At 47.1% G+C, this 142,779-nt stretch overlaps 7 protein-coding genes across 10 annotated transcripts; 4 read left to right on the plus strand and 3 right to left on the minus strand.

Annotated features, from left to right (window-relative positions):
- The first annotated feature begins 2,921 nt into the window (after window positions 1-2,921).
- LOC144729440 (cullin-associated NEDD8-dissociated protein 1-like) lies at window positions 2,922-31,938 on the plus strand. Of its 2 annotated transcripts, XM_078609736.1 has the most exons (22): window positions 2,922-3,087; window positions 3,273-3,415; window positions 7,716-7,859; window positions 8,376-8,530; window positions 9,049-9,172; window positions 12,392-12,648; window positions 13,328-13,433; window positions 14,188-14,330; window positions 15,419-15,711; window positions 17,127-17,268; window positions 18,524-18,642; window positions 19,310-19,399; window positions 19,635-19,739; window positions 20,911-21,390; window positions 22,266-22,559; window positions 22,948-23,253; window positions 25,249-25,435; window positions 25,713-25,808; window positions 26,234-26,403; window positions 26,879-27,043; window positions 27,522-27,629; window positions 28,432-31,938. In XM_078609736.1, exons 2-22 carry the CDS (start codon window positions 3,348-3,350, stop codon window positions 28,657-28,659), a joined length of 3,780 nt encoding a protein of 1,259 aa, XP_078465862.1. In that variant the 5' UTR covers window positions 2,922-3,087; window positions 3,273-3,347; the 3' UTR covers window positions 28,660-31,938. The 2 variants fall into 2 exon arrangements, with proteins under 2 accessions (XP_078465862.1, XP_078465860.1); XM_078609734.1 differs by having other exon boundaries at window positions 2,922-3,415.
- A 2,664-nt stretch (window positions 31,939-34,602) lies between these two features.
- NAA10 (N-alpha-acetyltransferase 10, NatA catalytic subunit) lies at window positions 34,603-44,738 on the plus strand. 2 transcript variants are annotated; one of them, XM_078609738.1, is made up of 8 exons: window positions 34,603-34,824; window positions 36,181-36,279; window positions 37,433-37,491; window positions 38,542-38,599; window positions 39,921-40,036; window positions 40,789-40,833; window positions 41,680-41,764; window positions 43,764-44,738. In XM_078609738.1, exons 1-8 carry the CDS (start codon window positions 34,804-34,806, stop codon window positions 43,992-43,994), a joined length of 714 nt encoding a protein of 237 aa, XP_078465864.1. In that variant the 5' UTR covers window positions 34,603-34,803; the 3' UTR covers window positions 43,995-44,738. The 2 variants fall into 2 exon arrangements, with proteins under 2 accessions (XP_078465864.1, XP_078465865.1); XM_078609739.1 differs by having other exon boundaries at window positions 34,604-34,824; window positions 38,554-38,599.
- Window positions 44,739-46,011: 1,273 nt separating this feature from the next.
- On the minus strand, window positions 46,012-51,119 carry LOC144729441 (uncharacterized). The gene is made up of 4 exons (XM_078609737.1): window positions 50,608-51,119; window positions 49,171-49,264; window positions 48,024-48,100; window positions 46,012-47,336 (listed from the first exon to the last, which is right to left on the minus strand). Exons 1-4 carry the CDS (start codon window positions 50,971-50,973, stop codon window positions 46,857-46,859), a joined length of 1,017 nt encoding a protein of 338 aa, XP_078465863.1. The 5' UTR covers window positions 50,974-51,119; the 3' UTR covers window positions 46,012-46,856.
- Window positions 51,120-51,755: 636 nt separating this feature from the next.
- LOC144729443 (uncharacterized) lies at window positions 51,756-68,509 on the plus strand. Its single transcript, XM_078609740.1, has 15 exons — window positions 51,756-52,111; window positions 53,962-54,063; window positions 55,063-55,323; window positions 56,583-56,777; window positions 57,552-57,782; window positions 58,315-58,533; window positions 59,594-59,815; window positions 60,453-60,725; window positions 61,356-61,725; window positions 62,668-62,756; window positions 63,667-63,861; window positions 64,494-64,661; window positions 65,078-65,293; window positions 65,913-66,092; window positions 66,808-68,509. The coding sequence occupies exons 1-15, from the start codon at window positions 52,040-52,042 to the stop codon at window positions 66,874-66,876; spliced, it is 2,862 nt and encodes a 953-aa protein (XP_078465866.1). The 5' UTR covers window positions 51,756-52,039; the 3' UTR covers window positions 66,877-68,509.
- CEP83 (centrosomal protein 83) lies at window positions 68,369-83,416 on the minus strand. The gene is made up of 16 exons (XM_078609741.1): window positions 83,286-83,416; window positions 81,441-81,712; window positions 80,699-80,849; window positions 80,246-80,338; window positions 79,218-79,349; window positions 78,045-78,296; window positions 77,320-77,451; window positions 76,474-76,588; window positions 76,181-76,325; window positions 75,741-75,890; window positions 74,949-75,024; window positions 73,510-73,667; window positions 72,822-72,930; window positions 71,885-71,985; window positions 71,059-71,245; window positions 68,369-70,645 (listed from the first exon to the last, which is right to left on the minus strand). Exons 2-16 carry the CDS (start codon window positions 81,647-81,649, stop codon window positions 70,532-70,534), a joined length of 2,124 nt encoding a protein of 707 aa, XP_078465867.1. The 5' UTR covers window positions 81,650-81,712; window positions 83,286-83,416; the 3' UTR covers window positions 68,369-70,531.
- Window positions 83,417-86,284: 2,868 nt separating this feature from the next.
- Window positions 86,285-94,177, minus strand: LOC144729445 (ADP-ribosylation factor-like protein 8B-A). Of its 2 annotated transcripts, none has more exons than XM_078609744.1 (7): window positions 93,769-94,177; window positions 92,095-92,175; window positions 90,479-90,552; window positions 89,791-89,884; window positions 89,192-89,259; window positions 88,974-89,044; window positions 86,285-88,635 (listed from the first exon to the last, which is right to left on the minus strand). In XM_078609744.1, exons 1-7 carry the CDS (start codon window positions 93,889-93,891, stop codon window positions 88,586-88,588), a joined length of 561 nt encoding a protein of 186 aa, XP_078465870.1. In that variant the 5' UTR covers window positions 93,892-94,177; the 3' UTR covers window positions 86,285-88,585. The 2 variants fall into 2 exon arrangements, with proteins under 2 accessions (XP_078465870.1, XP_078465868.1); XM_078609742.1 differs by having other exon boundaries at window positions 88,451-88,635; window positions 93,721-94,048.
- A 36,163-nt stretch (window positions 94,178-130,340) lies between these two features.
- On the plus strand, window positions 130,341-138,154 carry LOC144729253 (uncharacterized). The gene is made up of 4 exons (XM_078609363.1): window positions 130,341-130,450; window positions 131,674-131,817; window positions 133,915-134,001; window positions 137,886-138,154. Exons 1-4 carry the CDS (start codon window positions 130,445-130,447, stop codon window positions 138,066-138,068), a joined length of 420 nt encoding a protein of 139 aa, XP_078465489.1. The 5' UTR covers window positions 130,341-130,444; the 3' UTR covers window positions 138,069-138,154.
- The last annotated feature ends 4,625 nt before the right edge of the window (window positions 138,155-142,779 follow it).

Here is a 142,779-nt window from a genome sequence, read left to right on the forward strand (position 1 = left end):
CGGTAGGTTAAGGGTCAGTGGGAGGGATAATTCTAGTGGGTAGTTAGTTATTGGCAGGAGGAGAGCTAATACTCGTGCCTGGTTGGCGAGTTGGTGTAGGGGCAGGGGTAGAGTTATTACTGCTAGCTGGTTGGTTATGGGCAGAGTTATTTCTACTTGCTGGGTGGCTAGTTGATTGGAGGCAGTGGTAAGGCTATCACGAGTAGTAGCTGGCTAGTTGGTTAGGGAATGCCAAGCTAGTACTAGTAGGTGGTTGTGTAGTTGATTAGGGTTTAGTGGTAGAGTTAGTACTCGTGCTTGGTTGGCCGGTTGTTTAAAGCTAGGGGCTATAATTACTTCGGATATGTCGCTACCATCTCCAAACTGCTTTCACGTCCTCCCCATTGCAATGCGTGTGGCTCTCTCGGTTCCCCCACTCCCAACATGCCATGTGTGATGTTTAGAGCGCCACCATGTGGAGGAGGGCGTCTAAATGGTTGTATTGCAAGAATAATTAGAGAAATGATCGAAATTGAGAGAAATAAAAATAATGTTAATTGTTCGGATAGCTAGAAACTTAGTACTGCTTGGAAGCGAATCATCAAATAATACATTGTTTAAATGCATGCCTATACAGGTCACCATACTTTAATAGGAATTACCCGTTGTACACACAATCGACAGGAGATACAAGAACAAAATGCTGCATAATGTACGTTGATTACCATATAAACAACCAAAAACGGCAATGGATACCCATAGTCATTTATATGCATTCATTAATCCCCCCTCCACTTCGCACAAGAAGAGCACACAAGTGACGTCATCACATCTACCCCTCTATTTAAGGAACAAAACAGAAGGATTTCTCCACAAATCTTGTTGTCACCTGATGAAGCTGGTTGTAATTATTGGTGAAACGTCGTACTCAGATTATAAATGTTGTGGCTTTGCTCTCCAACACACCGGTGTGCTGTACTATTAACAAATTGGCATGTTCTGTTTACGTGACGAACATTACGAATTGGCTGTGTCGGGTGGTGGCGGGTTTAACGACACATTTATATATTTACGCGATCTAACCCCAAAAAAACCTGTATTATGGGAGGCCATGTAGTTGTACAGCTCTCTGTCAATCCACTTCTGGAGTAGGACATCACAATGCCGTGGGGGAGTCGTAGCAGTGGTTTGGCCATACTTCACCATGTTAGTCACTGTGCAATGCTGCCCAACCATTTTCCTCCACATGGTGGTGCTCTGGACATCACAAACATAATGTTGGGAGGGGGGTAGCGTGAGCCACACATTGTAAGCAGTTTAGATTTAGAGTTAGCACCTTGCAATGGTTGGCGGTAGACTCAGCTCATCATCATCTTCGGGGTTACTTAAATTAGTTCCACTTTTTGGGGAAGTCCACAGTGACTGTTCTCTGGATAGACTCGCGCCGCCATGGGAATGTGGAATTTCCAAAACTGGCCTTTATAATGAGGGGTGGGGGGGGGAGGAGTTGAATTCACAACCGTTGTTTCAGCCAAAGCAGTGAAAGTAAGTTTTGAAATCTATCCTGGCGATATGGATTTTGGATCTCACTGAAAAAATAGTATAAAGCAGTTGTGTTTACTGGGGTCACCTTCTATTGTCTGAGCAGAACAATCACCCGCATTTTTTTCCACGGATAAGAGGACTCGTGCCACATAATGCATCCTATTATCTGCATTTAGCCGGGGATCCGTAAAATGCAACTTCGAGTACATGAGTCTCCCCCAAGGTAGGTAACTGCGCGTTCAACTTTTTGTTTATACTGGACATCTGTAAAAAAAAAAGATTTTTCCACGATAAATATTCCGACTTTGGAAAAGTTTAGTGTTCATCCTGAAATCCGCGTTTATCCGCAGGTAACTGTGCGTCTGAGCGGCAATTATGTATCGGACAAACGAATGCACTGGACGGCAAGAACCGATCCACCCACATCATCGCGTGCAGCAGCAGAAGGTCTTCTACTCTAACTCGTCACCGTAAGCGCCCTATTTACACATTCTGGAATTCATTACTTTCCTTGGCCTTGACATGCAGTCACTTTTGTGCAACATACATGCAAAACATCAACCGTTGGCAGCACCCAGCCGAAGAGTGATAATTGGTTTATTACCATTTTATCTGGCAACAAACCTGACACCTTTTTTTTACAAGGAGTCATGTTTGCATAGACTACAATACCTGCAGTCGTAATGCAAACAAAAAACATAACTCTGACAATGCACCCCCCCCACCAACACCCCCCCCCCTACGTAAGATGGCCGCGGGGGACGTCACGGAGCCGGGCTCGCACTAAATCTAGGGGGACGCCTGCCGCCATTCTTTGCATTCTTTGCTGTTGTGACATTTTGACCACCAGCCCCGAGTGGAAAAAGAGCTTCACAGCTCATCGGATTCCTACAGTGTATACAATTATTCTGACCAGTTTCACACGTAGGCTTTCGCGGCTAATATCCATAATAAAGGGGCGAGGGGGGTTGGGGTTAAATCGCGTATACGGACACGCGAGCTCCACCCCAAAAAACTAAACTTTACGATGTAAAATATTTGTTTATTTATTTGAAAACAGTTCACTTTATAATCTCGGTGTCGTCATCACGCCGCGCAACAGTGACTTTACAACTTCACTAACGTCACCCCCCCCCCCACCACGCCTTACGTAAGATGGCCGTCTTCGCATGACGTCATGCGAGAGGGGTGGTGGGGGAGGGCTCGAGCCTCGCGCGTGACGACACTCGCTCCTCGAGCGTGACGACGACACTCGAGCCTCGCGCGTGACGACACTCGCTCCTCGCGCGTGACGTCACGCGCGGTGGGCTAGAGCATGACGACCCTTGAGCCTCGAGCGTGACGTCACGCGCGGTGTGCTCGAGTGACGTCACGCGGGCCCCGGGCCCTCGCGCTATATCCATGGGGACGCCCGTCGCCATTTTGGATCGAGCGTGCGGGCTTCGTGGCGAGGAGAGAGACGGGGGCCGCCGCCGCCGCTGCCGCCGCCTTGCTCGGCCTCTCTCGCCTTCTTAGTTCTTAGCCTCGCAGACGCACGGAACGAGAGTCGCCGCGCAGCCCCGTGTACATAATACAGGCGACGCATATAAGCCGCGATATATTTTTTTGTACGACTTCGATATATTTTTTTCCAGCCCTCCCTCCCCTCTCGCCTCTTTTCCCCTCGTCGACTCTTTTCTGTTCGCGTCGCTCAAAATCAGCAGCAGCGCCACCCCCACACTCACCCACTACCCCCACCACCCCCCTAGGCATTCAACTCCTCACCCACCAACCCCCCACCCCGACCCGCTCGCTGCTGCCACTGCCGCCAACACCGCATCAAGATGACGAGCGTCTCCTACCACATCTCCAACCTCCTGGAGAAGATGACGTCCAGTGACAAGGATTTCAGGTTGGCGACGAGAGAGAATTTGCCTCTTCACCTTCCCCCCAACAATAACAACAGCGACGACAGCAAAACGACGAGCGGCAAATAACAACAGCGACCAATTCGTGGACTGTTTTATTTTTTTATTTAAAGCTTTCGTGACTGCAGGGATTCATCTTCTTGGTTCTTTCGGTAAAGTCACGTAGAAGGGAAATAATAAAATAATAAAAATATAAAAATAAAATTATCTTGCTGTGGATTTCACACCTGATGATTATTGCTTGTGTTGCAGTCGAAACGTGAGAATTTTTTCATTTGTATTATCCTACGTGACTTTACCGAAAGAACTAATGTTGTATTTATGTTAACGTGTGTGTGTCCTACTGTACCATTACCGCGCGCAAGTGCAGTAACCCTACCGGCCTTGCGGTTATTGCATGGCGCCCGCGACAGAAATGTAGAGTCGGGGTTGTTTTTATTTGTTAAATCGGTGTCTTAAAGGGGCATGCGTGTTGTTTTTGGTCCGATTGCAATAACCATTTGCTTGTTTATGGATGGACTTGATCTCTTTTGATTGGAAATTTGGAATTTCGACTGTCGCGCCTAGGAAAGTACAGTGCAGCCATTTGACACGAACTCTGCTGGTGTTGGATGAAGGCCTCCGACCTCGCCGTGCCGGTCGTGGGGAGTCTTTTGACCAAATTGTTACACAGTCTGGAGCCTAAGACCGCTCCAAGATATCACTTCGCCCCTCACGTTAGCCATGGCCAGGAATCGAACTGGATCGATGGGTTCGTCGCTGAGCAGCGCGCTAACCACTGCGCCACCGCTTTACCCCTGCCCGTGGAAATGCCCCCGTGCGTTTTTGCATTACCTTGGCCCCGTCATAGGATTGTGGAATATAAAAATCAATGTTTTGAATGGTACGAATGCAAGGGCCACTGGTAAGGGCCAGCGTGCTTATGTCAGGCCTGCGTCCGTCCATAGACACGTGGATAGAATACAACTGCCGCATAGCTGAAGAGCTCTGCCATCGAGAGCCATGATCTCTATACTTGTGAAGCAGTGTGTAATTTCTACCGCAAACACAGGACTCTCTGATACTCGACGTCCGTGTGACGACGGTGTTGTTGATCGATAAACTGCACCCCGGCATAGGACGCTGTATTTTATATCATTGCCATAATCACGACATCGTATGTTATCGCATTCCGTGTTCTCCGCGGAGGAATCCGATGAGCCATAGAGCTCTTTTACACAGACATCCCCAGTAGGGGCGGGTCAGCTATTTGGGATGCCTCGCTTAATAGTGGTGAACGTGCGCTGTTGACATATAACCCTCGTAGAGTACAGTGTGTTTTATACTGCGTGGTGTTAGTTCAGTGGCCGGCGTATGGATAGCCTGTGCCCCCCTCACCAAAGAAATCTACTTTCCACCGCTGTGCCGTGGCCAAGGATGGAGATTTACACTGCTGCAGACGGTGCTTAGGCTCTCCTGATTACAGTGCGTTTACAATATTGTACACGAATACAATCGTGGTTTGTCTGTCGTTAAAACAGCGTCCGTCATAGCAATGTGGAATTTCAACTTGCACCAGGGCCGATGCATTAGATCCTCAATCTCCCCAATGCTCGTTTGAGCAGAAAGACAGTGACTTTAGTTTTAGTATATTGCTTTATCATATACTTCACGTACACAATTATACCTGCCTTATGGGGAGACTGGTTCTGCCACAGAAACGTGGAAATGCCACTTTCTCATCCGGATACGAGTGGCAGCCCATGCTCGCCTGATTGTAGGGACACTGAACTTTTTATTTTCTAAATAGGCCATTATTGTATATGTGTGCTCAATCTAAACATTTCGTCGTCTGTGAATGAGCGACATGTGAATTGTAATGGTCTTCTAAAATGCTTAAGCTGAAATGCAGTGCAGATACAGTCAAGTTTATGCTTTTAACGACAAGACAATATGAAAACCAAACTTTTAAATTGTGGGTGCCCAAAACGCGACAGACCAAATGCTGGCAGGGGTTCATTCATGGTGCAAGGGTCAGCCTAGGAATGTAAATTAATTTAAATATCGTGCTGCGCATTTATTAATATACGAACCCCATGAGTGAACGAAGTAGTTTGCCTTTAATGGAATGTGATAAAAAAAGCTGATAGAAATTCGATGATACCTACGATCATTTATTAGTACTATGCAATTATATACACAGGAGGTCACAGTTATTTGCGGAAATTCCATATTCTCATGGTGTGTGCCAACCTATCCGTATGGACATCATTAAATGTGTCGCTTGTGCTATAGAATTTCAACCCAACAACCCTAATATTGTATAGGGTATTGCACCGTGTTTCTAAAGCATGCCTGAATCCGCAGACTGCAATTAAACAGTGACACTCATTATAATGGACCATTGCAAGGCCCTTAAATTTTTACTGCCTGCTACCCACCTCAATGTTTGCTGTGATCCGTGGGTCAAGTGCCATTCTGATTTGGCTACAGTTGGCCATGTTTAATGTACATCTGCAATTAGCTTTCCATTCGCATTGGTCGATCATCGAGGACTTCATAAAATCCATTACGAGTCTAATGCAAAGGATTGTTATGCCTTACGCAATGTGATCTTTTATGTGAATGGCTATAATCGGGAGTTTGCAATTCTTGGTAGTTTTGGGCAGAGCATATTGTCTGCGCTGAGTGTTGACAAGTGCTCAGATTGAGCAACACTGTTCCAATATCCCCATAAGCAAGCTGTTCTTAAATGTAGTTAGTGCTCTACTGTACTGCTAAGTATCCCGACAGCCTACTGACCGCAGGAAATAAATTAATTTAAAAACACCTAGAGACCTGGGGGGGATAATGCAGCCATCGCATAAGCCTCCAATTAATATTTCCAATGCCTTGTGGATCCTACCCTTGTCAGAGTAATACATTGCTTTAAAAATTATATGTATTTTCTTCTGTCCTCAACGCTGCTGTTGCTGCTCTATATGAAAGTAGGTCAAATCTTTTTCAGTGAAAGTGTTTCTGTGGGCCTGTCACCTACTCAAGGTAAAGGATCTGCTGACTCAACCACTGTTCTGTTCAACAATGATAGCCACTTCCTATACATATTTGCGGTATTGGATGCAGCCTGTTTTCCAAAAGGTTGCTTTCTGTAATTGTATTATGAGGGTAACTTTTAATCTTTTTACGTTTCTAAACTTGAAGTTTAGTCGTGTAATCCAATTGTTTGTTTCACATTAGAAGTTAATTTGCCTGTGCATTTATCTTTTTCATCTCCTTCCAGTTGTGCATCTTGTATTTTGTATCTCCTACGGGTCTGCCTTGTAAAAGACACACTCTACCAGTGGCCCTTCGTCTGATTTATTTTCACGAATGGTGCTCCTTTCTGTCATGCTTGTATTTTGCTGAAAATGTAAACTACATTAAATTATTCACTGTATCTTCTACACTTGATCTACATCTGTCATATATATATATCATTTATTTTTATATGATTAATCTAGTCGGTTACAATTAATGAGCAACTCATTTGGTTAGGATTGCTCCGTTTTAATCAGCTTCATCACACTCTTTGTGCATATAATGTTTAAGTGTAAGTATAAATTTGTTGGAGCAGATAACTCCATTCGCAGTATACTGATGCAATGTACTGATCCAAGCCTCAATTCTCACGAACAACTGTGGTTGAATTGATTGCAAAGTATTTTTTTACCTTAACTTTTTGTAACATTGAACTATTAAATCTAATTATTTATTTATACTGGAGGAATCTGAGTTATAAAGCTCTTTTCACAGATGTCTAGTAAGGGCTGGTAACAACATTACAGCAACAAACAGTACAAAAATATGATAGTCACGCAAAGTACATTAAATGAATTATTGCATGGGACAGTCTGAAAATGCTCTAATTTCCATGCTATTATGTTATTCTACCTGAATTTTTCACTCTAGCAACAAACCAATGAACATCAACACGTTACAATTTCTTGGCAACCTACAGAGTATATAATATGGTCATTTGGTTTTGTTTCTGAATAGTCAAGCATGTCTGAGGATTTTTTTTGCGGAGGAATTTGGTTTGCATAGTTTTGTTCTAATTCCTTAACATTTCTCTGCCCAAAAAATGTATCACCTAGCCTAGTCATGCCTGATTTAGCATATTTTTAACCACAACATTACCATCTTCTTTCACAGATGGTAAACAGCATCCTGCACTGCACATACATTACTACTGTATAATTGGGAACCGCCCTTGTAAAGAGAAGTGTAATGTTTTAGGCATTGAGTACATTTTTTTGTCTGTGGCAGGTTCATGGCGACGAATGACCTGATGTCGGAGCTGCAGAAGGACTCCATCAAACTGGACGATGACAGTGAGCGGAAGGTGGTAAAAATGCTCCTCAAGCTGCTGGAGGACAAGAATGGCGAGGTGCAGAACCTGGCCGTGAAATGGTACGAACTGTGCTGCCACTTGTTTTAAAATAGGAAAACGATATTTCACCACACCCACCGTAACAGGATGCTGCCGTGGTGTTTGGGTGAGCACTGGACTTGCAATCCAGAGGACGCTGGTTTAATTCACTCTTGGTACAGCAGTCGATATAATGGGAAAGTTTCTTAAATTTCCCACCCCTGCCATTTCTGTCCACCCTGTAGTATAAATGGATAAACCACAGTCGATCAGCAGATCACGTGTGGTGGGGTAGAGTGCACTCCATCTCTCCTAAGACGTCTGGTGAGCGTGAAAGATTAGGACAAGAATACCCTTTAGTGGGGCCCTCTAGAGCTCCTTGGGGTTCTCTAAAGCCCTTCCGCTAGCATTGTCATCAGTTGCAAAACTGCACCTTTACCACTGTAGCATTGGATGGCCGATGCATCGTTGTTAATAATGATCATGACCAGTGGTGCCAACATTTTTAATCAAGTCAATCGTGCTCTCACTGTCGATGGGTGTCGTGTGCCTTTTAGCCTCGGCCCGCTGGTAAGCAAGGTGAAGGAGTACCAAGTGGAGACCATCGTGGACACCCTCTGCTCCAACATGCTGTCTGACAAGGAGCAGCTGAGGGACATCTCCAGCATTGGCCTCAAGACTGTCATTAGTGAGCTTCCTCCGGCCTCCAGCGGTGGGTCACGTAATAGCCGTGAATATAGACGCATGTAAACAATTCTGAAGAATAATCTCGACACTCAACTGAGGCTTTCCTGGAAAAATAATGTTTTCTATTTTAAGTGCGATAATTTTCATATGCTCGCTAAATACATTTTGGCCAGTCTTTATCTGTTAAAAGATATGATAATGTGTTCCACAATATTGTATCTACATGTGTGTGTCTTGGTGAGCGGTGGCGCAATGGTTAGCTTACTGTCCTGCAAACCGAGTTGGATTCCCGCTCAAGGCCAAAAACGGTGGTGAATATTTGAACTGATCCAGGGTCTCCCCTTGGTCGACTCGGCCTCAAATGAGTACCTGGTGCAATGTGTAAACATCTGCACGAGGAAGTCAAAGGCAGTGGTTGGGTGTGGTTCTGGCAACCACCAACCCCTTCGCATGCCGTGCTTGCCTTGTTGGATTTTCACTAACAGCACTTTCCCCAATAGCCTGTAATACCAATTACCATTCTCTTTTTTTGCGTGTGTGTAGGGTCCAGCTTGGCAGCCAATGTGTGCAAGAAGATCACAGGGCGGCTGACGAGCGCTATCGGCAAGCAGGAGGATGTCCCGGTGCAGCTGGAGGCTCTAGACATCATGGGAGACATGCTGAGCAGGTGCCGTAGCATCTCTAACGAAGCAGACTAAATGTCTTCCAGCACTGGCTGTGGCTTTGGCATTGAATGTTGCAGGAGGCAATCGTTGCGAAGATAGTGTAAAGCCCTTAGTCAATCCACTGCAGGATGAAGGCCTCACGGTGGGGGTTATTTGATCATATTTAATCACACTGGTTGGTATGGGTTGCTGATGATTTGAAGCAGAGATATAACTGCTTGCTTCACTGCCCTCTGCAGCATACAAATTAATACAATCCTGCAGCTTTCACGCTATTTGGCATGTTTGTAATCCCTACAAGCATTATCCAGGCTAAACATTGCTTAGCGTCTGTAAACTGATGAGATCGGGTGCATTTGGGTGATTTTGTCATAGCCACTACTGAAACAATGCGCTGTGTTATTATTTTTGCGCTCAAGATGTATGACCGATTAAAACTAATTATTTAAGGGTCACTAGGCCAGCTCTGAAGCAAATATAGTTTTAGAGTGACGAAAAATAAGAATTAAAAAGTAGCATATTCTTGGCAGCTCTGATTGGCAACCATCCACAAGGTGGGAATCTGAGATGTATTCTTGGCAAAATGAGCCTTGGTGGTCAAAAGTAACACTTGTTTAGCTTCATAACTATGTAACACATTTTTTGTTCCTGGGTATTAAGTGTTATTTTGTAATTGCTTATGCCTAAAAAGTATAGAAAATGGCTATTATTCCCCACAGACTTTTACTTTGTGGCCAGGACAGTGATATTTAGAAATTTACCTATTTTCAATGAGAAAACGCGCAAATTTGTCTTTTTTCGTTCACATAAAGTCAGAAAAAACAACATGAATCAAAATTAACATTTATTTATACTAAAGTAATGCAAAAATGACTACAAAATATTTAGAAGTGAGTAGTTTTTCGAGATTTACGATGATACTGTAAATCACTTTCACGAATCAGCCCCCAAATGTCTCCCATCATGTTCTCCTTATACTGTCCTTGGTAGCGGCGTTCAAAGTCCAGTATATCTTGGTGGAAGCGCTCGCCTTGCTCCTCCGAGTACGCTCCCATGTTCTCCTTGAATTTATAAAGACGAGCATCAAGGATATGGACTTTGAGGGACATCCTTCAGCCCATTGTGCTGTAGTTCTTCACCAGAGTCTCAACCAGCTCCACATAGTTTTCGACCTTGTGATTGCCCAGGAAGCCCCAAACCACTGCGACAAAGCTGTTCCAAGCTGCTTTCTCCTCACTTGTGAGCTTCTTTGGGAATTAATTGCACTCCAGGATCTTCTTTATCTGTGGTCCGACGAAGACACCGGCTTTGACCTTTGCCTCAGACTGCTTAGGGAAGAAGTCTTGAAGGTACTTGAAGGCTGCCGACTCCTTATCTACAGCTCTGACAAATTGTTTCATAAGGCCCAATTTGATGTGCAGTGGTAGCATCAGCACCTTCCGGGGGTCCACCAGTGGCTCCAACTTGACATTCCTCCCCACAGAGAATTCGGTCCGCTGTGGCCAGTCCCGCCTGTGGTAGTGCGCCTTGGTGTCCCTGCTGTCCCAAACGCAAAGATAGCAAGGAAACTTGGTAAAACCGCCTTTTGAGACCCATCAGGTATGCCATCATTTTGAAGTCTCCGATGACCTCCCAGCCGTACTCGTCATACGTCAAGGCGTCCAGCAAGGTCTTGATGCTGTTGTAATCCTCTTTGAGGTGCATCGAGTGAGCCATGTTACCATTATGGAGCAGCACGGCTTTGAGGCTCCTGGATGAGCTGTCAATGAAGAGGCGCCACTCATTCTGGTTACAGGCGATTCCATTTGCCTCTAGCAGACTGGTCACATTGTGGCAGAAGCAGAGCCCATCTTTACGGGTGAGGAAGCTGCAAAAAGGTTGGTGACGCTTCCTCTGATCTGCAACTTGCACACTTTCATCAAACAAGTTCCACTGCTTGAGCCTAGACATCAAAAGCTCGGCATTGGACTTGGTGAGACCAAAGATCTCTGATCAAGTCGTTGAGGTCTTTTTAGTTGGTAGTATGGGTTTCTCTCCTCAGTTCCACCTCTGAAATTGTCATCTGGATCTACTTCTTCCTCGCTCTCTGACTTGCTGCTCTCTTCTAAAGACGGCTGATCTCCGGAGGAGTGGGTACGGGGAGCTCATGGCAGTGTGGCACCGGGGCAATGAATGAAAGACTGTCTGGATACGTGATAGCAGGTGCATTCTTGCCAGTCCGACGTTTGGAAAGGTCCACCATGCAGAAGTAGCAGTTGCTTGAGTGGTCAGTGGGTTCCTGCCAAATTCTTGGGATAGGGAACTGCATGGCTCTCTTTTCCCCTCTGTACCATCCTACAAAAATACATTTATTTCACCCATGACTAATGAGTAAGAGATTATCGCAACATTTTTCATATATGATATATTTTCAATAACATTGAACATTGTAAAACATTTTAAAATTAACTTTTACAATTTTTTTATTTTAACAAATTTAATAACATCAAATTCCAAGCAACAATTATCCATCTTACCTTCCAGAGTCTTTTTTGCATTGCTCGCAGGTGAAATGAGGTGCCCAGGGTTTGTCTTAATCCCCGACAGGCATGCCGAAATATACCTTGTAGGCCTCGCACATCTTAGCAGATGCTTCCACAGAGTACTCTTTCGCTGTTGTCTTGATAAATTGTCCGCAGACATAGCAAAATGCGTCTGCCAGATGCTTGCAGCCTCTTGGTGCCATCTCAGAAAATTTCAGATATGTATCCACTTAGGCAGCTGGAACTCAACTGAACTGGTGGGCTTAAGGCCCCTGTATGTATACTACTATTTTCTTACTGTAAAGTTCTAGAATGTTCTAGAAGTTACTCCAAGTTTACTCTGCACTGATTATATCTGGAATGTTCTAGAAAATAGGTACATTTCAAAATATCACTGTCCTGATCACAAAAGCAAAGTTTGTGCGGAAGAATAGCCATTTTCTGTACTTGTGAGGCATAAGCAATTAGGAATTAACACTTACTACCCAGGAACAAAAAAAAACATTTGTTACACAGTAGCTTATAGCAAATCCAATTGTACAACACGTCTTCCCACATTTGTCGATAATAGTATGCCTCTTGTATTGAACTTGAGCCGGTTGATTTCGCGATACCAGTTATTGCCAATTCCCCACACACGTTGCACTGGCTGGGAATGTTTTTACATTTCGTGTGTGTGCCTGGTGTGGCGGAGCGCAGACTGGGCGGCCTGCTGGTGAGCTTCCACCAGTCGATCCTCGCCTGCCTGCTGCCACAGCTGACGAGCCCCCGGCTGGCGGTGCGCAAGCGGGCCATCATCGCCCTCGGCCACCTCGTGATGGTGTGCAGCCACGGCCTGTTCGCCGAGCTCACCGAGCACCTGCTGGCCGAACTGGCGCGCAACGAGTCGACGTCCACCACGCGCACCTACATCCAGTGCATCGCTGCCATCAGCCGACAAGCAGGCCACAGAGTTGGTACGAAACCGGGGGGGGGGAAATCTGGTCCAACCAAGGGTTGCTCCTGATTTACTGCTCGGGTGATTTGTGTGTTCGGCTACGCCGCCAACAGGTCAGGGTTCGCCGTGCTCGAAATGGTCGGCGCTGTCGAGCGTTGTTGCCGGCCTTTGCGGCTTGCCCGGGCTTGAAGGGAATTTTCACGCGGCTTCGGTGTGTGTGGTGAAGCGGAGCAGATGAGGTCACGTTGTGCATGTCGACCCTGACTTGCTTTCACCTGGAAATCAGTGCTTGACCTGACAATAGCGATGACACGGTAATTTAATCTACGTGCAATGAATCTTTGGAATTAACTGACATTTTGACCGCTTTAGCTAGAGACCCATGTAGTCAATCTTTAGCTTATCATAAGCAGCCATGATATATCTACTGCTGGATAAAGGTCTCTGCAAGCCATCGCAATCTGTGATGGTCTTGCAATGCAACAATTCAAATAGCTCCTGCCCACCAAATAATTGTATTGCTCCATCTCCTACGTGAACGTACTCTCAGGTGTGTTCCCTTCTTTGGATGGCACTGTTGTATCACATTGAGCACAAAACTGGAACCATTAACATAAATCCAGTCACAACACATAAGCGTGGAGTAAAGGTTCAAAGACTACCAACTCGAAATCAGTGCGTACAATTTTTGTGTGCAGGAGAGCACCTGGAGAAGATCACTCCTCTGATTGTGAAGTTCTGCAAGGTGGAGGATGATGAGCTGAGGGAGTATTGCATCCAGGCCTTCGAGTCATTCGTACGAAGGTGAGATGGTTGGGTTGTCTTGATCGTCCACGGGTTCTCTAAATCTGTCATGAGTCATCCTTTTTCAGCGAGCTGATGCATTGTCAAGATTCAGGGTCACAATTTGGTTTTAGAATGAATTCTCTCGTCTCCTTTTGATCATCTCTTGCTATTGCTTCTCATTTTTATTGACTTGTTTTTATAGTTTTGTTTTCCATTAACCTTTCAGCACCATTATATAATTTTCATCCTCCAATCTATCTCCCATAACCAGCCTAATTATGTGGTTGGTAGGGAACCATTTTGGCAGCTTTGGTCATTATCCCTCTTTTATGGTCATCAACCTCACGGATCAGATGGTTGTCTGTGATGTTCCGAATCCAAATCTACTGGCGGTTTTCTAGTCTGCTCATTGGTGCCATGTAGGATGGTTTTCATTAGTTTTCTGGATTCCTTTTTGTGCCCAAACAATTGCAGTTTTCTTTAATCGTGGCTAGAAGTCATTCTTTATATTTTGTTTTGGTGGTAAAATCCTATAAGTTCCTTAGATGCATAAGATTCATAATAGCATTTAAAAGCCTTACATGTTAAGATAATTTGCACATCATTGCCATAATTTTTAATTAATTAATACCGACACGCACAATTTTCAGGCATGGGTCACGAGTGTAAAAATCAGTTTGAATGGTTGTCACCACGCCGGTTGGGGATCGTGAAGATTGGTGGTGCTCGCGTTTAAATTCCTCCCCGTGTGTCCCACCTCGCCTGGCACCAGGTGCCCCAAGGAGGTGTCGCCCCATGTGCCCGTCATCATCGAACTCTGCCTCAAGTACCTGACCTACGACCCGAACTACAACTACGATGAGGACGATGAGAACGCCATGGAGTCTGAGGGGGCGGATGAGGAGGAGGATCAGGGTAAGGTGCATGAGAAAGATTGAACGTTTTAGGTGAACAACCAATTTAATCAAAGTTCACCTGTAAATTAGTTGTCATTAAAACACCACACTCGATCTGCCTTTAAGAATTCACTGTTCTGCTCATGTGTTTTTTAGTATAAAAGACCTGCCCTTTTAATTTGTATACTTCCTTTTAACAGAACTGTACGCACGCGTTTCTCTTAAATCGTCAAGGGTAAACAAATGGGAGGGATGGGAGGGTGAGTGGTTTTGTAGCCATCACACTCCACTCTAAATCAATTGACCTCAGTTCAATTGCTGGGTCCAGTTGACATCAGTGGCGAGTGATTATCTGAACTGATCCTGGGATTCGTCCTTCAACTTGTGGTGAGCAGTGTGAAGTATGGTTAAATCAACCCCCAATGATTGAAAGGGCATGGGGAGGCAATGGATTGACAGCTGTGCATGATTTTTTTTATTAATTCTATATTTTAAGTTAAGCAACTTATATAATTAGGGTGCTAATTTGTGAAATGTGTTATTAATTAAATGCAGACAGGAACTGTGAACATCTGTTTCCACATAAGTAGGGCCCTACTTCTGCAAGCAAAGCTGCTGCAAGTCAGTTGAGTATACCACCGATACAGTGCAGTTAGCAACATTTTAGAATAATAAAGCATCTTCATGTGACAGCATCTATATACGCTGCACAAATGTCATTTGGCGACAATAATGATGCTTTTTTATTTTAGAAGAAAACAGCTATAAAAAAATGTATTTAGCATCCAAATGCAACCACATCAAGCCGCATTGCAATGGTGAAGGGCTACACTTTTGGTACAAGGCGGTTGGGGGGTGGGAGTTGCGGTAGGAAAACATTGGAGAGAGGGCCTCACTAACTCAAGAATCTTGACCAATCTTACGAATAACTGGCATTTGGAAGGAAACCAGAGTACCAATAGAAAACGCGCACGAAGAGTTAAAAATCAACGCTCTGAACGGACAAAATAAACAAAAATCATTTATTCTACTTATATCACCTGGCCCTCTCATTTGCTGGCAATGGCTTGTGACAATTCTTGCCGTTTTTTTTGTTTGTTATTTCAGAAAGCGAAGACGAGTATAGCGATGACGACGACATGAGCTGGAAGGTGCGACGCGCGGCTGCCAAGTGCCTGGACGCGGTGCTGAGCACGCGGCACGAGATGCTGCCCGAGTTCTACCGCACGGTGTCGCCGGCGCTCATCGCTCGCTTCAAGGAGCGTGAGGAGAACGTGAAGGCGGACATCTTCCACGCGTTCCTCTCCCTGCTGAAGCAGACGAGGCCCGTGCAGGGCTGGCTCAACGACCCCGACGCCATGGACCAAAGCGACACTCCACTCACCATGCTGCAGAACCAGGTTCTGTGAACCCCCTCTGCCCTCATCTACACCGCTGTAGCTTGTATACACCTCCGTTTCACTTTGACTGAGCTGTACAGAACCAGGCCAGCACAGCTCAAGAGGCACCAGTTTGATTATCGACTACAGTACTTGAGCAGTGTCTTCATCGTGCCACTGATGTCACAGCTGTAGCGAGATGTTAACTCCCTCGCCCTGATATACAGGAGGGTTGCGAGTTCGATCCTGACCCTGATGCCTGTATATTTGGAGTTTGCGTGTTCTTCCTGTGGGTCGTATGGATTTTTTTCCAGGCCCTCCGGCTCTTCCCTCCACATTTAGAAACATGCTTTTAGAGCATTTGGCTGTTATACATTTCCACGCAATAAGCTACTTCGTTGAGCTATCATTTGTGGTCGGGTCGCTTCTGAAAAGAGCTATAGAGCTTAGTGGTCCCCTTACCTGGTAAAATAAAAATAGTAGTACGAGTCCACGCAATGAACGAGTTGGACACATAGGTGACGTGGTCATTTCTTGCTGTGGATTTCACATCTGATGATGATTGCTTGTGTTGCAGTCGAAACGTCGTGATAATATATATATGATAATATATTATTATTATTAATATTATTTTATTATTTCCCTTCTACGTGACTTTACCGAAAGAACCAAGAATATGAATCCCTGCAGTCACAAAAGCTTTAAATCAAAATTTGGTCATGCTATGTTTGAATTATATTGGTTGACATCGCATGCACTCCCATATGTTTAGATGCAACATGTACTGGAGTGCTATGAGGAGGTGCCTGATCTTTTTTTTCACAGAAAATGCTGAAAATATTTGAAAAGTTCAACATACGTACATCAGTTCTATTTATTGTGTCCTTATAATGAATAACATGAGCAGATTACTAAACGGTGCATGTTTGTGTTTAAGTGGCCTTAATTTCCCCTTTTGGCAAGCAACACGGTTGATCAATGACAGTTAAGTGGGAGGCGGCTCCGTCTGTTGGTATGGTTACCTATGAAGTATAACCCTTAATTTGTCGGCACTATGTCCTAAGTGCAATGCTAAGATTGCCTGAAATAGTTCTGGTAATACTGCAGACATGCTCATGCTAAATAATAGTGACTCATTGATGCTCTATAACAATGGACACGAGTAGAACACGTCGCTAGAAAGGTTGATTTCCGGTGGTCGAGGATAACGAAGCAGCAGCCAAAACAGTATTCACCCGAGAGGATGTCCAACGCAGAGATGGAGCGATGAAATCCGCTTATGTGCAGGCGCCAGATGGTTTGCTAAATAATCGCAGGAATGTGAGATGGCGACGGTTTGGGAAGACCTCCATCCCGGCAAAAGTGGTGTTTGATTCTGGCTGACGAGTTGACGTTGTTGGCGCTCCTTAACGGCCCGCGCGTTGTTCCCGCTGTAGGTGCCCAACATCGTGAAGGCGCTGCACAAGCAGCTGAAGGAGAAGAGCGTGAAGACGAGACAGGGCTGCTTCAACCTGCTCACCGAGCTGGTGAACGTGCTTCCAGGGGCCCTGGCCGACCACGTGCCCGCACTTGTGCCAGGTAAAACACGCGTGTGCGCTGGCTTGGCACAACCTTGCTGTGCTGTGAGCCACATGCATTTCTCTACTCTGTTACCCTTTCCCGTTGCAATTACGTACGTTTACCTGATCACAAGTAAAAGGCCATGCGGGAAGGCATGTGGCGCATTTTGGTGCCAGCTATCATAGAGTGCGGTCGTGTCGCTACAATTCTCTGAAGAGAGTACAGTACAATGCCTTCAAAAAACAGCAATGCTCCGCCTCTAAATATAATTAACGATGAACCGCTTGCGCGTTCCGAGATGCAGCGGTGAACAGGACACCACCCTGCAACTTGCAGACGTCTCGTAAGGGGACCGTTATAAATGCGTTCTACAGTGTTACTTGGTGATCACGGCACCCGCATGCTTTTGAGCCTTCTTGTTGGCTTTCAGAGCTCAATGTAAAGTATTTTCTTTCTATTATTGGTTCTTTAGGTAAAGTCACGTAGAAGGGAAATAATAAAATAATAAAAATATTTTGTTATTGTTTTATATTTTATTACTTCCCTTCTACGTGACTTTACCGAAAGAACCAATAATATGAATCCCTGCAGTCACGAAAGCTTTAAATCAAAATTAATTTTCTTTCTGTCAAATGAATCGCAGTACTTTCATGATGTGCCTGCTGGGGATATTTGGCCAGTTCCTTATTCCATACGTTCATACGTGAACTCCATTTGTTGTAACTATGTTGTTAGCCCATTGAAGTAAGTCTCATGTGTAGGTTCTCATTTATTAAATGTCTTTACTCCCACAGGTAATTCTACTTTATTTATCGAGCCATTTTTTCATCTCAACTATCTCTTGAAAGTTTAATTCCACAGATTCAATGACTTATTGGAAGCATAATTCTAGATTTGAAGTTTTCGTGACTGGAAGGGTCCATACTCTTTGGTTTTTTTCGGTAAAGTCACGTAGGTAAAAAAAGAAAATAAATTAAATCACGACGTTTTGGAGGCAACACAAGCTTGTCTGAAGACGGAAGCTTGTGTTGCCTCCGAAACATCGTGATTTAATTTATTTTAATTTTATTTTTTTACCTACGTGACTTTGCCGAATAAACCAGAGTATTATTGGAAGCAGTATAAATACGGTGAAAATTCACAATGCAGGCAAGCATAGCAACAATAACCAGGTTATTGTAGTTTGCTAGGTGTCTTGAGGCACCGGCATTCTGCATATTGTGTGTTCCATCAGACCAGTTAACTGTTACGATTTGTCGGTGGCGCGTGACAGGCATTGTGTTCTCGCTGAGTGACAAGTCGAGCTCCTCCAACATGAAGATCGATACGCTGGCATTTGTGCACACGCTGCTGTGCCATCACCCGCCCGAGGTGTTCCACCCCCATGTCAAGGTATCCATGTCCTCTTGCTGCCCACCTTGGTACACTGACACTTTTGTATAGTCTGCCAACGCGGCCGGGAACCGCGCGCTGCACAGTCCTGATGCCTGTGCCACACCAACACTCTTTATCAGCCTCGTTTCTTTGTGTATGATGAGTGTAAGAGTTTGTGTTTGATTATGGATTCATCGTGTTTTTTTATAAATTATTGTCAGCCTTGTGGCAGTTTTTATTATCTTGATGAAGACAGGCCCAAAACACCAAGCCCGGAGGCATGTGGTTTAGTGCTTTACATGGAGGATTGTTAGATCACATTCATGTTTAAAACTCAATCCTAGAGTGAGGTGGCTAGGAGTTAGTAGTACAGCAAGTGGGTAAAAAAACAACTATGCAGACCTTTTGAGTGTTATTCATGTATATGTGAGTTTTTTCCAGGTACTCCAATTACTTACACATGCATAGCAGTTGTAATAACCTTAGGAAAGAATAGGCCAAACATCACAAGGCAGGATCCTACGAAAAAGGTTTTGAGACCAAGTGCAATGTCTGTGGAAAAAAAGAACCAATTGCTTTTTTAAAAGTAGGTCATTGCAATTTTTTTTTTCAAAATCTTTTATATTGATTTTGTGTGTTTTATTACAACTGTTATTGATTGACACAATTGGTTTTGTTCCGTAAGGTGCTGGTGCCGGCTGTGGTTGGATGCGTGGGCGACCCCTTTTACAAGATCACTTCAGAAGCCCTGCTGGTCACACAGCAGCTTGTGAAGGTGTGAGATTACTCCCTCACGTCAGCGCTGTTGGTCACACATCACCTAATGACTACGTTTGCCTCTGCTGAGGTTACATCATTAAAGCATAGGTCTGAGATCTCATACCCTTAATATAGGGGCTTTGTGCAACGATGACGATGGTGATTAATGTGTCATTCGCATGAGTGAATAGTGTACGCATGCTGTTTGTGTGATTGACGTTTGTTACATTTGTGTACGTGGGGTTGTTTAGGTTATCCGGCCATTAGATCCTTTGACCAGGCCCGTGAAGGCTCCAGTGTTTGACCCAAAACCATACATACGAGACATCTTCACCTGCACACAGAAGAGACTGAAGGTAAGATTTTGTTGAAACAACACTGGTTATTTTAGTGAAGACCCAATATCAGCCCATTTACAGCTCTTATACTGTTATCTATGTAAATACAGACCTTGTACTGTATATCTCCAAACCCTCTATGATACTTCCCGACAAGGTAGAAAGCTGAAATTTTACCGCATAGGTAGCTTTTAGGACACAAACAACAGGAAACATCTGAAAATCTGATATTTTTCATTTTAGGGGTCCCAAATCTTGATTTTAAGTGCCCCATAAGTGCGTGTCATTCAGAAATCGTTCAAAATATAGAATTGCGGGTTTTTTCGTTTGATAGAACGTTAAACAGCAAATAAAATTAAAGCAACAACCATTCTATCTTTTATTGTTTTTGAGATTTCCAATTCAAGCGGTTTTAAGGGGATAATTACGCATTTTATGGCGTTCAAATCTTAATAATTTGAATAACGGTAAAAGATAGTAGCTTCCCCTCAAGCCTATGTGTTAAACTCCTCTCAGAGTATTAAGTTTCATGAATTATTGTTCTTTCTACTAAAATTAGAACAGAGGGTACGTCTTTAAATATATTAAGAAGCTGAATCAAATGGTCAATAATGTTTGTGTTTTTTTGCAGAAAAATACACATTTTTGGACTTGTTAGTGTGATTGTAGCTAAAAAAAAAGTCATATCAGGTTCATTATTAAATTTATTGAAAACTTTTGCTTGGCGAAGACAGGCTTCATGAACTTGTATGTGATATTTTGCTTAACAAGGAAAATAAGCGCCGTTAAACTCGGCAAAACCACAAGTCATTTCTGGAACGCATGAATGATCCAATGCTTCCAAGAGTTACTTTACAGTACTAACTAGGATTGCCAAATTAACATTGGTTTGCATGCTGTTCAATTGTTGAGCTTCGAAAGTGCAATTTACAGTGTCTTAATTTAAAACATTTGGCATGCCCATCCACCAATATTATTTTGGAACACCGTATATCCATCCACATTACTGCAAGGAGGCACTATAATGAGCATTGGTTCTTGCTTTAGTAATATCTACACTACCATCTCGATAAGATTATGCTTGTGCGTTAGTGTAGCTCCTGCAATATCAAAGGTCCTCCTTGATGGGCAGAAAAAACAAACACAAACTTCTTTACCCCCTCCGCTTTCACTGCCCGCCCGCCCGCAGGCGGCCGACATTGACCAGGAGGTGAAGGAACGCGCCATCGCGTGCATGGGTCAGATCATCTGCAACCTGGGTGATGGGCTGGGTGCCGAGCTCGCCGCTACGCTGCACATCTTCCTGGAGCGCCTCAAGAACGAGATCACGCGGCTCACCACGGTGAAGGCACTCACGCTCGTCGCGAGCTCACCGCTGCGGCCGGACCTGCGGCCCGTGCTCGCCGAGGGCGTGCCCATCCTTGCGTCGTTCCTGCGCAAGAACCAGCGCGCACTCAAGCTGGCGACGTTGTCGGCGCTCGATGCGCTCATCCGCCACTACAGCGACTCGCTGACGGCGCCCATGGTGGAGGCGGTGCTGCAGGAGCTGCCGCCGCTCATCAGCGAGAGTGACATGCACGTGTCGCAGCTCGCCGTGGGCTTCCTCACGACGCTGGCGCGCGTCTACCCCGCCGTGCTCACCAAAGTCAGCGGCGCCGTGCTCAACCAGGTCTGTGGGGCGACGTGAGCTTTTTGAAGTTGTCGGTGTGGAATTTGGGCTGAAGAAATGTTTAAACGTCGCTGGTGAGCCCGGCACGTGAAAGGAGCCCTCCGAGCAGCGGCCGGAATGCTGGTCGGTGTGGGTTGATGGTCTCATCTCCTTCGCTTAGTTTGGCTCAATTCAAGCTTTTAGAATTTTTTTTTGGTTCCAATATCTGTTCGATCTCTTATGCAACAAACATTCATTTCTGTGACCCGCACTTAGGGCACGACGCCGACTCGAGCACCAGTGCTGGGCACAAACAAATATACAGTACGTCGTCTAGTTGGTCTGCCTCCTGACTCCGGTGCTAAAGCTCTCTGCATTATTAGTGACTTTTTAATAATTTTTGCTTCATTTCATCCTTAAAACTGGCTGGTAATGGGGAAGGTCAGTGGTCTCTGAGATGGTGTTGAAAAGCAATGTAGCAGAAAAAGGCCAATACATTTTAAGTTAAGGGAAAAGTGATTAATTTGGTGAGAGTGGATGGTCAAACTCTGAAATCGGAAGCCAGAATCAAGGTAAGAACTTTCTAAACACTATTATTGTACTTTACATAAGATTTGTAGTTTACTACATATTTTACTTGTATTCGTATCTAAAAAGTTGCATACCTGACCCTTGGACACAAACGTGTAACCCCTTATTGTATCATTGTTTCTATGGAAAAACCGGTCTTGACCTATGTAATTTCGACTTGCAGCACCTTTTCTAGGAACGTAACCTGACATAGGTCCGAGGACCGCCTGTATGTAATTGATTTACCATTATTCATGAATGCTTGTGATTTTTTCTTCTCCCTCCCCCACCATACAACCCACCGTCCACCACCGTCCCACGCGCAGGTACTCGGGCTGGTGCGCTCCCCACTGCTGCAGGGGGGCGCCCTCTCGGCCGTGCTCGACTTCTTCCAGGCCCTCGTGGCCACGCGCACCACGAGCCTCGGCTACCTGGAGCTGCTGCGGCTCCTCACAGGTCCCGTGTACGCGCAGGCCAGCGGTGGGGCCGTGTCTCCCGTCTCCCCGGCCTCGCCAGCGTCGCCTGGAGGGGCCACCCTGGCCTCGGCGCCGGCGCTGCACAAGCAGGCCTTCCATTCAATCGCCAAGTGCGTGGCGGCACTCACCGTGGCCTGCCCGCAGGCAAGTCTGCATAACTACCTCCGTGTGTGCGTGCGTTTTCGGATGGTAGTGACATCACCATAACTTAGTGGAAGATGATCATGGCTGTTGTTAGGGTTATAGTTTGTAGATTTTTTTCTTCGATTTCAGGAGTCATGGCATCAATAATAAAATCGAGTATTTTTGTTTGTAACAAACCCTGCGGCGCGTGCGAAATGTTATTGGTCAGCGGTAGTGATAATGATATTTTTTAAAATAATATTTTTGTTATATCCACTGCATTGTTTTGAGCAAAACCATCACCCTTGTCAATGACAAGAGTGCTGATCTCTGTTTCCTCGCTGAAGCAAACAGTCCTTGTTAGACCATCCCAAGCACCCGTGACCAATTTGTGTTTCTACGGAAACAGGAGGGAGCGTCGGTGACGGCGCAGTTCGTGCAAGATGTACGCAACCCCAAGTCGAGCGACGCCGTGCGGCTGCTCGCGTTGCTGGCACTGGGCGAGATCGGGCGGCACCTGGACCTGAGTGCTCAACGTGACCTCAAGACCGTGCTGCTCGAGGCATTCTCGTCGCCCAGCGAGGAGGTGAAGTCGGCGGCGTCATATGCCCTCGGCAACGTGAGCGTGGGAAACTTGCAGCAGTACCTCCCCTTCGTGCTGCAGGAGATCGGCAGCCAGCCCAAGCGTCAGTACCTCCTGCTGCACTCACTGAAGGTGAGGTCATCGAGGGACACGGGAATCACTCGCCCTGCACCACCCCAAACAATCCCGCAGACCATCCCCTTAAGAGGGGGTGGGGAAACTTATCTTTACTGAGGGCCGAGTAGAACTTTTTCACCTTTGGTTCCACACATTAACACAAGCCATTCGCACCTCCGATAAGCACGGTTGGCTACGTACGGTGCGAAAGAAATTCACCATACATAACTAGTGCACTAAAATTAGCAACAGTGTCAAAAATATTCGCCTCTAGTACCTGGTTAGTGTGGATAACGTGATTGCAGTGATGGAATAATATTGTTTGCAGGCCTTGAATGCAACTCATGTGGCCGCGGGCCTTACGAAATGAAGTCTTTGGGCCGTAGGTTAAATATAAACCATGTGACGGGCAGTTCATAGTTGGACAAGTGTTATTTTTAGCCTCCAAACAGCTGTACCATGATCAATTGGTCATTGGTGTGCTCTGTTCTCTGCAAGAAAAATTATAATTTGCATCTGATAATTATAGAGAGCTTTGTTGTGTTAGTGGGGGTACTCTAAAGACTCTGACATGCGTGACTGCGGTGAAACACCTTGGAGCATATATTTTTGGTCTTTCGACTCCTGGAGTAGCTATGCACCGTGGAAGGCCTCGCCAGGGATGCTGACCGGGCAACATCATCATCCCGTGCCCGATACTGGATAAACATTTGACTGGTGGTGGGAATACGAGGAGAATAAGAATACCAAATAGTGACTGAATGGGGTCCAAAGAAAACAAAATACTTGAGGATGACCACTGCGCAGATCAAGCAATGAGATCTGTTAACGTACAGGAGTAAGATGAATTGTAGCTTCGCAAGACCACAAGGAGTGGTGTTGGTATAAAGAGACATCCGGCGGTGGTTAATGTTATATGTATGTTGAACTTTCACACCGTACGTCGCCAGCTGTACGTAGCCAACCGTGCTAATCGGAGGTGCGGGGGAAGGAATCGCAGTAGTAGTGGAGAAAATTTCACAAACACTTGTATGGGTTGTCCTAAAAATATCTTGTCATACTGTTGATTATTGTCCTGTTCTTAGTACCTGCGCAATGTAAGTTAATCATCGCAGTGCAAATCGAAAGGTAGCAATGTGTTTGTCTTTATGACTATAAACTGAGCAAGTTGAGCAGCATTAAGCAGTTTCTGTTTCCACCTCCAAGAGCGCAAAACAAGACGCGCCACTGTCTGGCTTTTAAAATAGCAAGGCAACACGTGGGGGTCACGGTGAACATGACTTATAAATCATGCTCACTGCGACATATTTTGCATCGGCGCTTAAAGTTACTAGGCCAAGCGATGAAAATAACTGCTCAGAATTCAAAGTGAGCCAGCCTTAGTTTTCAATCAACTGCCAGCATCCAATTCCTTGGAAATCTATTCATTGTCCAAAGAGAGCTATTTTTAAAAACAAATTCTCATCGGCAGCCTTGATGTTTGAGAACTGGTATTCAATTGCAAGCCTAATTTTGTATGTATGTATGTAGCCAACACAAATTTGGAACTTTTGAAAACAACAAAGTAGTTCACAATGTTGCTTTAACTTTTTTCCTGGTAAGGAATGGTACACAGCTACATGAGGTGACTTACAGTTTCTCGTTTCAGTGAAAATGTGCCACGTTGAATGCAATAATAAATCTCCAGACTAAAGAGAATTCTATGGGGGTTGGGAAAATTAAATAAAACTGTAATTTTATTGTGCGCTGTTGGAAGCATTATGGAGTATTTAGGACCGACAACCCTACTTGACTGCCAATTGGCATTTCATTATAATTTGGAATTTATGACACTTGCCGAACTGATGTTGCATTGTTCCAGCCGGCATAGCAGGCGCTGCACCTCCCCCCCCCCCCCCCTAATGTTAGTCACTTGCAATCCTCCCGCATTCCGTCCGCCTGCCAGATTAAACGGCCAACAGATGTTCTCAACCTCACTTCTCCTTTACTTGCAAATCCCTGACTTTTAAGGAGGTGATTAGCTCGGCACAGGTGGCGTCGCTGAAGCCGTACGTGGAAGACATCTGGGCGCTGCTCTTCAAGCATTGCGAGTGCGCCGAGGAGGGCACGAGGAACGTGGTGGCCGAGTGTCTCGGCAAGCTGACGCTCATCGACCCCGCCACGCTGCTACCCCGGCTCAAGGGGTACCTCACGTCCGGTACGACGTGCACCGTTGCTTGCGATGCTGCTCACGTGCAACGTTTTCGAGTGCGCAGGGCTTCAATTTCAGTTTCCTCGACTGGTTTTTTGGAATTCCTTCCGAGAAAATCGCGCTACTTGGCACGGTCGAGATTTAAATGCTTTTGAGCCGAGTGCATACCTGTCAAGCCTAATAAATGTGGAAAGTGTTATTTGAAAAGGATTGATTTTAAACTATTCACCCAAATGCTGAATTGTGTGCGTTCTTCCCCCTCATCCCGAATTTTTCCGACCAGCTTCAGCTCATGCTCGGAGCACAGTCGTGACAGCAGTCAAGTTCACCATCTCTGACCAGCCACAGGCTGTGGACTCCCTGCTAAAGAGCTGCATTGGTAAACAATGCGGGGTCCCGCCTGTCTGCGTCGCTCGTGGACAAAAAAAGAATATATCCGGAAAATATTCAATGATTGCATTTTCCAATGCATGGAGATTAATGTTCTTGGATATTTCTGATAAAATTAGAAATGCACATTTTCATCATTTTAATGCAGATTAACTAAATTTTTTAGTTAATTTGTTTTTGTTTCATCGCTGAGGTGTGAGAGGCATGGTTTGCATACGTCTATGTAAACCACTCTTTTTAAGGAAATTGCCTCGTGACTGGTAACTACCAATAAATTCTCCCTACTTCATGTTGAATATGGAGGTTGTCTATTCACCAGTGGATTGCCAAAAGGTTAAAGCATTGCTATTTTTACAAACGAGACGTAACATGCGTGCAGCCGTGCACTGACTTGGTGACCGCTCTCTGTTAAAGGCGACTTCTTGAAGACACTGGAGGACCAGGACCTCAACGTGCGTCGCGTTTCCCTTGTCACGTTCAACTCGGCGGCGCACAACAAGCCGTCTCTCATCCGCGACCTGCTCGACTGCATCCTGCCGCATCTCTACAATGAAACCAAAGTCCGCAAGGAGCTCATCAGAGAGGTGCGACAACTCGTCACAAATACAAACTGAAGGAAAATATGGGTAACCTGGAAAAGGAAAGCCACTTTCTTTTTGTTCGACCGACTCGAGTTGTCCTTCAACTTGAGTTTAGGCCAACTTGAGTTCCCTTGAGTTGGTTTCCGTTGGCTGTCCATGGAAGGTAGGTATGTATGTACGTTGAACTTCTTTTGCACTAGATGTAGGCAACCGTGCTAATCGGAGGTGCGGGGGAAGGACAATGAACACAAAAAGCAGTTTTAAAGAAATTTGTTTTCAATCTAGGTTTAAAAATGCTTAATATCTGAAGTGAAACCGCGTTCCAGACGACCGCAGAAGCGCATCCGAACACGCGATGCAGTGACGGTCTTTGTTCAATGGCTTACCAAAAGCCGCTGCTGCCAGGATGACCGGCATTAGCGTGATGGTTTATTATGCTTCTTGACGTTGTGTTTATGTTGCCACGTTGTGCATGCAGGTGGAGATGGGTCCCTTCAAGCACACGGTGGATGACGGTCTGGACATCCGCAAGGCAGCGTTTGAGTGCATGTACACGCTGCTCGACACCTGCCTCGATCGCCTGGATATCTTCGAGTTCCTCAACCACGTGGAGGACGGCCTGAAGGACCACTACGACATCAAGGCACTTTTGATTTTCTTTTTTGGTATTTACATGTCTTAATTTGTTGGCCAGTAATGCTGCATCATTGTTTAGTCGGTGAAGGTGAGTTTCGTTATTCTTATCAGGGGTTGTCAAACTATAGTTTCCAGGTCTCCCCTCGGTCTTTTTTCCACTCAATCCACACATTATTCTATTACTGATCTTGGGAATTTGGGCACGGTGGGGGGGGGGTCCCTATGTGGAGGACCCCACCTGTTCATGATTATTAATGAGGGGGGCTGGTCGACGTGGAGTGACGTCACGCTCGTTACACACAGACATTCTTGGCCCATTATATTAGTGATTGGGAGTTTTCACAATTCACAAAATGCGTGTCATGTGCCACTTGTCTACCGCATGCATATATATTGAACTTTCGCACCGTACGTAGCCAACCGCGCTAATCGGAGGTCTGCGTGCAGCTCTTTGTAAGCCGTTTGTTTCGCTCCGCCGCATGCAGATGCTGACGTTCTTGATGCTGGTGAGGCTGTCTACACTGTGCCCCAGCGCCGTGCTGCAGCGGCTTGACCGTCTGGTGGAGCCCCTTCGCGCCACCTGCACCAACAAGGTGGGTGTCTCGGCAACGGTGGTGAAATTAACGATGCACAAGGTGGGTCGGTGCATTGTCTGAGCTGGCGATGATGCATTCGTGAGTTTGTCTTTGTCAGCGAGTCACTCACAAGCAGGGAGTGGCATCGGTGGGCAATGCAAGTTGTCAGCTCATAGAAATTGAGCATCATCACTGGAGCTGGGCTATTAAACTGTTAAGTAATGCTGAACGATTATTGGTTTGATCACTCGACTAACTAGGTAACATGTAAAAATGTTCAGAAAATGTCTCGCCGCAGTTTCCACATGCCGCTGGGTGGGAGGCGATGGTCGGAACTTTGTTTATATCATCGGCATCAGTCGCATCGTGCTGGGCGTGGTTTGTTGGGGGTTTCCCACCTTCTGCAGGCAGGTTTTTTGTGGGCGGCTGCCATTATTCAAGGGGCACGAGTAAACGACGTTTTATTTGCCAATTAATCGACGAAATCATCCCAGCTTTAAACGTTGCAATGGATTTGTTTTTGTTTGTATTGGTCCATCCAATGCAATGAGTTAACAATTCTTGGCTGTTGGGAACCATCATATCCCATTGTATTTGTAAATGGAGTTGTGATAATATTACACTCGCTTTCATAGCCGATGGGAGCAAAATAAGCAGTGTCCCGAGTCTAATGTTATGTTATGAAAGATTAAATTATCCAGTCGGCAACAATTTAAACGTGAGATCATTCGATTGCTAATCACCATGTCCCCACTCGGGCTTTGCAATGTGCGTTGCCCCCCCCGCCTCACGCTCGTCATGTCTGGAATGTGCGCCGCAGGTGAAGGCGAACTCGGTGAAGCAGGAGTTTGAGAAACAGGACGAGCTGAAGCGCTCGGCGATGCGCGCTGTGGCGGCGCTGCTGACGATCCCCGAGGCGGAGAAGAGCCCCCTGATGAGCGAGTTCCAGTCCCAGATCAGCTCCAGTCAGGAACTCACCGCCATCTTCGAGAGCATCCAGAAGGACGCCGCCTCCTCCGGGGCACAGGACACCATGGACACCAGTTAGGCCCGCCCACCCCCCTAACCTGCTCTATCCATCAGTGGGACTTCGAATCGGCCCGATATGCACCAGGCCCAGTGACCGCCCATCCACCCCCACGCCACCCTTTTAATCCATACGAGCTCCCCCCATCACTGACGCTAGAGAAGCGAATTGCTCCGTACCAACATCGCGTCTCGGGTCCATGTTGTTGCATGCGTGGTGTTCCTTGGTTAGTTTTTTGACGACGCCCGGTCACGTGATTTTGTTCTCCATGTTTGGCTTCGAGGCCCCTCCTTCCGACTTCCACGTCCACTGATAAAAGGCTCTAGTTTGTACAGCCATAGCTGCCCCAGCCATCTGAGGTGCAACAGCTTTAAGTGCAACACGGAGCTTACTTGGCAATAGGCATGGCTGCGTTGAATTTAATTGCACTTACGGTAACAGTATTGTCGGGTTGTATATCCTCATAGCAATGTTGTCCACACCCAGTGTGTAAAATAATTCATCATAGTTGGATCCCACTGTTCGAACTCCTGGCTCAATGGCATGCACACTTTTACTGCTCTTCGGCCAGGCAAAACTGTGCACCTGAATAAATGTACTGATTTGTTTATACAATTTATGTTTTGTTTGCAGGACTTAATTTTTATGGGCGTTTTTTTCTTTTCTTCGGTGGTTTATTTTCTATTTGTTTTACCTGGTGCTTACACTGTGTGCATTTAGAAAAAAAAATTGGAGTGCATCCTGCCACCAGTTTGGTGATATCAAACAAAGCATCATTATTTTGCTCACAGTACTGTTAATGCAAGCAAACTATAGTTGGCATTCACCTTAAACCGACAGGGTCATGTTTCGCGTGCTGTTGCCGGTGAATAACGTCACTCTGCAGGAAAAGTGCCCTTTAAAACTTTCGTTTCCGTTCGTCTTGCCTCATTCTGCATGTTGCCAGCCACTGCGAAACTGAATGTGTACTGTGCGATCTGTCCTTTCGCCAAACGGATGTAATGTGTAGAAAGCCGAATACTCTTGAGAACATAAAGGTACGGCAACTGCCGCACCATTTGTCCACATGTTCATCTACTATCGTAGACTGTGGGTGGGCCCCTTCTTGTTTGTGTTCATGTGTGTGGATGTGTTTTTTCTGCAACCCATAAAAATAGCATACAAACACTATCTATCAGATCATCACTGAATGCAAAAAAAAATGCTGTTTATAAAACGCAAAATGTTGCAAGGCTTTTTCTATAAAACTTTTGAAAAAGTGAAGACCTGTGTTTATGCTGTATATGCGCAAGAAAGACCGTATATCAGTTTAATAATGTGGGGACATCAATTGCTATTGGGCATCGATACAAACGACAAGTGATCACATTTATTTTCGACTTTCACTTACAACGAAAGAATGCATAGTGCATAATGCAAGAAATAAACTTTTAACAACTGCACTTTAAGGTCGATTCAGCCTTGCAAACTTGGGTTGAGCATGATTGGAATTGGAAGGTGTGTCGCCTTTGTTGTTGATGTGCTTTACAAAAGTCACGAAGTAATAATGATGATAACGTGGAGGTGTCATTCATAATTACCAACTGGTGCAAGTGGCTAAGGTGGTTGGTTGATCCTGGATATGAATGAGGCATTGAGTCTGATTCGTCTTTCCTTTGTTATCAGATGGACAAGACAATAACTTACTGTGCAATGCTTTTTTTTAAGCATTGCATCTTGATGGCTTTGTTTGGTTTATTAAGCATTTTTTATTTACTTGACACATTTGGCAAATGAACACACGTCATTACAATATAAAGTGTTCACCCAGAAAAACTGCGGTGAGCACGTTATGCCCATTGTTATTAAAGGTTAAGACATTTGCATCAGCGCCAAAACTTGCTCATTGTATTTCATTGTGGCAAAGCAAATATTATGGGAGCCCCAGCCTGTGCCGTGTGTATGTGGGATAAGGGGGATGGTGTGTGGGGTATCACTTTAAAATGTGTCGCATTTTTCCCGGTTGCCCCATTCGACCCTCTGCCAAAAAAATCCCAACAAGACCATTAAAATGTGACCAGAATTGAGTTCAACATAAGTTGCCTATTTGCAAATTCAATATAGACCTTATAGGCCAATGGATTGGGACAGATATAAGGGATTGGGTGGTCATTTTTTTGGTGAATATGCATCCTTGGAGGCTCCCGCTGATGCAGTCCAGAACTAAAACACACGATTTAAATGGAATGTATTGCACTGCTTTTATTGAATTCAAAGCAGACATCCACTTGCACGTGTCCGTCATTTCAAAATAAATGTTTGGTGCCACGCCAGACCAAGTTCTGCGCAGTGGCTCCACCCATGTAGTGCTCTGTGGAGGCGAATATCTGAAAGCACAACATTGCATTTGTCTTAGCCGACCAACATTTACTGGCATAGATATCTGTTCGAGCGACTCGCGTTAAGGCCTATTTAGGCTAGGGATTTTCAAGCTTGCATCTTCATCCCCTATCACAGCCTGGATGGTTTGCTTCAGTAGTTATCACATGCATGAAATGTTCGTTAGCTTGCATGTGAGTGGACAAAACATGTGGACATTGCAAGGTGTAATGTTACAGTTGCAAGGACTGGAGTTTAGGAAGTTAAGCATTTAAGTGACCTTTGCAGCATTCTATAGTATTTTTTGTTTTGCACCAACCCACATTCATGTTTGTTTAGGGTTATAAAAATACACTGGAAAAAAACATTTATTTAAAAAAATAAAATGGAATGTTAAAGAAGTCGCTTTAATAGATTGCGATGAAATTCGACAGCGATCGCTTTTGTGGATATCCATGAAAGTGAATGGCGGTCGCATTCATACAGTGTCAACTGTAGACGTTATGCAGATATTTTTGCCCCCCTATCGAGTGCTATCCTGTGCACGGCTCACGCTGGATTAGCCAAGGGACATGGTGATGGGTACCTTTTTTGCGTTAACCTCTCCCAAATCTTGGCGCAAAGTTCATCACCCACCGGTGTCATGTGGGATGCTCCACTGCCAGGTTGCGGCTTTTCCTAAGAACAAAAGAAAATGCATTTTGACGTTTGGTTTCATGTGCTTCTCTGCATATGTTCTGTTTTTATTTGCTTCAAGCCGGCAGCGGTTTTTTTTTCAGGATGACATCCACGAAATAGCTATGGGATGGGGGGGGGGGGTAAAGAAATGTTTGACAGCAGGTCATAATTTAAATTCTTTAAAAATAATAACGAGAAAATAAAAGGAAATGTGATTGTTGTGTGGAAAAAAGGCTGCAATAAATATTGCAAAAACTTCATAAACTCCAGGGCTTCCACTGCGTTTCAACATCACTCTTTGTAAGTGCCCACTACGCATTTGTATTGCCGAAGTTGTAAGTGATAATGTAGTTTGGTGTCGTTTAATCGAGATGAGCAACCCGCATATCCTTTGGACGTGGCTGTCCGTCCCTCAGCCAGCAAAACTTGTATTCGTATAGAGCCCCGTCTTTCCACATTTCTCTTGCCTTCTCTGTACTGTATGTAGCAATGTCTCGATTTCACGCTTTACCTTATTTCCATCTTTCTCACATCCGATGTACCATCCTCCACGGTATCTAGCTCATTTTCCTCCCCTATCTCCCGGTTTCTCTCGCCTCTCGTCCTCATTCCCACTTCTCTGCTTCCCATCTCAATCTCACTTGCCTAATCATCTTCCCCTACTCTGCTTGTCACGTTCTATCTCTCGCTGCCCTCTTTCCCTGTTGCTCTTTCCTGCGTTTAAAGGAACCGGGCTCGACAGACCAAACGGAAGAAACGAGGTGAGATCATACAGAAGAGACTCGAGTAGATACAAGTTTTTCAGTTCATTTATTAGGTATAGCCCTGTGAGATGGCACGAACGAAACCCGGTAAAAACGAGTCCATATGGATTAAACGGCCCAAATCGTTAAAACGGTAACCTTTGAAACGGATGGCTGTCCAAATTGTAACAATTAACAATTCTCGTGGGAACCCGTCTCGTACCGAATGCATTTTTAAATGCACATCTCGTCGAGACATGCAACATGTTCGGCACAGCGGCACACGTGCTGTGTGACGAGCCTTTTGTAAACCCTCTGCTGGAATGGAGGCCGCCCCTCCCCATGCCTTTCGGGTAGTTTGACCTTCAGGAGGATGGTCAGTGCGGGTTGCAGCTTGGCCGGAGAGCAGAGACTTGGTTTAAGACGTCGGCTTTCGCGACCAATAGGGGCCGTCCATAAATGACGTAACGCACCTAGGAGGGAGGGGGGGTGAGAAATGTGACGTCACATCAAAATGCGCAACTTTAAATAAATATAAAATTGTTATAACAACACTAATTGTTATAACAACACTCCTACAACATCAGAGTGCAGCGCCACATTAAATACGCACTACAATGACAATAGTTGAAAGCGATTTGAAGCATGTTTATTATTTTCAAAATGGAAATATGGTTTTGGGGGGTGGCAGAGCTTTGTGACGTCATATTTGAGGGGGGGTCTGACTTTTTGACTCCGTGTGACGGGGGGGGTCAAAAATTGTCCAAAATCGCGTGACGTCATTTATGGACGGCCCCATAGCCATAATACGGGGGGGGGGCGGGTGGGTTGGGTTAGATCGCGTAAATATAAATGTGCCGTATTTTTGGTTCTTTCGGTAAAGTCACGTAGAAGGGAAACAATTAAATAATAAAATGTATATTGTTTCCCTTCTACGTGACTTTACCGAAAGAACCAAGAAGATGAATCTCTGCAGTCACGAAAGCTATAAATCAAAATATAGAATATAGTATTGTCATCAGTATGACATAATTATACCAAGCTTGCAGTCGATACCACATTGGGAAGTGGCTTAAAATTGAGTTACAAGATTTGAGGATACGACAACAACAGAGTTAGTTAATAGAAAGCGTGTAATAATAACAGCAGCAGCACACACACTTACGGAGTAGACCGCAGTGGTGCTGCAGTGCCGCCCGTTCGTCTTGGACATCCCACGTCTTCCAAGGTGTTGACGCTTCGTCATATTGCTCGTCTCGTTTCGTCAAGGTGCAATATGACCCATCAAGCGAAGCACAGCGGCTTTTGACTGCTGGCCATCGGACGGAAACGGCGGTCACCGCATCGCGCGCTTTCAGATGCGCTTCTGCGGCCGTCTGGAACGCTCTTCCGATATGAGGAAGCCACTGGAGCTACGCGCTTATAAATCAGGTAGGTTGAAAACCGATTTTTTTTTTTTTAGAACTGGCTTTTGTGTTTAGCTTGTTGTCCTTCACCCGCACCTCCGATTAGCACGGTTGGCTACGTACCGTGCGAAAGAAGTTCAACATACATACACACATACATACACTACTTTGAGTCACAAAGACAGCATCACGAAACTAACAAACGACCACGCAGGAAAGAGCTTCACCCGGGTCAGTCGGGACACACAAACCAGCAACAGCAGCGACAACACACGCTCTGTCACTGCTACAACATTCGTCTGTGGTTCTTGGGTTGGTCTAATCAGCCGCCTTGCGTGGCCACAAACCCTGCCCATCACTGCTGCCCATGGAGGATCAACAACACTCTGACCTCGTGGGGTCCCAGATGACTGGGGAAGGTGGTGGTGGTGTGGGGAAGGTGGTGATGGTGTGGGGGGGGGTGGTGAGGGGTGGGTTGTGTGGTGGTGGTGGTGGTGAGGGGTGGTGGTGGGGTGGTGGTGGTACGGGGGGGGGGGTGGGGTGGTGGTGGTGTGGGGGGGTGGTGAGGGGTGGTGGTGGAGGGGTGGGTGGTGGTGGAGGGGTGGGTGGTGGTGGTGGAGGGGTGGAGGGGTGGGTGGTGGTGGAGGGGTGGGTGGTGGTGGAGGGGTGGATGGTGGTGGTGGTGGAGTGGGTGGTGGTGGTTGTGGTGGTTAGTAAGGGTGGGGGTGCTGGTGAAGGTGTAGGGGGCGGGGCTATTAAATCAGGCACCAGCCGTGGCCACCCCCGTGACGTCACCTCACTTGCGGGGTCCTTCGCACCGCTGTGGACTAGTCGAGGAGCAGGCGGCGTGGGGGTGGTCGTTGTTTCGTCTCCCTCGGCGTCTCTCTTCGCCTCTCCTCCTCCTCCCTCTGTCCGCGAGACGTTTCGTCTCTCCTCGTGTCGGGTTGTCCACTGCCACTGCGACCCAGAGAAGCGCCACCATGAACATTCGGAACGCCAGGGTGAGAGTTGCCCAGAGGCCGGGCCTCGTGCGGCCAGGCCCGAGTCAATCCTCTCAATTCATTCTTAATTCATTCATTCCGAGTTATTGATTGTGAGTTGTCAAACTCGCGTATCAAAGTCATTCGAGCATCAACTTACTTCCTTCCGAACTAGTGTATAAAGCCTGCTGCCTTCGCCGGGCAAGGGTGTTTCAATAACTATAATAATTAAGCTCGAATGATTTGTTACAATTTTTATCGATGATCAGACACTTAACAACTACAAAAATGTTGATGTTTCCGCAAAAAGACAAAAACATGTTGACTTGATTCAACGTGTTATACTTAAAGACGTACCCATCATAAACTGTTCAATTTAAATATTCCTTTTTTTGTTATTAGAAAGAAATAATTACGAACGTAATACTCCGTTTTGAACATAAAATGCTTTTTTTTCGTTAAACCGCTTTAGTCCGAAATATCTCAAAAAACTAAAAATAGAACAATGGTTCTCACTTTAATAGTATTTGCTGTTTAACGCTCTATCAAACAAAGCAATCCAGCAATCTTATATTTTTAACGGTTTTTAAATGGCACGCACAAACATGTTTATGGGGGCACTTAAAATCAGATTTGGGGACTTTGAAATAAAAAAAATCTCAGATTTTTTTTCGATTCGTGTCCTAAAAGTACCAAATGTCAGCTTTCTCACTGTGTCGGGAAGTACCCTGGAGGTTTTTAAGACATACATACAGATTAAGGTCTGTATTGAAATAGATATACTTCGTCTGCAGTGATCTACGTGTTGTGAAGAAGGGTCGTTGCCCGAAACGTAATTTTTTAAGGCAGTGTTATTGATCAAGGTGTTGATTTTTTGTGGTCATGATCAATACAGGCAATCTATTGTAAGCCACTGCCAATCACAAACCTGAATGCGAAACCGAGTTTGTGTTAAACATATCTCAAGAGTCGAGGCCGGCCGTATTGACACCTGATCTGCTTGACACAAATGAACCACGATAACTACCTGATCTCGTCAATGAGTATAACCCATCACGTGAACTCCGCTTTATCTTCGCAGTAGCAGCGGATCTTTGCTGATGGCCATCGAACAAAGTCACCGCATCGCGCGCTTTCAGATGCGCTTCTGTGGCCGTCTGGAACGCTCTTCCCGCCGATATTAGGAAGCCACTGGAGCTTTGCACTTTTCAATCATCTCGCTTGACAATCTCAGTTCTTTAGAACTGCTTTTTGTGTTTAGTTTGTTCTTCCCCCGCACCTCTGATGAACACGGTTGGCTACGTATGGTGCGAAAGAAGTTCAGCATACATCATCATCTGATTTGCCTTACTCTGTGTTCCCACCTCGTGCTCGCAGCCCGAGGACCTCATGAACATGCAGCACTGCAACCTGCTGTGCCTGCCTGAGAACTACCAGATGAAGTACTACTTTTACCACGGGCTTTCCTGGCCCCAGGTGACATAATAATGCAGTTACACAGCAAAAGTAGTCGCGTCCAAACATATGAACCTTATGGCGGAACCCCGGAGTCCCGAATAAACGGAAGTCTAAATCGTAATTAATACATTTTTGGCGACTCTGTCACACCGCGCACATAAACGCCGCGACCTTTTACAAGGAATCATGTTTACATTAACCACAATACCTGCGGTCAGAATGAGTTGTGCGCCTTTTGGTGTCATCTGGTCGAACACCATATGAGACTAGGCTCTAAGGAAAGCTGTCTCTGGTATGGACCAATCAATTTCAAGGACAATGCATATATTATCATAGTGTGTTTTTTGTTTGCATTCTGTCCGCAGGTTATTATGGTTAATGTAAACATGATTCCTTTGAAAAGGTTTCAGTTTTTTGGCCAGAAAAAAGGGGAAAAAAACTATTATATTTTGGTACTGGCAAAAAGGAGGCCTTTAGTATGTACTTGCGTAGAACCCGGTTTTTCATAGGCGGTCATCTACACCCTCCGACTCCATGCAGGTGCAGTCAGTGACCACCATTTGAACTACTCACGCCTAGTTTTGGATATGCTATTAAAATAAACACTGATGCGGCCTTCACATTTGGTATACAGTGATCCCTCGTTTATCGCGGTTAATGGGGACCGGAACCCCTCGCGATAGGTGAAAATCCGCGAAGTAGGATTGGCCCCCTAGGAATTTCCGTATATGTGGTTGTGGATACCAGAATGTTTAAAATATGTATATTTATACTTTATATATATATATTTTACTTAAATCTATTTAATTTTAAAACCTTAATATTATACATTCACTCTCTCTCTCTTATACGATACGTATTATGGTGTTCTACACTCACCAATGACAGTAGTATCTTGAGACTTGACTCCAGTAATGACGCCGACGATGACAATGACGATGACAATGACGACGATGACAGACCTGTGCAGTTCGATGAATGTGATGATGAATGATGATGATGATGGTGTTACTGCACAGGTATAATGAGGCCTTTAAATCAGTTCGAAAAATCCGCGATGCACTGAGGCCGCGAAACTTGAACTGCGAAGTGGCGAGGGATTACTGTATATATATGGTGTGCATGTTGAGTAATGTGCCAATATTAACATTTTCGTCCGTGTGTACTGTAGCTCTCGTACGTGGCCGAGGATGAAAATGGCAAGATTGTGGGCTACGTGCTGGCGAAAATGTAAGCGATATTTATATTTGGAGCCTTTGTTTAGTCATTGCTGCTTGTTTATGTGAAATAGGTGGTTTGGTTAGTATAGAAGTTACGTAATCTGATACTTAAGAAACTCAAGTGTTGGCAATATTGCAGGTTGCTATTGAAAAAGCGATTCTTGGCTCAATGGGCCTCACTCCAATTAAACTGACTCACTGATTTCCCATCACTTTGTTAATTAACCGTCTCAGTACTGACTGGCCCTTTAAATCCAGTGGGTAGGTTACATAAAAAGAAATCGGGCTAAATGTTTTTCTTGCGGCGGTGGTGGTGGTGGTGCAGTTGTGTAATCTAGGACTTTGGAAACTAGAATTGGTCGATTTGCACATTTCCAAAACTCCAAAAACTACTGGCCTGCGAAGTAGCCATGAGATGGTAGTACAACAAGTGGGTTGTGACCCATCTATGTGGACTTGTTGATGCTAATCTTTTGTCTGGGTTTACTTCGAGGTGCTTCACTATCTGACCACTCATGAAACACTCCTTTCTCGTGCATCATTCTGAAAAAATATTCGTGAGAGTCTCTGAATATTTCCTGGACAAATTACGGTATATTGGTGCATTCCAAAACGTCACAGGCAAGTGTTAAAGCCGTGTAGAAGTTGCACTGCCTGTGTGGTGATGTACCAGTCACAAAGAGGAACGAGACATTGTAAATTGATGACACTGCATGTGAGTGTGAACATGAGGTCCAGTGAAAGAGCTTGACTGAAATTAATTTGTCAATTCAGAAGATATTGAGAAAGTTAACATCCTGCCCAGATTTTGAGTCTGGACTTGCACGCACGACTGGGACGAGGCCGTGGGTGTTTGGGGGGGGGGTGGAAATAAACCAGGACTGATTTTAACACAAGGCACATTAAATTTATATAATTCCTTCAATTGTAGCTATATAATTAAACCAAACAATTAATCGGACTTCGCACGTGCGTTTTGATGTTTTTATGTGGTGATGTTTTACTCGGATTGCTCTTCTGCATGCAAGGTGTTAATTGTGCGGTGGCTCTGCTCTTTTTGTAACTCATGCAGGGAGGAGGACCCCGACGATGCCCCACATGGCCACATCACCTCCCTGGTGAGCGGGGGGGGTAGTGAACTCACAGCACCACCATTTATAACAACCCCACGCCCCACGGTTACTCAAGAATGTACAATGGACTTGCAATCCAGAGGTTCTCGGTTTGATCTACCGGCACAGCAGTTTAAACGATGGGTAGGTTTCTTAAATTCCACGGCCTATGTTCACCCGGCAGTATAAATGGGGATGCCACAATTGTGTGCGGTGGGGACAAAAGTGTGGGTGCTTCCGCATTTACCAAGACGTCTGGCCTGCGGGAAGATTAGTCTAAATTACATGGGGGGGATGAACAGTGCTATTGCGTGCACTTTCTGAACCTTGACCATCGAATTTTCCAGGGGGAAGGTTGTGGGGTTGTTGCATCGGTAGCAGCAGCATCATCAACAGCTTTTGTGTTCAATTTAGATCTGTGTGTTCAATCTAGATTTGTGTCATCAATCTAGATTTGTGTGTTCAATCTAGATTTGTGTGTTCAATCTAGATTTGTGTGTTCAATCTAGATCTGTGTGTTCAATCTAGATTTGTATGTTCAATCTAGATCTGTGTGTTCAATCTAGATCTGTGTGTTCAATCTAGATTTGTGTGTTCAATCTAGATTTGTGTGTTCAATCTAGATTTGTGTGTTCAATCTAGATTTGTGTGTTCAATCTAGATTTGTGTGTTCAATCTAGATTTGTGTGTTCAATCTAGATTTGTGTGTTCAATCTAGATTTGTGTGTTCAATCTAGATTTGTATGTTCAATCTAGATTTGTGTGTTCAATCTAGATTTGTGTGTTCAATCTAGATTTGTATGTTCAATCTAGATCTGTGTCATCAATCTAGATTTGTGTGTTCAATCTAGATTTGTGTGTTCAATCTAGATCTGTGTGTTCAATCTAGATTTGTGTGTTCAATCTAGATTTGTGTGTTCAATCTAGATTTGTGTGTTCAATCTAGATTTGTGTGTTCAATCTAGATTTGTGTCATCAATCTAGATTTGTGTGTTCAATCTAGATTTGTATGTTCAATCTAGATCTGTGTCATCAATCTAGATTTGTGTGTTCAATCTAGATTTGTGTGTTCAATCTAGATTTGTGTGTTCAATCTAGATTTGTGTGTTCAATCTAGATTTGTGTGTTCAATCTAGATTTGTGTGTTCAATCTAGATTTGTGTGTTCAATCTAGATTTGTGTCATCAATCTAGATTTGTGTGTTCAATCTAGATTTGTGTGTTCAATCTAGATTTGTGTGTTCAATCTAGATTTGTGTGTTCAATCTAGATCTGTGTGTTCAATCTAGATTTGTGTGTTGTCTCTGTTGCTGCTTTCCCGTCGTCAGGCGGTGAAGCGCTCGCACCGGCGGCTGGGCCTGGCACAGAAGCTGATGGACCAGGCATCGCGTGCCATGATCGAAAACTTCAACGCCAAATACGTGTCCCTGCACGTCCGCAAGAGGTGAGCGCTCGGGCCACACCATGGCTTTGCAGCCATGCCGCTGTGCAGGTTGATGACCATCGCAGAGAACCCACTGGTTTCCTAGCACCGGAGTAGCTTGTGATTGATATTGCGGCGTACTGATGAGCAATGATTTAGTCCTCTTTTTCTCGTTCAGAAAACATTGTTGTGCTTACTGGTAGGCATGTAATTATCCATTGATCAAAAGTGATTTGGATTCTCACGGTCCTTGAATTGAGCTGCGCCCGTGAGATTTGATTATTTACTCTTGGGGAAAATGACATGCAAAATGTGATAATTAGGCTCGTGGAACAACCGAGATGAAGCGAACAAAGAGAACATACGAGACAGATAACACGAATAAGGCAGGCCAAACGAGAGACATGCAATTGCTGTTTAAATCCAACCGCGACTATTAATCGTGGCCATTCATGGAATTGTGGTGGTGGATGGGTTCAGTGTGAAAAGCAACAACACAAGAAACGTGCATTTAGAGTATTTGGTTGCAATAAATTTCCATGTAATTAGCCACTTTGTTGAGCTATCATTTGTGGCCAGGTCACTTCTAAAAAAGAGCTATACAGTTCAGTGAGCCTTTCCTGGTAAAATAAAAAGAGTTTAGTTTTATATGCATATAGTAACGGCTCGGTGGTATCGAACAGGTAAGGTGGTCCCAAGAGAGACCACAGCATGGGAGCTAATGCGTGGTCAGAGTAGAATTGTACAAATAATCACTCTCCTTTCCTCTGCAGCAACCGGGCAGCTCTGCACCTCTACTCCAACACGCTGAAGTTTCAGTAAGTGGGACCATTTTACATTCGTGGTATAAATTGATGCATGGTTATGTTTGTTGAAGTTCTTTCGCACCGTACGTAGCCAACTGGGCTAATCGGAGGTGCCGGAGATGTTACCGATTGCAAACTTGTAAACACGTTTTAGGTAATCGTCACGTCAAATTCCGATTGTCGTTATAAAAACCGCTGAAAATGAACTACAGGCATTGATTAAAGACGTTTGCAAAGTGTCCTGCCCCGAGCCCAATGTAAGTGTGCTCGGAACAGGGACACGGCTCGATAAGGAACGACGGTCAGTGGACGAGACATTGACCGTCGTGGAATGATGGCCACCGTGGAGATGGAATCATGAGATCAGCAAATGCGCAGATGGAACTTTTGCAAGTTAAAACTATGAGGGATGGTGCCGCCAAGGGGGGGAGGCCTTCAGTTGTGGACGTAGCATTACTGATTGTAATGATGATGACTCTGTGTAACACCCAAGTGTCAATCAATATATATATATAACATGTTCTTGCTGTGGTTGTCACACCTGATGATGATTGCTTGTGTTGCAATCGAAACATCGTGATTTTTATTTTTTTCATCTACGTGACTTTACCGAAAGAACCAAAGAGTATGGATCCTTGCAGTCACGAAAACTTCAAATCTAGAATGAATGTATCTTGCTTTTTAGTTCATTAGTTTCCTTCAAATGTGTTGGAGGAACACAGGCATGAATGGCCGATGGCTTTTTCACTTACTCTTGCAAAAACGGGCTTACGTTGATTTGTGCCTGCGTGGTTGTCGGCGTGTTGTGTCAACGTTCCATCTCTCCCACCTCTTCCCCGACCCTCCTGGTCACGGCAGAGTCAGCGAAGTGGAGCCCAAATACTATGCCGACGGGGAAGATGCTTACGCCATGAAGAGAGACCTGGCACAGATGGGTGATGAGGTGAGAGAGCCTTTGCCCCAACGCTGTGACAGCTGCTCGTTTCCAGTCGGGTAAACCTCATAACTCGTTTTGGATTTTTCGATTTAAAGCTTTCGTGACTGCAGGGATTCATCTTCTTGGTTCTTTCGATAAAGTCACGTAGAAGGGAAATATTAAAATAATAAAAATAAAACATAATAAAATACAATTATCACGACGTTTCGGCCACAACGCAAGCAGCCGTCCTCAGGTGTAGAACCGGTTTGTCTTTCAGACGCTGTCTTTCCGACAGACCTGTTCTTCACCTGAGGACGGCTGCTTGCGTTGTGGCCGAAACGTCGTGAGAATTGTATTTTATTATGTTATATTTTTATTATTTCCCTTCTACGTGACTTTACCGAAAGAACCAAGAAGATCGTTCTGTATTTCTCTTCAATGCGCGTACAGCCCGCAGCATGCATACCAGCTTCTGCCAATCCCTCCAGTTGCCCCAAACTCCCTTCATCAGCTCTCCTGTTAACTACAGGAAGTCGTAGGTTGGATCCCTACCCTGCCACTTGCTGTATATTTGGAGTTTGCATGTTCTCCCCATGGTCGCGTGGATTTTTCTCCGGGTCCTCCGGTTTTTCCCTCCACATTTATAAACATGTATGTCAAACTTCTTTCTCACTGTACGTAGCCAACCATGCTAGAGTGTTTGGCTGCTGGATATTTGCACGTAATAAGCCACTTCGTTGAGCTATCATTTGTGGTCAGGCTGCTTCTGAAAAAGAGCTATGTTGCTAAGTGGGCCTTACCTGTTAAAATAGAAAAAAGTTTAGTTTAGTCTTATTCACCCTTCTAGAACTTTCTGTCTCTCCACCAATCCCCTTCGTTTTCCTCGAGCGCTCCTCCAACTGACCCCTCGTTTACAATTCACATTTTACGGGCTTGTCCAAATTAATCTCTCCGCCAATCTCATTTGGGTGTTTCATCAAGGCCCCCCCAATCAGATTACGTGCTCAATACGTCAGCTGTCCATGTGAGAGATCGCCAATGGGAAGTGAGCACAATTATTTCAACTGACAAGTCGTTTGACTATATTAATCACTTATTTATTTGCTTTAGAGGATTTTCTTCTCGCAGTCCCTTATATGTGTTTACACATTTGCAATGAATAATATTATTTAAATGCAGTTGGCATAGCCAAAGATCCACGGATGTTTCATTACATCATCGTCCCCGTTTTTAAATCCTTTATATTAAGTTCGCTTGCTTGCTTGCGTGCTTGCTTGCTTGCTTATGACCGTGCAAATCTTTCGGTCGTTTTTTAACCCACTTCCCGTGATCCAATCGAGCTGACATTTTCCACACAGACTCGTTGTGCGTGACAATTAATTTTCGTGAAAAAAAAATTCCTAAATTTTACACTGTTTAGGGAATTTTTTTAAAATATTTAATTACCAATTGCTTAATGCTGGCAGACAATCATCTGACCCATAGGTGGCAGTCATCTCAAGCCAGAGGACGAGAGGACTCTAGCCGCCACGCATATAAAGGATTTAGAGTGAAAAACTTTGTTTTTACGGGTAAATTTTTATTCACTCCAATGCACCCAAATAAAAATGTCACAATTGGCTTATTTCGTATAATTATCGGTCTTGTTCCCCTCTCGGAAATGCTGCTCCCTAACTGCGTCGCTTCTCTCGGCAAATCACGGCCCAGCGGTAGAGCGCTCGCCGCTTGTTGCAGAGGTTCAGGGTTTGAATCTTGCAGGCCGACCCGGGTTATACTACGGGTCTATTAACTGTAAAATAAAATACAAAAAGGAACAATAGCTGTCTGTAAAGCTCAGTGTCTTGAGTTTTGACCAATAACCAAACATCACCATCTCCCTCTGCTCTCAGTGACAATCAACAAACGCCGCTAGTTTTTATTTCTCTACCTACGTGACTTTACCGAAAGAACCAAAGAGTACATAAACACCAACATTATTCGTCACTTTCCTCGTACCTCTTCTTTACCTGTGCCCGTCGTACAGCTGCGCAAGCTGAACATCAAGACCGATACCCCTCAGGCGCTGATGGCGCCGCCGCCGACGCCGCCGTCGGGGCAGGCCGAGTCCAAGGCGGTGGCCTCCATCGCGGCGGGGCGACGGGGCGCTCGTGACGGCGCCGACGACTGCAGCGGCGGCGACAGCAAGGACGCGAGCGAGGCCACGTGCAGCACGGACCTCAAGGACAGCTCCGAGGCGTCCGACTCGGCCTCGTGAAGACCCCCCCCCCCACCCCCCATCCTGGTCCTTCCATCGGCCGTCCTTTGTGCAGACCCCCCCCCCCTCCTCTCCTCTCTTCCCCCTCGGCGTGTCTGGTCTGTTCTGGATTCGAGGCACGGCCGCTCACGAGTCTTGTCCACCGCAGGGGTGGGGAGGGCACGGGGCACGCGGCACTCAGTCTGGTACACCCGGCGGCCACGCGAGGCCTCCGACTTGGGATACGGTGGCCCCCCCGCCCTGCCGATTTTGTTTTATCGAGTTTAGTTCCTGAAGAAGCTTCCGGCACGTGGTGTGAAACATCGGACATCGTGAGGAATAGCACCACGGTACAACCGCAAATAAACATCAAGAACGATATTTATCCATCACTGCAAGCGTGTTATTTGTGACAATCTAGTACTGGAGGGGAATATTTGAGCAGGCAAGACTTTTTCGAATTTTGGCTTGTTCCTTTCACTGCAAGAAGGGCCTCTTGCAGTCGTGAGTGTTCATGCTTGGCCTTCCCAAAGTGTTTTTTTAAATCCGATTTGGCCTTCAAGGAAAATGTTCCCCACCTTAAAATCAACAGCTTGTGAAGAAAACTTGCAAGAATTATCCTGTACTGCTCTTGAGTAAACTGCCCTAAAGTTTTGCAGGTCCTGTGGTTGAGTCCCCCCCTCCCCTCGTGGCAAGCTTGATATGACTAACAATGGGCTATTGTGCAGTGCCTGCTGGAATAAACGTGTGAAGGGTGAGACTTTGGTCAATGTGAAAAGCCACGTGTCATTGGTGTTGAGTGATGGGGATGGCAAATGGGCTGGCGATTGAGAGCTTTAAATTAACATTTTTGGTAACTTGAGAAATAGGGCTTTTCCTGAGCCTTTCACTAAATCCTTATAATTATTGCAAGCAAATGCATTCTTTCTTGAAGCCATTGTTTAAAATTACATCCTTGGAGGTTATGAACTTTCTGTAAACAGTATTACACTGAATTTACTTGGGTAATGTGTGCTTACCCCAGTACCCACTTGTCCATAATGGCATTTATACAGGTAGGAACAACAGTTCCACACTGCCCACCAGGGATTATTTGTCTGTCATGCATAGGCACGCCCTCAATTTGCATTTCATAGAGCACTTGGGACAGGCTCAGCATCACGTGCCGCACATCGCACGAATGGGCTGTCTAACCAAGTTCCTACCTGCCCACTCCGAAGGAACGTGTTCTAACTTTCCAGCAGAGGGAGCTGGTAGGAACGTTGGGTTGCTTGGTCAATAGCCAGGTTCATCGGCAGCATGGTGACCAGCCCCACCCCCCTTCCCTGCACAACAGATGGACACAATAATCCCATGGTTTGGTGTAACCAGGAGGTTCCTACCAGTACCAGCCCTTTGTGTAGTCATACCTGCCCTTCATTTAAACTTGGGCCTCACCCATTTCCTCAGTTCATTTTCACACTTGCACCACACGGACAAATGCACCACACGGACAAATGCGCCACAATTTGTAGTCAGTGTAATGGATGTTTGTTACTGCCACTAAATTGCTGAGATCTTCTTCATGGACTCGACTTCCCATGTGTGGTGGGCTCTGCATCATCTCGAAGTGAACCTATGAAGTTTGCTTAACTGTAGCGTCAAGCCACTAGCAGCATAGAGCAAGGACAAAGGAACATTTGAGTTCGTTCCTTCCTAGACTTATAGGGCCTTACCATCTTGAGTTTTTTCTGGTTTTTAGGGCAGTATATAAACTATGGTTGGGTATTTCTAGCATCGAAATTCACGCGTCAATTTTTCCCTCAACCACTGCCACATTTAATGTATCATTGCATTCAATTCCGTGTATTCAAATGCTTTTTGCAACTTACACTGGGCAAGTATTGGCATCTTGCAACAGCTGTTGACCCCCCCCCCCCCCACTAAAACATGTTTCAAAGCAAATGAACACGGTGCAACTCAAAATAACCATTGTAAAATCAGCACTTTGATTTGCTGTTGGTATTCTGGACATCCCACAAGGACTGCAAAGTCAATGGAGAGATTATAAAAGTTTATTTCATGGATGTAAATGCAATGAAAACCTTGGGCTGGGATGGTTGCCATATTAACTTCCAGACAAAAGTCCCTGCGGTCAAAGGTTAAGATTCGTGTCAGGGCTTTCACATGAAGACAAAGGTTTTCCAGCTTGCACCACATCTGTAAATGTAGATTATGCAAATATCTAAATATGGATTAACTACGCAGGTTTGTTTGGAAAGTGGTTTACATTGCATAGCTCACGATTTATTAAACATCCTCCCACCAAATTCCACTTTAAGGACAAGACGTAAACCCCACTTTTAGCTTCCAAAATGTCCAGCAAAATGTTAAAACAATTTTTGGCCATGCCATGTTTGATAAAGCTACGAGTCTGGCATAGTCCTAGAAAGTAGCGCAGGTGTGCTCGGACAGCACAACCTCCCAGCATTGCTACCACCTTACTGATTGCAAAAGGGTCAGCCTGGGCACACCTTTAAGTGCCTTCGTTTCCATGCTGCATAGTTTCTGCTTTAGGTTACAGGATGGGTTCAATTTTGAAATGGTACTATTTAGCAGAGGTGTGGACTCGAGTCATGTGACTTGGACTCGAGTCAGACTCGAGTCATGAATTTGATGACTTGCGACTCGACTTGGACTTGCATAACAATGACTTTGTCCCACCTCTGCTATTTAGCACCTTACAAGTGTTCCAGAGCAGCAATAAAAAGTCGAATTCTTTATTAAAAAAAAAGTCAATATTGAATTAATTACAAAACTAAGATCTGGATACAATGGTTTAGTGCAATTAAAAAAAACTACGGCGTTGAAATTCACTGAACATCAAGCACCGGCTCCTGTTGCTCAGGCCGCTGGCTTCTGTTCCGCTTTTACTTTTTTTGCTGCCGTTTCCTTTTTGGGGGCAACAGCCCTGGGCTTTTTAACCTTGGCTTCACCAGCGTCAATCTTTACCACCTTAACCCGTGCAGTTTTCACTACCGTTGGTTTGGTCTTCTTGGGCACTTTTGCTTTCGTGCCATGGCTCTCGTCATCATCATCACCACCACCACCACCAGTCTCCACAGCCGCAGGCAAAACCTTGGCTCCTCGCTGTGCAGTCGTCTTCTTGGCTCGAGGTGCCTTGGCATTCAATTCCGCCTCCTTGCCCGCATTTTTGGAGCCAAGTTTCAGAACGGCCAGGGAGGTCCGCTTTTTCACGACCTTTTTCTCTTTGACTATTGTAGTCTTCAGCTTGGCCGGCTTCGCTTTGGTTGCGTTGGTTAAAGAGTCGCTGGAAGAGGCGGCGGCTTCGAGTTCAAAGTCCACCTTTGGTTTTTTTGCACGCTGAAAAAAAAAGACAATCGGCAAGGCTTATATCCCTATTGTATGCACGAAGGCCACATTTGACAGAACATGGCAGTGCAGCAAAACCCATTGCATTATACTACGCTCCAAGTTCACGCCGTGTCGTCGCCTATCCGCATTGGTGAAGTATGGTCAAACCCCCCCCCCACACTTGATCCGCATAGCACGAGGCCCTTGCCCAAAGTATACAAGTGCACATGCACAGCTTGTGTCATTGGTTAAGGAAAATGGTCAAAAGTGCACGTTCCCTATTAGCGGGCCGAGTCCGTAACGCCAGACTACTGCATACTCCGTTACACGAGAGAATAAGCTAGATAGGCCCCCCCCCCCCCCCCCACTGGTATGTACATTTGGGAGCCCATCGTAACGTCCACGGCTTTCGTCATGTAAACAAATGGTACCGTTAAATTTTGATTTAAAGCTTTCGTGACTCCAGAGATTCATATTCTTGGTTCTTTCGGTAAAGTCACGTAGAGGGTAAATGATCAAATACAAATATCAGTTCTTAGACTTTATATTGTTTTATATATTTATGATTTAATTATTTCCCTTCTACGTGACTTTACCGAAAGAACCAAGAAAATGGTGCAGTCTTGAAAGCGGCGTGTGCCCCAGCTATTAAAGCTGCCGATTAAATACATCGCAACTCCCGGTTCATCAGCTCACATCGATGGCTGATGCGTCGACTTTCACAGCTGCTGAAGCTTTTGCAGCCTTCGGAGCTTTCGCCTTTTTGGTGGCTCCTGAAGGTTACAAGAACACAATTGCAACGGGTTCGTCGTATGCAAGTAGCCACAACGTACATTAAAGTTAATCATTTATTACATCGACTGAAAACTAGCCAACCAAGATTTAATTTTCATTAAAAAGCGATTGTCTTTTAAGCCAAGAATGGAAGCATGGTCAGCTGTTTACGCGAGTCACAACATCGTTTTATGGTCAAGTCAGCGCACACAATGCCATCAAGTACTGTGTTATGTTAACGCATTTGTGAATGCGAGCATTGCACTTGGCCTGAAGGAAGAAAAGGGTTGAGACTTGACGGTTCATTGCAGAGGGAGGACCTGCTGCTGTATTCCAAGCACACTACACAAAAACTCCTAGGTTTTTGCTCCCAAGCAGTGTGCCAAGATCCAGCTTCCTGTGGTTTTTCTAGGGAGGCAGTTTTAAAAATAACTCGTTGCTAGCTTGATTTGTGCTTGCAAACACAATGCCAACCGTCCATTTTTTGATGTCTGCAACTTAAGGCCCAATTCGTCCTTAAATTCTCTACGCTCCTAAAGAGTCCGACTTGTCTGGCTCCAAATAAAGTTAACCAATTAAGGCGAGATGTCAACTACCTCGCCTGGTATGCAGGAGGTCGTGGGTTCGAGCCAGACCCGACGCCTGTATATTTGGAGTTTGCATGTTCTCCCCATGGTCGCGTAGATTTCTCCCGATCCTCCAGTTTACCACTCTCCACAGTTTAGAAAAATGCTTGAAGTGGAATTGGCAACAAGCCACTTCGTAGAACTATCAATTGTGGCCCAATTGCGTCTAAAAAGCTACACAACTTCGCGAGCCTTGAGGTAAAAAAATGTAATTGCTTTAAAACATGGGCCCGATTGCAAAGAATTAAAAAGTCTTCCCTGTTCAAATTCCCAGCTCCCCCTACATTAGCACTGCACCCGAGCCCCTCCGATGTACTTGTAGTAGCAGCACTGCTCCTACCCACGGCAAAACCTAAACCTCTGCATTGAATGCTGGCAGCTCAAAGACGCCAAGCAGATTCCCAGGGCAACCAGCCCTCCCTCCTGGCCCAAGGCCCACTTGCCTGCTTGGGCCTCCACGAGGGCCTCTTCCACATTGCCAGCTACAGCAGCCTTCAACTTCAGCTTCTTCACCTTTGTTGCAACCGGCTTCCCGAGCTGGTGGTGGGTTAGGGAAGGACGAGGGAGAGAGCCAAGAGCAAATAGTGTGTGTAGGGTCAATGGAACTGCATTCCGTGATGGGGGGGTGGGGGAGGGGTGTCACCTGAACATCAGGACCATTCCAAAATATGGTCGTGTAAGGCTGGGAATGTACGACTCATGGTACTATGCGTAGATAACTTACAAGTCATGTAACCAGAACACTTTTAAAAAGTTGGTCAATTTATTTTAAATAAAGTGTGGGAACTTACTTTCTATGCTCATTTCCAACCCAATAACCCTTTATATATTACAGTGCGCTTCAGAGTTATATTTTTAACCACAATTGCCGCTTGTAATGTTTAGTCGGCTTAAATTTTGGCAGACAACTTGCTGCTACATTTTACGCTGGCCTTTGTAGCGCGAGCCTTGGCAATCTCCGGCAATCAGGTCTCCAAAATCGAGGTTCAGCATTACACCTACCAAGCCACTGCCTACGTATCCCACACCTCAGGTAGCAACCTACAAACTCCAAAAACAAACATCTAGGACATTATCCATCTACCTCAAGAAATCCAGCATCAACCTTAGGTTTATACCGGTAGGAACAAAGTGAACCAGCCTACAATAGATTATATCGTCCGTCCAGCAACATCGCCCCCTACTGGAAACACTTGGCAGGACTCTACAAAAACCCTTACACTCAGGGAGGCCGTCCTGGCTAAACAAGTGTAATAATATATTATGTTTATATTCTTTGGTTATTCGTTCCTACCAGCCCACCCCGCAGGGATCTGTTAAAAGATTCAAAGCGCCTGCCTTCCCCTCCACCCGGCCAGGCACATCGCAACACCAACCAACCCGCCCACAAACCGAGCGATCTCATCCGCGGGTACGTGGCCATGTCCCAGGGGCTGCGCGCGGAGATATTTTTTTAAGTGAAATGATATCATGCATTAGTCACTGGCGAATATGGAATTTGCCAATATAGGATTTTATTTTTAAAGCCATACGGAAACTTAGAACGATCTAAAAGGCCTTTTGGAACGCATTTGCTCGTCAATGTTTGCAAGGGTAACCAGTGAGCGAGAATAAATTACATTTTGTATTCGCTTGCAGTTACTTAAGAGTTGGGATGCTTTAAGAGACGGCACAACTAGACTAAGAGTCACTTGAATTATTTCGTACATTTAAATCGGAAAAACGTTGGGCCCAGGATTTCTGGGTTGAAACAAAATTCAACGAATGCGAAATTGTAGCCGTCGGTCCGAATTCAGACAATTTTTTTTAAACAACCAAAAACAAAAATTGCCGTCGCGAACCACCCAAACCGAGCATGCCACACCACCACCTTTGCCCACCTTGTAGCGGCCGACAGCCGAGGAGATCTCCGGGTCCACCCCACCAGGGCGCACCAGGACTCCCGTGGCCAAGCCTTTAGCGAGGGCGTTCTTGAGCAGCCGCTTCAGCCGGACCTGGTCCACGTCCGGGTGACAACTGACGACATGGGAGCGGATGGCAATCACGGAGGCGCCCTTCCGACCGGCGAGCTCCCGCACGGCGTCTACGGCCATGGTCAACGTGTCGGGCGGCTTGCTCGCCTTCTGCAGGTTGGCGAGAGCCTGCACGGGTCCCGGTTTGACGGCGCCGCTTTTGGCGGTGCTGGTGGTGGTCTTCGGAGGCGGAGCGGTCTCGGGGTCGGCGATGTCTTTGGGGAAGCCCACCATCGTGATTAGCACGCGCAGCACAATTGAAGAGAAATGTTACCGATTAAAAGAGCACGATCGTGCTCTGTGATAGCAGTGGTGGTGGCAGACCACACTCCACAAAGCGAACGTGTTTCGCAATGCGCGCTACGGATCTCTGTGCTGCGAGATCATCCCCTTAAATATCATCGGGGGGCGCGCGGGCGTCAGCTGTGCTGCTCCTGATCAAGCGATTAAACCCACGTGGATCAATTAGCGCGCATCGTGTTACGGTGCATCTAGCGTAGGTAAAGTGGTGGTGATGTGTGCCCTGATTGAATTTTTTTTATTACAAATGTCACCAGACGTCCTTCATTATTGCCCAGCTCCCCCCCTCCCCCCCATCTTCACGGTGATAAATGAAGAACGCATCACAGATGACTTCTGCGTGGGTGAAGTCACTGCTTTGAATCAACTCGAGACGATAGAACGCGTGACACTTGCACGGACAGTGGTTCAGCAAGCGGTACTATTTAATCACCGCAATCACAATTTAAAATCACCGTCGTCTGTGGCTTGACCACGAGAGTGTGAACTTGTAGTTGATCTGCCTCGACATCGACAGCCGGACTCAAGAGGGGGAGGAAGAGCGCAGTCAGAGCGTCACCACCAATTTGAAGAGCACACGATCGATTCAACTCCCGTGCACCACTCACACACGACACACACCGTCTCGGACAAAGGGGATTGTAATCCACCCCCACCACCTACCACACCCTCCCATTATAATTAATTAGGTGGTTGATAACATAATTGGCCAAGCATGTTCGCTCCATCACGCGAGGTTTTATAATGGGCGACGATTAAACGGGCCCCCCTCTGTTGGAATGGTGGCACAGTGGTTGGTTGTGGGGTGGGTGGCTTTAGCCGAGCACGATTTGGTCAGCCTGGGCCACATCCTCGATGTGATGCTATAATGTTAATGTCTTTGTTTTAATTTCCAGGAATTGGTGACGACACGTGGTGTGTGCACGTACATTTATTTGACGTCCATAAAAACAACTAGATTATTGTTGTATTTTTCGAGGCGGGCCCGTGAGAATTTGCGATGGAAGAGATTGTTCCCGTGAAGCCGTCGATTCGGTCACTAAAGCAAGGCTTCATTCGACAATGCACAGAGGTGAGCGCGCAATTACACTCAAAAACTAAACCTTTAAAACGTTTTAATTTCACCAAGCGTGGCCCACCGACCTGTATGCCGCTTTTGTCAAAAGGCGACTTTGGCCACATGATGGCACAACGAGAAGGGGCTTATCGTGCGAAAATTTCTAGCAGCCAAATAATAATTATCATCATCATCGGCAGCAGCAGCCATCCTCAATCTACTGCTGGATGGTTGCTTGGGAGAAGTGCCTTCATCCAGCAGTGGATGCAAGTCCCCAGGTATAGTTGAGAATGTAAATCCACTCGATCATCGGTAATACTATTTCCACTGCCGCATGAAGGCATCTCCCATGCACAAGCTCGTCGTTAATTCGATGTAACAATTCGTGTCGCACCTGCAGGCGACTGATTGTTGCCGCTCCGTCTCGTTGCCGTGCATCACCACTGGTGGTCCGGGGAGAAGCTTAATTTAGGGTCTCGCAGTCGCTTTAAGTCACAAGCCGCGTGTAAAGGTTTAGACCCTCACCAACACGTGTCACATACAGCTCTCTGCCCACTACAGTAAAAAAACAAATGTTGCTGTTGGTTGTCCCACCTGATGACGGAAGCTTGTGTTGCCTCCGAAACGTCGTGGTTTAGTTATTTTTTTTCACCTACGTGACTTTACCGAAAGAACCAAAGAGTATGGATCCTTGCAGTCACGAAAACTTCAAATCTAGAAGTAACACATATATTGCCTGGGGTTGGCGATGTTAGTTCGGGTGCTGATGCTACACGGTATTTCTTAATGCCTAATCGAATTTCTGTAGTCGAACTTTCACCAAATCTAAGCTAAGCAGGTTTGAGCCTTTGGATGGGCGAGCAACGTGCGTAACAGGTGCTATAGGCTGCATGTGGTTCTGTTGTGAGCAGCAAAAATACCAGTGGGGGGCAAAATCCATTGTCCCTTCTTGCAGCTCTCTGCTCCCCGCCTCCAACCGCCCGACTTCACCAGCGTGGTGAAGTATGGCCAACATTTATTTTAATTACAAAAGCTTATTTGATCAAACAAGGCCCAATGAGTTCTAGTGTGTAGCTCTTTATCAGAAGCGATCTGGCCGCTAATGACGGCTTCACGAAAGTGGATCATCACTTGGACTTGATAGCAGCTGAATACTCTGAAACGCGCGTTGATTCTCATTGTGGAGGGAGATCCTGCGTTGGAGTCCCAGGCAAGCCGGCCCTTGTGGAATCCGCTTCCCGAGCGAGTGTGGCGCGTTTATATTGGGAAGTGTGGCCGTCAATGACGACGATGCACCAGTGGCGTAGTGACCTCCTCGGGGGTTGCGACATATCGGTCAGCTGGGGCCCCCAATATTTGATTTGTCTCGCACCAAGGCTATTGTATATCGCGGCTCCTCTTTAATCCCCATCGCATCAGTTTTCCACCGTGCAAAGAGAACAACTTCACTCGTGGTGGTTGTCTAGGGGGGGCCCCCAACTCGTAGCTTTAGCCACTGAAGGGGGGGGGGAGACATCCCCTGCCCCCCCTTGTTCGTTACGCTGCTGCTACTACAAACTCTCCCACCCAGTGACTCTGAAATAAAACCACATTTCATTTCTCTAGATATAAAAACGAAATGTACAGCCCATCGGCCACATGGCCTTGTGGGAGTTGCATCTTAATTGATAATTTTTTTTATTTTATTTTTTTCCCTATTTTTTTATTGTATTTATTTTTTTTACCTACGTGACTTTACCGAAACAAACCTAAGAGTATGATTTAACACGAGCAAAGCTCTGGGCCGGTTTTGACTTTACCTGTCTCATCAGCAGGGTTAGGGTGGGGGGGGCATCCTTGTTCTGACCACCGTGTGTTCGTGACAGACGAATAAGAGGATCGAGGAGCTGCAGGCGATCATCACGGCTCGCTCGCTGAACAAGACAAAGCTCCTCGGCACGAAGCTGCCCTCGTTCAAACCAGCGCAGGTTCCAGTAACGTATTTACGACTTCCTTGCGTGGAGAGGAGGGCTTTATTTGCATGTCTACCAATGGGACCTTTTTGAAAGGGGGGTCATAAAGAATGGTGGAGCTTCTCTGGTGAAAAGACGATGCGTATATCGTCAGAGCATGTTTGTTGGCATGTTTTGGCCACAAGTTTGTGTGGGTGAATGCAGACCTGACGCCTTGGAATGGGTATTTTATTTGGTATTTGAACCTCTTAACACCTGTTTTATTGCTGGAGAGGGTAACGCCGATATTCGTATCATTTCTTCAGAGGAATTTTAAGTTTGCAGTCCTCCATTTAGGCAACAATGGTCCAGTTAAAATTATATTTTTTTTATGTTTTTATTATTTCAGTAGGATCCTGGTGACGAGCAGAAACAGATGTGTAGGGGAAGGTGGGGAGGGGGGATACAGAATCGATGGGCAAGTTTAATCAATCCCTCTGCCCGCGTCGACCCGGCGGTGTTAATGGATTGGTCGATCGGCCAGGTCACTTGTGGTGGGGTAAAGTGTGGACATAACCCCCCTCTCACCTCTTCCAGTGTGGAAGAGTAGGCCAAAACACGTGGGGGGGCTCTAAGCATTCGCTTTCTTTTCTTCTGCCTCGTCCGCCAGGCCTGCCCCTCCCCATCACCGCCGTCTCCTCTCTCTCCAACCCTGACTTTGTTTAAATTCGCTTTGAGCAATGACGATTGTCCCTGTTACGAGATAACCGGTGGGATTAATGGATGATCTGTTTTTTTATATTTGTATGTTTATGCAGAAATAATTTGTCGCGTTTATAGATCTGTAGTCGTTTTGTTCGTACGTTAAAGTACTCTCCAAACACTTGGAGATGTAATGACGCTTGAAGCGAATTAAAAAGGACGAGATGACGACAACGATGATGATGCTGACCATGATGGAGCCATAATCATCTGGCTTCAACACTGGATGAGAAAGCAATGTTGTATTTGTGCGTCTGCTCGCTCGCGTAACAGGTCCATTCAGATGGAAACCAACGGAGCGTCACGCAGACGATGCATAACGACAATGGAGATGCTGGAGGAGGTGGTGGTGGAGGAGGTTGCAGTGATGACGGGCGGGCGGCCGTTACTCAGCTTGGCGAGGAGGTGGCTACGGTGGAGACGGCCCCGGACACGGATCGGACGTGGGAGAGACGCGGCACGTTTTTCGTCTTTCCGCAAGGTCTGCGATATGATCCCCCGAGCTGCTCCAACTGGGACGACGCCTCTCCACAGGTAACAGGGAGGTGTCTGGTCTCAGCCAGGAGTCGGCTATCTGGCGGCTTCAGAGGCGTGTGCGGCTCTCGGTGACTGCTTCATGACGCTGTTTGTTGAGGACCGCCGGCTCGTAATTCACCACACAGTGCATTGTGGTTATCGATGTCGTTTTTTATAACCGAATTCGAAAATTGCTATTTTTTTTTTGCATTTTGGTTGTCGACCCCTGGTCTTGACGAGCGACGCGTTCCCAATTTGTGGATTGGTTTAAAAAATTCCACTCTGGGGGGGGCCTGGAGCATGATGGGTTGGACGGTGTAAAAAAAACGCATTTTTGGATCGCTGGAAACAAGTAAATGTGTTTTAATTTACTGAAAGTTTCATTTGAGATGTTTTTAACATTGTTGATCTGCATTCGTGAACTAAAATAAGTTGATGGTAAGCGAAACATTTTAATGTTTCAACTTGAACATGTTATCATTATAACGCCGAATTCTTTAGTTCCATTCATTGTAAGATAGTTTTTCACCATTATGTACAGCTGTGATAAAATATTGCGGTCAATGTGCAACACAGGTCTAGGTCTTTTTCACATTCAAATGTAAACAGTCTGCCATTTGATACATTTGTACGACGCGCAACGCACTTGGAGGGGGGTGCCGCTTGTGGTGTCGTGGTCATCAACACTAGACTAGCAATGCCGAGATCACCGGTTCGATCTCCCGGCCCAGAAGCTGCAACAATGGCGCACATTTCTTGATTACCCCCCCCCCCCCCAACTCCCCGCCCAATAATATCAATGGATACACCACAGCCGATCGGGAGCGCATGTGTGGTAGAAAAGTGTGGCTCATCCCAAGGCCACGCAGGACATCTTGCCAGGAGGGAAGAGATAGCCATATGCCCTCTAGTGGGTGCGTTCCAATGGAGGCCCTTCTACCAGCAGTGACATGAGAAAAATATTGCAGCACTGTTTCATACCTCTAAATATTTGTTTAATGGATTCGAATTATGAAATGATGATTACGGTAACATGCCCAAAGTGGCTTAATGCAACACCGGATGAGAAAAGCGACCTTGTGTTTGTGTGCGATCTACGGCGCGTCGATAAGAGTCCATTGCATGAATGCGAGTCAATCCAGAAGGTGAGCAACGTCTCGGGTCTACACACGGGTGTGTGGGTGTGTGGGTGTGTGTGTGTGCAGCAGCAGCGTTGGTTAAGTTTGTGAGCCAGCTTGGACAGGATTGCGGCAAAACTTGGACCACTTTTGACCCAGGAAACTGGTGGTGATGATGGTGATGATGAAGACGGCGGTGGAGGCGATGTGTGGCCGAGGGCGAGCGTCGATGAGGACGAGGTGGAGACGACGACGCTGGAGATGGAGCGCACGAAGGAACGCCGCCGCACCATGCTCACGCTGACGCAGCCTCACGAACACGGCTTCCGGAGCGCCAATTGGGGGCCTCGACTGGTAATGGAAATGTGGGGGGGGGGGGGTGGTGGGGGGCAGACTCGGCAGTGGCGACGCGGACGGGCAAGGGTCTCGTGGTGTGGAACGCCACTCTCTGCGGAAGTCTCATTTGGATGATCGTCTGGTGTTTAAAAGTTATTTTAAAAAAACACATTGGAAGCCGGGCCGGGGGTCACTTGGGGTCAAAGCAAAATGAACAGCAGGCACCACTAAAATCCTGAGGTTGAATCCCGGCAGCCACATGTATGTTGTACGGACCGTGCTAATCACTGGTGATTGTAAGGGCATTCGTTATTAGTGTGCGAGGGGGGGGGGTGCGTGAAGCCGATTTTAAAACAACACAAAAGGACTCTATTCATAATTCTGTCTGTCATTAATAACTAAATACGAACGACTTTGCTTTAAGTAAAATGCCTGTTGTACCAACGGGGGCCCACATATTAGAGTTCGTCCTCAAATGATCCCCCGGTTCCGTATCCTCCACCAGCTGCGAGATGATGATGATGCTGCTGATGCCTGTGGGAGCCACGTGTTGTCCTGGCCTTGCCGCCAGACCAACCGCCGCGTCTGAATGAACGTGCTCGCGAAACAACGATTACCCCAGAAAGCCATGTTATGCGTGTGTGTGTGTGTGCGCGTGTGTGTACCGTTCCGGCCTTCATAGGTGCTCGCTAACAGCACTTGCCCATACAGTCTGTTAAGGCTATACGGGGGATCTTTGTGCGTGCGTGCGTGTGTGTGCTGCTGCGATTCCTCTCGCTGTCCGCATGCGAGAACATAGTCCGGCTGGTCGCCGCGATGCCCACGATCGATTCGAGTCCGACACTTTCCGAACACCGTCCGCATCGAGAGGCCGAGGGTCCGGCCGATCCTCCCTGGCTGACCAACTCAACCCCCTCGTCCGAGCGACTCGGTCACGAAGACAACGACAGCCGGGAGGAAGCGGAGCGCTTTGCCTCGGAACCCGCAGAGCTCCCAAACAAAATGGTGCTTCATCTCTCCGCTGTAAGCGGTCCACCCGGTCGCATCGCCTGCTTTGTGCCTGCCGGTGGCCACGCGTTTACCATCCTGCTGCTGCCGAATATTAACTAAAACGAAAATTTTTTTTACCAGGTAAGGCCCTGCTGAGCTTATATATGGCTATTTTTCAGAAGCTACCTGGCCACAAATGATAGCTCAACGAAGTGGCTTATCATGTATAAATGTATAGCAGCCGAATACTTGAAACGCACGTTGAGTCTACATGTGGAGCAGAAAAAACCAGAGGATTCGGAGAAAAATCCAAGCGACCACAGGGAGAATACGAAAACTCCAAATATACAGCAGGTGTCAGGGTCGGAATCGAACCCATATGGCTCCTGCCTTGGTCGGGCTATCAATTGTGGCCAGATTGCTTCTGAAAAAGAGCTACATAGCTCAGTGGGCCTTACCTGGTAAAATAAAATAGCTTGCTTAAATATTTAGTCATGCTGCACCATGGACAGCTCCTGCCTTGTAATCGTCTCTTCCCCCCCCCTCTGCCCCGACTCCTGGACAGAGTGAGGCTTCGGACGACATGGAGTTGGCGCATTGCCCCGGTCCGGCCGCACCGAAGGAAATTCCTCGCGTTGAAGGCGGCGGGGAGCCAGCAGTGCCGCCACGCGACCCCACGCGGCGTGGGGGCGCCTCCTCGGGCGACGACGGCGCGGACGCGCCGGGGAAGCTCTCCCCGCCCGAGGAGGTCGTCTCCCGGTCCAAGGCTCTGCTGCCATCGCTGGTGAGGAAGCGTTCATCATCCTCGCAGCAGTAGCAGTAGCAGCAGTAGCAGCAGCAGCAGCGGCTTTTTTGGTTAACCGTCGGACAAAGATGGGTCACCGCATCTCGCGCGCTTTCAGATGCGCTTCTGCGGCCGTCTGGAACGCTGTTCCGTCCGATATTAGGAAGCCACTGGTCTGGATCGAACCCAAGTCCTCCTGTATACCAAGAAACGGAGTTAACATCTCTCCACTGCGGCGCCCCCTCTCGCCTATGCAGTCTCTTCTAATGCAGGGGTTTTCGAGAATGGTTTACTTAATTTACCTCGGGGGTAGTTGCGGCATTCTACGTCCAGCCAAGAAGTGAACTTATTACAACATGACAAATGTATTGCTACTCTGCAATGGAACATGAGTTTATTGGAAAGTTGAGGGGGCCCTACAGCTTTTTCTTGCAACTATTTTATCCCAGAATCACTGCTGGATGATGACAGTGGTGAACGCGATTAAATCTGGTGATTGCTATCGCTCATTTGGGTGCAACGGTGGCAAGATGTTAACTACCTCGCTTGGTATACAGGAGGTTGTGGATTCGATCCCGACCCTGACGCCTGCTGTATATTTGAGGTTTGCGTGTCTCTCTCTCCCCGTGATCGTGTGGATTTTGTTCCGGGATCCTCCGGTTTTTCACTCCACATTTATAATCGACATGCATTTGGAGTATTTGGCTGCAATACATTTCCACGTGTTGATAAGCCACTTTTGGTGAGCTATCATTTGTGGCCAAATCACTTCAAAAATAACTATAGCGCTTAGTGGGCCTTACCTGGTAAAATAAATATTTTATTTTATTTTCAGTACGGTACAGAGGCGAGGAAGGTTCAAAACGTGTGGGCAAGCGTCCATGCAGAGGGGACAAGGGTTTACAACACGGCAATGCAAGAGATTAAACACGGGGGCAAGGCAACGGTTCAAACAGAACTTGTAATTGAATGCGGAGTTCGTTGACGGAGCTTGGTTAAATCGTTCGTTGTGCTGTACCGTGGGCAGCTCCTGCCTAATAAAAAGTCTCCTCCCGGACAGAGCGAGACTTTGGACGACGCCGAGTTGGCGCACTGCCCCAGCCTGGCCACGCCGAAGGGAATTCGTCGCGGTGCAGGCGGGGACCCCGTGCCGCCAGACGACCCCACGCGGCACGCGGCCACCTCCTCGGGCAACGGCGTCGTGGACGGAGCGCTGGTGGAGGGGGGGGAGGATGAGGAGGAGGTCATCGTCTGCACTTCCGAGGCTCCGCTGCCTTCGCCGGTGAGGGAGGCGGCCTTCATCCCCCGGTGGCTTTTGGCCAAAGACGGTCACTGCGTCGCGCGTTTTCAGATGCCGTATACACTCCACTATACTCTACACTGTGCTATACACTGCACTATGCACTACACTTTTGGCAAGCCATCGAACAAAGACGGGGGTCACCACATTGCACGCGCGTTTTTGATTGCACTTCCACGGCCGTCTGGAACGCTCTTCCGTCCGATATCAGGAAGACACTGCTATGCATTTAAATCATCATCGAAATTGAAAAAAAAGTTTTACTGCGTTATACGTTTAGTTGTAAGGGGGGGGGGGAGAGTTGGTCTCGCTGCCCCATCCAGGTGGGGACCACGAGCCAGGGCACGAAGGTTTACATGGGGAGGAGAAAAAATGGGTAGTGGAGGGGTGGGGATGTGGATTTTGCTCTGGGCTCCCCATTTTCGAATTGACATCGCACGTTTAGAGTATTTGGCTGTTATGAATTTCCACGTGACGAAAAGCCACTTGGCTTAGCTGTCATTTGTGGCCAGGTCGCTTCTAAAAAAAGCTGTAGGGCTCGGTGTGCCTCACCTGATAAAAATGAATTAATAGTTTTGTAACGAACGAGAAATAGTAATGTATCCCTCATCGTCTCTAGTCTGACGACAGCAGCCAGAGCAGGAGTCCGACGCCTCTTCCCGTGGCTGTGGGCAAGGCGCACAAGAGGAAACTCGATCAGCCCGTGGTCACCCGCGAGGGCGCGGACACGGCGGAGGTGAAAGCTGGGCCCAAGCACAGCAGACGGCAGACGGACAAGCAGAGGGGGGAGCACGGCACGACGGCGCAGTCCACCCAGCGGAGGAAATTGGGCGCCCCAGTGCCGCCCGCCACCACCACCTCCCAGCAGAGCGGCGGTGGAGCCGCCCCCCCCGTGAGTGTGCGGGGGCAGCCCAGCCGCTCGGAGTGTGAGAAACAAGTGGGCGGGGGGGGGGGTACAGGCTTGCTGGGGCAAGTTCTGTCGGCGAGCACGTGTCAAGGCTGCCACGACGCACGAGGGGGTGGGGGGTGACCAACACAGCACCGGGCCGTCTTTGTCTCCCTCGTGTTTACACGTCGCACCCAGGTGCTCGTTTGAGGCCGACTTGACCTCAGGGGAGGCCCAAGACCAACGATCACCGGCTCTCTTTGATGTCACCCCATTGCTGATATTTATACATCGCTGTACCAAACACTCGTTGTGGAAGGTCGAGCGGACCGAGGACCGCTTGATATATTTTTTCCACCGATGGTTCGTCCGTGGCGCAGTGTTGTCAATCACTGCACCGCTGCTTCGCACGCACTCGATGTAATCTGCTGCCAATCTCTGGGGGTCCCTGTCTTTTAAAAAGGTGCGGATAATATCATTAATGTAGCGCTTTCAGGGGAGACCTCTTCTCGGCGACTCGTATCCATTGAAAAATTAACGTGCAATTATTTGGAGATGTCGAATATGCATTCTCGAGACCATGAATGTATTTGCCTATAAGCAATTGTTCCCCACAACCCCTCCGACCCTACCCAGCTCGGCAAGCCGCGGGCAAAGCGCGCGGCCACCACCTCGACGATCCGGGTGACGAGGACCTTGACCTTGCAACAGGAGGCTGCTGTCACCGCCGCCGCTGCTGCTCTTGCTACTTTCCCTACTGCTGCCTCTACTACTGCCGCTGCCCCTGCTGCAAACGCTGCTCTCCTTGCTGCTGCCACTACTGCTGCCACTTCCCCTACTGTTGCTGCCTCTACCAACGCTGCTGCCCCTACTCCTGCCGACTCTCCTGCCGACATTGTCCCTACCGCTGCTGCTGCCCCTATCGCTGTCCCTGGTGCTGCGGCCGTCGACAAAGTTGAGGCTGCAGAGCCCTTGAAGGAGAAGACTCCCGAGACGGCGATGCGAGGCAAGAGTGAGATGAGGCGTCCATTTCCCAGCATGCCCCTGGGGCTGAGCAGGCTGCCACCCCTGGCTTATAACGAATTGCAAGAATTAAAAACATTTTTCGTAACGCGCTCAATTCTCACGGGGTTTCCACGCACTGCCAAATTTGTCCGGTGTGTTACAAGTTTTAGGTACAGTTGAGCCGAAATGATCCATGCACTGCTTGGATGAAGGCCTCAATCTCCTGCACACGGTGGGCTGGGCTCGTAGCTGAATCTTCCACAAAGGACTTTCTTTCAGCCGAGTTCCCCTCCTTCGGCTGGCACTCTGGCGGTAGCCTCAACCACCGACCATGTGTTTTGCCCAAGCACGGCTTTTTCACACTTGGTTACGGCTCTTCAATTGATGAGGAAAGGCAAAACTTGCACCAACTCTCTCTCTCTCTCTGCTTGAAGACATCTCGCTGTGACTGGCACACAACTCGGCATTTGCATTGAGCTCCAGAGCATATTTCCACTCATCGTACACAGGAGTAGGAATGGCTCTGACAAGTATTGAAAGTCCATTCACATCCATGCACGTGTGTTTGAAGCGTATTGGCTACTTTGTGGTTAATAGCGCATTTAAAACTTGAAGTTATTTACACTTTTCATTTGTGTGTGTATATATAAAATGTCATAAATGTAAAATCTGCGAGGCGAGAGAAAAAAGGTAAAAAAAAATTGCCACTTAGAAAGGTTAAGGCGCAGCCCTGCAATGTCTCGCTCGCACCACTGCCGTCGCAAGAGCCTCCACCGGAGGGAGCCCTAAAGTCCCTGTAATAGGACATTTGGTCTCCTCTTCCACGCTGGCTCGCATTTCTCTGAAGAGGCGGGGGTGCCCAGACTCTGTTATACATACTGTATTTATTACCCGACTGCCAACCAATGTACAATATTTTTAATGTCTCTCATTCACCTTCTAGTGGTTAGTAAACGGAAGACCAGATCTTCTGCCACGGGGAAGGACCTCTCGGGTTTGACAGGAAAGTCGTCGTCGACCACCACCGCCAGGGTAAGTGTGAGGATCGGACGCACAATCGTTGCAGATATAATCATCTCCAGTCTGACGATCATTCAGCTGCAGCCAACAAACTGAATACCAAAAACGTTTAATTGTCTTTCAATAGTGACTCGCTGGACATCTGTGAAAATAAGTCATATTTAAACAAACTTTTTTTAAAAAACGCTTTTATGAAATGTACCGTACTAGTAATGGCAGAACTCCAGGAAGTGGCCCCGAAGCTTGTCATATAACGTAAGGGGACCGTGGCCAATTACAGCCAACGTCAGTTGAGCGTGGACAATTAGACCCAAGCCGAAACATAACATATAAAAAAGAATGTTTAAAAATATATATATATATATTTTATGATAGAATATAGTATTGTCATCAGCATGACATAAGTATACCAAGTTTGCAGTCGATACCACATTGGGAAGTGGGTAAAAATTGACTTACAAGATTTTTTTAAGGATACGACAAACAGATGGAGCGAGTTAAATAAATTCTAGATTTGAAGCTTTCTGTGACTGCAAGGATTCATACTCTTAGGTTTTTTCGGAAAAGTCACGTAGGTAAAAAAATAAAATTAAAATTAATAAAAGTAATAATTGAAATAAAATAATAAATCACGACGTTTCGGAGGCAACACAAGTCTTCGTCATCAGGTGGGACCGTCACAGCTAGATGTACTGTATCATATGAGGCAAAAAAATTTAAGATACAAGTTCTTAAATACAAGTTAAGGAGGGGAGGAGGGGGGGGGAGGAGCTTATCTGAGTGTGGTAGCCCAATGAGTTAAATAAAAGCGTGTAAAAAGAGTTTAATCCACTCTTCGTGTTCCTCCAACCTAAATAAATAAGAGTCTTGAATAGGCTCTGTCCCCCTCCGTCCGATTCTCCCGCGGCGACTTCCCACGCAGAGCCAGAAGAAGGCGGCGGCGACGGAGGGCAAGGCCATGGCTAAGGCCAAGGGCAAGCCGAGGGGCAGAGGGGCTTCCCAGGGAGAACTCGAGAAGGAGACCACGGAGGCGTCTGGGCAGCCGGAGAATCTGGGAATCTGCACTCCTCCGCTGCCTCCGGCTCCTCCTCCGACCCCCACGGAGATCGATAGCCCCGTGAGTGTGTGGGCGACGCGACCGCTTGGCCGGGGCAAGTCGTTTGTGGTAGAATCCCCGTTATTCGAATCGCCGTTCTCCGCCCTCCACGTTATCCGCGCGCCACGTGACCTCGCGCTTGCTTGCTGCTGCTGTCCACACACGGCGCGCAATTCGTGCAGCTTCTGTGTTTGTCGTCGCGCCGCTGCCTTCCTGGAGCCCCCCGTAAGTCGTCGCGCGGAAAAGTGGGGAAGGGACTTGGAAGTGTCTTGCAAATCCTTCCAATTGTCGGTCATTTTTTTTTTTCAGCGGGGTTCAAGAAAAAACCCAGGTGGGCTCGAGAATACCCGTGGATAACGCGCGCAGAACTCCTGGGACGCAGAGGGCATCGTCCAACGCATCACGCATCGTTGACGACATTTTGTCACCTGCTCGTGTTAAGATTGTGGCGATGGTGATGATGGATTAATTATTGATAGAAAAAATTGTCGCTGGGTCGGTGCGGCTTTCGCTGTTCTCCAGTGTGTCGGCAATGACAGCGGTGATGGTGACGATCGTGGTGATGTTGATGCCGGCGACCTTGTTCTGCGGGAGGTATCTGCATGTCCTGGAGGTTGTTTCCATGGCAATGATATCACCATTTATTGCGTCAGCTGGAAGGGGCTGGCGCAGAGAAGACTCCGGAGAGACGGCAGCAGTCTCTGAGGGCCAGGGGACCCCAAGCGTCCGTCAAGGCCCTCTCCCCGAGTCCTGGCCCAAAGCCCACGCGGAGACTGAGATCAAAAGCCTTGGCAACAATCACCGAAGGTGAAACCCTCAAGGTGATTTGCTGCATAGGAGGGGAAAATACATCACGATCTGGATTTATTAAGTGGGGTGAGCACAGTGTTGTCCTATGAACCTAAAACTAAAATGCTAAACTGTTTTATTTTACCAGGTAAGGCCCCACTGAGCTATGTAGCACTTTTTCAGAAGCGACCTGGCCACATGATGGCTCGACTTAAGTGGCTTATCGCGTGCAAATATATATATCAGCCGAATACTCTAAACACACGTTTATAAATGTGGAGGGAAAAACCGGGGAGACTTGGAGAAAAATCCACGCAACCACGGGGAGAACACGGAAACTCGAGATACACACACACGTGCGTTTTGAAAACTATAACACGTGCGTGAGTCCCCCTGCCCTCTGCAGAGCAATCCTCTGCCGATGCTGATTTGGTGTCACTCCATGCAGGGCCAAGAGAAGGCGACAGGAGGCAAGGGGAAGGCTGCGGCTACGGCTACGGCTGTGGCTACGGCTGTGGCCAAGGGCAAGGCCGAGGGCAAGCGTACGACACGAGTTGCCCAGCGGGAGCCGAAGAACGAGCCGGAATCCGTGCAGCCGAAGACACGGAGAATCCGTGCTCTTCCTGCCTCGTCTCCTCCCACCCCGAGCGAGAGTGACCACCCTGTGAGTTGGGGCGGTGCTACGGCTTGACCGGTGGAAATCTTTATCCCATTCCCCGCAATCCACGCTCCTCCATATCGACTGTGTTCTCGATTATCTGTGCATTTGACATTCGTTATTAACTGAACCATCGGAGGGATAACAGGGAAGCTGTCTGCGAGTGGTGGCAACATCCCCAAGAAGCTCTGTCGATTAACTTGTGCATTCGATGCGAGTTCTGTTTAAACCTTAGTTTTGCTCCTGTGTTAAACCTATTGACATTGCTGTGTCTTAAACTCTTGCCCCCTCTGCATAAACGCTTGCCCACACGTTTTAAACCTTAAGCGCCTGTGCCGCGCTTAAAATAAACTCTAAACTATTTATTTTACTAGGTAAGGTCCACTCTGCTATATAGCTCAATTTCAGAAGCGACCTGGCCACAAATGATAGCCCAACTAGAAGTGGAGTATCACGTGGACATTTATAGAAGCCAAATACGCCAAACGTATGTTTCTAAATGTAGCGGGGGGAGAGACGCAAACTCCAAATATACAGGCGTCGGGTTTGAAGCCACGACCACCTGTATACCAGGCGAGGTAGTTAACATCTCACCACCGTGGCGCCCACTTGTTTCCTGTGTCAGCCGGAAGCAGCTGCTGCTGCTGGGACCGAGAAGAAGACTCCCCAGAGACGGCAGCGATCTCTGAGGTCCCAGGGGCCCCAAACGTCGGCCAAGGCCCTCTCCCCGAGCCCTGGCCCCAAGCCCACGCTGAGACAGAGATCAAAGGCCTTGGCAACAATCACCGACGGTGAAACCCTCAAGGTAATTTGATGCATGGGATAGAAAAAAAAATAGCACGATCTGGATTAAGTGACTAAATATGTATTCTTAGGTTTTCTCGGTAAAGTCACGTAGGTAAAAAATTAAAATTAATAAAAGTAAAATACAAATAAAATAAAAATCACGACGTTTCGGAGGCAACACATGCTTCCATCTTCAGGTGGAACCGTCACAGCACAATAGCTGTATCAAGTGAACGTCGTGATTTATATTTTATTTTTATTAATTTAAATTTTTTTACCTATGTGACTTTACCGAAAAAACCTAAGAATATGAATCATTGCAGTCACGAAAGCTTCAAATCTAGAATGACTAAATATGTTTTAGGGGGAGCAGTGGTGAGCGCAGTGTCCTATGAACCTGGCAACCCGAGAACGATTCCTGGCCATGGCTAATGCTGGCAGACAGTTGATATCTTCACCGGTCCTGGCCCCATTTCTTCACGAACTGACCAGCATGAAGTACGGCCAAACAGCAACGTAGCATGGTGAGGCCATAATCAATTTAAATGGGATGCAGTTAACATGAATGGCGCTATATAAAATGAAATTAGTAAATTCCAAATGATTGCATTTTAATTAACACTTATATTCATGCATATATTGTTTCTGTACGTAGCAATGTGGCCTGTGTGAATTATATTTGCTTTAACGTGTTTTTAAGAAATGTTCATGTTGTGGTGGTGTCCATTTACTAGACCGACGCAGCAGATGGAAAGCCAAACCTAAAAAAACGCTTGGGACTGGCTCCAGGAAAGGGGAAGTGATGCGTCCCAACGAGGAGCTGAGATGCCCCCAGGTATCTCTCGCAGCATCTCATCTGGCTCCATTGCATGACCCCCCCCCACCCACCTTACGAAGTCCATGAGCCCAGACCCGATCTCTCACCTGTTGGGGGTATCACCTCAGGTGGCATAACTTCAGTGGTTCCAATTTCTTTGTGGCCAAAAAAAGTTAATTATGTGATGACCGCTTGAAATTAATGGGGTCTCGAATAATTCACTCTGCCATTTAACTGAATCGTTAGAACCAGCGTTTTGCTTGCTTAGTTAGACCTAGTTGCTCTGCACCCTGGACTAACAGGGGGAGGGGTGTCGTGTTTGCAGAAGGTAGTAGAGCAAAGAGGATGAGGGTACACGTCTAAGGATAACCACCGAGATGCAACGATGAAACCAACTTGTGCAGGTGTATTGTTGAATGCCGAAACTAAGGGCAATGGCGACTTGGGGGTTGATTTATTGTACTTCACGCTATAAAGAGTGTGGGTTGAAGGGAGGGGGGTGGCCTTAGCACACGTCTCGGTATCACTTTGCCACTGATGTTAGCCATAGCTGGGAATTTAACTCCGGTTGCCGAGTTTATAGTGCGGTGTGCGAACCACCGTGCCACCAAAAAATAAACATTGTTTTGGCCCCCCATATGTTAAAACTCGTATTGTAAATACCGTGCATACTTATAATTATCCCGTATAAAATAGAGAGCTATCCTTGTGTGATCAAGTTTGTGGACTTCTACCCATCATCAGCCTCTTTTGCAGTAACAACAAGTGTATTCACTCGGTTGTCTAATTGCATTATTGAGTTGCAACCCCTCGGATGGGTGGGGGGGGAAAGAACCAGACTGAAGAACGAAGTGGCATTTCCAGCACACACGGTTTCACCTTTTTGCTCATACACACAAATGCTCTACTCAGCCGTGAACATGTGAGCCTTGTATTAAATTAACTGTTCACAATTAGCCCCCCAGCAATTTGTCACGGATTGCCTACCTTTTTTAGCATGTCTTTTCTTTCCCGTCTCGTTTATGCAGTTAAGTGTAACAGAATGTAATTTGCACGAATCTTTAATCAATTCTTATACAAACGAGTGAATGTCCTAAGAATACATTTAATCGATGCATCATTACATGACATGTAGTGGGTTGCTTAGTTTTTCATAGTTTAAATATTCTGTCTTCTGATGAGCTACCAATAATTTGTTAAAGGTCTTGATCAAATTGGTGAGCCCAGGGCTATTTACTTATTTTGCTGCAGGCCAGATTTACCCTGCTTATCCATATTCACACTGCTCGAGTGATTTCCCATTCCAATATCCCTACAAACAATAAAAGCAACTTGTAGGTGGTTACAACTTTCATTGGTCTGCGAGTGCGTAAGCGGGCTCACTCAAATTGTGTTGTGTAAAAAAAATAGCAAGAACTCACTTTTTGGAACGGTATATTTTAAATAATAAGACTATCCATAAACGTTTGAGAAATGTCTTGTAATATAAAATTCTTTATTGTATGTACACATGTATAATAAAAAACGTAGCATTTGTATGCCCATACACTTAACTGACGTTATGATTTGTAGAACATCTTAAGATTTAATTTACAAAATAAAGTGTTTCAAAAAAGGTTTGTGGCTTTTGTAAGCGTACTGTTCCGTTTGTAATAGGTTCCATTGTGGCTTCTCTGCCGTAATTGATGTGCTTTAGACTTGCAAAAGACTCAACGAAAAATATTAACTGGATCACGATTTCCAACAAATTCACCAACACAGCCAGTTGTTAAAGTTAATCTCTGCTTCACAACAAATAACTTGACAATCGGGCCTTGAAATTGAACATACCTCAGCCTTGATGGAACGGTTTGTGCGATGCTTAACCTTTACCTTGAATTTTTTTATCTAGGTACAAGCCTCAAGCCAGATATAAGTGAAGACTACAAAGGTTTAACAAATGCATTTATCCAGGGAAGTTTCAGTTTTCAGGAATGTCTTAAATGAGGGCAGCTCAATCTTGATTTGAAGCTTTCGTGACTGCAGGAATCCGTACTCTTTGGTTCTTTCGGTAAAGTCACGTAGGTAGAAAAAACAATAGATCATGACCTTTCGATCACAACACAAGCAATCGTCATCAGGTGAGACAACCACAGCAGTTTCATTGCTGTGGTTGTCCCACCTGATGACGATTGCTTGTGTTGCGATCGAAAGGTCATGATCTATTATTTTTAAATCCTTTATATTAAGTTTGCGTGCTTGCTTGCGTGCTTGCTTGCTTGCTTACGACCGTGCAAATCTTTCGGTCGTTTTTTAACCCACTTCCCGTGATCCAATCGAGCTGCCATTTTCCACACAGACTGTGCGAGACAATGTTCGTGAAAAAAAATTCCCAAAATTTTACACTTTTTAGGCAAAAAAAAATTATTTTACATATATTCAAATAGAACTCATTCATGGCTTTGGCTGAACGTCACAGTGTAAGAGCCCAGAGCGTAACCCCTCCACAGGCCGTGGCGGAGTAGCGCAGTTGGTAGCGCCCTCGCTTCCCATGCCAAAGGTCGCGAGATCGATCCCCACGTCCTCCACAGGCGAATATATTTTTAAATCCTTTATATTAAGTTCGCTGCCACGCATATAAAGGATTTATAGTGAAAAACTTTGTTTTTACGGGTTATACTTATTCCTACCTACGTGACTTTACCGAAACAACCAAAGAGTATGAGGGCAGCTCAGCCAATTGCATTATTGAGCGGTTGGCCTCGTAGGGAGAACAATGAGTGCCTGCAGTAAAAGACACCACCCATAACCAGGGGGATAACACTAACAAGCCCAGCATAGATGGATTCTAGAATTCAGTTGGGTACTGTCATCTCCTGGCCATGTCCACAGCCCAAACGAAAGTATAAACTCATGACAAGTCGAGACTGCCTAGGACTGTAGCTATGAGAAGAGCTGTTTTGGGTTCAGTCTTCCTTTAACTGCAACCCACTATGGCTCTTGGGACTGATTCTGACATTATTCTAAGAACTGCTTAAACGATTTGCCCAGGTGGGTCTCACATCCCAAGCACTAATTGAGGCTCAACCCTGCTTGGGTTCCAGGATCTTGGCTATCCCCCCCCCCCCCCTCAGTTTAGTCTATGATTGTTATTGTAGACACAGGCCCCTCTGGGGGTATGCATCCCAACGTGATGACTTGAGAGACACGGGGTGCTCCCCATATGTTACCTCCACCAAAAGTGGCCTGCCCATGAGCTTTCTATAGCATACCCATTTTTATTGGAAGAAATGTATCACAATTGTACCCAAAGTTCCAACACTACTTTAACCCAGTGAAGTCAAGTTACCTTGGCATGATAAGTACATGCATGCTAGACTATCACGTGCCCAATCTCTTAAAAAAAAAATCACACCAATACATTTCATCACACCGATTCGGACATGAAAATAGTTGCACAGAGATGCATCCCATTTGCCACAGCCTACACTGCCATTGGTACTGATACAGCCGTTTAATATCTACCAAACGTTCCTCCCCACACAAGGCACTGCTGCTGTGCAGTCAAGCTGACAGCTGCATGGCTGCTTCTTCCAGTGGCCATGAGGGTCTACAATGAGGCTATGCCAAAGGCTGTGCAGGGCTTGGTGACGGAGAGAACATTACGAGTGGGGCCCAGCTGCTGACACCAACTCCTCCAGCTGCAGACGCTGGGTCTGCTCCATGTCCTCCACCCTCCGTTTGAGCAGCACCAACTCCCTCTGGTGCTGATCCTCCTGCTCACAACATGAAAAGCTGTCATTCGCATATATCGCACGGTGTCGCAATGCTTCATATCATACTGTGCTGTATTTGAAAAAAGATGTGGGAATGGAAGCTTGCTGCCTGGCAGGACCCCAAGTGAGGGCACTTGATGCCATACACATCCCAGTGTTGGTAAGTGGATGCTGGATATCATGTCCCCTCCCCCCCCCCGAATGTGTATTCCATGCGAATGTGAGGCAGAGAGATAGAAAAGGGTGATGCATAGGGGTGGAGAGAGGGAAGAAGATGAGCAGTGGGAGAGTGGATTTGGGAGAGGCAAGAGTGAGATTCAGTGGAGCTGTGGGGGGGGGGGGGGGGGGGGTGGAGAAGGGGGTGGGGAGTGGAGAGGGTGGGGGGTGGAGAATGTGTTAGTGGGTTTGCACACCTGCAGGTCGATGAAGGTGCTGTGGGGAGGCAACCAGGACAGCCCAACTCCAGCACCAACTGCTGACGTCCCAGGCAGGGGGAGGGAGGCGCTGGGCACCAGGATTCTCCGGAACTCTTCGTGCCGACGCTGCAGGTCCCTGAACTTACGACGGAGCCGGCGGTGCTCATCGAAGGGGGCTCCCGACCTGCAGGGACAGCCACAGTCAGCTGCTGGTGCACGGGTCGTGGACCAGAGCTACCAATCGGCCTGCAATGTGCATGGGCTGCTATTGAGGCAACTTCAGTTGCTGACATTCCATTGGTATTGGTGCCTTTACGAGGCGGTGGCTAGCAAAATGCAGTGACTTACAATTTTGCGCAAAAGGAATTGCCACTTAGATTGTAACAGCTGACATGAGTTTGAAAGTTTGTATAGACGCACTGGAGCATCCTAATATCTGCAGTTTTTTAATGTTTCCACTGCTTTGTGTTTTGCACTGGTTTTGTATTGGGATTTCCATACACTTATGTTTTCTGTGTCCATTGACTACTTAACCCTATATGTATTGCCTTGACAGGCCAATTATCACCACTATTGCAGCTACATGCAAACATTAATAAACAGAGCTCACTGATGCAAAATAGTTATTGAAATACAAAAGTATTTTGTCTACATTCACTCTCAATGGAAAGTGATATCTGAACTGGTACTGGGCTCCAGAATGGTGAAGTATGGTCAAACCCTGCCCCCCCCCCCCCCCCACCATGACTGACTTCATAGGTGATGGGCGTCATGTCTAAATTCAATTTCGTCAAACTACTTGGTATAAAAAATAAGTCCTCACTTGATGGCATTCCTCTCCGCCTCCAGCTGCTCCTTTGTTGCCTCCAGAAGCCGCAGTTCGTCCACCACCACCTTCTGCTGCTTCTCGGCCAGCTGCTTTCTCTAAAGTACGGCAACATAAGCATCAATTCACACTGATAAGCGTGGTGAAGTATGTAAACAAAATAACTCCCATCACCAACAGGGTGTGGGGGAGGTGTTTCATCTTGCAATAGATTGGCAAAGGGTTGTAAGCTATTAGAGGCCATTTGAGATCTGGTCCTTCAATGGAGTGCCAGTTTAAATAAGTATAGCAGTTGTCCTAAATGTGACCTCACTGGGCCAATTTAAAGGTCTTTTTTTTCCCTCCTACACAAAGTATAAACTCATGACAAGTCGAGACAGCCTAGGACTGTAGCTATGAGAAGAGCTGTTTTGGGTTCAGTCTTCCTTTAACTGCAACCCACTGGCTCTTGGGACTGATTCTGACATTATTCCGACTAAGAACTGCTTAAACGTTTTACCAATTACGTTATTTTAGTCTTAGCATTAATTGCAAAATCACAATGCACTGCTTGTGACATATTTTCTGAAATCCAATTTCCACCAGCTTGTGTGGCTCAAGAGCAGATCGGGGTCAATATTTTATTCTGTTATTAATAATGAGACCTGAATTATCTCATGTTTCATTCATCCTGTTAGATGTGCAGGATTCCCACATTACAAATTAGATCTAACATGTGGGTCCTTCCAGACATTTTCCACGTGCTAATAAAGTGTGATACAAATTGTATATGAACTGGGTGAGTTAAAAAAAAGAATGGAAGCTGGGCCTGACATGGAAGTTGGCGATACAACTTTCCATCCCTTTAAAACTTTTTTTTATATTAGTCTTCCACATTTGTTTTATTAAAAAAAACAAGCATGCCTGTGAATGTGAGCATTTGTGGGATTGGTACCTTCTTGTGCGCCAATACAATACGATTCAGCTTCTCCTTTGCACGACACAGCTTGGCATCGAGCTTGTGTTTCTCCTGGAGCCAATCCAGCCGCTCCTCTTCCAAGGACCTGGCATTCATCCACGCACTCGGTTAAACCACAGCTGGATCAAAAATGGTCAACGAGCACTGACAGTCTCCATCAGATGAGTGGAGTAATGGGTTTCTTCGTTGATCAGCGAGTAGGCAACCCACATGGCTTATTAATGAGGGGGGGGGGAAATATTGGGCAAGTAACTAGAAGAGATGGAAGAAAACATGAAGAATTTGGTCATCAGCTACAATTAATCCACTTCTGCAGGCCTGCATAGGCCATTACCATCTCACCATCCATATACCCTGCACACAAGCAGATTCAATACAGGTGTCGGGCTTAACGAGAAAGGTTGTGCAAAAATCGCTCAAGTGAAATTTGTTAAATGATCATGGGTTTTTCCCATTGACTCACCCATGTTAAAAGCTGAGTTATGTTTCAGCCCCAAAATTTCCCACTTTCAAAACGTTTTCAACGAGAGAATCACAATTTTATAATAAAGTAATAAAACATCAAATGTAACGCCACACATGAAGAACCAGTGGTTGCACCTGCCCGTCCTCGGCGTCTGCAATTCATTAGCGCCACCTCTCATCGGTCTCCCCCACCCTTTACCTCTGCGCCTGACCCTGCACCCTCTCCGCCTCGTCCTGGGCCCGCCGAGCATCCTCGCGGTGCCGCTCGGCCACCTCGCGCAGACGGGCGCCACTCGCCTGCAGCTCGCGCTCGGACACGGCGAGCTGAGAGACGCGCGTACGCAGACCCTCCACTTCCTAGAGATGCACGACAAAGACAATTGCACACCCAACCGTACCCAAAAGACAGCCCGCATACAACCACACAGACTGTTGGGTCGGGTGCTGTTAGCGAGCACCTATGAAGGCAGGTACAGCACACGAGGGGGTGGTGTGGCCAGCACTACCTGTCTCCCCGGTGCTGATGTTTACAGATCCCACCCAGGTAACTCGTCATTTAAGGTTGGGTCAATCCGAGGCCCAGAATGTTCGCATATCACTCGTCACTTATGTTATATTTAAAAAATTAACCCGTAAAAACAAAGTTTTTCACTATAAATCCTTTATATGCGTGGCATCGGTTTTATTTTATAATTCATTTCTGTTTTTCTTGAGTAAAAGTTTCATTTTTATAACATTGGTATTTTAAATTAAATATGACATTTTTTGTTTCTCCTAAAAAGTGGAAAATTTTGGAAAAAAAATTTTCACGAAAATAAATTGTCACGCACAACGAGTCTGTGTGCAAAATGTCAGCTCGATTGGATCACGGGAAGTGGGTTAAAAAACGACCGGAAGATTTGCACGGTGGTAAGCGCGCAAGCAAGCAAGTGAACTTAATATAAAGGATTTAATAAGACATTAATGTGCACACATACAGAGTACTGCAATCATGAATAAACACACCGAGTAATATTTACATGCAGGTGGGACATTTCCACCTGGTAGTGAAAGGATTCATCAAATATGCAATCTACCAGGCAGAAAAGGCCCATCTGATAACATGTAAAGTCTGCTGTGTTCAAAGAAGTCTTGTATTTAAATTCAGAATGTAAAAATCCATACAGATATTAAATATTGATCTGGATTTTTTTTTATTGGACAGTCAATGTCAAAGGACCGATAACATTAAAGTTAGACTATTAATTATGTTTGACTGTATACTTGGTTTGAAACACTCAACATGTTTCTGTACAGATGGTGCACATATCCATAAACCTGAGATATACATATACACAAACAATACATCGGTTATATTATATGCAAAATACATAATCTCTTCTCATTGGGGAGCTGTGGTTCAGAGGTCATTAGCACACTACACTATGAACCCAGCGACGGGAGTTCAATTCCCAGGCTAAGCCGATGGCCCTGGGGGTCCCCGCTCTGCCACCAACAAAGTGTGATGAAGTATGGTAAAAAAAAACTCCCATGAATGACAAGGGGTAAGGAGGCCTTAATCCAGCATTCGGAATTATAAATGTCTGAAAATATTTTGTAATATCTCTTCTAATTGTGAATTAGATGTTGTATACTGACCTGCTGTAGATCTGCAGTTTGTTGCTGTTCCTTTTGCATCGCCTCCAGCTTGGCCGTCAGCTGTTGCACCTTGGCCCTGTGTAATCACATCATTGCAGAGCCATCCCCGGTGTTGCAACACAGCTGTCGTCTCTTGCCTATGGCCAAATCACCTGGCATGCACCCGCTCTCGTCATACCTGGGAAGCCAAGCGGGAGGTTGAGCCCGGATAGTGCTCGAATGGGTGACCGCCACGCGCGACAATTTTTTATCTCCGTTACATGAAAGTGAAACTGATATTTGTATTTCTCAGCTGGAATACAGCCTTGTTAAGTACGTAACAAAATACAAACAAAAGATCCATTGTAGAATGGTCTCAAAGCATCAACTATGTATACTTGAGAACGCAGTTTAAATGCATGTGACTGAATCGTATGTATGTTGAACTTCTTTCACACCGTACGTAGCCAGAATAGAATCAGAATATTTATCCATACTGGAGGAATACGATGAGCTATAAAGTTATTTTTCCACAGATGTCCAGTAGGAGTGCAAAGTATAGGAAAGGTAAACAAATCACTTTAAAATATATAAAATAAAACTAAACTAATTACTACCTTACCAGGCAAAGCCCACTAAGGTGCGGGGGGGGGGGAAGGACAACAAACTAAACACAAAAAGAAGTTTCAACGAAATTAGTTTTCAATTTAGCTTTTTTCAAAGACGTGGATTCAAAACCAGGATCTCGGCGGTGCCGGGGCTCAGCTCTCCGAACTCCGAGCAGCCCAGCCACCTGCATGCGGTGCGGCTTACTTGAGCGCGGCGCCATCCCGTCGCAGCCCCTCCTCGGCGGTGCGCGCCACCCGCGCCGTCTCCTCCAGGAGCTCGCGCTCCGACTGCCACGATGCTTCGCGCTCCACTGCCACGCGCTCCAGCTCCGCCACCTGTGCCTCCGTCTCCACCCTGCAGCAGCAGCAGCAGCCAAAACCGACAAAAACACGTGAAGACCGATCAATACTCAGCCGATAAGTCATTATCCTATGGCAGGGCCCGTTGTGGTGTTACGCTGTTTGTTACATCTCGGAGTGATGAATGGCCGTGTGAATTACAAAATTGATTGTGAGGTACGTTGTAACTAGAAACCTCAAAAGCTGTCTGACCACTTACATCGTTGAAGGAAATTAAATAAGCACGTGCACAAGAACCTATAATTGCGTATTTGGGATGGGAATTTATGACTGATTCGTCCGTACACTTGCTCCTGCGCCACAGAGAGTTTCTGGAAGCCCTCGCTGCGCGCCGCCTGTACCCGCCGCATCATCTCCTGCTCCTTCTCGGCCAGTGCCGCAGCCTGCCGCTCAAGGCCCTCTCGCGCCGCCTCCAAGTCACCCTGGGCAACTAGACACACGCACGAGGGCAACGGGACATCACGCAAGCATCGGGAGACCTCACGTGGAGCACAGCGGAAACCTGTAGGGGTGGGGGGGATGGGGTAGGGGGGATGGGGTAGGGGGGAGGGAGACGTTGGCAGGAGCGTGGCGCGTACGGTCCAGCTGCCCCCGAGCGCCGTCGCGCTCCCGCTCAAGCTCGGCGCGCGCGCGCCCGGCATCCACTCGCAGGTTCGTCATCTCCAACTTGTGCGCGTGCTTCATCTCTTCCAGCTGCACAAGCGACGACACGAGCAGCGGCACTCGGATTAGTTCATCCCAATCGTCTGCTGGGCACCGATGACGCATCGATTCAGCCGATTACAACAGAATTTTACGCTCCAGGCAAGATACATGCGTTGGATCGTGCATGAGAATCAATTATTTACAAACTGTGCCGGTAATACACCAATTGCGTTGTTATATTTCAAGCTGTGAGCGAACAAAACTGTACAAACGTGACAGCATATACAACAACCCACACAAGGCAGAGCATTTATAGCTCGGGGTGAGCAGCTACAAAATGGGACCTTTTTTAAAATTGTCATTGTACTGTTTGCCTTTTGTCATTCAGTGGTCTGACACTGGTAGTGAGACTCGGCCCTAAAGAAGGCCGTCTCTGGTGTAGACCAATCAGTTTCAAAGACAATGCCATATATTATCAGAGCATGTTTGTTTGCATGTTCACCACAAGTACATGTAGTTAATGCGAACTTGATTCCTTAAAAAGGTTTCTATTTGGTGTTTGAACATGTTAACAACTTAAAATTTTGATTTAAAGCTTTTCGTGACTGCAGAGATTCATATTATTGGTTCTTTCGGTAAAGTCACGTAGAAGGGAAATAATAAAACCTATTAATAAAATTATAAAACCTATTCTTATTTTTTCATACTTTGATACTGGCAAAAAAGGTACCATTTATAATCTATAATAGTGCCGGCGCTCTGCGGAAGGGCTGAGGCACCTTGTTGTTGAGGGAGGAGGCTTCCCGCTCGGCACGGTTCTGTTTCTTCGACAGCTGCAGGCACTGCTCCTGGGAGAGGCGCAGCTCCTCCTCCAGCCGCTCCACCTGAAGCTTGAGAGACTGCCCCTCAGCCTGCACAGGGGCACACGACACACGCACGCACACAGCGGAGGGCGCGGTGGGGTCAAGTACAGGCGTGAAATTGTTTTACAGCACGGAGTAACAACACCAAATATCAGTCGCGTTATTAAGTCCTTCGTTTTCCGCAGGAATGATGAACGGAGGATTGCTTTATTCGTTTCTTTAGAGCTGCTTTTTGTGTTTAGATTTCCGTCCTCCCCCTGCACCTCTCATGAGCATGGTTGGCTACGTATGGTCTGCGAAAGAAGTTCAACATACACACACACTGAGGGCCAATCTTTTTTTCATGAGGGTGCTGCTTGAGAAGTTTGACCAAAACAGTACACCTTTTGACGAAATATGCTAAAATGGTTGACATTTGTGAAAAATAAATACGGGACACGCAGTGGGATTTCAATTTCAGTCGTTACGACACATTTCAATTGGTATAAAGCTAAACAAATAAACAGATTAATATAATAACGTTCTCTGTAAAGTGAGCATTAAAAAAAAAAATCTGCTTGGCATATCTGGGCCTTAAGCATCAATTTCCATCTCAAATCGACGCATCGCGGTGAGCGAGCGCGAGCGAGCGAAGATGTCACCTCGAGTGCGCGCACGTTGGCCTGGGACTCCGCAATCTGCCGCGACTGCATACGCTGCACGTTGTCAGCCTGCAGGCCCGAGTTGCCGCGCTGGGCCTGCAGCTCTTCCAGCTCCGTCTGCAGCCCCCGCACGCGTTGCAACAGCTGCGCCCGCTCCCGCAGGAGCGCCTCGGCACGACGGGCCTCCGCTGCCGCCTCCCCGCCCGACAGACGCGACTGCAGAGCCTCCTTCTCCTTCTCCAGCTCCGAAAGCTGCAGGCGTCACCCCCCCCAACCGCCCCCCGACCACCACCCCACACACGACAAGACACGGACCTCTGATTAGCGCGGTTGGCTATGTACGGTGCAAGAGAAGTTCAACATACATACACAAGAGAGATGGCGGTTTGTGTTTAGGATGGGTGGCGTGAGCGTTATCATGTTTTACTATTGAACTAAGGGGGTATATTTTCAGTATCGTCATCCACTCTGTCAATCATCATCATCAAGTTTCAAGATTGTTGTTTGACCATGTGAGAACTCAAGAGACCAGGATAATCTCGTTTGCAAAAGTGGCCTGCCCGTATGGACGAATTATGATCATCATTATGATCATCAGGGCTGCCCAGAATGCCACGCAGAGCCACCATATTGATTAATGACTAAAGGCAGGCCCATTGTGGGGCCTTCTTTGTGTGAAGACTGATGAAAATTGCCCTTTTTGCACCCCAATCTCATACCATTGACATAAATACCATGAGCAGAACAAAATAACTTTGCAGTATTGTGGTTTAACACTAACTATAATCTTCAACCGCCATGCTATGAAGTGATGTCTCATAATTAAACAGTAGTCATATATGGGACAGCATTATAGATGGGTACAACTTTAATCTACAGCAGAGTCACTGACATGTTGTGGTTCTATGACTTATCATATTGCTTGGTGGTAGTTATGTATTTGGTAGCAGTAGTTATGTTTTTGGTGGTAGTTATGCAGTAGTTGGTGATGGTAGTTTGCAGAGGTAGTTATGTAGCTGATGGTGGTAATGTGGTCAGTAGTAGCTATGTAGTTGTTGGTGGTAGCTATATAATTGGTAGCAGTTAGTTACAAAGTTAGTGGAAGGTATGATATGGAGAGTGATGTTTACATCATTTTTGGTATTTAGTTGTGCAGTTGGTGGCCTTGTAAACCTGTGCTTGGTGTTTGAGCAACGTTTCCTCGAGCACTCGGCCATGCTCAGCCCGTTGGTGCTCGAACTCCGACTTGAGCACAGTCTGCTCGTAGCGAAGCTTGTTAAACTCGCCGCGGTAGCGCTCGGCCTCCTGCGTACATCCCACATTACACAACCACGGCACGAGTGGGACACGCGGGGCATTGCTACGCCATCACAAAGCTGTGTCATCATCATCACCACTGCACGTCTTATCAATTGATTCCACTTTCCTCTGTCCTCCTATACCTAATACAATTACATCAAAGGGGTGAAGTGGTGGCACAGTGGTAAGCGCACTGCGCCAAATCCCAACACCTACGCTCAATACCAGGACACTGTTAGCACGCGAACTGCAAGTGATATTTAAACCCAAACTGACCGAGCACTTTCTTCTTCAACGCGCACCGAGCAGAGCAGCAAAGTATGTTACAACAAGTCCCACGGCCAACCCGGCGTGTGAAGGCTGTCATCCAGCAGTAGATTGACAAAAGGATTGTAAATTAATTACATCAAAGCAGGAGACCAATTCCAATTAAACACTGTCACCAGCATGGGAACACCTTATTCGTGTAGTAGAGAAGAGAAATACCGATATCCTAACTAGTGACAGCAAAGGCAAAGAGTCTTCACGTCACAATCAGCTACCAGCACTGTGCTCTGCATTAGACATAAGCAAGGGACTGAGCTCTCAACCTCATGTCAAAGATGCAAAAAAACATGTTCTATTTTACCAGGTAAGGCCCACAGCTATACAACTAGATTTCAGAAGTGACCTGGCCACAAATGATAGCTCAACGAAGTGGCTTATCACGTGGAGATTTATAGCAGCCAGATACTCTAAAAGCGTGTCGATTCTAAATGGGGAGGGATAAACCGGAAGACCAGGAGAAAAATCCACGCGACCACGGGGAGAACATGCAAACTCCAAATATACAGGCTCAGGATCGCATCCCCGACCTCCTGTATACCAGGTGATGTCGTGGTCCCTTAACCCCAGCACCTCACCTCCTCCTGCCGACGAAGTCTTTCTCTCATGGGCAACTCCAGCTCCTGCTGTATCTGAGCTTTTAGCAGCTCCAGCCTCTGTGGGGTCGGCACCTATGACACCAACACCAACATAGACGGGGGTGAGGAAGTAGCGTAGGGAATGCAGCATGGCCAAAGAATATATATTTTTGCATCACACATGTGTAAGTGTCGCTAAACAGGCACAGGCTTTCTTGTCTCTGTTGACATAAATTTGATTGTGTTCCTTCCATGGGACTGCCATTATCATGATTGGAAGCGTACAGCTGGCCGGCCTCGTCACACCTGACCATGCCAGGCCGAGACTGATCGGGGCTTTCTGCTCTGGAGAAATGGACTGCTACTGCTCGCGACCAGCTGGGGCAGAAGGTGCTACACGACCGTTCGTTGTCAGTCCAGTGCGATAGCAGTAGTCGTAGTTGGGAGTTAAACCTGGCTGCGCAGCTCCTCTATCTCCCGGGTCTTGTCCAAAAGCTCCCCGCGCAGCTCGGTGACCATGAGCTGGAAGCGCTCCTGCAAGCTCTGCATGTCGGTCACAACTCGCTTGAGCTCAGCCTGAGTCCGCAGGCTCTCATCCTGGAGCCTGTGCGCGCACAAGAAGAGATCGACATCAGCACCCCTTCGTCATCACGCGTATCGCCCAGCATGCATCGTGGATGCACACCCGCGCAGAGGGTTAATTTAAATGGGGCTTTATGAAGCCATGGTATCTTTATGCTCAATTGAGCGTGGCCAAAACGTAGAAAGAGATAACAAAAACACAGTGGAGCTAAAAAATCACCGTCGGAGCATTTTAACGAGAAGTTTTACATCCCCGTGCCTCCCGCCCCCGTGTCTCCCGCCCCCGTGTCTCCCGTCCCCCGTATCTCCCCTCCCCGTGTCTCCCGTCCCCGTGTCTCCCGTCCCCGTGTCTCCCGCCCCCGTGTCTCCCGTCCCCGTGCCTCCTGCAACCCTCTCCCCGATTAACATGGTTGGCTACGCACAGCGAGAAAGCAGTTCAACATCGAGACATTGGTGCGACCCACCAACCCTCACTGCCTCCTCCGGTTGCTGGATTACGGGCGTGCACATCTGCCACCACCGCTCGGCTAATCCACCATAACGGAGAATCGCGACTTAACGACGCCCCCACACAAGCCCAGGCCGATTAGCCTCCTCCTCCTGCTCTCTTCACCTCGTGTGCTCCTCCTTGAGCGTCCGGTAGTTGGTCTTGTGGTGCTCGCAGCGCATGCGCTCGTCCATCAGCATCTTCTGCATCTCCGTCTCGGGGCACAGCAGTGAGGACGCGCCGAGGCCCAGCAGCTCGGCCGACCTCAGCGGCGTCGCACGCGGCACGAAGTCGACTCCGGCTCCAGGCAGCTCCGTGGGCAGCGACGACTCCATGCCGGAGAGTTGCGGACGTCAGGCGGACGTTTTTTTTTGTTTTCTCCCCCTTCGCTCTTGAAACTGAAACGAAGAAACAATGCGTGTTTTATTAGGGGGTTTGCTGCGTGTTGTTCGGGTACCGATGTTCCGACGTTTCGTTCAACGTGCCGGGAGCCACTTTAGTTGTCAAGTCTCGAAAAGGCGAGCTTCACACCGTGGAGATGGAGTGATGAAATCAGCTCATACCCAAGGAACTACATGGAGTGTTGCATTGCAACAGGTGGCGAAGGCGTGGGGAGGCCTTTGTGGATTGACTCGTAATTTTGTTGTGTTTTTTGTCGGATCGCTCTCGTAAAATGTATGTCGGTACACCCTCCTCCACCCGACACAGCCAATCAATGAAAACATAAACCAAACCAAATTGACAATAGATCGTGGTTGTTGGTGAGCCTCAGCCGTTTAGGTTGAAAACAAAAGCACGATAAGGACACCCTCGACTACAAATATTACATACAAAGCAACAGTATAAAGTTAATACCAGTGTGGTGAAGTATGGTCAAACGTCGGTGGCGTGAGGGAAGGCCTTCATCCAGACGCCTCGCTACACTTAAAGCAATAACTCAACGAGCGGGACCTATGGACAACCGTAGCTCGTGATCAATGTTCACAAAACACGACATTTGGTTGATGAACAATGAAAAACAATGATAAGCAATGAAAAATAAAGAGAAACAATGATAAATAAAGATAAACAATGATAAATAAAGATAAATAATGATAAACAATGATAAATAAAGATAAACAATCATAAATAAAGATAAACAATAATAAACAATGATAAATAATGATAAATAAAGATAAACAATGATAAATAATGATAAACAATGATAAATAAAGATAAATAATGATAAGCAAATCTAAACAATGATAAATAATGATAAACAATGATAAATAAAGATAAAGAATGATAAGCAAATATAAACAATGATAAACAATGATAAATAAAGATAAACAATGCGGCGACCACAAACTTCCGCCCATTTAAATCCAACCGCCGCGAATCGAGAGTCGGGTGTGGATCGATTCCGCGCGCGTGTCGTGCCGGTCGCAGAATCTATACTTAAGTCGAGATCAATGCAAATGTTAACAGCGTTTATGATAGTTCCACAAATCAGCGAGAGAGAGAGAGAACGATACGTTTAAAAAAAATCCCAAAACGAGATCGATAACACCAAATGGGAAGCGAGTTTAAACAAAATAATCGATGGAGTCGAATCGAATCGTGATAGAGTAAAACATCGAATCGGACGTGGTGGTGGTGGCGGCTCAATCGCTCCACAAGCCGCGAACTCGCCTCACGAAATGAAAAGAGTCAACGAGGTCGAGGATTTATCTTCTTGGTTCTTTCGGTTAAGTCACATAGAAGGGAAATAACAAAGTAATACATAGAGGGGAAACATTATTTTATTATTTCCCTTCTACGTGACTTTACCGAAAGAACCAATAACATGAATCCCTGCAGTCCCGAAAGCTTTAAATCGAAACTCGATGTCGCGGATCTCGTTTGCTCTGATCGCGCGTGGCTCCAACTTTGCTGAGGCGATCGGCGGACGATCGATCGCAGCTTGTGGAGAGTGTCGATGTGTGCGCTCACCCGGGGTGAGTTTGCCGCCTTTGGCGGGAGCGGTGGCGCCTTGCGAAGGAGGTTGGAGGCGGAGGCCCCGAGAGGCACCGTAACGACGGACGCGCCGAGCACGCGACGCGGGGAAGCAATGCCGGCGTGACGTCACGACGCACTTTTTAAACGTGTTAAAAATGTCGCGTGACGTCACGACGTAACGTTCCAACAGCGTGATGTCGTCACGGCGCATTCCCCCCCACCCCTTAAAAATGTTAACCCTTGATGTGACGTCATGACGTACGGATTTAGACCCGTTTCCAATGTGACCAGACGTCATGACGCATTTTGACGTCACGACGTAACGTTCCAACAGCGCGATGTCGTCACGGCGCATTCCCCCCCACCCCTTTAAAAATGTAACCCTTGATGTGACGTCATGACGTACAGATTTATGCCCGTTTCCAACGTGACCAGACGTCATGACGCCATGACGTTCGACGCAGGTTAGTTACGTCTAAAGCACGGTTAACACGCGGTGACGTCATGACGTACAATTAATTTAGTGACGCAACAATAAGCGTTTGTCAATGACGTGTACCTTAAAAAAAGATAACAGGCGACGTTTCGGGCAATAACACTTCTTCACAGCACAGCAAGGCCGTAGCCATGGAGTCAACATTGGGGGGGGGGGGGGGACCGAATCTTCCAGAGGGTCTGGAGGTGCCGCCCCAGAAAAAAAAATCTAAATTTGAAAACGAATTTCATGCCTAAAATATTTAAAAAATTCACTAACACACAGGATGGACTTTTTATTTATTTTCTACAATAATGTCTAAGTGTATTGTATTACATTGCTGTTTTTTTCTTGTTTCATTGTATGTAATGGCAGAGATTAGAGATTAATAAAGTACAACCAAAACCACAATCATATAAACAGAAATCTATTTTATAGCGATATATTGGGGGGGGGGGGGGGGGGGGGCATTTTGAGCATATTTGAATATGATATTATAATTACGGCCTTGCAGCAGAGCTCAAAAATAAAAAAAAGTGTTAATATACCAATACGGTTTAGGCTCCACAATTCCAAGTCTATTGGATGTTTTTTACCGTCTTGTTTGTACAGAATCGTTTTCAACTGTGCTGCATGGTTGTCAACGCCGTATCAATGCCCTATCTTATTACAGACCTCATTGGTCACCCCGTGCCTCTGATAAATCTCAATGTTCACCCTACAAATCCCCATCATCACAAGGGAGAAAAACACAAAGACACAATTTTGCCCGTATTGAAACGGCTGTACGCCGCATGGACCTGAAAACTCAATTTCCCTGTACAATAATTAATCGTATGGGTTGACAGCTAGGACTGTGCCCATCACCTCAGTGGCGTAGCTAGGATATTTTGCGCCCGGGGACGAACTATAAAATTGGCGCCCCCCTCCTCCCCCGTTTAACCACATACCAAAATGTAATTACATGACATGTAGGCTGTGTGTGGCGAGATATATAAACTTTTAGGTTGAGGTGTAGTTTTGTGCAGTAGTTTCAGGCTGCCGCGCCCGCCGCAATAAGTTATAATGTAACGTTGTAAGCCTCATTTTGGCGCCCCTTTACCTTGGCGCCCGGAGACATATGTACCCCCCTGCCCCCCCCCTAGCTACGCCTCTGCATCACCTTTGACATCGGATCTCCTTTCTCTCTCTATGAACGGCTCGTACAACAACATCTGACAAGCTCCCAGGGACCTGCCCAGCTGCTTCTCAGCTAAACTGGGGGATTCGCTGGATCGTCCATAAACTCAACCTGTGATCGATATTACAAATTGAGGCCTTCTCCTGGTATACTCTGTGGGGTTTCTTCGTTCGTGCAAAACATTGTTCAAAATGGAACGAGCCAAACATGCCCAGGGCAGGACCCTCCCCTGAAAGAGCGTTTGACTCGAGCGCTCGTTGAGAATTTCCTAAATAAACTAGTTGCGTAAATGTAAATGTTCTATTTTATTGTGTGTGAGGGGGGGGCATCAACAGTAAAATATCTGCATGGTAGAGATAGATGCATGCACGTGTAGTGACGCACTCAGAGACACCAAGGGGAGGAGGCATAACAACTCTCAGTCAGGACAGCTGGCAGACTGCCTGAATAGAGAACGCCGAGACGGTGAAGACGTTGACGAAGACTCCATAAAACCCGATGGGATTCCACTCCAAGCAACAGCCCCGACCCTTCGCTCGGGGTCCCCTTTTATCCTCCCGGCGTAGCCACGCCCTGCCCCGTCCCACCACGCCCAGCCCTGGCCACGCCCCCCTTCTAGAACTTACTCGCAGGTTCCGTCACGTGCCCCCTCGATCACCTTTCCCCTACATCAGGGGTGGGGAAGCTTTTTTCTGCCAAGGGCCATTTGGATATGTATAACATCATTCGCGGGCCATACAAAATGATCAACTTTAGCCGGTTATATTTGGCGAGGCGTGTGATGTTAGCTGGTATTGATGATGTTGCTACTCGCAACTGCTTTTCCAGGTTTGCTCCTAGATTTATTGAATTTCGAGTCCCACCTGCGGTTGCCTTGGCAGGGCCAGACCAAATGATTCCGCGGGCCGCACACGGCCCGCGGCCCGTCCGTTCCCCACCCCTGCAATACATCCCTCTCTGGCTTATCACGTGACCTGCTGACAGGGCTGCTGCAACTGCAGATCCCCTTCTCTGCCAGCAACCCGCGCTATGCTACGTAGTGACCCCCATTTCATGTCACTACACGTGGAATTACACTTGAGAAGATGGAAAGAGGCATACACGGATTCGAGAACGCATGTAAAGGTTAATGACATTGGAACTCTTTTAGTGGGCTTGTACAAGGACACGCCACGAGGTTACAAATGAGTGACAGCCAAAAACCCAAAACGTTGTCCACTAAGACATCCATTGAGAGATGGATGTCTTTACATCCCCATATGGCGGCAGCTTGGATGGCAGCATCCATCATCCAGCAGTGGGTTGACCCAAGCCCGACAATTAGAAACGAAAGCATCATTACAGTTCCATCTTTCACCATCTTTATTCATTTCCACCCTCCCCCACCCTTGCCGCAACACTCGGATCCATTTTACCGTCCTGTCGGCCACCACAAACACTTGAAACATGGCACTCTCATTACAGTGTCAATACAAACACACGTTTCGTAAAATGCCACCACAAATAAGCAATTCAAGCTCTGTATTAGCCACTCATTGGTGTTTGTTCAGCCAGCAACAACTCGAGCTATGACACAATAAGACAATCGTTTTAAATGTACAGCACACTTAGCGCATGGCATTCGACCCGCCAAAAAGGTGTCAAGCATTGGGAGGGGGGCGGGGGGGGAGCTCTCACCCCCGTGCAAAGTCATACTTCCCTGTACAGGTTCCCTTCGCTTTACGCAGGTTCGGTTTGTGCGATTTCACGTATATGCAGCGAACCTACTTCCACCCAAAATTCAATATGTGCGGTTTTATTTAATTTGCATGCGGCTATGCCAGAGGTCGGCAACCTACAGCTTCAGAGCCATATGCAGCTCATTTAAGGACTTGTCTGGAACCTAACTCGTTCGTAAGTATTGTTTTTTACCGATTACATTTTTTAAAATCTTGTTTTAGTTACCGACCCCTGGGCTATGCAGATGTGGGACGTTGCAAGTGTACTGTGTGCAGCGATTCATCAGGCAGCCGTCTCGTGCGGTTTCGCTTAGTGCGCCCCTTTTTGGAACGCATCTACTACCAAAACCGAGGGAAACCTGAATCAGTTGTAGTGTGCTACGAAACGAACAAGTACAGGTTCATAGTGCATGAACGCAATATTAAAGAGAAAAACTGCAAAAAGATGCTTAAGGGCACATTGCACGCATGAACGGTGCAATTGTAAAGAATATTATTTGTTCGACAGCATTAATATCAGACAGCATGGCAACTACAAGTTTGGTCATAATCGGACTTCCATGTAAAGAGTTAAAGTACCGTTTGAAGTTTCAATATTCCGTATACACACTGCGCACGTTTGCATTTTCACATTTCAAAAAAGTGCAAGCATATACTCACATTGACCAGTAACCAGATGAAGAAAAAAATACCTTCTCTGAATTTCAGCTCTCATCAAAATAAGCTAAATGCGAATTGTGTGCCTTCAAAAATACTGACATTTTCACAACCATGTGCTTTCCCTATTAGCAGTTCACACACACAACACTAATACACCATCAAGTGTGCTTGCTCCAAGGGCTTTCTAAAAGGCGAGATGCCCATTAATAGCATTTAATCGTGTTAAGCCGCACGGATAGTGCACAGAGGAAGGCATTCACGTTGGAGGTGCAGGGTGTGAAAAGGAGATTGCGAAAGTCACTTAGCATCAGCAAAATGGAAACGCGTACCTGCTGCATGCGACATACCATCGCTACCGAACTGTGACACGAACCGAAATGTTCAGGAGGTAACATCCGACTTCACACGTGCAAGTTGTCAAACACTTTCCAGCAGGTTTTTTCTAACCCACCGTTCAACCTTTCCAACGCCGTTAATTGCTTACGTTTCTGCCTTGCAGGCAATTAATTCAACATTTAAAAACGCGTACCTTCAAGTTAATATGCTCACCAACACTTAAGTTGTAAACTATTATGGACTACATCCTCCTGCATATGCAATTTCCCAATATAAAACGCACCAAAAAATAATTAGGCATGTTGTACTGCCGTTCGAATTTAGTCATCGCCACCCTAACAGTCTGCGCATGCCAATGGAATGTCTTTTAACGTAAAATGCGATAGGCATTTTTGGGTACTGCATAGCGACTTTAGCAAAATGGAACAAGACCTGCAGCAAGAAATTATTTAGATGTTTTGTAAACTTCAAGGGGCGGCCTGTTGCTGCTGCAGAGAAAGCCAGTCGTAAGGGCTCGACTGTTGCAAAGCCGAAAAAAATAGGGCAACCTTGTTATCCTAAGGCGACCACACAGCCAGGATCTTTGCAGCAAGAGTAAGACTTAAACGTTAAATCAATACAGCACAGGTCAATGCACAGTGTACACAGAAAATGGCACTTAATTCAGGAGGCATATGTGGTTCTTCATGCAGCAGCACAGTGCACAGTAACGCTGCAAAAAAAACTGACTTTCAACGCAACGACGACAGACCAAATGTCGCAATTCCCCGTGAAATGTCCAATACGGACGGACGTCTATCAGCTTGGGACATCACACAAGGACACAAACGGAATCGTTGTTTGAGTTTTGGCAGGACATGAATTCCGTTTGGCAAGAATTTAGAAGAAAAAAAACACAAGGAAATGTTGGCAGAACGGCTGTTTTCTAGTTTCGTCGAGACTTGGAATGTTGAATGAGCCACTGGAGGGTAATATCTGCAGACACAACAAAAAACAATCCATATTTATCAGAGATAAGTAAAATGAATACGAGGTTTCACAACAAAGCAAAAGCCGCCGTTTGTAGCCCAGCCTCTGCTAAAATAAAACCACAACACATCGCCAATCGGTGTCTATCCCACCATGAGCTCATGTGTGCGTCAGTGGTGATGAACGTGTGCTATTTAGCGAGCAAGAAAAACCAAGGGCCTGTAATTGGAAACAAAAATCGATGCACTGCAAATCTCGCGCAATAAATCAGTGACGCGCCGACTGAAGGGGTGGGAAAAACAACTTATCAAAAGAGCAAATGAATCGGCGGTGACATCACTCACCTATGTTGTCCTTCTCTTTGCAGGAAATGGAGTAGCAGCAGATCTCTCTGTCCTGAATGGCACACAGATTCCTGGAAGCGAAGGCAGTCGAGTTAGTGTCATTGCTTCTAAACCGAGGAGGCTGGCGCACGGGCATGACTACGCGCCAGCTCGTGAAACTAGAGCAAATGACAAAGTCCATCGTTAATTATTGTACAAGTTTCACATTTCAATCTTACATTTTATCAATCAGCTGTTTTTCATCCAGAGCATTTGGAAGGTCCTTCTTGTTTCCGAGAACCAGCACCTGTAACAGAAAAGCCTTTTATGAACACGACTACTCCAAGGTAAAGGTAACCGCACCGAGGCTACGGGAGACAAATGCCATTAGAATATCCTATACATTTACGCCTGTGAAGCAATCCACCCAGAATGCGCCCCATCTCGTTACACCTTTGAAGCAGCCAAGCAGGGTTGAGCTTGGACAGCGCTAGGATGGGCCACCACCGTGGCAGCTGTTGTATGATTAACGAGTTGTCTATACTAAACTAAAACTCATTTTATTTTACCAGGTAAAGCCCACCAAGCTATATAGCTCTTTTTGGCCACAAATTATAGCTCAACGAAGAGGCTTATCATGGGGAAATGTATTGCAGTCAAATACTCTAAATGCATAGAAGGAAAAATCGGAGGACCCGGAGAAAAATGCACGCAACCACTAGGAGCAAGATATTCAAACACCAAATATACAGGCATCAGGGTCGGCATCGCACCCACGACCTGCTATATGCCAGGTGAGGGAGTTAACATCTCACCACCATCGCTGGCTCATTCTTACCGGGATGCCATGCAGCTGGGGTTTCTCTAGGAGATTGTTAAGCTCATTCCTTGAAGCTTCCACTTTATCAGGGTCCGCCGCATCCACCATGTACCTGTGACGGCACGAGACAGACACCGCAGTGTCGGCACTCACGAGCGTCGGCAGTAAATCCGCCGACATAAATGTCAAAATGCCCACAGATCAACTGGCGTAGATCATGTTGACAGTCATGTTCGTGACACGACGCGCATGTCTACTCTGTGCTATCCTCTGGCGCGTGCGCGCACACGCTGTCTCTCGTTTCGCAATGATGAATACAAAACAATTTTTTTTTTAATATTGCATTTGTATTCACGTAAATAAATCTAAATGATGAAAATGGATATTCAAGCTTTTATTTAAAATCTGCAACATGATCGCTTGGTAATATTAAGCTTCAAATGTATTATTCAAGGTTCATTGGTGTGGCTGATAAAATATTTCTTACACCCCACACTCCCCCCCGCATCTCTGTCCATCCCGCAATACATATGGGATACACCCACACCTCTTCCAACACATCTGGTAGAAGAGTAGGTCAGAGATAAGCGTTGGGATACGCTCTCTCTCTTAGAAAGCTCCTTATGGAACAAGCATTGTCAGGCATGCACCTTTTACCTTTGAGTACATTTTTAAATGAGTGTAAACCAGGTCTGTTGGATCTTACACGATGGCGTTTACTCCACGGCAATACCGCTCCCACATGCTCCGGAACCGTGGCTGTCCTCCAATGTCCCAAATCTGCACAAATTATAAACACTGTAAATGTTGCAGACGTGGTGGTGGTAACTGTTTTTACAGACACTTAATGCTTTACCAGACAATTACCATACTTGGTAAACACACAACATTATTGGATCAGTGGTTATTGATAACAAGATATAAACTCTGATCAATAACTAAACAGGGCGGAGCGGTGACGCAGTGCACTGTGAACCCGATGACCTGAGCTCTATTCCCCGGCAGTGTTAACACATCATTTAACTTTATCAGTTAACTTTGGCAAGTGATATATAAACCAGTCCTGGACCCCCCCCCCCCCCGCATCCTTCACCAACCCACACTGACCAGTGTGGTGAAGTATGGTCAAACAACCCCGATGACTAACATGACATGGTCAGTAGTACAATGGGATGTATAAACCTACACAATGCAGCTCTGATGTAGTCATCAAGTCCACTGCCAGGAATACCATACATAGTTGGAAAACTGTTGATGGAAAATCTTAATTTTTGGAGCGTTGATGGATTAGCTTTGAAATGAAAGACTTCATTAAAACTCAGGCCAGTACTGTAGCATATTTGGCACCGGCCCTGGTGCATGAAATGAAATGTAGCCCTCTGACAAATTCCCCCCGCTTCTCTTAAAGAATGTTTACTTATTTATTTAGACTGGAGGAATCCGATGAGCTATGAAGCTTTTTCCACACATGTCCAGCGTAACCTGACAGCTAGGCCCCTCCAAGCCGTGGGCCTTGGTGCAGTTGCACCGCCTGTGCACACAATAGCACTGCCACTCAGGTTTGCATTGGCTCAGAATTAAAATGTGACCCCTCTTGAGTTCAACTGTACGCAAAAAAGGAATGTAGTGGCACAAGCAATAGATGTACAAATAGAAAGTTAGTTCTCATTCGCTCAGACTCTTATTTTAGTGGACATGGCCAAAATTCCTGAATGAATCTATTCATCAACATAGCTGGTTTTGTTTTCATGTTCAAGATCAGCCTTAGCTCTGGTTTAGTCTGTTGACTTCGAATTGATTTTACAAATGTTTGATCAGTCGCCAGCTGGGAAACAAAAAGGGGCAAAACAGCAGGAATGTGCTCATCAATTAGAACTAGCAGAGGCGAGTTTATGTCAAATGTGGAAAACATTAACAAGCTGACGGTTTCAGCCCGGTGAAGAATGACTGCACAAAAACACGCCACATTTAAATTTAGTGCTGCGCTTGATTTGTCTAGAGATTTAAACTCTCGATTTTCCTGTTATGCCACGACCATTCCTCTCATGTGGCAGTGGGAGTGGGCACATGCTACCATCTCTAATGTGAGGGTCTGAGGTGACGTGAAAGGATCCAGGGGTAGTTCTATGAAATCTGTTTCTGTGGGCTGCTCTCTTTATCTCGTGTAAAACCACCCTTTGCGCTGCTCTGCAAGACATCCGAGGAAGGCATTCCTTTGTTTTAGGAGGTGACGACAGTGCACAATTGGGATAACAAAATTTGGGGAAAACATAGAAAAAAAATACAATATATATAATTATAAATTTCAAACGGAATATGTACCTTGATGGTTACATTGCCTTTTGATATTTTCCGCATGTTGAAGCCCACAGTGGGAATCATATCTTCATTGAACTGGCCGGACTGCAAAACCAACAACAAAAACACTCATCAATCTATGAATGATTTAAATCCCCTTTGAAAAAGAAAACCCAAGAGGGCTTAAGAGACATGTATTTTATACGGGAAACCTGGAATAAGAAACAGAGGCATGAAAAGATATTAAGATATCAGGGCTATAAAAGCCAGTCCAAAAAAAATACAACGGTACCCCAGAATCAATAAGCGTACAATCATTATAAACGTGAACCTGCTGCAATGTAACACATTAATTAGCACGCTTGGCTTCGTACGGCGCGCAAGAAGCTCAACATACATCCGTGCGTACGATCATACATATTAAACTAGTGGTACCATTATAAGGAGCGGAATGCATGGCTACAAATGCAGCTTCATATGAACTACTCCTACAAGCCTTCTGCTTATTATGGGTGCAGTCTGGGAGCCTAGGCGATGGCAGTGGTGGCCTCATCATGAATAACAAAAGGACTCATTACACATTCGCCAATAACACGCTGCCCTGAAAGGTAAAAAAAATTGCTGACGTTTCGGGTAACAACCCCTTGAAGGGCAGGCAGGTGCTATTGATGGACTAACCGTGTTGAGAAGTGTTTAGGGGAGAAGTATGGGGCGCAGTAGTGTGCGGCCAACACCAGTGATATAAATTATCTGAACCGGTCCTGGACCTCCCCTAGGTCGACTCAGCCTCAAATGAGTACCCGGTGCGTAAAAAACATCGCCACTGAGGAGACAAAGGCGGTCGGGCGTGGTGCTGACCACCCCCACCCCCTCTCGTGTGCCACATTGCCGGCCTTCACAGGTGCTGCCAACAGCACTTGCCCCCCAAGTCTGCTGTAGGCTGCACGGGGGATCTTTGTCTGTGTGGGGTGTGGCGGCGCTTGGCAGCACCGCAGATAAGCGGGGTAAACAGATTTTATCGGACAAATGAGCCCAGGGTGTTGGTGGGTCATTCAATTTGTTGTTGTATATCAACACACGGGCACGGGCGAGTGGTGGAAATTCCACGTTAGTGTGGCGAGGGAAAGTACATCCAATGCGGGCGAGTGGCGCAGTGGTGGATCGCAGGTTTGAGATGGCAAAATGTCCCAGTTTTGTTGGGGCGTGTTAACGAGTCGACCTATCATCTCTCTCTCAGAGGCGGATAAATCGAGTAACCGCCTTTGCGACGTTTATTCTTTTTGTGAAATAAAGAAAAACAATACAACCACCACCACCCGTGTTTCACTTTCCACAAATATAAACGCCAGGCCCGCATTAAAGCGATAAAACACAACAATAATAACGTTAAAGCGATAAAACACAACAATAGTAAACGTTAAAGCCATAAAACACAACAACAATAACAACGCAACCGAGGCGGCGATGCATTAACCACGCAGTTTTTCGCGAGACGCCTTTCAACGCGGGCAAAGTTGCCACCACAACAGCTTCACAGACGAACGATCGAAGCGATTCATTATCTCTTTAAACGCGACAACGAAGGGCGAACAGTGACACACACATTTGTTTTAATAAATGCGAATGCGTTAGTTTATACGTGGGGCCTACCCAGGAGAGGGCTCGCCTCGCAGACGCGCACTGAGTGGGCTGCTTTACCGCAATAACGTTGACGAACGTCGTCTTGCCCGAGTACTGCAGCCCGACCAGCGTGAGCTCCATCTCCTCCTTCCAGAAGAGGGCCTTAAACCAGTCCAGCAGTCTGTTGATGAGCGCCAACATCTTTCGACAGCTTCAATTCGTCCACACACACACACCACCCCCAAAAAACGCGATTTCCTGCCGCTTTTGCGCTGTCCCCCCCCCGCCGGGCACACGGCTGATGTGGTGGCTGGGTCTGGTGGTGGTCGTGGTGGTGGTCGTGGTGGTGGTCGTGGTTGTTTGTGATGCTGGTGGTCGTGGTTGCTTGTGATGTTGATGTTGGTGGTGGGATCTCAGAATCACACGGCGGGTTCCGCCACTGCAGATGAGGGCGTGTGGTCACGTGGGTGCTCAGGCCCCCACCCCCCTTACCGCACCCCCCTCCCCCCTCCCCCGCGCGCGCGCGCTATGCTGATCACGTGTGCGGATTCCAAAAGCGTGTGTCCGTGACGTCACGCGTCGCAGCAATGACGCTGAGAGAGGGCAGACGGTGGTGGGGGGTGGTGGGGGTGGTGGGGGGTTGTGGGGGTGGTGGGGGGGGGTGGTGGGGGTGGTGGTGTTGGGGGGTGGTGGTGGTGGTTGTGGGGGGTGGTGGGGGGTGGGATGGGGGTGGGGGTTGGTTTCAAGTTCAAGTTCATTTATTAGGTGTAGCCATGTGAGCCATTCGGCTCTTGAATCGGGTGCAACAAACAAAAAACATGAACAAAAAAGCATCTTAAAGTGACTATGTGACTAAGTGCAAACAGAAAATCCAAGAAAAGACAGCAAAATATTGCAGAAAAAGCACCGTACACCAACGCTGTGTGCAAAAATCCCAGTGGGATGCAAGTCAAACAACAACAAGACAACTTGGATTAAGGCCATCAGTCTAACTCTGTACTGCAACAAACAAACATGGCTAAACCAATACACTTTTCGAAATCACCAAAATAAAGCCATCTTCAATTGTGCCATTGTGTGTCCGCGTACACGGACAATACGTATATTTGATATCAGTCACCGGTCAAATGGTTTTTCAAAGTAATTTTGTTGAGCAGAAGTATCGGTTAAAAAAAAAATCTACGTTCAGATGTTATTCGCCACTGATGTTAGCCGTGAGTAATTTTTTTTCCAGGTCGCTGGGTTCATACTTGTTATCCCCACTGCTGCAGACTGAATCTTAATAACTTCGTTTGGTGAACGTTCAAGCGGTCGCACTGCGAAAGAGGTCCCACAGCGCCCTCCAGGGGCAACCAGGCATACGAATGCCGTGGTCGGGGCATTGTCTTTGTGCCAGAGGTCGCAAACGGGTTTTGATTCCTTACCCGTACCCGGCCGCACTAGGGTCCCTACCCGTACCCTACCCGAAATGTGTGACAAACGGTTACTCACCAGTGACTCACGGCCTACCCGTACCCGTACCCGGCCGCACCAGGGTCGCAAACGGCTACCCGTACCCGTACCCGGCCGGGTACGGGTAGCCGGGTATCAATAGTTTCAAATGTGTGGCAGCCCTCACACTGATGATGTCTTATCGGCGAAAGTCGCCCCCCTCTAAAAATGAGTGAAAAACACTGGCCTATATGAAGGCTAACGTGACACACGAGGGTGTGGCTGGCCGGCACCACGCCCAGCCGCCTTTGTCTCCCACGGTGCCATTGTTTAAGGCTGAGTCGACCTCGGGGAGGTCCAGAACCGATTCAGGTATTCGTCACTGATATTGAGCATGAGCTGGGAGTAGAATGCGGGTCGCTGGGTTCGTAGCTTTGTGTGCTAACCACTGCGCCACCTCTCCCCAACAAGCCAATATTTACATCGTCATCCACAAGCAGATAACAATTCACCTCCCGATGATTCGATGACATTTCCACGGTTAGATTAAATGATTGTCTATTTTTTACTATATCGACTGTATTTTCGTATTTGTTAATTCATAGAAAGGTATATTACTAATATCAATTACAAGTGCAAATCAAAAATCGATTAAATATATTCGATGTATGTGTACGTGTAACAGCCCGTTTGTCAATCCACTGCTGGATGAGGGCCTGGCAACGCTGTGCAGAGTAGTGAGGCTTATTTGACCATACTTCACCACGCTGGTCATTCCGGGCTTGTGAAGATGGGGGGGGGGAGTATGCGTACAGCCCGGTTTGTCAATGCACTACTGGATGAGGGCTATAATGATGGTCAGGGGCTAGATGTCAATGTCGAGGTCTGCTCGCCACAAGAGGGTTTCAGGAGAACGAGAGTTCGTGGAGTTTTGCTCTCCTCATCCGTTGAAGGAGCTCAGACCACACAGTGGGCTACCATACGATCCTCGGTTTGAGTTCCATGGCCACAGTCACACTCACTGCGGTGGCTTGTATCTTAAATGTATCTTTAATCCACCATTGGTACCTCATTTGCCAGTAAAAAATATGATAATTGGTTTTTTACCCTTTTATCTGGCAACAAAACGGACACCTTTTTTACGAGGAGTCATGTTTGCATAGACCACAATACTTGCAGTCATAATGCCAACAAAAAAATATAACTCTGATAATGTATGCATTGTCCTTGAAGTTGATTGGTCCACACCCGAGACAGCTTTCCTTAGAGCCTAGTCTCACATGGTGTTGGACCAGATGACGCCAAAAGGCGTACGATGTTCCACTCGACGAAGGAGAGCAGCTGCCTGTTGATGTTGCGGTGTCTTCGAGGAATGTCAAATCCATGGGGGGTAGGGGGGTGGGCGTGATGTTTGGCTCTCGAATGAGGCGTTTATCCTGGACGGCTGCGTGTGCTCCACTATGCTCGCCAGCGACCTTCCGGATCAGGGTGAGATCCGAGCTAGGATGGTGGCACAAGGGGGATCGCGACTCGAGTCGGCGGCGATGCACCTTGTGCAAGCAGTGAGGTCTATATTTGACCATACTTCACCATGCTGGTCAGTGCGAGTTGGCGAAGGATGGGGGTGAAGGGGGGGAGGGGGTACAGACAGAAGCGTGGGTTTTGCTGCACAGCCCACAACGACAACAGGGCCCAGCTCGTGTGCTGGGTGGTCACGGGAGATGCATGCATCATTCGCCCAATAACCGACTCGTATCGATGAATCATCATCATCACCATCGCCGCCTAATCTCTCCGATTGGTGCTTTACACCGCGTGAAACTATTCGCGTTTTCCACGAATTATAAGACGCTTCGGATTATTGCAAGACGCGCCCACAAACCTGTGGTCCGCGTCACAATCCTGTGGTCGGCGTTACACACACACACACTTTGCTTTAAAATAAGGGAATGGAGTGCGTCTTATAATCCAGAGAATACGGTAGTAATTGTTTTTTTCGTTTTAACTCCTTGCATATTGTTGCATCTCGGAGATGATGACGAACGCTTCTGACACAGTGACTGTGAGCCCTTGGCACCACCCAGCCAACTTCGCTCGATGATTTATGCGCGCTCGGTATAAATGCTGCTCGTTTTTTTTCTCTCATTATTATCAGCTAATTTTGATTTGAAGCTTTCGTGACTGCAGGAATCCATACACTCTTTGGTCCTTTCGGTAAAGTCACGTAGGTAGAAAAAGAAAATAAAACAGGAATAATTATCAGCTAACTTAACACATTTCCTAATTGTAGTGCGCGACGAATCCTACTTTCATCAGTTCGATCCCGGGCACGGGTTTTCCCTCCCATCACCACCTCGCACCCCCAGCAAGGGAATCTCGCTCCCCCAGGCGGTGCAGGGTGCACCCCAGCTTAAGAAGAAGAACCACTGGATGAGAGCGATGACGTGGACAATCATGGGTGGTTGTTCGTTGTGGTTGTTGTTGTTATCTGCTGGGGTCTTCGTGTGGCTCTGCAAAGCGATGCGGAACCGACGGCTTGTGAGCAGCATCGTGCCGCGCTGAGCCACACTCTGATGGGTGGATTCAGTGAAACTCGTTTGCGGAGAAAGAGGATCATTTTACGGGCCACATCCGCACAACTTCTAGGTCAGGGGTCGGCAACCAAAATAACAAGCGGAGACATTTTTGTTGTTCGAATTCGGTGACAAAAAACCCCCTCAATATCTCAAGAGCGATGGTTGTGAATACAAGACGGTACCTAATGAGTAACGTTAAGTTATCTTTTTTCTGTAATCACTATTTTAAGAACAGCACACGTACAATGAACGGGTTTGAATGCCGCGTTACAAATCATTGTCGGGCTTTTAGACGTTCACCGTTGTATCGAAAATAATGAGGAAGATGTTTTCTGACTTTGCAATGATAGTGTCGGAGAAGTCACGTAGTAGGGAAGTAATAAAATAATAAAAATAAAACATTTCTCACGACGTTTCGGCCACAACGCAAGCAGCCGTCCTCAGGAGAAGAACATGTCTGTCGATAAGAAAGACTCTGTCTTATCGACTGACATGTTCTTCACCGGAGGACAGACATGTTCTTCACCTGAAGACGGCTGCTTGCGTTGTGGCCGAAACGTCGTGAGAATAGTTTTATTATGTTTTATTTTTATTATTTTATTACTTCCCTTCTACGTGACTTTACCGAAAGAACCAAGAAGATGAATCCCTGCAGTGTCGGAGAGTCATGAAGCAGACTTCATGGCCAACACATTGTGGCGAGATGTGGTCTCCCTCGCCTGGTACACAAGAGGTCCTGCATTCGATGCCGACCCTGACGCCTGCTGTATATTTGGAGTCTGCGTGTCTCTCTCCCCGAGGTCGCGTGGATTTTTCTCCGGGCCGTTCGGTTTTGTTCCCCTCCACATCTAGAAACAACGTCACGCGTTTAGACTATTTGGCTGCTATAGATTTTCACGTGATAAGCCACTAACTTCGTTGAGCTATCATTTGTGGCCAGGTCACGTCTGAAAAAAAAATGTAATAGCTCAGTGGGTTTTACCTGGTAAAATAAAATAGGAGTTCGTTAAATATATATGGCGATGCTGCGACTGTTGCTGCTGCGTTGGCAGAGGTGCACAATCGCATTTATTAAAAATAACTCCACAGATTCGTCAATAATAATTTGTTCTGAGCCTTAGACCGAAAACTATCCCGTGGTTTAACGAAAACAAACGCTCTATGCTCAGTGGTAAATACTTAACCGGCAGAGATAAGATTCGTATGCAAACGATTTCGTCGATATTCAACGACCCAAACGACTCGGAACACGTCAGTTCTCGTCGGATTTAACAATAAGTTCAACTTGTAAAGCGATGCTCAGTTATTCGCTCGCTCTCGTAGAGAGAGAGAGAGACAGAGGAAGAGAACGACTCAGAGGCGCGAGGGGGAACCACAGACGCAGAGAAGGCAACAGCAGCCACGCGGTGAGCCGGCGAAACAATATCCCACTCTCTGCGGTCCTCTATGTGTTAAGGTGTTATTGGTCAATTAATGGGTGTTTTACGTGTAGGAGGAAACCCGAGCAGCCCGAGAAAATCTCCCCGTTCGAGGAGGAAAGACTGCCCCATACAGGTGGAAACAGGTGGAGTCCACATTTTGTCGCTGGATTGCATTGTCCTGGCGAGCTCGGGTATGGAACCTCGGGAAGAGTTTCACAACATTTGTGTGATCCACTAACCCACGTACATAGCCACAACAACGCGCAGGCTATGATGAACACTGTGGCCTCAGTAGGAAAACTACAAACTAGGCGACGTTTCGATACAATGGCTCTGCTTTATACCACCAAGATAGAGAGGATTTATACAGTGAGTGCATAATAGTTGGAGACTGCACGATACAAAAGTGTAATTTTATTAATATTTTAAGATGAACAGTTTTTTTTATAAACGAGCGTATGAACTGTGACCTCTTAGAGTAGATATTGAGTAAGAGACTATCCCTTCAAAACATTCAAATAACATGTATCCGGCCGCCTATGCAGGTCTATAATGCACAGCATTTGCAAAACAAAATCTTTATTTATACTGGACGAATCCGATGAGCTATCAAGCTCTTTTTCACAGATGTCCAGTAGATGCCCAGTAAATCGAGGGAGGGGGGGGGCATCTATGCATTTTACACCCCCCCCCTTTCTCCCATGATGTTGTAGCCGCACCAGCGGCTTTATTCCAGCCGCTCGCTCCAGGGCAATGTGCAGCGCTAAGCCGCAACGGGGTTCTCCTAAAATGGAAACGATTTCCCTCCATCCCTCCCGCCCTCGATCCCTCCCGCACCTCAGTTCCCGATTCACAGAAACTCAAGCAGCATTGCGAGTCAGTCGTCATCACATTCTGTCAATGACGTGACAGCCCCGCGCTGCATGTACCCCCCCACCCCAAATACACCTACAGCCCCCCTCCCCCCAACTCACACACAACCCAACCCCTTCCTATAACACCAAAGCCACCACCACCACAACCCTCACCTGCACCTCCCACGCCGCCTGCCACAAAGCCTAGCCATGGATTCGTTGGAACGCGCGTGCGTGTTGCAATACGTGCCGCGATTCCCGCAAAGGTGCACGCTCGTGTTGTTGCTATAACCAAAGGCGAAGGTCCCCCGTGCAGACTGCACACACAATTTGGGCAGTGCCGGATTATCCTAGTAGCAAAAGTAGCTACGTATGCTACGGGACCCCCACTTTCAAGGGCCCCGCGCTAAATTCTTTCAAGCTATCAATTCGGGTTCAGTGATTCTGCAATTGCTCTATTACTAGAGTACTATACCGCCTTCGACTTTTATGAACGACTAGGTGTTGAAGTTTTGCGATTTGTCGTATTATCTGGCTGTATAGCAAATAAAAAAAATACAATAACTTTACTATGTAAGTAAAAAAATTGTGTTTTAATATTCACGTGTTTTTTTTAAATTTAGGACTCCTTGAAAACATTTGCTACAGGCCCCGCACTAGCTTAATCCGGCACAGAGTTTGGGGAAAGTGTTGTGGGAGAGCGCCTATGAAGGTCGGCACGTAAAGGCGAAGGTAGAATATTAATCGTGTAGCCTTTAACAGGCTGTTGGGGCAAGTGCTGTGAGCGAGGAGCACCTATTGATGTCCACACCCAGCGCCAGGTGTCCACTGAGAGCCGGGTCGACATAGCGGGGGGGATGCCCAGGACCGCTTTCGATAATCGACACTGATCTTAGCCGCGGCTGGAAATCGAACTCGGGTCACCGGGTTCGCAGCGCAAAGTGCGTCAACCGCTGGGCCACCGAGCGCTCCACTTTCTCAGACGATGGCACACTCGAGGAGTTTTACCCGCAGGGAAGTTCACGGCGCTCGCGTGTCAAAACGTGACGAAAAGAAAGTCAGTTGAACCAAGGTCCAAAGGTACTGCTTTCTTAATGATAACAACAATGTCAATTATTTACCCGGGGCTATCCCTCGCATGAGTCAAGAGACGTTCACGGGTGTCTCGTTTGGATTGTCGGAATGGAACTCGGCGCTGCCGGGGGGGTAATTATTAGCAGCACGCTGCGAACGCAATCCAGAGCAGCGTTCTTCACTCATTTTCAGAGGGGGGAGGCATGAGGGCACTTTCGCCGATGAGACATCATCAGTGTGAGTGAAGGCTGCCACACATTTGAAACCATTGTGGGTTTGACAGCAGCACTATGATGACGATGATGGGGGCTGTTCTCACTCATTGTGTATTGTCGGTGGCCGCACATCAGGGGCCGCACTAAAGGCCATCAGGGAACGCACTAAAGGCCCGTGGGCCTTGCAATGAAGAGCACTGGGTTAGCAGCACGCTGCAAATACAATGCAGAGGTGACCGGATCGATTCTATCTCCGGGCGCGGCAGATGAAACAAAATAAGCATGCAGTTTTTTTTTACAAATAATCCTCCGACTCTGTCCCACACAGCAGTTTAATTGGGTATCACGACAGGTTCGTCGATCGGCCGGTCGCGTGTGGTGGGGTAAAGTGTGGGTACTCCACACATCTTCCAGGACGCGTAGAGAATTGGGCTAATATAGTCTTCCGAGTGGGAATTGGTGCGTGGGTGGGATCCGTTGGCCCAACGTTCCATGTTTTATTGGACGGCTCCATCTCGTGGAGGACCTTCCAGGAGAAGTGGCGTGAGGAAGGAATTGCGGGGCTCCACCTTTATATCAACAGAGCTGGGATGCTCAATGCTAACAACAACAATAAAGATTTTGATGTAAAGATTTTGTGACTGCAGGGATTCATATTATTCATAATCAACGTTTTTTTTGGGTTTAGATCGCGTCATTTATAAATGTGTCGTAACCCTCCACCACCCGACACCGCCAATCAGTAAAAAAGTGTCCCGTTGACAAAAGACAAATAGTTAACTGCTTTAGCCCACTGGTGTGTTGAAGCGTGAAACCACAACATTTACAATTTGAGTACAACGTTTCGCTGGTAATTGCATCCAGCATTATCGGGCAATTCGCCAGAATTCATATTCTTGGTTCTTTCGCCAGAATTCATATTCTTGGTTCTTTCGGTAAAGTCACGTAGAAGAGAAACAATAAAATAATAAAATTAGAAGGGAAACAATAAACAATAAAATAATAAAATAAAAACTATTCTATTGTTTCCCTTCTACGTGACTTCACCGAAAGAACCAAGAATAACAACGACGATGTCAATGATTTACCAGAGAGAGCCTCACTGAGACTCTATTGGACATCTGTACTGGAGATTTGTGAAAAAGAAATTCACAGCTTATCGGATTCCTCCAATATAAAAACGATTCTGATTTATTTGAGCAAATACATATTTTTGTTAGTTATTGGTGATTTTAGTTCTTAGTTCACACTGCAGTTTCTGTTAGGTGAATAACGATGCGTAGGATAAGATATACGGTATTTCAATGCAATGTGTAGGATATACATGGTATTCCAATTCGGAAGCGTTTCTTCATGGATTGAATAAGATGTATGGTATTTGTGTAAACGTGCATGTTTAGGGTAATTGAGGACAAATGGGTTAATTCGTTTGATGGATACAGTTTTAAAATTTTGCTTGTACATAAGTGCAGAGTTTATGTCAGTGCTAGTGATGTTGAAAAGAGTGTGATTTTTACATGTGTCCGGGTAACGTGAAATCTACAATGCTATAGATGCCTTGTTGTATTTATATATGTGTGTGTAATACTGTTAGAAAACTGTCTCGGTAAGCTTTCAACTGAAATAAATATCATTATTATTATGTTTAAACTATCAACTATTTATTTTTATTTTACCAGGTAAGGCCCGAATATTCACTTAAACGCGTATTTTTAGATAAATGTATACAGCGCGAGATCTCTTTTACCAGTGGAAAAATATAGTAGTAGGTTTTTACCCTTTTAAACTGTTTGAAAGGGTAAAAACCTACTACTAATGTATACAGCGTTTAAATAAATACCAAATTCCGTATAATCTAATTTATGCATGTGAATATTTTTTGTTAAAATATTATTTGAGAAATTCTATACCACACGTACAAAAATACACGTTAACCATTTTGGGGATTTTTTGGTGTGTGTGTGTGTGTTGTTGTTAATCATCTGTACACATCAGCTGTACTGCAGCTGCCGGGTGGTTTATTAATTATATCTCAGGATCGTGAGGAGTGACCGCGACTTGTGGGTGGCGTTCATCCAGCAGTGGAATTGCCACGGCTGAAGATGAAGATGATGATGATATACATGTTGCGTGATACAGCACTACCGGGCGTGTTTTTTCTACAAAAGCAATTCAACATACTTTCGTGGAAAGTGATGTGAGCGAGTAGCAACCCATGAAGGCCGCCAAGACGCACGTGTGGGTGGGTGGCCGGCACCACGCCCAGGCTGAGTCGACCTAGGCGAGGCCCAGAACCGGTTTAGATAATCGTCACCGATGGTGTTGGTGGCCGTGAGCGGGAATTGAACTCGGGTAGTCGGTGACGCAGTGGTTAGCGCACCGCGCTATGAATCCAGCGACCTGGGTTCGGTGCCCGACCACGGCTAACATCAGTAGCGGGTGAGAATTAAACCGGCCCTGCCCTTCCCTCCCTTCCTCCACACCACAACCAGCACAGACCAGCGTGGTGAAGTATGGTCAAATAACCCCCGTGACCGACACGGCTTGTGAATACCTCATGTTAACATGCGTATATCATTTATATTTATATTTGTATATAATTTATACATTTCAAGAAACTCAACAATTTCTGCAAAAACACTGAGTGTGGTCTTCAAAGAAAATGTATAATACTCCACGTTTCAGGCGATAACCCTTCTTTATACCACACGGAAGCCAAGTCAATCGAGTGGAAAATAAAATGTGATCTCCACTTAACGCTATGGGACCCGATGATAATTTAACTTACACACATTCTGATGAGCATTTTTTAAAATAGGTATATAAATAGTTACGCAATAGTTACAATTGCGTAACTATTGCGTAACTACAGAAGCAATTAAATGTTAAATACAAAGATCAAGGGTTTGTCTGGCACGCAATAGTGCTTTCTCGTCATCCGTCGCCTCTCAACCCAATGAAATGCATATTTACTTCTAAATAACACAATTTGTATTCACGTTAAAATTATAAAATGTTCGGTTGGCACATCGCATAATATAGTATTGTGTATGGCAGCAATTAACAGGCCCGACTCCTCTGCAACGGCGATTCCATTAATTGTTGCAATATCTGCCCCGGCGGGAAAATATTCACATTCGATTTAAAATAATCGATTATTTTTGTCTCGTTTTTTATGCCTGCTTGTAAGATGTGTCAGCGCCGTGAGTCGAAATGTATTTGACTGAGAGGGAATCGATCTTGATTTGAAGTTTTCGTGACTGCAGGAATCCATACTCGTTGGTTCTTTCGGGAAAGTCACGTGGGTAGAAAATCAAATAGATCACGACGTTTCGGGCGCAACACAAGCGTGGTGGGAAAGCATGATGACGGACGCTTGTGTTGCGCCCGAAACGTCGTAATCTATTTTATTTTCTACCCACGTGACTTCACCGAAAGGACCCAAGAGTATGAGAGGGAATCATTCGTATTACATCGAAAAATGTCGATTTTTACACGGGCGATTTCATTCACCGTCATAGATGAATCGATCTACTAATAGATTAATCGACACATCGTCTCACCCCCGACTAAAGTTTACAGATATAAATGTATCCATACGTTGCCCAGCAACACACTCACAAGCACACGCGTAACACAACACACACACAACACACACAACACACACAACACACACACAAAACACACACAACACACACGTGCAGCGGTACAAGCCACGATTGGTAATACACAGTCATAATATATGAGTTATACAAGACCAAATGTTTATATATAGATGCATATCTCATAGCATAAGGTTGCTGTGTGAAAGAGCTAATATGACGTGTCGGTATTAATAGATGCTCGCTAACAGCACTCCTTAGCGGTTTAACGAATGATGATGATAATCATTTATTTAAATAATCATAATTGGGTTTTTTTGTGAGATCGCGTGAGTGAAATGGCATTGTGTGTCGTACGCCCTCCCCAGCACGACACGGTAAAATCATTAATTAAAGTTGTCACGTGAGTTGTCACGTGAACAAACCTTGTTTCGGGTGGAGGAGGGCGTTCGACACAACAATGACAAAACTCCCCTGTATAGCCTGAACAGACTGTTGGGGCAAGTGCTGTTAGCGAGTAGCACCTATGAAGGCCGGCACGGCACACGAGGCAGTGGGTGGCCAACACCACGCCTGGCCGCCTTTGTCTCCCCATTGGTGGTGTTTACGCACCGCACCAGGTATTCATTTGAGGCTGAGTCGACCGAGGGGAGGCCCAAGACCGGTTCAGATAATAGTCACTGGGTGTTGGCCGTGAGCAGGAATCGAACCCGGATCGCCAGGTTCATAGCGCAGCGCTACACCACCGCTCCCCGCCAGTTGTACAACACACGCTGGCATTTCACTCACGCGGCATTTCACTCACGATATGACCACAAACATCGATGATGAATCATAACATTGGTCACGGAAGGCCACACGTGTTGAAATTATTTGAACTTCTGCAATCATCTCTGTGTTGTTGTTGTTGTGTTTACAGAAAGGCGCCGTCGATTCTACTGCCGTTCTGTGCGTTATTATTGTCAAGGTGAGATTAAATATCGTGAAGAGCGATGGCTCTACGTGTCACACAGACAGTTTGTGTTGGGAGCTTTCATTAGTTACACTGACAATCGTGCAGGCGTTGTTCAGGGACCTTCAAGTTAAGTGTCGCTTCTCCCTGATTGAATTAGTGGAGCACAGTATCTATACATCAATCACGCGGCACGACCGCTTGCTTTTAAATAATGCGCAAAAAAATGTTTTGTTAAACGTATTTGTATGCGATGTGTTTCTTTTGCTGTACTCAAGAACAAAGAAAAGCCCCCCCCCCCCCTGCAAAACATTGAGCGACAACGACAAAAAATTAAACGGCTCGCGAATATCAACAGGCCTCGTGTACGCCACGAGTCCTTGATTGTTGAAGGAGGCGGTGGGGGGACAGACAACGTGGGGCTATTGCCTCATTGACGTGGGAGAATCGTTCGTTGTCGTCGTTGTTGTTATTGCTGTTGTGCCAACGTAGGGCAATGATACTGGTAGGAACCTCCTGGTTGCACCAGCCCACAATGGATTATTGTGTCCGTCCGTCGTGCAGGGAGGGGCTGGGTGGGGAGGGAGGGGCTGGGTGGGGAGGGTGGGGAGGAGCTGGGTGGGGAGGGGCTGGTCACCCCGTGGTGCCCTTATAAAACTCAACGTTTAACCTACTCACGCCGGCTTGTGCCCGCCCTGACAGTCGGCCATATTTGCGGAATACACCACGCCGCCGTTGACCCTGGCCATTGACTGAGCAACCCAACGTTCCTACCAGCTCCCTCCTCCGCAGGAATGTGTTCTGATGGCCAGTGTTGAAATTCTGTGTATATATACATGCAAATCTGAAGCCACAGTGTTACTGCGGAGGTGGTAAGCAAACCCATGGAACGCATCACCGACCCTCGCCCCGGAGTGATAATTCACAGGAAAGAAACCTTCAGGATATCGACGAGGTCACCACCCGAGCTCGTCACGTGGCTCGCGACGCGGCGATATTCACGTTCGTCGCTTACAATTGTGAAGATTACATAATATATAATAAATTAATCACTCCCATATAATGATTCATATATATATACTTAGACAAAGATCGAACTTATAGCCTTAACAGATTTCTGGGGCAACTGCCAGCTGTTTGCGTGGCGATGTTTACTCACCGCACCGGGTGCCCATTTGAGGCTGAGTCGAGCTAGGGGAGGCCCAGGACCGGTTCAGATGATCGTCATTGGTGTCGGTGGCCATGAGCGGGAATCGAACTCAGGACGGCCGGATCTGTAGCACCACCACTCTCCCCCATATATAGAAGTCCCGCAGCTTCGCGAAACCGACCATTTCCACGGCGAGAGCACGACGTTACATTTTCCAAAAGGATCAGAATTCCTGGTATTAATTTTTTACTACAGAAGGCGCGATTGCGAACCATCTGAGGTCAGAAAAATCGCGATCGGAACAATTGTCCAGACAGATGACCTTCATGATCCCAGTGGGAGCGTTTTCGCTACTTGAAGTAAGGGGTTCGACCCCGGAAGGCCGCACTGGTAAATGCTGCGGGTGTATTAATATATTTTTACTATTTTTATTTTACCAAGTAAGGCCCACTGAGCTATACAGCTCTTTTTTCAGAAGCGATCTGGCCAGAAATGATAGCTCAACGAAGTAGCTTATCACGTGGGAAATTATATCAGCTAAATACTCTAAACAGCTTGTTTCTAAAACCGGAGGACCCAGATTAAAATCCACGCGGCCACGGCGATAGAGACACGCAAACTGTAGACCAGGCGAGGTAGTTAACATCTCCTAGCCATCGTGATGATGATGAGAGAGAGATACACGCAAACTCTAAATATACAGCAGGCGTCAGGGTCAGGATTGAACCCACGACCTCCTGCATACCAGGCGAGGTAGTTAACATCTCCTAGCTACCGTGATGATGATGAGAGAGAGACACGCACACTCCAGATATACAGCAGGCGTCAGGGTCAGGATCAAACCCACGACCTCCTATAGACCAAGCGAGGTAGTTAACATCTCCTAGCCACCGTGATGATGATGAGAGAGAGAGAGAGACACGCAAACTCCAGATATACAGCAGGCGTCAGGGTCAGAATCAAACCCACGACCTCCTGTAGACCAGGCGAGGTAGTTAACATCTCCTAGCCACCGTGGCGCCCCAAAATGGGCACGCCACTGCCTGCTTCACATCGGACGTTAAAGATCGCCTGGCTTCCTTCGAGGCGAGAAGTAGGCCATTGTGTGTCTGCGTCATGGTTTCAACGTGCTACTTTTGAAGAAAAATTCCCCGCGAATTACTCAATGGGGATTCAGCATTGCAAACATCGCTTCCCTTCCTAGCTCCACGTATCTGCCTGTGAAACACAGCGCGATCAGATTGACACCAATACCAAACGTGCACACACACACACACGTGTACAAGTTTGGTATCAATATTAGCGGGTCGATGGAGTCGAACGGTTGGACACGCAGCGATGCGTGCACTGTGCACAGAAACGTGACCGCCTGAGTTCAATTCCCGACCACGGTGAACGCGAGCGGAGGATGATGTCGTCTGCATGAGTGCGTGGGGCGCCCCCTTCTCACCAACCCGCGCCGAGACGCGTCGCGATGCGTGGCCAAGTAATTTCCATGACTGGTACGGGTGTGGTGAGGCCTTCATCCAGCAGTGGATGGAGAAAGGGCTTTGTAATTATATATATATATTTATATATATAGAAAGGCAGTAAATGGGGATTTTTCTTTTCGCCCGCAGAAATTTCCGTGCGGCTCGAGAGGGAATTGAACCCTGGTTCCCGTACTCCAGCGGCGAGCCCACTGACCGCTATAGGTTACTGCAGTAACTTCCATCCGACCGCTGAAATCTCAAATCATTACTCACAACCCACCAACAATAAAAACCTGTTTTATTTATTTTCTCGGTTGCACTGAATGCTTCACACGGAGCGTGGGTGCAGTGAGCTTGCCAATAACGCGGGGCGACAACCGCGACGTTTGTGCAACTTTTTCAGACGCTGCCGATGAGCCTCGACAAAGTGGAAGCCCGTCAAAGGAGCTTGTCTGCTTGAACAAACGTTGCTGCAACAAAAAACATTGGTTTCGGATAAGCGCATCGGTTGATAGACCAGATGTCGGAGCCTAAGCAGCGGGTTCGAGCCTGGAACAGTGCTTTGGCTTGTGTAGAATTCAGACGCAATGCATCTCGCAGGCAGGAGAGAGCAGTGCGGCTAAAATCCATTGTGATTCCCCACGACCCACCACCACGAACCCGCACGGACCAGCGTGGTGAAGTATGGTCAACAATACATATATATCTCACAGCCTGCAAGACATCTGGATGCCCTCACCATCTCACAAGAATTTGTACATGTACATAGTCTGAGCATAAACAGGGGGGGTGGGTGGCCAGCACCACGCTCATCCGCCTTTGTCTCCCTAGTGGCGATGTCTTTTTACGCACCGCACCAGGGACTCATTTAAGGCTGAGTCGACCTAGGGGAGGCCCAGGACCGGGTCAGATAATCATCACTGGTGGTGGCCGTGAGCGGGGAATCGAACTCGGGACGCCGGGTTCGTAGCGCAGCGTAGCGCTAACCGCTACACCACCGCTCCCTTACAACATATAGTCTGACCAGACACACCCACACACCGGATTATAAGGCGCATCCTCATGGTTAGTTTTGAAACACAAACACGCGTGTACAACTCACGGTCAGACACATTGTATTCCTCATGCATTTCGTAATACGAGCGTTGCAAGATGACTCCATCAGCTCGGAACCCACTGCAGCACTTGTAGATGTGTGGTTACCGTATTTTAGAGAATGTAAAAGACGCACTTATCTGTGCTCGTATTTAAAAAATAAAACCCGATGGGGGTGCGTCTTATAATCCGGTGTGTGTGCGCGTGGGGTCAAACTGCGATAGCCACCGGGCACACGTTTGGGGTGCGTCACTATTCATGACTAATCTTGCACTTTTCGTAATTCCTTACTTACTTAGGTCGACATTTTTCTAAGATACATTTTAAACTTGTAATTATATGATTTCTTACCTTTAACTTATTCACAAGGCTCTTCAAAATAAACGGAACTGCAAAGAAGTTCACCTCGCTGATCTCGTAAATAAAAAATGTCTCGTTAGCCCACCAACACCCCCACACAGACAATTCGTAAAGGTATCACGCAAATATAATACGCGCCAATTAGTTACTACTACTGTAATATTAATACAAACTATTGTGAATAATTTAATTTGGAGCTTTCGTGACTGAAGGAATTCCTCTTTGGTTCTTTCGGTAAAGTGCTTTTATGTCTGTCTATATGTCTCTGGTTCTGTGTTTTATCTCTTTCTCAAATTTAGCATTCTCAGGAAGAACGCAATCAAGCAGGTAGGGTGTTGACTGTTATGTTTTCCGACTCTCTCTTGTATTACATTACATTTCTAAGTATACTAGATTTGTGTTTCTATTTCATTTATACCTGATGACGAATGCTTGTGTTGCAATCGAAACGTCGTATGCTAGTATTTAATTTATTATTTTCTCTTTATACGTGACTTTATCGAAAGAACCAAAAAAAAGGTGTCAGTTTTGTTGCCAGATAGAAGGGTAAAAAAAACAATTATCATATTTTTTACTGGCAAATGAGGTTCCAATGGTGAACCAAAGAGTAATTGTGAATAATGTTGGTTGAGAAAGCCCACGTGTTAAAAGGTTGTCATCTCGTCAGCAGCAAGGAGCGTAAACCATCACGTGTGCTCCGGCCATGCTCGCAGCGGCGACTTTTGGTGAACGGCCGAACAAAGGCGGCGGTCCCGCGGCCGTCTGGAACGTTCTTCCTTCCCGATATTAGGAAGCCACTGGAGCTGCGCACTTTTAAATGATCTGGATTGAAAATTATTATTTTTTAGAACTGCTTCTTGTTGCACCATATGGCTGCATATGGTGCGAAAGAAGTTCAACACATACACACGTTCAACATACATGCACGTCTTCATTTACAGGCGAGAGGGGAGTCTTGTAATCTGAAGAATATGGTACTTGTTACGAGGTGTACAGATGCATAGTTTAATCGATTGCTATCCAATATCACGATACAGTACACGTGCATCGCTTCGCCTGTTTAAGAATCGGCGGTTTTGCTGTCATATATAACATACGTTGTATGTTGTATAACATACGTTGTATGTTGTATATGACAGACGTTGTATGTCGTGGGTTCGCGTGAGCCCTGTAGCCGCTAGAGGCCGCTACATGCATCACATGCAGTTATAAAAAATATAACAGATTATCGAATCGAAATTCATCGGGATGCGGACGATAATCCTTCACCCTCCCCAATACTATCTACATTTATCCTATTACATACGTTGCCCGAGTTTCAATGGCGTGCTGTGTACTATATAATGAATGCTGGAATACATGCTGCGCTGTATATGTACATAGTGGAATATGTGTGTGTCTCTTTGTGTGTACGCGACTGTGTGAGAATGTGTAATTGTCGTAGCGTTGAGTGAACATCAGCACTGGGAAGACAAAGGCGGCCGGGCGCGGTACTGACCACCCACCGCCTCGTGTGCCGTGCCGCTAACAGCACTTGCCCCAACAGTCTGTTGCGGCCATACGGGGGACCTTTGTCTTTGTGAGTGAGCGTGCACGCGAATGGAAATCTGTACAGGCGGCAGCGGGAACAAGCAGCAGCAGCAGCCGCAGCGGCGGTGGCGGCAAAAGCAGCGGGATTTCTACGAAAACTAATTTTGTTTTCCCCAAAATCCTTCTTTCCAGTAGCTGCTGCAGATTGCTGAGTCAGCACATTGAGCGCGCGTGGGTCACCACCACCGTCGTCACCAGCATCGCCATCATCAGCAACACGATCATCATCGGCAACAGCAGCAGCAGCAGCAACCACAGCAGCAGTCTCAGCAAACAGCAGCTGCCTTTCCCAATTCCACGCTCGGTTGAAAAGGTTTTAAAACTTTCTCAGCGGATTAATGTCTTTGTAATTATATTCTTGGTTCTTTCAGTAAAGTCACGTAGAGTTTAGCGAGATAACCAAGAATATGAATCCCTGCAGTCACGAAAGCTTTAAATTGAAATTTGTAATTATTGTTTTTTTATATTCTGGGGTTTTTAAAGACCCACGTGTATGGGGGGTGATGCCATCGTATGACTATATACATCTGGCAGATGTACCAGCATTGGTTAAAGCAAGCCTAGCTCTGCTGATGAAACACTGAGGCTTGAAACCGCTTATTTGACCAGGTAAGGCCACTGGGCTATATATAAGAAAAATTCAGAAGCGACCTGGCCAACACAATTGAGAGCTCAACGAAGTCGCCGATGGTCACGTGGACATTCTAAGCGGCCGAGCAACTCCAGACGCGTGTCGATTAAAACAATTCCCGCGTCCGCGCGGAGGGAGAGACACGCAGACTCCCAAATATACAACAGGCGTCAGGGTCAGGATCGAACCCACTGACCTCCTCACATATCAGGCGAGGGTAGTTAGCATCTCGCCACCGCGGCGCCACTGGCTTCCCGTGCACCACGCTCACGACGGACAGCCTCTCACGAAATGTCGCCAACGCGGCATGTAAACACAAGCCCTCGTCATTTCACGAAACCGTGGCATTTTCCTCGCCGCCAGCGGCAGGATGTAACTTATTTGTTTATATATTTCTCTCCCCCCCTCCCTCTCTCTAACAATTCCCAAGTCCTGCCACCCCCCCCACACACACATACACCTCCTCCCCCCCCAACCTCTGTGCTGGGAGTTTCCCTGATCGGCTGCCGGGGGTGACTGTGCAAAGATTGCCAGCGCCTTGACCGCAACAGAGGCCAAGCAACTGGTGCCCTCCTAAAGAGCGCTTCGCCCGGCCGTCTTTGTCTCTACCAGTGCTGCTGTTTACACATCCCAGCAGGTACACATTTGAGGCTGAGTCGACCTAGTAGAGGCCCAGGGCCGGTTCAGATAATCGTCACCGGTGTTGGTGGCCGGGAGCGGGAATCGAACTTGGGGCTCCTTGGTTCGTAGCACAGCGCGCTAACCATTGCGCCACCGCTCCCCATTCTCCCATAACCACCACCGATGAAGACCGGCACTGTGGCACGCGAGGCATGGGTGGCCGGCACCACGCCCGGCCGCCTTTGTCTCCCTCGTTGCGATTTTTACACACCACACCGGGTCCCCCATTTGAGGCCGAGTCGACCTAGCAGAGGCCCAGGGCTGATTCAGATGATGCTCACCAATATTTGTGGCCCTGAGCGGGAATTTAACCCAGGTCGCCGTGTTCTCCCGCACAAATACAAAGATCCCCCGTATAGACGTTATAGACTATTGGGACAAGTGCTGTTAGCGAGCACCTATGAAGGCCGGAACGCAACACGAGGTGGTGGGTGGCCAGCACCACGCCCGGCCGCCTTTGTCTCCCAAGTGGCGATGTTTACACACCGCAACAGATACTTGAGGCTGAGTCGACCTAGGGGAGTCCTAGGACAGGTTCAGATAACCGTCACTGGTGTTAGTCGTGAGCGGGAATCGAACTCGGGACGCGGGTTCGTAGCGCAGCGCGCTCACTGCTACACCACCAACCAACTGCCGTTAGCCACTAAGTGACGGTACCTGTGCCAGGCTAGGTGCACTTTGAGGCCACGTGAGGTGTCGAAGGCTCGTTGACAGGAGGAGGTCTCGGGACAGACCCAGGTGCTATGGGTTGGCTGACTGAGATGACTGGCAGATGCACCACCAGCTGTACCCCCTACTGTGCCAGGCTAGGTGCAGGAGGTCACGGGACAGACCCAGGTGCCATGGGTTGGCTTACTGAGATGACTGGTTAACGCACCAGCTGTGCCCCAAACTGTGCCAACTTGCTGCATTGTATCTGCACGGCGCTCCGCTCGTTGTTGTGAGCGTCGCTCCTCTGTCCTCCGTTGTTCCTGGAGGGCGGCTGCCTCCACCTGCCCAGTAGGCCGATCTTGACACCGCTGGTGTCAGTCGTCCGCAAGTCCACTCAGCTCCACATCCATCTCTTATCCAGCTCGTGTCGTGCCCGTTTAGCCCCCTCGATGCAGCCAAACAGAAGCTGCTTGTGCATGAGGTGGCTGGACATGCGGGCTACGTGACCCAGCCAACGCAGCCTTGCCTGCCGGAGGAGCTCACTGATGGGACTTTGCCCAGATCTTTCAAGGATTTGTGAGCTCCTCACACAATCCAGCCTGCAGGTTAAACCCAGGATGGATCGTAGGCATGCCAGCCTCAAATTTTCTACTCGGCGCAGATGTTTCATTAGAGGGCTCCACGTTTCACAGGCACAGAGAAGGGAGGGCATGACTGTGGCCGAGAAGACCCAAAGCTTCGTGCGGAGCGACAGACCAGGTAGCTTCCACACAGCATTGCGCAGCCGATGAAAAGATAATGCCGCCCGACCTCTGCTGTCAAACAGGAACTGGACAATAGCACACTGCCCAGGTACGTGAAACTTTCGCGAATTCGCTTCCTGAATAAGCTGCCAGCACTCTTGGATCGAACGTCGGACATCGTGCCGAACAACACGTCGTACACCGCAAAGACAAAGATCCCCCGCATAGCTCTAACAGACTGTTGGGCAAAGTGCTGTTCGCGAGCACCTATGAAGGCCGACCCAGGACACGAGGGGATATGTTTGCCAGCACCACGCACGAGCGCCTTTGTCTCCCCAGTGGCGATGTTAACATACCTCACCAGGTACTCATTTGAGGCCGAGTCGACCTAGGGGAGACCCAGGACAGTTTCAGACAATCGTCACCGGTGTTCGCTGTGAGCGGGAATCGAACTCGGGTCGCCGGGTTCTTAGCGCAGCGTAGCACTAACCGCTAAACCACCGCTCCCCACTTCCACAACAACAACAACAATCGCCATTCGCCAATAAGTGGCGGTGACGTCACCACGACGCGTGTTGTGCCAGGCTAGGTGCACGTTGAGGCCACGTAAAGTGTTGAACGCCCGCCGGCAGGAGGTCACGGGGCAGACCCAACAGGTGCCACGGGCCGACTGACCCGTGGCATGCATATCGGAGAAGGAGGGATGCAAGAAACAAACTATTATCAGTAGATTTTTTCATTTAAAGCTTTCGTGACTGCAGGGATTAATATTCTTGGTTCTTTCGGTAAAGTCACGTAGAAGGGAAATAATAAAATAAGAAAAAATATTGTTTTAAAATAAGAAAAAATATTGTGTGATATATTTTTTATTTTATTATTTCCCTTCTACGTGACTTTACCGAAAGAACCAATAATATTATTAGTAGTATTATTATTATTATACCATCGATGATGTCCGACGATCCGCTACAGGTGTCCGGGAAGATGTGTATTTATTCATCTATTTCAGATGTTCGAGAATGCAGTTCGGGAATCGCGCAGGGGGACAGGAACCAAAGGCCTCGGCACGAACCTGGCAGGCCACAGAGCGGGCCTCCGACCACGTGACCGCGAGACCCACCGAGACGAGAGTTTATTATTTATTTATTCGTGAATTGTTCACGGGAGTTCCCTCAGGTGACGCGCGAAGGTCGGAACAAAGATGTGACGCGGGTGACGTGGGACTTTCAGTTCCGCGCAAAGTCTCACTCACTCACTCCTCACTCACTCATTCCTCATTCACTCACTCACTCCTCATTCACTCACTCCTCATTCACTCACTCACTCCTCATTCACTCACTCCTCATTCACTCACTCACTCCTCATTCACTCACTCACTCCTCATTCACTCATTCCTCATTCACTCACTCACTCCTCATTCACTCATTCCTCATTCACTCACTCACTCCTCATTCACTCACTCCTCATTCACTCACTCCTCATTCACTCACTCCTCGCTCACTCACTCACTCCTAGCTCACTTCTCACTCACTCCTCATTCACTCATTCCTCATTCACTCACTCACTCCTCATTCACTCACTCCTCACTCACTCACCACTCCTAACTCACTCATTCACTCCTCACTCACTCCTCACTCCTCACTCACCACTCACTCACTCACTCACTCCTCACTCACTCACTCACTCCTCACTCCTCACTCACTCCTCACTCACTCACTCACTCCTCACTCCTCACTCACTCCTCACTCACTCACTCACTCCTCACTCCTCACTCACTCCTCACTCCTCACTCACTCCTCACTCCTCACTCACTCACTCACTCCTCACTCCTCACTCACTCACTCACTCCTCACTCACTCACTCACTCCTCACTCCTCACTCACTCCTCACTCCTCACTCACTCCGCACTCACTCACTCACTCCTCACTCACTCACTCACTCCTCACTCACTCCTCACTCCGCACTCACTCACTCACTCCGCACTCACTCACTCACTCCTCGCTCACTCCTAGCTCACTCCTCACCCACTCACTCACTCCTCACCCACTCACTCACTCACTCCTCACTCACTCACTCACTCACTCACTCCCCCCCCACTCACTCACTCCCCCCTCACTCACTCACTCCCCCCTCACTCACTCACTCACCCCATCCTCCCCTCCCCAACTCCCGCCAACATCCCACGGTGCGAGCGGTTTGAGAGTTCAGTCTCCGTGTGGTGCTGACACAGACAAAGATCAGCCCGTGCAGCCTCAACAGACTGTAGGTTGACACAGACACAGATCAGCCCGTACAGCCTCAACAGACTGTAGGTTGACACAGACACAGATCAGCCCGTACAGCCTCAACAGACTGTAGGTTGACACAGACACAGATCAGCCCGTACAGCCTCAACAGACTGTAGGTCGCGACGTGGTCAGTGCCCAGCGCCACGCCCGACCGCCTTTGTCTCCCGCGTGGCCATATTTTACACGTGGCACCAGCTACTCATTTCAGTCTGAGTCGACCCAGCGGAGGTCCCGGACCGGGTGCAGGTAATCGTCACGGGTGTTGGCCGCCGTGAGCGGGAATCGAACTCGGGTGACCGGGAAGGTGGCGCAGCGCGCTAACCGCTGCGCCACCGCTCCCCCAACCTATGCGCTGACACACGACACAGCAGTCTCGTGGTGGGAAAAGTTTCACTGGGCTCCAGATGACGAAACCTGCTCCCTCTTCCTTCTGCCCCCCCCCCTCCTCCTCCGCACATCGCTAATGGGAAACTCCATGCAAGGTGCAGGGTGTAAGTTGGATTAAATAAACACGGAACAATACAACGTCAGCTAAAACAAACCAAAAATTCCCAGATTTGAAGCTTTCGTGACTGCAAGGAATCATCTTCTTAGGTTTTTTCGGTAAAGTCACGTAGAAAGTAAAATAAAATAAAAACAAAAATCACGACGTTTCGGAGGCAACACAAGTCTCCGTCATCAGGTGGGACCGTCACAGCCAGATTAGCTGTATCAAGTGAGGCGCTTTGATACAGCCTCACTTGATACAGCTAATCTGGCTGTGACGGTCCCACCTGATGACGGAGACTTGTGTTGCCTCCGAAACGTCGTGATTTTTGTTTTTATTTTATTTTACTTTCTACGTGACTTTACCGAAAAAACCTAAGAAGACAAAAATTCCCACTGCCTCTACCTCGAACCTTCAACTTCATTCATTGAAAGGAAGCGATCCTAAGCCTCTCCGATTCACCTCCTGTACAGACAACAACAAACAACTCAACACGTCGGTTAATGGCACTGCGCGGCCTTAAAGTGAACATCTATTTAATAGACGACGTTTCGGACAATGGCCCTTCTTCATAGCACGCAAATAGAGAGGCCAGTAGAGAGATAAGAGTTGTGGACTGGTCTTCACTCCATTGGAGCCTGATATGAGAATTACATATTTAAAAGAAAATCTGATATCCAGCTTATGAATTAACATGCGAATATGTCGTTAATTGTAGTTGTTGGCTGATTGATCGATTGCATTTGGTTTTATGCGGGCCGAGAAACATTCAGCCTTGAGCTGTTCTACGAGAATGGCTCGCGAAGAGCTGTTTGTCAAAAAAAAAATAAGGAAGTTACAGCATCGAATAAATCATAACATAGGCAGACACCGCAACCACATTGGAGAAACACAACATTCAAGTCAATGATGTATTTCCTTGACAGATTGGCTGAAGCGTTTGTTAAACAAAGACGTCTATCCCGCCGTGAAGCTGTGGCGAAATGACCCCGGCATTTGCGCTCAGCTAATTGAGTCTGGATAATGCAACAACAACAACAACAACCTCAGCAACAACAACAACAAAGTTGGCCAATCATCACCTTGTGTCCCTCTCTCTCTCTCCGTTGTGCGAGGGCGTCTCGAATTTCGAGTCGCGATTTTTGTGTTTTTGGGCCGTGCAATCGCGTTCGCAAGAACCGTTCACGCGGGCGGCGGACAGAACAGTCGTTCTGGGGGGCAGTCCCCTTTCCAGCATCACTCCTCGGTGTCTACGCGGCACCAGAGGCTCGTCGACGCTGCAAGGACAACGCGCCCTGTCGAGAAAGACGCAGCAGCGTGCGCGCCTTGAATTCGTTGGGTTTGTGTGTTTGCTTTTACGCGCTGACCACCTCGTAATATTGGACAATGTTACGAGGCCGTTCGCGCGTGCCTACAGGTAGAGTTTCGCTTGGGGATTTCGCTGATGCCACCACTCACGCGAGCACGCCACTCCCCTCGGTGATGCAACTGAGTCGAAGATGATTGGGGCTGCTGATGATGCTGCTGCTGATGATGATAGTGATGATGAATCATTGAAAATTCAACGAATGTGAACTAAATGTAAATAACAATTCAAGCCAAACACACGTCGAAGCGAATTGCACTTTCGCGAATTGCACTTTCACAATATAAACATACGAGACACGTGATGTAATATCTGGAAAGCAAAGTGACGCAATATATATAGATAATCCAGACACCACGTCCGCTTAAACTTTACCTTAATCCATTACTCGTGAATGCGATGCCGCTCTTCGTAAATACAATTCGGTGCTACGTGATGACAAGTCGGTACTCTTTGCTGCTTTCGGTAAAGTCACGTAGGTATAAAATAAAATTAATGAAATCAGCGATTAAAGTTATTTTATTATTTTATTTATTTTATTATGAAATAAATTAAATCACGACGTTTTCGGGCGCAACACAAGAAACAATTGCCCACTTCAGCAATTGTTTTTTGCTGTGTTTGTCCCACCCGATGACGGACGCTTGTGTTGCGCGCCCGAAACGTCGTGATTTATTATTTTTACTTTAAAACCTACGTGACTTTACCGAAAGAACCAAAGAGTATGGATCCCTGCAGTCACGAAAACTTCAGTTGTTATTTTTTTTTATTCTACCCCCCCCGCCGCACCTCCGATAAGCGCGGTTGGCTACGTACGGTGCGAAAGAAGTTCAACATACACGCATCAACATTTTATTGTTGGGTTTCGTTCAGTGGCGGCAGACGTGACATCGCATTGTGGAACTCGTCTGGGAAATCCTTACCCCTGCTATGCGGAAGCGTTTTTAGATGCACTCCAGTTTCAACTCACCCCTCCCCACCCCAAAGACAAAGATCCCCCGTGTAGCCTTTACAGACTGTTGGGGCAAGTGCTGTTAGCGAGGAGGTCCGAACGACACACGAGGGGGTGGGTTGGCCAGCACCATGCCGGGCCGCCTTTGTCTCCCTAGCGGCGATGTTGGCACACCGCACCAGGTCCTCATTTGAAGCTGACTCGACCCAGGGGAGGGGGGGGGGGCAGGACCGTTTAAGAAAATCGTCACTGGTGTTGGCCGTGATCGGGAATCGAACTCGGGTCTCCCAGGCTCGTAGCGCGGCGCGCAAATCGCTGCACCACCGCTCCCCCCCCCCCACACGGAAGCTCTATTCGATGTGTTTCAGTTCGACTGACCCCTCCCCACTGCTGCTCACCCCTCCCTACCCCCCACACGCACGCGCACGCGCGTTCAAACCAGTCCTTGAGAAAGACATCGGTCCACGCGTTTCACTGCAGGAGCCTTCTCAAGAGAATTCACACAGAGCACAGAAAACCTTCCCCCCGCTCGGGTTGAGCCCCCCCCCGCCCCCCCGCGAGAGGGGAGGGGTGGCCCGGGGCGGCCGACACCGCGCTGGGTCCTCCGCGGCAATGGTCATGCCCCCCCCCCCCCGTATGCGGAACTTCCTTTGCACCGTACGTGGCCAACCGCGCTCATCGGAGGTGCAACTGAGGCTACGTGCAGCAGAGGATCGTCACATCACAGCACGGGATCGGCTTGGAGAGGCCCTCGTCCGGCAGTGGATTGACCAAGGCCGATAATGGCGATGAAGAAAAATCAGACCATAGATGTGGATTAGGACATCACTTAGAACGCCTTCATCCAGTGGTGGATTCACCAAGGCTCACGATGATTAAGACTGTTGCAAAAAGTGATTAAACGTTTTGGGGAGGCCTTTATCCAGCAGTGGATTTACCAAAGCCGACGATGATTCAAATGATAAATAATTAACATAATCATGGAGTGTGGGTGCAATGCGGAAATATTGAATTCGGGCGCGTGCAAACCCTTTGACCCCAATCTCAAGCAGCCTTCGTAACGAATTGACATTGTGTCGATGACACAGCGTCTCCGTTTGCCACATTTAGCGGAAACATCTTTCGGTAAACGACCCAAGTAGTAGCAGTAGCGGTGGCGTAGATTATAGGGAAATATCGACGGAGACATTTTTGCAGTGTTGCCACCACATCAGCCAGACGGATGAAGATAAATGTTGCAGCGAGGAGATGGAAATATGCAGGCTCGGCACGGCGATTAAAGGAATCGGATTAAAGTTGGAAAGGGAAATAATAAAATAATAAAAAATTTACATAATAAAATACAATTGTGTGAGAATTGTATTTTATTATGTTTATTTTTTATTATTTTATCATTTCCCTTCTACGTGACTTTACCGAAAGAACCAAGAAGATGAATCCTTGCAGTCACGAAAGCTTTACATCGAAAAAAAAATAAAGTTGGAAAGTTGTTCATTTTTTGGTTTAAAATTATTTTTAAACTAAAAATATATATGTTTTTGTTTAATATAAACACACCCCTCTTGGAGTTGAGAGCATCTCTGCTGGCCACACGCAGCGCGTTTGCTGCCTCTATCTTGTTTGGGTGACCAGCATCATCATTTCTCTAGAGCTTCCTTTTGTGTTCAATTCGTTGTCCTTTCCACCACACCTCCGATTAGCAGGTGCTGTGTAAAAGAAATTCAACACGCATCGTATACCATTGCAATATCGCACAATGTCAGCATTACTGCCAAACAAGCGGAGAGATTTAAACATTGGGATAATCAAGTTGCCATTCGATTCGGGTCCATATTTTGATATGATTGTTGTCCCGTGTAAATCGTATTAACACTGATACAGTGAGCACAAGATGAAAATCCCTCATATAGCCTGTCACAGACTGTAGGAGCAAGTGCCGTTAGCGAGCACCTATGAATGCTGGCACAGCACACGAGGAGGTGGGTGACCAGCACCACACCGGGCCGTCTTTGTCTCTCTAGTGGCGATGTTTACTCACCGCACCAAGTACTCTTTTGAGGCTGAGGGGACCTAGGGGACGCCCATGACTGGTTCAGATAATCGTCACTGGTGTTTACCGTGAGAGTACGAACAGCACCGTACTCAACATCACTCGACACGTGCATATTTTATACCGCGCCTGCGATCAGCACGGTTGGCTACCTACGGTGCGAAAGAAGTTCCACATACGCACGTACGTACGTGCTAGCCTCGTGTCAACGTACGGCCCACAAGTTTGTTAATCCACTGCTTGATGAGGATCTCCCCCCGCACCACGCACAGTCGTGGGGGTTATTAGACCAGACCTGCGTCACGCCGTTCAGTGCAGATTTGGGCGAAGGCATAGACGTGGAAGCATAGAGGTGCAGCACAACAACGGAGTTTGCTGACATGCCCTGTGGTGTCATCGTAGCAGCCCGTAACAGTCCAACGCTCAGCTTCTGAGAATATGACGAGAGCCGGAGCATTCAATGTGATTTCCATAATAGAGGGTGTTTTTGGGGGGGGGGGGTTAGATCGCGTTAATATAGAAATGTGTCGTGAAAACCCGCCGCCACCCGACACAGCCAATTAGTAAGGTTTGCCACGTAAACAAAACGTGCCAATTCGTTACCAGTACAGCAACACCGGTGTGTGTTGGAGAGAAAACCCCACAACAACGTTCCCAGTTCGAGTAGCGTGACGTTTCGCCGGTAATTACAACCAGTGTCGTTAGGTGACAGCCAGAATTGTGGAGAAATCCTCTTCCTGTTTCGCTCTTAAATAGAGGGGCTATGAATGCGATGTCGTCACTCGTGAGCGTAGAGCAGAGGGGGGAGGGGGGGCAGTTTTCATGTGTGCATATCAGTTACAATGAATATACATTAGCAGTTGCGTTACCAATTGGCTGTGTCGGGTGGTGGCGGGTTTCACGACACATTTTTATTTACGCGATCTAACTTTAAAAAACCTCCATTATGGAAGGCCTGCTACGTGATCATCGATCCAGATCATATTTTTGCCGGCTCACGGCCATGCCAATCTATATTTATAATGTTGGTTCTCCAATGCATTTAAACGAAAAAAATAAATCTAAATGCAGCTGTAAATACATTTTACAAAAACGCGTCACCTTGTGAGACTCCACTTTAGAAACAATATCCATTGTGGTGCATTCTCTTCACGTACACGCTCACTGTGGCTGTGTCACACGAGCGACACACACAAAGAAGAGTGAAATGCACAATGACTGCTCGCTCGAGACAATTGGAGCCATCTACTGGCGGGACGCGACTTGCAGCACCACGCCACTACAGATGACAATGTCCACCTCGGGGAGGCAGTAGCCGACGGATCGGAATTCACGCGGCGAACGCGAGAGAGGCAACGTAGAGGCAGGTCGAGAAGAAAAAAACTTCTTTCGAACGAAACCCAAGATGCAAATTTTGATGCACGTTGAACTTCTTTCGCGCCGTACGTAGCCAACGGGGCTAATCGGAGGTGCCCGGGGAAGGACAACAAACTAAACACACCTAAAACAACAACGGTGAACTTCTCTCATTGCTGTCAAAATCATTGTCGCCTTTCTTATTTATACCACAACGAGCATCCATATTGACTACGTGGACGCTTTATTAGATGGACTCCAGTTTCAACTCAACCCTCCCCATCCCAAAGACAAAGATCCCCCGTGTAGCCTTAACAGACTGTTGGGGCAAGTGCTGTTAGCGAGTAGCACCTATGAAGACCCGAACGGCACACGAGGGGGGGGGGGGGGGTTGGCCAGCACCATGTCCTGCCGCCTTTGTCTCCCTAGCGGCGATGTTTGCACACCGCACCAGGTACTCATTTGAAGCTGACTCGACCCAGGGGAGGCCCAGGACCGGCAGTTCTAAAGAAATTCGTGTGTCAATCTCGATTATAATTTAAAAGCGCAGAGCTCGCAGTAGTTTCCTAACATCGGAAGGAAGAGCGTTCCAGACGGCCACAGAAGCGCATCTGAAAGCGCCGCGAGGTGGTGACCGCCGTCTTTGTTTCGATGGCTATTAAAAAGGCAATGCAACGAGGATGAGTTGATGATCGTCGACATTACCTGTTACGAGACGTGGATCAAAACACAGGAGACGTTGACCAAAAACAATCAAATGGAACCAATACGTAAAATGTATTCAGCGTGCTCAGAATCACAGTGAAAAACAGGAAGAGGAACACGTGGCCTTTCAGATGACAAGCGCGGATTAGAGAGAAGACCTACCTATAAGGAATACATGGTCGGTGGGAAAGGATAACATCGGAGTGGCAGGCAAAGGAGGGAACGCGCCAGAGATGTTTACTGCCTCGCCCGGTATGCAGGAGGTCGTGGATTCGATCCCGACCATGACGCCTGCTGCTGTATATTTGGAGTTTGCGGTGTCTCTCTCCCCGTGGTGGCGTGGAATTTTATCCCGGGTCCTCTGGTTTATCCCTCCACATTAAGAATCAACGTCACGCGTTTAGAGTGTTTGGTTGCGATAAATGCCCTCGTGATAAGCCACTTAATTGGGCTACCATTTGTGGCGATGTTGCTTCTGCGCTGATGCAATTGCATCGACAAGTCCAAGGTGAATCTTTGCATTGCAAAATCGTTGGAGATAGTCACAGCTTGGAGATGCCTTTATCCAGCAGTGGATAAATCATGACTAGTGATGCCGATGAAGATGATGACACACGTAAACATGGACCCACTGCTGCAGGATTCCTGTGTATAAGCAAATCATAAATCAAATAAAAAGAGGTCCTAACTCATAAACCTCAAATCGTGCATCCGGCAGCGGATACAGGACGGCTAATAAAGCCATAAACATACACATTGGCCCACGACTCTATGACCCATGTAGATGAAAAAAAAAAACTGTAAACAAATGAAATCTAATTATTAATTCGAGTACGCTCAAACTCATGCAACTCGCATTCAAGTAACGACCATTGCGAGACTGAAACTCGCGCCGAACGAAGCGCTTTATCAGCCGCCAGCATCAGTGTGCGCAATGCCCTTGCAAGGTGGAGGCGCGGGCGGGCGGGGTCTCACTGACAGCTTGAACGAAACGAAAAAGTGAAACGAAAATAGAGCGACGCTGATTTACGGAAACGTGACCTAGGACACCTTTTTAAGCGAACGGGGAAATACCCGCGGCGAGTTTCATGCGACTCCCATCGTGGTCTAACCGTGCAGTGACCCCCCCACCACCACCACCCCCTCTACCTGCTTGAAATGGTGGGGGGGGGGGGGCGAGACGGTGTGGGTGGGTGGGTGGTGAGGTTTGGCTCCACGCGGTAAATTTTTATAGAAACTTAACGAGCACAAAAAGTTACAATGCGAAACTTTGAAGACAAACTGCCCCCGCTGTTAAACATCGTGGCCGCGTGTTGTTTTTTTTTTGCTTGGCTGTACGAATTTAGGAGGTATTAATTCTAGATTTGAAGCTTTCGTGACTGCAAGGAATCATACTCTTAGGTTTTTTTCGGTAAAGTCACGTAGGTAAAAAATTAAAATTTAAATTAATAAAAGTAATAATAGAAATAAAATAAAATAATAATAATCTTGATCCAGTAAATCTAGCTGTGACGGTCCCACCTGATGACGGAGACTTGTGTTGCCTCCGAAACGTCGTGACTTATTATTTTATTTTATTTATATTATTGCTTTTATTAATTTTAATTTTATTTTTTTTACCTACGCGACTTTACCGAAACAACCTAAGAGTATGAATTTAGGAGTGTTGAAGCATTATAGGGAGTGGGTGGAGGTGGGTGAGAGTCTAGGGGCTCGGGCCCCCCTCCAGTATTCTCGACGCTGCCGGGATATTACCGGCTTTGGGGGGGCAGGGAGAGGGGGGGGGAGAACTTAATCCAGCCATGGATTGGCCATGGCTGACAATGAAGCACAGTTGAGTGAACGATCCATGCCGTGTTCTTGTCTATCGTGCAACTCATCTCTCTTTCTCACCCCTGCACTGGTGCTAAATGTAGTACCAATGAACAAATGTTGAGAATGGGGCTTAGCCTTTAGCAGGAGGGGGGGGGGCTTAGGCCCCTCCAACACCCTCCCCTCCCCTGCGGATGCTATGGGGCTGGTTTCACCGCAGCAGCAGTAACAGCAGCAGTAGTTTCATTTCGTAACTCGGGTCAGGGAAACCACTTTGCGATCGAATTCCGAATCTCTGGGAATCATCTGCCCACATGTTCGGCAAATCTTGCTCAGACCGGGGAGGGAGGGGGAGGAGGAGGGTGGGGTGAGGGAATTCACACACGCCTCAATAGAAGGTGAACACACGTACACACACACACATACACGTACGCGGATTCTCTCTAATCGTGGAAATATCCGCTAGCGTGGGCACCTGAGTTGCATAAATACGGCGGTGTGCTCTGTGCCTCGAGAGCAAACGGCGACTCGCTCAGCTGGACTCGTCGAGGTGCACACGAAGTTCAACACTGGCGACAATGGTGAGTTCGCCTCCTATCATTGGCACTCAGACTCACACACAGACTCACACATAGACTCAGACATAGACTCTCACACACACTCACACATAGACTCACACACAGACTCAGACATAGACTCACACACATAGACTCATACATAGACTCAGACACAGACCCTCACACACACTCACACATAGACTCACACACTCACACACAGACTCAGACATAGACTCACACACACACTCACACAGACTCACACACTCACACACAGACTCAGACATAGACTCTCACACACAGACTCACACACACACAGACTCACACATAGACTCACACATAGACTCACACACAGACTCACACACACTCACACACACATTTACACATAGACTCTCACACATAGACTCACACACAGACTCACACATAGACTCACACATAGACTCACACACATAGACTCATACATAGACTCAGACACAGACCCTCACACACACTCACACATAGACTCACACACTCACACACAGACTCAGACATAGACTCACACACACACTCACACACACTCACACACAGACTCAGACATAGACTCTCACACACAGACTCACACACACACAGACTCACACATAGACTCACACATAGACTCACACACAGACTCACACACAGACTCACACACTCACACACAGACTCACACACAGACTCACAAACACACTCTCACACTCACACACACTCACACACATAGACATTCACACATAAACTCACACATAGACTCACACACACACTCTCACACACAGACTCACACACACACTCTCACACTCACACACAGACGCACACACAGACTCACACACTCACACACAGACTCACACACAGACTCTCACACACACACACTCACACACAGACTCACACACAGACTCTCACACACAGACTCTCACACTCACACACAGACTCACACATAGACTCACTCACACACACAGACTCACACACTCACACACAGACTCACATATACATGCTCTCACACACACACAGACTCACAAAGATATTATCTGACACACAGACTCTCACACTCACACACAGACTCACATATAGACTCACACACAGACTCACACACAGACTCACACACTCACACACAGACTCACACACAGCTTCTATACATTTACAGAAAGGCAAATCCTTTCAACGAACTGCACCTACGATTAGCAGGGTTGGCTCCCGACGGTGCGCACACAAAGTTCAGCACATATACAGGTGCTGGCTGCGAGCACCTATTAAGGTCGGCTGGGGAACACGAGGGGGGGGGGGGGGTGGCCAGCACTTTGTCACCCCAGGTGGTGATGTTTTTGCGCACATATTGGTACTCGTTTAAAGCTGAGCCAATCCGGGGGAGACCTACGACCCGTTCTGCAGCAGAGCAACGTTGCCTCGCAGCAAGCCTATAGGGGGCCGTCCATAAATGACGTCACGCACCTGGGGGGGGGGGGGTCAGACATTTGTGACGATGTGTGACGAGGGGGGGGGGTTGAGAAATTTGACGTCGCATCAAAATGCGCAATTTGAAATAAGTATAGACGACACGTTCTACTTAATTAAATTGACTTTTAAATAAATTTCGATTTAAAGCTTTCGTGACTGCAGGGATTCATCTTCTTGGTTCTTTCGGTAAAGTCACGTAGAAGGGAAATTGCGTTGTGGCCGAAACGTCGTGAGAATTATTTTATTATGTTTTATTTTTATTATTTTGAATAAATGTTTTCTTCTACAACATCAGAGTGCAGCGCCACATTAAATACGCACTACAATGACAAGAGTTTAAAGAGATTTGAAGCATGTTTTATTTTTTGGGGGGTAGGTGGCAGAGCTTTGTGACGTCATATTTGAGGGGGGGTCTGACTTTTTGTGACGAAGGGGGGGGGGGCGTCAAAAAACGTCCAAAATCGCGTGACGTCTTTTATGGACGGCCCCTAACACCTGTGGAGTTTTTTCTCACGCTGGGCGGGCACTCGTCTTAGTACTCTACAGGCTCACGCCTGCTTAGCTTCCGAGATAGATAAAAAAAAACGATCAGAAGCATCCTTGGCCACAAATGATGGGTCAATGAAGTGTGTGGAAATCTGTAGCAGCCAAATGCTCCAAATGCGTGTTTTGTTAATGTTGAGGCCAAAACCCGTTGGACCAAAGGGGAAAAATCCACACGATCACGGGGGGAGTGAGAGAGACAGAGACATGCCAACTCAAAATATACAACAGCAGGCATTGTCAGAGTAGAGATCGAACCCACGACCTCCTGCATACCAGGCGAGGGAGTTAACATCTCCTAGTAAAGTCACGTAGGTAAAAACAAATAAACAAATAAAAGCTTCAAATCTAGAATTAATGCTGCAGGAGTTTATCGTTGTACACACACGGAATGGGTCACGTGGCTACGTCAGCTTAATATTGGCTCTAGCGTCATACTCAATGAGAGCCAAAAATGGCTTTCTCTAGATTTGAAGCTTTCGTGACTGCAAGGATTCATATTCTTAGGTTTTTTCGGTAAAGTCACGTAGGTAAAAAATATAAATTAAAATTAATAAAAGTAAAATAAAATAAAAATAAAATAATTTTTTTTTATTTTTATTTTATTTTACTTTTATTAATTTAAAAATAAAATATTTAGTATTTTGTTTTCATTTCAAAAAAATCCAAAATTTATATCAAAATAAAATTATTGACTGCAAGAATTCATGTTCTTTTGCTCTTTCGATAAAGTCACGTAGACAGACATTTTCTTTGAACCTATCTACGTGACTTTACCGAAATACCAATGAATAAGAATAAAATAACGCTGTGATTTTTCTAAAATAATAATAATAATCACCCAAATGTTTGTAAGGCCACGCTGCGGAGCGCTCACACATAGACTCACAGACTGTAGGGGCAAGTGCTGTTAGCGAGCACCTATGACGGCCGCAACGGTACACGAGGGGGTGGGTGGCCAGCACCACGCCCGACCGCCTTTGTCTCCCTACTGGTGATGTTTACACACCGCACCAGATACTCATTTGAGGCTGAGTCGATCTAGGGGAGGCCCAGGACCGGTTCAGATAATCATCACTGGTGTTGGCCGTGAGCGGGAATCGAACTCGGGTCGCCGGGTCCGTAGCGCAGCGCGCTAACCGCTACACTACCGCTGTGTGTGTGCGCACTACGGCGTAGTACACACACACACACACGCGGCTTCACGTGTCTCACGCGACGCATGTGCCCTTCTCTGCCCGCCTTGCCTGTCCGCATGCAGTCCGCGTTCAGGTGCCCGGTTGCGTCGTGCCAGCTGCTGCTTCTGCTGTCTCCGCTGCTGCTGCTCGCCTCGGCTGCGTCCATTGGCAAGCAAGGGACCCCGAAGCAGGCGGCTTGCTCCGACCTCACCCACGATCTCACCCAACTGTTGAAAGCAAACCGCGAGCTGGTCCAATACATCAAAAGCATCTCAACTAGCCATGTAAGCACGTGCGCGCGTATATGTGCGTGTGTGTGTGTGTGGTCGACTCAGCCTCAAATGAGTACCTGGTGCAAATGTGTGGACATCGCCACTAGGGAGACAAAGGCGGTCGGGCGTGGTGTTGGCCACCCTACCCCATCGTGCGCCGTACCGGCCTTCATAGGTGCTCGCTAACAGCACTTGCCCCAATAGTATGTTAAGGCTATACGGGTGTATCTTTGTCTTTGCGTGGCATGCTACTGGGGAGACAAAGGCGGCCAGGCGTGGTGCTGGCAATCCATCCCCCCTCGTGTAACCGTGCCGGCGTTCACAGATGCTCGATAACGGCACTTGCCCCAAAAAGTATTTAAAGTCTATCAGGCGGGGGGAGGGGGATCTTTATCTGTGTGGCTTTTGAGTGGGAAGCGGTGGCGCAGCGGTTAGCGCATTGCGCTACCAACCCGCGTCCCGATTCCGAGGAATATCTGAACCGGCTCTGGGCCACCCCTAGGTCGTCTCAGCCTTAAATGAGTACCTGGTGCGGTGTGTAAACATCGCTATTCCGGAGACAAAGGCACCGGGCGTGGTGCTGGTCACGTCACCGCCTCGAGAATCAATGCGCCCTTAATAGGCGCTCGCGAACAGCACTTGCCCCATCGGTCTGTACCTACTATACGGGGGATCTTTGCCTTTACGTTCAAATAATAATAGAAGCACTGCTATTGTTTGGGTTCGCGTGATGCGATAACAACATTTCGGCTACTTAGGATTGATTCCAAGCCATGCACCTGAGTATCCGGACCTCCACTAGGTCTACTCAGCCTAAATTAACATCTGGTGCGGTTATAGCAACAGACGCAGGGCTTCATTTATCGCTCAATATTTCACGGCGTGTTGGTGCTTTGGGAGTAGGTGGCACGTGGCTTGTAGCTACCAGCCATAGCCGGAGGTCCATACTGGACGGAGTGTGCCGGGCGCAGACATTTACTTCCGGGTCGCCGATCCCGAATAACTGAGGCGATGTGACCGTGACAGACCTCACGTGGGCATTTGCATCAGTCTCAAAAGAAGTCTTTAAAGGCAGAAGGACAGTTGGCACGCTTGGGCACACGTATGAATTTAAAACAATACAATGACCAACAACATGAAGATGAAGTTTAAGATAAAATTGTGATCTATTGTTGTTGTTTATTACACAGAATAAACGGTTCGTCCCGCAGGAAAGAGACGTTCTGAAGAAGATGCAGGTAAGGATGATATCCATCTTTCAAACGTGTCCGTGTGCATGTACGTGTGCATGTACGCGTGTCATCCAAGTTGGCACAGTAGGGGGGCACAGGTGGGCGCATCGGCCACTCGTCTCAGTCAGTCGACCCGTGGCACCTGCTGGGTCTGCCCCGTAACCTCCTGGTGCACCTAGCCTGGCACAGTAGGGGGGCACAGGTGGTGCATCGGCCACTCGTCTCAGTCAGTCGACCTGTGGCACCTGCTGGGTCTGCCCCGTGACCTCCTGCCGGCGGGCGTTCGACACTTCGCGTGGCCTCAACGTGCACATAGCCTGGCACAACAAGCGCCGTGGTGACGTCACCGCCACTTAGTGGCGGATGGCGATTGTTGTTGTTGTGTCATCCAAGTTCGATGGTGAACGGTGGCGAGATGTTAACTACCTCGCCGGGTGTGCAGGAGGTCGTGGGTTCGATCCCGATCCTGACCCGTGTGGAGTTGGAGTCTGCGTGTCTCTCTCCCCGTGGTCGCGTGAAGTTTTCTTGGGGCCCTTCGATTTTTTCCCTCCACATTTAGAATCAACGTCACGCGTTTTGAGTATTTGGCTGCTATACATTTCCATGCGACGATCAGCCACTTCGTTGAGCTATCTTTTGTGGCCAGGTCGCTTCTGAAAAATAACTTTATAGCTTGGTGGGCCTTAACGTCGTAAAATAAACATAGTAGTAGTAGTAATACTGGTAGGAACCTCCTGGTTACACCAGCCCACAGGGGATTATTGTGACCGTCCGTCCGTCGTGCAGGGAGGGGCTGGGTGGGGAGGGAGGGGCTGGGTGGGGAAGGTGGGGAGGGAGGAGCTGGGTGGGGAGGGGAGGGGAAAGTGGGGAGGGGCTGGGTGGGGGGTGGAAGCGGTGGGGCTGGGTGGGGAAGGGCTGGTCACCCCGTGGTGCCCTTATAAAACTCAACGTTTAACCTACTCACGCCGGCTTGTGCCCGCCCTCACAGTCGGGCATATTTGCGGAATACACCACGCCGCCGTCGACCCTGGCCATTGACCGAGCAACCCAACGTTCCCACCAGCTCCCTCCGCAGGAATGTGTTAATAGTAGTAAACTGGCCGTTTTAGTTCCTTCTGGGACTCATGAGTGGGCCAGGCTTGTGAGACGACTGCTCCCGGCTTACCACCGGGTGTAATGTCATCGTTTGTCGTTGTTGTGAATCATTGTCTTCCCCCCGCACTTTTCAGGAAAACGAATGGATATTTCTGCAATACCAGCTGGTGCACTTCTACGCGGAGGTGTTCAGCCACATCAACAAGCACGAATACAAATCAGAGGCCGTCGAGAAAGGCAAGGAAGCCTTCCTCCAGCTCAACAGCAAGTTCACCAAAGTGAGTCCACCCGCAGTTTCTTTCTTTACTTTCAGCAGCATAGGGAACCCCCCCTACCCTGATGACAGCTGTCCCTGTGCGGCACGAGGTCACGCAGCACGGCCCTGAACGCGCGTGAGCGTTCGTCTGTCACTGGAGGAGGGCGGGAGCGCCGGTGGGATGCTGCTCTCGGTTTTTCGTATTTGAGTCATTTGTGGTGGTCCTCATCTATAGCAGTGGGTTGATATAAACTAAGCGGTGTAGTTTATTTGACCAGGTAAGGCGATATAGCTCAGTGGCCACCACAAATGAGAGCTCAACGAAGTCGCTTATCGTCACGTGGACATTTTAAGCGGCCAAATACTCTAAACGCGTGATGTTGATTTAAATGTGGAGGGAAAAAACCAGATGGCACGGAGAAAAATCCACGCGACCATGGGGAGAGAAAGAGACACGCAGACTCCAAATATACAGCAGGCGTCAGGGTCGGGATCGAACCCACGACATCCTGTATACCAGGCGATGTAGTTAACATCTCATCAGGGTCAGGATCGAACCCACGACCTCCTGTATACCAGGCGAGGTAGTTAACATCTCATTAGGGTCGGGATCGAACCCACGACCTCCTGTATACCAGGCGATGTAGTTAACATCTCATCAGGGTCAGGATCGAACCCATGACCTCCTGTATACCAGGCGAGGTAGTTAACATCTCATCAGGGTCAGGATCGAACCCACGACCTCCTGTATACCAGGCGAGGTAGTTAACATCTCATTAGGGTCGGGATCGAACCCACGACCTCCTGTATATCAGGCGAGGTAGTTAACATCTCATCAGGGTCAGGATCGAACCCACGACCTCCTGTATATCAGGCCAGGTAGTCAACATCCGCCGCCGTGGCATCCTTCATCGCGGGACGATCGATGGCATGAGTTGCGTTACGTGTTCATCATCATCAGCCGTGCTCAATCCACTGCTGGATAATGAAGGCCTGGTTCGAGCCTAAATGTTATTTATTGCCATAAATCAGCCCACAAAGTCCAGGCAGGTAGTGGTGGCTCAGGGGTAGAGCAAGCAGCTGGCGATCGGAAGTAAGTTCAAATCTCGGGGATGTAACTCAGCCCATCGTCTCTTCGGGGATCGATAAAATGTGACATACCCACTTTGTGGGGAAGTTAAACAGTGGCTGTACCATATTGTTGGTTCTTTCGGTAAAGTCACGTAGAAGGGATGATGATTGCTTGTGTTGCAGTCGAAACATCGTGATACTTTTATTGTTTTATATTTTTATTATTTGATTGTTTTCCCTTCTACGTGACTTTACCGAAAGAACCAAGAATATGAATCCCTGCAGTCACGAAAGTTTGAGTGGCTGTCCCGTGGATAGTCTCGCTCCCACCACGGAGAGGGGCTGAATCGCACCATTGGCTCAGCTTTCTGTGAACGCGAGATGAGCACCAACGCATCACTGGAGCAGGGGACGTCACTTGGCCTCCCAGTGTGCAATCCGGAGATGTGGGGTGACAAGTCACGGGCTTAGATTGACCGAGTCGCGAGTGTGAGACTGCCACCTACTGCTCGCTCGAGGGTGTCCAGTTACATTTGAGTCTTTCTCGACTAATTAGGTCAGCAGACGACAATTGTTATTTTGTGTTGCGTATTACAGCGTACAATTTTTGCCTTCGGACCAGAGGTCGCAACCGGGTACCCGATACCCGTATCCTACCCGATACCAATGGAGCTATGCACTCTTCAATAGCCTCGGTTGAAAACTCATTTATTGAGAGCTGCTTCATGCGTTTAGTTCGTTGTCCTTCTCCCGCACCTCCCATTGGCACGGTTGGTTACGTACGGTGTGAAAGAAGTTTAACATACATACACAAAGAAGTTTACTATATGATCCATAGCTAACGGAGAGGACTATCCAAACGATGTTTCACACCTACTGGGAAACAAGAGAGTACTTTGTACACCAATTTGTGGCGAAAAAATGTATATATAAAAAAGTTCCATATAGGCTCAAAACGAAAATCCATTGTTGAATAGTTAACCCATTGTTTTGCGCGTGTGCAATGCTCATGGTGTGCATTCTTATTATTTTCCCCCTTTGTCCGCAGGACCCGTACGCTGAGTGTAAATCGCCGCCCAAATTGAACACGACGGCTAAAAACTGCTCCCGGAACATCCAGAAAGGCATCAATGACGTAAGAGAATCCATTCGCACGTTCCACCCCATGAGCGTCATCTTATATTCGTACAGCGCTTTTATCCAAGGCGCTTTGCAAGGGGCAATTATGGGTGGTACTATTGAGGGTAGAGCAAAGTGATACGGTGAATAGGGATGGGGGTACGGGGAGGGAGGCGAGTGGGTCCATGGATTATGGGGGTGCCTAGGGATGGAGGGAACGACGGGCCAGGGAGAAAAGGTTCTTGGGGGAGGAGCGGAAACTCGACAAGGGAGGGTGCTTGTGATGACTTCAAAGTAAAATCTTCACACGCGCGGAATATTATTTATTGTACGATTTTTGAGGTACACAGCTGTGTGGCCAAACTATGGAAATATGCGATTTAAAGCAAGTGAGGTTACATCGTGTTGCTTGCCGATAGACGTGTTATAATACTGGTAGGAACGAAGTGGACCAGACCACCAATAGATTAATGTGTCCGTCCGTCCGTCCGTGTATCAACATCGCCCCCTACTGCAAACACTTGGCATGACCCTGTCCGACAAGATGGCCGCCCGCTCCCCCTGCGATCTGTGAACTAAACAAGATGGCCGTCGCTTCCGGCGCCTCACGGCGAAACTTTAAACTTCGCTTCAAATTTACTTTACTGAAACGCAGCACGTTTTTTTTAACACAGAGACAAGATACATTTATTAACACAGAGACGAGATACATTTAATCGCCTTACTTGTGCACGAAAAGCACGGCGCGAGGCCTAGTGCAGCAGGCTTCGCGAGGCCTAGTGCGGCAGGCTTTGCGAGGCCTACTGCGGAAAAGGCATCGCGAGGCCTACTGCAGAGAAGGCTTCGCGAGGCCTACTGCAGGGAAGGCTTCGCGAGGCCTACTGCAAAGAAGGCTTCGCGAGGCCTAGTGCGGCAGGCTTCGCGAGGCCTACTGCAGAGAAGGCATCGCGAGGCCTACTGCAGAGAAGGCTTCGCGAGGCCTAGTGCAGAAGGCTTCGCGAGGCCTACTGCAGGAGGCTTCGCGAGGCCTAGTGCAGAAGGCTTCGCTAGGTCTACTGCAGAGAAGGCTTCGCGAGGCCTAGTGCAGCAGGCTTCGCGAGGCCTAGTGCGGCAGGCTTCACGAGGCCTACTGCAGAGAAGGCATCGCGAGGCCTACTGCAGAGAAGGCTTCGCGAGGCCTAGTGCAGAAGGCTTCGCGAGGCCTACTGCAGGAGGCTTCGCGAGGCCTAGTGCAGGAGGCTTCGCGAGGCCTACTGCGACAGGCTTCGCGAGGCCGTCCGTCTGTCCGACAAGATGGCCGCCCACTCCCCCTGCGATCCGTGAACTAAATGAACTAAACAAGATGGCCGTCGCATCCGGCGCAGCCAATGACATCGCCTGTTGCAATCCTTGCTCTGTGGGCGCGCGAGTCAGTGGGGAGGGGGGTGTGGACGTCATCGCTCACCCCCATGCACAAATCATTTTCTTTTTAACTCCTCTATACCCGGTCGATATCCCTGTACCAGTATTAGTATTATTCCTACCAGCCCACCCCGCCGGGTCCTGTTATCTTTACACTTTACACGACAGCCTAGAGCCATGTTGTACGCGTGTACGTTGAACTTCTTTCGCGCCGTACGTGGCAAACCCGTGCTCGTCGAAGGAGCGAGAGATTGTTCGAGATGCTTGATTCGACTGAATAAGTGCGAAGCATTTCCTATCGCTATTAGTGCTCTCCGTTTAAAGTCACTTTGGCATGTCCTTATTGTTGTTGTTATTATTGTTATTATTGGTTCTTTCGGTAAAGTCACGTGGAAGGGAAATAATAAAATAATAAAAATATAAAACAATAAAATTATCACGACGTTTCGACTGCAACACAAGCAATCATCATCAGGTGTGAAATCCACAGCTAGAAATTATGAATAAATTTTCTTACTGCGTTTTTCACACCTGATGATGATTGCTTGTGTTGCAGTCGAAACGTCGTGAGAATTGTATAGTTTTATATTTTTATTATTTTATTATTTCCCTTCTACGTGACTTTACCGAAAGAACCAAGACTATGAATCCCTGCAGTCACGAAAGCTTTAAATCAAAATTATTGTTGTTGTTATTGTTGTTGTTATTATTGTTGTTATTGTTCTTGTTATTGTTGTTGTTGTAATCAACTCACGGGCAAGGTAGCCGCTCGTTGCCGAGACTTGGGGATAAACTCACCACGTGGCGTGGTCACAATGGGCGGTGAAATCGATGACCGCGGTGTAAATGAGCTCCAACTCGAATGCGTGTTCTGATTAGCGCGGTTGGCTACGTACGGTGCGAAAGAAGTCCACCATGATTCATACAGGTGTGGCCAATACGGGGCATGCCTCGATATTACGAACCCTACGTCGAGTTGTATAATAATACGAACATCATATCGAGTTTTATATATATAATACAAAACTTTAGAGCTGCGTTTCCATCGGCGGAGTGGTTCGCGCGTGCCAAACAAACCGCGTGAGAACATCTGCTCTGGAGGGTGCCACACCGAGGAGCCTAACTCCTCATTAGTAGAGCGGCGTGGGGTGGAGGGGGTGGAGGGGGTGGAGGGGGTGGAGCGGTGGTGGAGCGGTTAGCGCTACGATGCGCGACGAACCCGGCGACCCGGGTTCGATTCCCGCTCTCGGCCAACACTCAGTGACGATTATCTCAACCGGTCCTGGTGCGCTGTGTAAACATCGCCACTGGGGGAGACAAAGGCGACCGGGCGTGGTGCTGGCCACCCACCCCCTCGTGTACCGTTCCGGCCTTCGCTAACAGCACTTGCCCCAACAGCCTGTTAAGGCTATACGGGGGATCTTTGTCTTTGCTTTGGGGGCCATGCAAGATGCCACAGTGGGGCCCTCTCCTTTCTCCCGACTCACTGATACTGAACTAGCTAAGGATGTTTGTTTTTTTCACCCGCTATACAATAAGAACGTCGGCTTTAACCAGACGTAGGAATTACTTTAGTTGCTGCCCCGTGTATTGGGTTTAGAGGAAGACAGTCTCACAGCCACACTATTAATAAAAAATATATTTTTAAAGGTGACAATGCTCACAATTAGGTTACCGTGATTCTTGCTTTCATGCCGGCCCCATCGGTTTAGGATTTCGTAAAAAAAATGGGGGAGTGGATCACGCAACGTTGCTCTCTTGGTATGTCGATAGCCAGAGATGCGCTAATCGGGCTTGCTACACGGTAATACCACTGGCAGAGCCAGTGGGGGGGAGAGGGGTGGCACGTGCCCCCCCCCCCCAATGATCCGATCGAAATCCCTAATTTCGATCGGATCATTGGGGTTTATTAGTAATAAATCGGAATTTTGCGACCCCCACTGCCACCGTGTAGCATATTATTATGTGCCAGGGACTCTATGAGACGATAGGACAATAGTCTGAGTGCATAATTGGCAATAAGTAACGGCAAAGCAGTTATAAGTGACTCAGAATTGTGCGCAGTTGCGTATACAGTACACGACTTCCCTGAAGGCATCAACAGCTTCAGCGAGCGCGATGCCGATCACGCGATGCGGTTCGAATTCGACCCTCGATCGATGGCTGCGCCATCGCCACACACGCATCGAATAAAAAGCAAGGGACAACTCCTTACTTACTAACAACTCCTATAATTTTGCATTGCTGGAGGGGTTGCCCCCCCCCCTACCTGAAAATCCTGGCTCTGCATTTGCGTAAGACCGCGGGTAATTTTTAAATGAATTTCCAAAAATATGAAGAAATTTTCTTTAAAAAAAAAAAGTTTTTTCTTCTTTATTCTGTCGATTCGTAGCCCCCCCCCCCTTTGCGTCGTACAACGCCCCCCCCATCGCCCTGTGGCTATGCGGCAAATTGACGGTGACGCGTGTCGCGTTTGCCCCGCTGTGTTTCTGCGCACAGCTGAAGAGCACCCACTTGAAGAGGGAAGTGATCAACAAGGCTCTGAACGAGATCGAGATCCTGGAGAACATCTTGAATGTCAAATCAAAAACGGGAAAACCCAAGGCACCAGGAAACCCGAAGGACAAACCAAAATCGGGAAAAAAGAACGGGAAGAAAGGGAAAAATCGTCGCGTTCGCTAAACGTCACAATCACTAAACGACACAATCACTAAACATCACAATCACTAAACGTCACGATCACTAAACGTGAAAGTCGCGAAGATCACAATCACTAAACGTCACAATCACTAAACGTCACGATCAGTAAACGTGAAAGTCGCGAAGATCACAATCACTAAACTCACAATCACGAACGTCACAGTCGCGAAGATCACATTCGCGAACCGTCATGATCACTAAACGTCACAATCACTCAACTCACAATCACTCAACTCACAATCACTAAACTCACAATCACGAACGCCACAGTCTCTAAACGTCACAATCGCGAACTGGGCTCGTCGTTGGAACTTGCCAACGCAGAGGGAAATCGAGAAGACTGGCGTGGCCACGTTTGACCAGCTACAGTAAAAACTATTTAATTGTTCCATGTTTTAAAACAGACAAACTTGTTTTTGTTATTATTATTAAGTTCATAATCAACGTTTTTGGGTTTAGATCGCGTTATTTATAAATGTGTCGTAACCCTCCACCACCCGACACGGCCAATCAGTAAAAAAAGTGTCACGTTGACAGAAGACAAATAGTTCGTTCACTGCTTTAGCCCACCGGTGTGTTGAAGCGTGAATCCACAACATTTACAATTTGAGTACGACGTTTCGGTGGGCTAAAGCAGTGAACTATTTGTCTTTTGTCAACACAACACCTTTTTTTTACTGATTGGCCGTGTCGGGTGGTGGAGGGTTACGACACATTTATAAATAACGCGATCTAAACCCAAAAACGTTGATTATGAATAATATTGGTCGCGAAAGCCTCCTGCGTGTTAAAGTTTTATTAAGTTATTAAAATATTTATATATCCACATGTTAATATATGCATCAGAGTTGTTTCCATTATATTTTGCCAAGAGCACTGTTTTTGTTGTTGTTGTTGCTGGATTGGGGTTATTTAATTAAATGGAAATAAAATTCGAAGTTTTACGTAAACATTTCGTAACTCCTTTTAAGCGGCGGATTTTCTTGAATTTGCGCGACATTTCTTAACCCTTCGTTTTTATAAACGCCGGAGTACGAGAAGCCGCCACGAGATGGCGGTACAGCAACGGGGTTAGATCCACACACGTGCCCCATTGCAAGCAGAGGTCGCAAACGGGTTTTGATTCCTTACCCGTACCCGGCCGCACCAGGGTCGCAAACGGGTACCCGTACCCGGCCGGGTACGGGTAGCCGGGTATCGGGCAGGGTACGGGTATCGGGTACCCGGTTGCGACCTCTGCCCATTGCAGAGCGCAGACATTGACCCCAGATCCTGCCCTTCCCCGACAAGTTCGAGCCTTAACGACAGACCTGTTCTTCACCTGAGGACGGCTGCTTGCGTTGTGGCCGAAACATCGTGAGAATTGTATTTTATTGTTTTATTTGTATTATTTCCCTTCTACTTGACTTTACCGAAATAACCAAGAAGATGAATCCCTGCAGTCACGAAAGCTTTAAATCGAAATTTAGACTGTTAGAGCCTTAACAAGTTAGCGAGCACCTACGAAGGCCAGCACGGCGCAGCGAGAGAAGTTACAAAGAAGGAGGGAGGGGGGGAGATCGTGCGTGTACGTGTGAGTAGTCATGATTATGTTTAGTTATTTACGCGACCTAACCCAAGAACCTCTATTATGGCATCTCCTTATGTATGGCATTTGAAGAGCGTCTTGAGTTTAGAAAGCCGATCCATTGATGGCTTTTGATCTCGTCAGATTCACGTATGGCGTATTGTTTTTAATGGATTTGAGTCAATCAGTGCTGTCCCCTCGTATGTATGCGTGGGGGTTTCTCCGGGCACACCTCTGGTTTTTTTTTAATTATCCAAATAAAGTAAAACGCTCACTCATCGGATTGACCAAACGTCCCAATGTATCGCAGAAACCATCCCGAATAAAAGAGAGTTGAGAGTCAGTGTCTGATGCAAAGGGAAATGGCATCACAGTGAGACCGACAGATATAACGCGTGTCTTCTATTAGCGCGGTCGGCTACGTACGGTGCGAAAAAAGTGCAACACACATACGCATGAATTACGTGCGATAATAATTGACGCTGCCAAAATCCGCGAGCTGCTACATTTGCACAGTGCAACTTCGCGTTGTGACATCGTCATCGCAGACACGGGCGGCCCTTTTCACTGCCCTGAATGTGTCTCAAACGGCGTGGCGACAACGCGAAGCTGCTCATCGCAATGAATGAAGAAGGGAAATCTTTCACTCGGAGGACGCCTTCACAGCCAGGCCTCTCCCTATGCCTCAGGGATTAATTCTAGCTTTGAAGCTTTCGTGACTGCAAGGATTCATATTCTTAGGTTTTTTCGGTAAAGTCACGTAGGTAAAATTATATTATTTTATTTTAATTTTACTTTTATTAATTTTAATTTTTTTACCTACGTGACTTTACCGAAAAAACCTAAGAATATGAAAACTCAGGGATTATATTTATAATAACGCATGATCAGCTTTGACAGCAACATCTGGAGATGTCTCGTGGCTTGAGATTGAGAAAGTAATCTCCCAGAGGTACAAATCAGACTGTGGTGTGGCAGCGGTTTCTAATGTGAACAACTTAAAATGTTCAATCTTGATTTGAAGCTTTCGTGACTGCATGAATCCATACTCTTTGGTTCTGTCGGTAAAGTCACGTAGGTAGAACAAATAATAGATCACGACGTTATCTTCACTAGGCAATTCACGTTGACAGAATCGTTATACTTTCATGGTTTTTAAACACGACAAAACTTTGGCGGGATGGCGCCCAAAACGCCCCTAGTGCACGAACGGCGCTTGCCACTCATGAATACTTCTCCATTACACACGGAGGATGCGAGACATTGCATGGCATTATAAGGTCAAAGGTAAATGAACAGCCCTGCAATTGCTTGCACATGCCACTGCTGATGGATAGAGTCTCCAGTCAGAGCGAGCTCGAGTGGGTGTGTTGGTGGTGCTGGTCTCCTGTTCGCAGAGGTGGGTGTACCCACACGTCAGCCCTGTGTGTGGCAGCAGTGTACCCATGTTAACTGCTTGGTTGGTCAGAGGCGGGGAGACGTAAGATTTGTTTTCTTTAGCAGATAAGGCCCACTGAGCTCGAGATATGAAGCTTTCGTGACTGCACGGATTCATATTCCTAGGTTTTTTCGGTAAAGTCATGTAGGTAAAAAATTAAAATTAATAAAAGTAAAATAAAAAATAAAATAAAAATCACGACGTTTCGGAGGCAAACACAAGTCTTCAGGTGGAACCGTCACAGCACGATTGCTGTATCAACCGTCACAGCACGATAGCTGTATCAAGTTACTTGATACAGCTATCGTGCTGTGACGGTTCCACCTGAAGACGGAAGCTTGTGTTGCCTCCGAAACGTCGTGATTTTTATTTAATTTTTTTATTTTACTTTTATTAATTTTATTTTTTTTACCTACGTGACTTTACCGAAAAAACCTAAGAATATAAGCCCACTGAGCTATTAGCTTCTTTGTTTCAGAAGCGACTTGGCTATCACAGCTGACAGCTGAACCAAGTGGTCTTGTCGTCGTCTAAACGCGTGGCGATGTTTAATTATAAACGTGGAGGGAAATCCCGGATGAGCCGTGAGAAAAATCCACGCGACCACACGGGGAGAGAGAGACACGCAAACTCCAAATACACAGGCAGCCGTCAGTGTCGCGATCGAATCCACGACCTCCTGCATACCAGATAGAGGCCTCTTTGGCGATAGTTTCTGTTTCGGCCGAAGCCAAAAAGTTAATTTTCGGTTTACTTTCGGTTTTGGCCGAAAGTCAACTTTTTTACTTTCGGTTTCGTTTTCGGCCGACGTTTCGGGCGCAACACAAGCGTCCGTCATCACCTGATGACGGACGCAACACAAGCGTCCGACGTTTCGGGCGCAACACAAGCGAATGACGACCGATCAGGTGAAGGCGGACGCTTGTGTTGCGCCCGAAACGTCGTGATTTATTTTATTTTATACCCACGTGACTTTACCGAAAGAACTAAAGAGTAGAGAGCATGTTTGTTTGCATGTTCAACACAAGTACTGTGTGTGTGGTTATTGCGAACTTGAACCCTTGCAAGAGGTGTCTATTTGGTGTTTGAACATCTGAACAACTCCTGTTTTATTGCCAGAAAGGGTAAAAAGCTATTCTTTTTTTTATTTTGATACTGGCAAAAAAGATCACATTGTTTATGAACACAACTGGCGTCTTAAAGTATGTGTTGCTGGTTTCTTCGGTATACCCACGTGACTTTACCGAAAGAGCCAAAGAGTATGGATTCCTGCAGTCACGAAAGCTTCAAATCAAGATTGTATGTGTTGCTATTCACAACAACAAAAACAGGTCAAAACAAGTATCAGAAGGTTGTCCAAACGCCTGGGATATGCGGTGATGACTTCATCTCGTCCTGTGCTCTGCAAGGTAACGTTATTACACGCCGAGGAAACACTTTCGGACAGAGGCACCATTCTGCAGCGCTACAGAATCCACGTGACTGACTGCACGCTATTTTATCACACGCGAGATTGCGCGTATTTTTGTGTGGTGTGTGTACATTCTCGATTTGAAGTTTTCGTCACTGCAAGGATCCATACTCTTGGTTGTTTCGGTAAAGTCTCGTAGGTAAATAAACTAATAAATAAAATACAACTAAAAGTAAGAAAATTATTGCTGTGGTGTTCACACCTGATGATGATTGCT

The sequence above is a fragment of the Lampetra planeri genome, chromosome 32, assembly GCF_965212315.1.
Source record: "Lampetra planeri chromosome 32, kcLamPlan1.2.h2, whole genome shotgun sequence".
Taxonomy (NCBI): Eukaryota; Metazoa; Chordata; class Hyperoartia; order Petromyzontiformes; family Petromyzontidae; genus Lampetra; species Lampetra planeri.

What these genes read in the sequence shown, in the direction of transcription:
- LOC144729443 (XM_078609740.1), top strand. Translation starts at nt 52,040, where the DNA reads ATGGAAGAGATTGTTCCCGTGAAGCCGTCGATTCGGTCACTAAAGCAA. An exon ending in TCATTCGACAATGCACAGAG is followed by an intron (nt 52,112 to 53,961) that starts GTGAGCGCGCAA and finishes TGTTCGTGACAG; the next exon opens with ACGAATAAGAGGATCGAGGA. An exon ending in AGGCTCTGCTGCCATCGCTG is followed by an intron (nt 58,534 to 59,593) that starts GTGAGGAAGCGT and finishes CCTCCCGGACAG; the next exon opens with AGCGAGACTTTGGACGACGC.
- LOC144729445 (XM_078609742.1), bottom strand. Translation starts at nt 93,891, where the DNA reads ATGTTGGCGCTCATCAACAGACTGCTGGACTGGTTTAAGGCCCTCTTC. An exon ending in AAACAGCTGATTGATAAAAT is followed by an intron (nt 89,045 to 89,191) that starts GTAAGATTGAAA and finishes CTTCGCTTCCAG; the next exon opens with GAATCTGTGTGCCATTCAGG. An exon ending in CAAAGAGAAGGACAACATAG is followed by an intron (nt 88,636 to 88,973) that starts GTGAGTGATGTC and finishes TTGTGTCTGCAG; the next exon opens with ATATTACCCTCCAGTGGCTC.
- LOC144729253 (XM_078609363.1), top strand. An exon ending in TCAACAGCAAGTTCACCAAA is followed by an intron (nt 131,818 to 133,914) that starts GTGAGTCCACCC and finishes CTTTGTCCGCAG; the next exon opens with GACCCGTACGCTGAGTGTAA. An exon ending in TCCAGAAAGGCATCAATGAC is followed by an intron (nt 134,002 to 137,885) that starts GTAAGAGAATCC and finishes TTCTGCGCACAG; the next exon opens with CTGAAGAGCACCCACTTGAA.
- NAA10 (XM_078609738.1), top strand. Translation starts at nt 34,804, where the DNA reads ATGAACATTCGGAACGCCAGG. An exon ending in TCCCTGCACGTCCGCAAGAG is followed by an intron (nt 40,037 to 40,788) that starts GTGAGCGCTCGG and finishes TTTCCTCTGCAG; the next exon opens with CAACCGGGCAGCTCTGCACC. An exon ending in TGGCACAGATGGGTGATGAG is followed by an intron (nt 41,765 to 43,763) that starts GTGAGAGAGCCT and finishes CCCGTCGTACAG; the next exon opens with CTGCGCAAGCTGAACATCAA.
- LOC144729440 (XM_078609734.1), top strand. Translation starts at nt 3,348, where the DNA reads ATGACGAGCGTCTCCTACCACATCTCCAACCTCCTGGAGAAGATGACG. An exon ending in TCACCATGCTGCAGAACCAG is followed by an intron (nt 15,712 to 17,126) that starts GTTCTGTGAACC and finishes TTCCCGCTGTAG; the next exon opens with GTGCCCAACATCGTGAAGGC. An exon ending in TCACCGTGGCCTGCCCGCAG is followed by an intron (nt 22,560 to 22,947) that starts GCAAGTCTGCAT and finishes CTACGGAAACAG; the next exon opens with GAGGGAGCGTCGGTGACGGC.
- CEP83 (XM_078609741.1), bottom strand. Translation starts at nt 81,649, where the DNA reads ATGGAGTCGTCGCTGCCCACGGAGCTGCCTGGAGCCGGAGTCGACTTC. An exon ending in TTGTATTGGCGCACAAGAAG is followed by an intron (nt 71,986 to 72,821) that starts GTACCAATCCCA and finishes GCCGTACTTTAG; the next exon opens with AGAAAGCAGCTGGCCGAGAA. An exon ending in GCACCTTCATCGACCTGCAG is followed by an intron (nt 70,646 to 71,058) that starts GTGTGCAAACCC and finishes TGTTGTGAGCAG; the next exon opens with GAGGATCAGCACCAGAGGGA.
- LOC144729441 (XM_078609737.1), bottom strand. Translation starts at nt 50,973, where the DNA reads ATGGTGGGCTTCCCCAAAGACATCGCCGACCCCGAGACCGCTCCGCCT. An exon ending in CCTCGTGGAGGCCCAAGCAG is followed by an intron (nt 48,101 to 49,170) that starts GCAAGTGGGCCT and finishes TGTAACCTTCAG; the next exon opens with GAGCCACCAAAAAGGCGAAA. An exon ending in TCGACGCATCAGCCATCGAT is followed by an intron (nt 47,337 to 48,023) that starts GTGAGCTGATGA and finishes TTTTTTTTTCAG; the next exon opens with CGTGCAAAAAAACCAAAGGT.